The 144,179-nt window shown below is 41.6% G+C and overlaps 3 protein-coding genes across 9 annotated transcripts; 2 read left to right on the top strand and 1 right to left on the bottom strand.

Moving 5' to 3' along the window:
- Nucleotides 1-22,652: 22,652 nt before the first annotated feature.
- GPR19 (G protein-coupled receptor 19) lies at nucleotides 22,653-23,897 on the top strand. The gene has a single exon (XM_010201272.1). The coding sequence runs from the start codon at nucleotides 22,653-22,655 to the stop codon at nucleotides 23,895-23,897; it is 1,245 nt and encodes a 414-aa protein (XP_010199574.1).
- Nucleotides 23,898-38,482: 14,585 nt separating this feature from the next.
- CREBL2 (cAMP responsive element binding protein like 2) lies at nucleotides 38,483-55,146 on the bottom strand. 3 transcript variants are annotated; one of them, XM_062007248.1, is made up of 4 exons: nucleotides 54,898-55,146; nucleotides 44,627-44,824; nucleotides 43,240-43,387; nucleotides 38,483-39,158 (listed from the first exon to the last, which is right to left on the bottom strand). In XM_062007248.1, exons 1-4 carry the CDS (start codon nucleotides 54,910-54,912, stop codon nucleotides 39,154-39,156), a joined length of 366 nt encoding a protein of 121 aa, XP_061863232.1. In that variant the 5' UTR covers nucleotides 54,913-55,146; the 3' UTR covers nucleotides 38,483-39,153. The 3 variants fall into 3 exon arrangements, with proteins under 3 accessions (XP_061863232.1, XP_061863241.1, XP_061863248.1); XM_062007257.1 differs by lacking the exon at nucleotides 38,483-39,158 and adding an exon at nucleotides 41,324-42,502; XM_062007264.1 differs by lacking the exon at nucleotides 38,483-39,158 and adding an exon at nucleotides 42,507-42,588.
- Nucleotides 55,147-74,462: 19,316 nt separating this feature from the next.
- DUSP16 (dual specificity phosphatase 16) lies at nucleotides 74,463-143,793 on the top strand. Of its 5 annotated transcripts, XM_062007223.1 has the most exons (9): nucleotides 74,463-74,551; nucleotides 75,214-75,347; nucleotides 89,906-90,028; nucleotides 110,538-111,138; nucleotides 112,261-112,399; nucleotides 129,155-129,318; nucleotides 135,171-135,330; nucleotides 136,020-136,143; nucleotides 139,596-143,793. In XM_062007223.1, exons 4-9 carry the CDS (start codon nucleotides 110,908-110,910, stop codon nucleotides 140,770-140,772), a joined length of 1,995 nt encoding a protein of 664 aa, XP_061863207.1. In that variant the 5' UTR covers nucleotides 74,463-74,551; nucleotides 75,214-75,347; nucleotides 89,906-90,028; nucleotides 110,538-110,907; the 3' UTR covers nucleotides 140,773-143,793. The 5 variants fall into 5 exon arrangements, with proteins under 5 accessions (XP_061863207.1, XP_061863198.1, XP_061863215.1 ...); XM_062007214.1 differs by lacking the exon at nucleotides 89,906-90,028; XM_062007231.1 differs by lacking the exon at nucleotides 75,214-75,347 and having other exon boundaries at nucleotides 74,495-74,551.
- The last annotated feature ends 386 nt before the right edge of the window (nucleotides 143,794-144,179 follow it).

The raw sequence follows: 144,179 nt of genomic DNA, 5'->3' as shown, positions 1-144,179 counted from the left end.
TGTAAGAACATTGCTGCAGGGCCTCAAAGTCTCTGCGACCTGTACTTGGCCCTCATGCTTAGAAATGTCCAGATACATCTCCAGAAGATGCTGCTTTAAAAAAAAAAAATATATATATATATATATATATATATATTTTTTTTAGGAAAGCTACTTGAGCAGATAAAGGTTTCCTGGTACTTTTTGACAGGCTTCCTGATAACTCTGTTCCCCAGGTCCAGAACTTCAGAGCTCCATGGTGCAGCAGCAGCCAGAAAGGAGTCCACCCCAACGTGGTTCCATAACCGGAGAGGTAGATTGGGAGAGGTATGTCTGCCCACAGCGAGGCTGGGCAAGGTTCCTCTGTCTCTAGCCCTCCCTCACTCTGTTTCCAAAACATACACTCACTTGTTTCAAAAGACAGCTCTGGAAATTTAATAGTAAGTAGTAATGTTCTGCCTATATGTTTTGCCACCACAGTAACAAGATACCAGAATATATCACAGTCCCTGAGATATTTATACTGCCAGCTCAGACTGCAAAGTTTCCCTATCTGTATCTTAAAAAAGAGAGAGCTGAGGCACAGAAGGATTAAAGACTATAATTGGACCACCTACTGTGGCATCTTTAAGAGACTTATATTTCTAGGATGCCTAATTCAAAAGACTGAAGGAGTGTTTAGACCTCCTGTTTCCAGGGCTGCCAGACCTTGGCTCTCTACAAGTCATTAAAAAGAGTAGGCTTGTGCTCAGTTCCCTTCTCTGGGTGACCAGTTTGAGCATTGCATCACAATACAACACCTTATTCACCATATTAAAAAGTTGTCTCCAGCTTGAAAAGCAGAATGAGCAGAACCTCTCCTTGCTCATTTTAGCTCACACCCCAGAGCTCACCTCCAGGCCACCAACACTGTGCATTGATTCTGCAAGGGTAACATGAAGAGCACTAGCAGGGCCAGATGCAAAGTTCTATCCACCTCTAACTCAATCTGGCACTGCCACCACTGTTTGTTTAACTCAACACCTCAGAAACTGGGTTTTGCACGACTGAATCATATCAATCACCTGCCATATACAGCCACCTCCAGCACAGAGCAGAGCAGCTATGCAAGGCAATTTGATTGTACCTGCACCCATTGAATTATTTAATCTAGATCTCAAGAGACAGTCACCATGGGCTCATTTCTAAAAAGCAGCATTGTTCCCTAACATTACTTGTCAGCTGTCTTTACAAGCTGGCAAAGTTGTCATTTTGAGGGTCAATTCAAAGAGCATAAGAACAGACAGTGGACAGACGTCCCCATCTCAGGGCATAATATCTGTATTTCTACTGCATTTTAACCATTTGTGTCAAGTGTGAAACAAGTAACTTGTGCTGTACCCCTGGGACACCAGTGGGTGATTATTTTCAGCTTCATTTTACAGATGGGCAAACCAAGACCAGTTAGATGAGGCCATCTGCCCAAGAAAACACTGTATTAGTAAAGTCAAGAGGAGGTGAATTTGTCTAAAACACCTTGGGGACTTGTCTAGAGTGCTAAAAAGGTTAGGAGCTCAGTATGTTTTAACCAGTCAGAAAACTATCCTGCAGCTTTCAACAGTGCACAGACGTCATTTGTGACATTACTCTGACTCACCGAGGAAAACCCCCTCAAACATCCCTTCTCTCTGCCACACTACCGTTCTTGCACTCTACGCTCCACTCATTTGCTTCATATTTCCTCTAGATTTCACCGGAGTTTTCGCCGTGCAGGAATGCCCCGGAGACAGGCTGATGACCCTGGGAGCATTAGCTGGAGCTCGCTGACACCTACTGACTGAAGCAAGGAGTGCACAGAGGCTGGGAATGGAGTGGGGGAGGCAAGGCCAGGCTGCCTGGCGAGGCTCTGACGTCTCCATCGATGGAGATATGGAAAATCTGACTGGATATAGCCCTTCATAGCCTGCCCATAGTGGCCCTGCTTGAGCAAGGGACTGGATCAGATGACCTACAGAGGCTCCTTCCAAACACAGCTATCTGTGACTTTATGAAAGGGAGGGAAGAAAGACTTCTGACTGCCGAGGAACCAAGTGAAGCCAAATGCTGTCCATGAAGCACTTTCCATCTCTGAACTGATGAGAAACTCTCATGTTCAGCTTCACGAGTTCCAAATTAAAACAATCACGAACTGCTGACATGCTAATGTACAGCCAAGGACTTCTGTAACCACAGAGACCCCAATCCCGCTGTCTTCCTCCTAAAGTCCTCTAGAGGCACCTCAATTATGTTCCTGTTCCATTTCACAACATTGTCCCACTATTGTTATTTATGCTGCAGGAGCCACACTCTACTCTCAGGCACTGCATGCCAAGCACATCATCCACAGGCCACTGATGTGTTTGAGGGCCTGATTCAGCATCCCTGCAAGAGAATTAAAATGCTGTTATATAGCTCCACACATAATGACTGACACATGGATTGTTTCAGTACTGTTTCATGTTACAAAGATCATATCTTTACATTAGCACTCAGGAGTCAGTCTCTCCTTGTTTCCCAACATTCTGGTAACATAACTCTGTGGTATCTTGTAACCAATCTGTCATATCAGAAGCATCAAAGACAAAGCATTTTCAACCTCTTCCAGTAAGATTAGTCATCATTCCCATCTACAGATTCATACCTACCAGACCATGTGCATCTACATGGATTTAAGGCACATCACCTGAAAAAAAGCATAGCATCCAGTGCAAGTGGAAAGATAGGATTTAACCTTAAACAAACAGAATGCTCACTCAGGTCATAAGCACTAAAACCCCGGGGCAACTCTCATGAAAGGCTTCTTTCCTCCAAGAGTCAATTGTGTATTGGTTAGTGCCATAGCCAGGTGTGCTTTTGCTAGCAAGCTGTTGCCCTGCACACAAGAGGACAGCTTTGCCGGCTCTTACTGCATTAGCCCAGGTCTTATAGTATCTGGTGGTTTTCCTATCACCTACTTATATCCTATGGTGGCTTTTGTTTTAAAAGATAGGAAGAGAGTTTTAGCACTCTCCAAGTTGCAGTAAAATCCTGACCCAAGAATTTAGACCATGCTGGATGAGAGTTAAAAAAGTATAAACTGATACCTTCCTTTTAGTCCTTTCTAAGCCAAATTCCGAGTTTAAGGGAGGGCTAAATAAGAGAGCAAAGTCTGCAGTGTTAAATCCACAGTCTTCTATAGCATAAAACCAGTCACCTCATCTAGATCAATTCACGAAAGAGCCCATTATAGATACTTCCTTCCCCTCCTCTTCCCTGTAGTGCTCACATGCCAAATGATACACAGGAGAAAGTACAGGAAAAAAGGTCAGACGGTATTAACAACAACAGGGGAGACATCCGTCTCAATTTTCCCTTCCTGAGAATTTTTAAATTGCCATAACCTCACCGCTACAGAGCACCAGCTAGCACAAATCAGCACAGCATGACCAATTTCAGTGAACCTTTGCTTCACTTGCAAACCAAGATTGGGGTTGCTGGCATTAGCAGCTGTTTTTCTGAAAGATGGTGCTTTGGAAGAAGAGAAATAGTGTAATCATCATCATGAAACACATGCTGAGTTTCACCAGAGTCTGTACTGGAGAAGGAGGTAGGGAGAGCCAGGTGAGACCTGGCTTGTTAAGGCGAGGCAAGTAACTCATTTTGTGGCCCCAGTAGATGGTTGCCAGGAGCAAGCTGGGATATTATAGATTTGTCCACTGCTCTTAAGGCCAGTGTCCACATACAGAGCATGCACAACATCCACGTGGCTAATGTGCCATTTTTATTTCAAAGGTGAAAACTCTTAACTATAAACTTAATAATCTTTATGATCTGCTACAAGTATGGTCCTTCAGCACCAACATACATTCCCAGCCATCTCTCAGCATAAGTAATGTCCCACTTCAGCTTTGTTATTCCTCCTATGAAAGTCATACCTGAGAAAAATTAAACTCAGTAAAAAAACCCAGAAAGCCTGCTTCTGCAAGAACAGTCTTGTCCTCTGTAGCAATTCTTCATGATTCTTGGCTCTCCTTCTTAACTACGAAGCTGTGGAGGGGAAGAGGCAAGAGTTGCCAAATGTTACCCTTAGAAATGCACACCCTCAGATGATGAGGCCCAGTATCTTCCTGTTTATGGCATTTCAGGTGTCTGTTGAAACCGGTATGCATCTTGGTTCACCTGTTGCCCAGCTACAACAATGCCATTTGCATTTTTTTTATCTTGCTTGTAGAGGCTCAAGTAGAGCTGAACTACACTGAAACAGGCAGGCATAGGACAATGTGAATGAGAACGGGATCTGGGCCTTTTTTTTGAAAAGCAAATCCATAAACTCCTCTAAAAATAGAGAATTATGGTGTAAGAAGCCAGACCCAGAAATGCTACTAGAAAAGAAAAAAGGAGAAAAGGTTGTTTGCAGATGTTCGATTTCACTCTATCTGTATTAAACTTTTCCTGAAATTCTTCACCTATTGCACTTTTTCACGTACTCACAAAAGCCAATTTCTTCTCTCAATGGAGTCAGTCCAAAGTTACTTTTCTTATGTCAGGATGTTTAAGTCTAGACTTAAACTTACTACAAAATCTAGCTCTGTTTAAGCCATTGCCACCTCCGCAGCTTGCCAGCTGTCATCCAGCAGAGCACACTTCTATAACTGCCATTGTCTGGACATTCCTGCATTAAAAATCCTCCCTCACTAAAGTCTTATTATAGCACTACAGGCATCTCCAGCCCTCAGTGGCCAGGAGACACAGGTCATCAGAAGTGGCTTGGAGACTTTTAGTACAGGGAATGAGTGTACCTGTTTGAAATAGGGAAGATAAATGAGACAGCAAGGCCTCCTGAAGAACCAACCACCATCTTCTCTGTCCAGCCACTGAGAAGTCCCAAATAAGCAATGTAGATTAAAAATGAGACTCAGGAAGCCTAGTTGTGGTCAGCAGTGTCATTGCCCAGATGCTGTGCAGGCACCAATGGCTTTTCAGGTTCCTTCCTCTACACTGATTTGAGTTCACCATCTACTCAAGGGAAGCAAGTTCCTCCAAAGGGCAATGACAGACAACTCAGTTAAGCTGCTGCTATTCTTTGATTTGCTAGATGAGTCTCCAAACACAGACTAAACTCCAAACTCACCTAATTTAGGTGTCAGAATGCGAGGAGGTGTGAAAAATCCCACTGTGGAAATCCCATTGCCCCGTGGCTCTCTCTCATCTCTCCATCCAGAGCTGGAAAACCATGCGGAGCGGCTGCTGGATGTTTGCAGCTTCCTCTGGGCACGGAGAGCCCGAGGCCGCGGGAGGGCAGCATTGATTTTCTTTCCAAAGTGCCCTGTACGCGATCTGCGATAAATTCATTCTTCAGGGAGTAAGCTTTGTAAAGAGCAATTATACAGAATTGTTGTGGGCTTTTGTCTTGGTCAAAGTACGAAAAGTTATGATGGAGTGTCTCTAAGAAATTTTAACTGCAGCATTGGCAGATTTCTGGTGCACAAAGGCAGTATCTCTTTTCTGGTTTATAAATTATTCAAGTCAAATGCAAAACAGTGGAGCGTTCTTGGCCAGAAGACTGGGAAAAGGAACAGGTCCCTCTGAACATCGCTGTTTCAAAAACATGCTGAATATAGGCAGTAAATAACAATAACTACCTTTTACCACTCTTTTCTGTGTATCTGGGGTACATTTCTCTCTTGTACAGTTCACGTATATAATAATTTTCTCTGCCACAGCCATGAAATTCTCTTGGGGAGATAGGAAAGAGGTGAAAGTTCCTGTAATACGCATCCTTCTCTGTCCTTCCCCAAGGTAAGCTAAGAGCTGCCAGGGCACTACTAGAGCGATTCCTAAGACCAACACAATTCTGTGAACGCTCCTAGCTACTGGCAGCCTTCAGAAAGTGGCTCAAGGAGTGTAATCTGAACCTGTCTCAGGGAGGATTAATGACCTGGGTGCTTAGCTGACACTCCAGAGAGGAATTTACATCCTGACACAAGCACCTTCCAATCAAATCTATCTCAGGTGCTGTGTGAACAGAAGACATCTTGGTTGCCACCACCTCCCAAAGCCTTGCTGCCCCCTAGCTTGGTATAGAGTCACAGTCAGTGTCAGAGTCCTGCATCATCAGGATCCCCATCCTCACTTTGACACTGAGATTTGGAATGCAGCTACTGCTTTGCCCAGGGAAGGCAAAGGGCCTGAGTCCAGCAGCGCACTGTTGGCACTTCAAAGAGGTGATTCCATATAAACTATTCCCAGTGAGACAGGATTCAAGCTAAGAGCAGGAGTGCTTCACAAATAACCTCAGAGTTTATTGCACAGTGGGGGGGGGGGGGGGAAATTACCATATCTGTTCAAGGAAGAAAATCTGGCATCCATGGTAAGAGACAGATGATGGCTATTTTTATAATAGACACACATAACAGCTTCACACTCACTTTTAAGAGCAAATTCGGTGATGAGGGAAAACAACAGCTAATATGTGGCAAAACCTGTTGTCTGTTCTCAGGGCCTGTCTGTCATTTGTTGTATTTTTGTTTTAAATCAGTTGTCCCCCTCCCCCCTCCTCTTTTTTTAACAATGGTAATGGTATGCCAGAGAAGAAGTTGTCTTTCTAATGACACATTATGCTCCAGGCAAAAATATATTTCACAATTGAAGTAACATTCAATCCACCAACCAAATGTTCTGCAGAGGTCAAAAGTGACTTGAGTTTCCAAATTTTGTGCACAGCTTTCTGACATAAAAGTTACTTGCTTTGCTAGTGGAGATTTATAACACGTCGTTTGTACACAATTCATGAAAGACTGATGGATAAACGTGATACGCCTATCAGCAGCATTTATCATGGATGCTGTGAGAACATCAGTCAAAGGTGTTTTATCAGTTGTTGTAAGCAACCCTTTGACCTTTTGGGCTCTGTAAGAATTGTCATCAGTTATTAACCCTGTAATAAGTTATTTATATAAGTAACTTTAAGATAAAGCCTGACCTTGCTTCCTTTGAGTATCTCAGACGGACAATTGCAGCGTAGGAAATTATTTCCCTACTGAAGTCAGTGGGAGCCTTTTTATTGGTTTCAATGAGACTGCCAGCAGGCTGAAAGCAAGAAGTGTCTGTAGCACTTCTGGGGTGTATTTTCCTTGCTAAAGCTATTCAATTGCATCTTTTGGAGAGAACAGATGGACCTGATTTATCAGCCATCGTCATCAGCCAGGCTTGACCAGAGGGGTGTGAACAAGGACAATTAAAGTATACAGAACTCCTAAGTCCTATGCCAGATTTGCTGAACTAACTCCATCACAGCATAGGTATGTAAGCATCTACATGTTTAAAAAGGTAGTATGAGAAAGGAAATACGTAAGATGAGAAGGTCATTGAAGTGTCCTACGGGTTCAAGCTCTGTAGGGAAGTCCCTGAACCTCCTTCACCAAAGAAGAGCCAAGCCACTGACTATAATAAGGCAAGGATTTTACAAAAATATCTGAAATGAGTCAGTGCATTAAATATGAGCATGTAAAAAATGCTTATGGGAGTGTTTATGTGAGGATTTTGTCCAGTTTGATGTTTCTTCCTGTGAAAATTAAAGAAATCCATGTTATTTTTTGAGTATTACTCCAAAAAGTAAAATGTCCTATTTAGTTAGTTAGTTGGCTGGTCTAAGTGAGGAACATGCTTTTGATGTTGACTAGAATGATAAGGACATCTAGCATTTCACTTCCTTTTACTTGTTTTCCCCAGCATAAGACAGAGCTCATTAGCATTTGGCCCAGATTTTGGAAACCTATTTAAGCATTGCACTCCTCAGTGTAGCAAGCCTATGTTTGAAGTAAAACCACCGACTCATTTTTAGAAGACACTTCAGTACTGAAGTCACCAGTTACCTTTTTTGCCTACCCTTAAGGCCTGGTCTCCTGAGTGTCTAGTTCATTGTTGGCTCACTGAGTAAAATTTTATATAAAAGTCTTAGCCAGGTGAAAGAAGCTGAGGGCTATCGGCTATGGTTTAGCAGGATGTAGCAGGATAATTTTGCAGTTACAGTGAGTCTGTGTGTTGTAAGAGACAAGTCTGCAGTAAGATTATTTGTTTAAATACTTGTCCTCCTTGTGCACCCGCCCACGGCATTGAACTGGGCAGACTCCTGTGCTTCTGTGCCAATCTGTAGCACACATTCAGGGTTGGACACAGTTCTGATCTGAGTAAGGAGGGGTTGTGTAACAAGGACATGGAACACAGCAGCTAAATACCACCTCCTTCTCACCTTCCGTGTCACTGTAAAATTAGACCTGCTCTCCAGAGGAGTATTACTTTTTACAGTGTTGATATATAGCCAGTTCACTTTTCTGCAGCCCAGCAGAGTGATGCTACTATACAGCTGGGTTAACATTGTCGGAAACCAAACCTGCCTGTTGATAAGCATGTTAAACTTCTAATGGAAACCTGGAACAATCCAGTCTTCTTATTTGAAGGTAGACAGATCAAAGCAATTCATAGATTTGGGATTTGGCTGGGATTTGCTTTGGTTTAAGGCAAGCTCACATCACCAGTGTTGGTCTACACAAGGCCCCCAAACCCACTAACCCAAAGAAAAAAAAAACACTGCTCTGCATCAGGGAAGTAAAAGTTCTCTTTTTAGTCTGCTAAGTAGAAGGTCTCCCATCCAGTCACGTTCAATCATGAGTATGTATCAGATTAAAATACTAAATTGTGACTCTGTTCTCCTTCGCTCTGAATTATCCACACTTCCTGTGCTTGCCATAGCATCCCATACAGTGTTCCTCCCTGTTTAGACTACCCTGACTGACATTGCCAGAAATCCTTTCTGGCCTGATCCTGCTGACATCACTGCATGATGGGAAACCATCTCTGAGTAAGCATCACAAGATCAATGTCTCCAGGAAAACGAGTTCCTCTTTAAAGCAAGTACAGATATTATTGCTGCTTCTGAATGAATCCTTCAGCACCAGCCCTCTCACCATTTCAAAAGTATGCATTAATTTAAGAATGTAGGAGATGTGGCAGCCTCAGGCACAGAAATCTAACTCATCTCAGCTGCACTCAGTGCATGTGGGTCACATGAAATGTCATCTATTAGAATGTGTAATACAGTATATTAACCTCAAGGGCCAGTGAATGCTGTTTTGCTTACTATTTCCAACATCAAGCAGATGTAAGATGTCCTAGGAGCTTGTTATCCCAGAATTTCACTTTTCAGGGATCTGTGCTCAGACTTTACAGAGGTCTGAGCACAGGTGAGCAAAACTGTGGCTTTAGCTCAAGTGTGGGACACTCCTCACTACTGCCTGGTTCACTGTGGAGATTTAAGCAGGTAAAAACAAGAAACAAAATCAAAAGATTCCAATCCTTCATCAGCTATCCTTTAGGGGCACAATGAACACCACACCTAAAAGTCCAGAGGAATCCTGCCCAAGGTATACCAAGTCACCAGACAACCCCTCAAACAAAACCAGGCTGAAATGCAGTGTTCTTGGAGAACATGGAATCATTTATACACTGGTCCCGTTTCTCAAAGCCCTGAGCCAAGTTCAGCCCTCAGACAACCAGTGGAGACATGTTTAACTGGTAACAGGTTCAGCTTTGCCACATGGCTTCAGGTGAGTGACTCTAAATTTAATCTAGTGCTCCTGAGCAGAATTTGACCCAGAGAGGTTAAATGATATATCCCAAATTGCATGTCTGAGGCATCAAGCAAGTCAAGAATCTAAAACTGTTTCTTGTGCAACCCCAAGCACTCCCCAGGACTTGTGACTCTTCTGTACTGAGCTCTAGAACCTGGTCCCACTAAATAAAATCAAAAGGCTCATGAGAAATCAGTCTGGCCCCATGCACAAATCACAACTGCTTTCCCACTGCCTGATTCTACAAGTACAAACTCTATACACACCATGGGGAGTACCTCAGGCATAGTGGTCCTAATGCACAGAAGGCACAACGTGCCTTATATTCTGATTTGCTCCTATTACCTCATATCTCTTTGCATAATTTATTTTTCTGTGTCCAGCTCCTCATTAAACTTTCTAGCACTGTGTGCACAGAATACCATTTTGTCCCAGATGTCAGCTGGGGAATCGGACATCTCTGTCTGGATTTGTCTCTGGATTCACTGACAAGAATAAAAGCTTTTTTAATACTAGAAATATGACAGGTGTCAAAAATAAAATTGAGATTTACTTCCAGCTTTGGTCAAACAAACACACAATTCAAAGCAGATCAACATTGAACAAAAATTACTTTCCAAAACAATCAACAGCAACTGTGGCTGTGGCAATAATTAATGACTGTGTCATTCAGAAGAAACTTGAGAAAATTCTTAGGTCTTGTCAGAGCAATAAGTCTCCAAAAACTATGAACTGATGTTTCAGGCTCTCTGGATATGCCAAATAAGGTGTACATCCTCACCTCTCTTCCAGTTTATCAGTACCAAAATGATGTACCTGGATTCTATATAGGCTTGATTAATTCAGCAACCACTAGAGTAAACAATGCAAGCTAAGCTTCTGAGAAATAAATATCACCTCATATTTCAAGCCTTGATCCTTATATCTATGTGACAAGTAAGAGAAAGTGAACCCACAAAACAACTGTCAGGTTTTTATGCTTTCTTCCATAATACTGAGCATTTACCACTGCCAAAGGTTGCTTCCCTAAACTGTAGGAATGGTCATGTGAGTCAGCCCAGTGGTTTCCATATGCCTGTGCAACATCCCATCAACACAGTGTCAGGTAAACTTCCTTCACTCTCCTTCACTGTCAGTGAAATCAAGTTTGAAAGAAGGCTAAAAGTAAGATTATCTTTCTCTGACAGTGGCAGTCACAAGGAGTAAAATGGTAAAAAAGAAACTTGCTAGGAAAAGAAAAATTAAGCTCAGATTATTTTCTGAAAGTAACACTTTGGATCTATTTAGCACTTTTTCATATATTCATTCAATCTTCCTTCAAATTGACATGAAATACTGCACCCACAATAACCTTAGGCAAAAAGTCCCATAGAGCTAGATCCACACTTCAGGGAAATTCCCCCTTCTGTGTGTTCTGAACGAGCTTCCTACATATGATCCACCCTTCCAAGTTCTTCTGTTAGAAGCTAAACAGAGAGTTCCTATTCACAACTTCCATGTCATTCACTCTATCAAATCTGCCCACACCTTACCTATCTCTAAACAGGCAAAACAGTCCTAGTCTATTCAAACCATTCTTTGTACAAAAGCTATTCCATATTTCTGACTTGATTCCCAGGATACCCATTCCATTGCATGTAATGTAGCTTAAAAATATAGGAAATGAAACTATACTGCAGTAATTACTCAGGAAAAGAAAAAAAACAACTAAACCCTACTGCTTATTTCAATGTTCTTCCCTGAAAGAGGCTTTCAATAAGCAACTGTACTTTTCCATCCCTGCCCTAAAGATATCTAGCAAAAAAATTTAAAAGTATACTTGGAGTTCCCTGCTGAAAAATGAGGGAAAACAAAACAAACTACCTAGACTTTCAATCAGCCTTTGTCGGTTCGGCTTACTCATGCACCTAAGGAGAAATCCTGAAATAGCAGAAAACCATGCAGCAAACAATTTCCTTAGTTAGTTCACAGAAAGTTTGTCAGGACTAAAATAATACCTTCCTTACTTAAATTTATGGTGTAACAATTTTTGGAGCCATTGTAATTCTGTGGGACAAATGTTTGTGAAAGATTCATTGAGTTTTGGGAAAGTTATTTTCACCCTGCCTTGTTTAATGAAATGTATATGGCAGAGAATGTAAGGAAATGGTGTCAGTGCCACCCATCATAAAATATTTTTTGTAAAAAAAAATATTCCCAATGCTAAATGGGGGAATCAGACAGCCTGATTTGTCTCTTTTTTTTTTTTTTGTTAGTGAGTTTCACTATCTACATTGGAATTTAAAAAAAGAAAAAGAAACGAAAAGAACAAAAAAGAAAGAACACGAATTCCCAGAGGAAGCTAATTAAATATTCTCTCCACCTCCTTCTCCTTATTCATTCCCTCATTTCTTTCATTTGGCGGGGTCCCATGGCGACCATCGGGGAAGAAAAGCATCCTCTTCAGCAGTCGCATCTCACCATGGCAACCAGGACGTCAGCTCCTGCAGCCAAACCGCGCAGCAGGCCTGGGGTCTGCCCTGCCCCCCGGGACTGCCCTCCCTGACCCCGAGGCCTCGAGGAGGGCCGGGCCGGAGGGGGATCCCCGCGGGAGGGGGCGGGGAGGGGGTCCGCCTGGTGCCCGCCCCGTCAGGGCTCCGGGGTGTGGGCGGGCGCCGCGGCGCTGTCCGTGGTGCTGAGGCTGCAGGCGGGGGGTGGGGTCGGGGGGTGAACACCGAGAGGGAGCGGGGGGCGGAGAGCCCGTGGCGGCTGGGTCCTGGGGAGGGACAGCACATGATCCTCATCCCACATGACACAGAAAGAAACTGGTGGCAGCAGGCAGCCCTGCGAAACGTCATCTTTTCTTCCGTCAAAGAAGAGGGGTAGAATATTCCCCCCGCCTCCAACCAGATTTACAAATATTCGGGCAGAGGCAACTACAGATGTGACTAAACTCCGTGGTTTCCAAGATGATTGGCATCTTCCCAGAGATGCCTTCACTTGGGATAGCAAACAGAGAAAGGACGAGACCGGCGCCTCAGGGATTATGCTTTGGATCAGGTATGTGGATGGGTAGATGCTGTGCTGAACAGTGCTGCAGCTAAAGGGGTAGTTCTCTCAAGCAAGGTGATCTTTTTGAGTAATTTATCTTCTGTGTATTTAACTTATGGGCATTTAAAATCCTTGGGTTTCAGCACGCAGGAGCCATTCCTATGGAGCAAGTGCTCTGTGTGGGGCTTGAATTTCAAGATTATTCTGCTGAGAACAGAGAAGTGTGTAAAATTGTCATAGAATAACTCCGTATTTTCTGCACAAATCTACATTCTGTATATCTATATTTGTTATTTATAAAATTACACTACTTGTTTTAATACCATCCTCTGACACAATCAGTTCAACAAATGCAGAAATCTACTTCTGCTGAGATGGAGCAGACCAATCTGCCCATCTGGATTTTTTCTTAGATACATTCAAATGGCTTCTTCCTTCCTTGTGTTATTGCACTAAAACAGCTGCTTTTGCATTTTTCAGTCATTAATTTGAAATCATCCTTTCTGAAAGCATTGTCACCCTTTTTTCTGTGTGGGTGCCTGGATGTAGCTACTTTGGGAAACACTACAGGCACAGTAATCTTTACTTATCTGTAGCTGGCAGAGGCAAGAAGGCTATTCTGTTTTTGCTAATTCAGACACATACTCTCTAAGAATGCAGAGCAATATTTTTCATTTATCCAGCCGGCTTACAGCACGTCAAGTAGTATGTTGGCTCCACAGAGTAATGGAGAAGTAAAACTGCCTTCTGCTTTCAAAAGGCCATTTGTGTGCATAAGGCCGAATCTATGGCCAATTCTTTCTGGTAAAGGTTTTCAAATGTGGTTCTTGGAGATTTGTTGTGAAAGCCAATGTTACTCACTTAAGTGCCTTGATTTGCAGGAAAAAAAAAATACAAAAAATGGATGGCAACCCAGAGGCATCCTTAAAAACTAATCTTTACCTGGGTGTCTAAATATGGATTTTTGGAAGCTTGATTTATGATTTTATTTTAAACATCCTGGTCTCAGATGAGTCAGTAAGAGGAGGACTTTCTATACCTTGACACAATTGGGGAGCTCTCTCCTTCACTTAAAGTAAGAGCTTGTAGACACTCCCCCAGATTTCTCCCGTGAAGCCTCTGTTTGAAAAGCTGAGCAGTGCAGTTTCCCCATCTGGGTCACACCATATGATCTCCTTTACAGCCCCCACCAGGCATCCTTCCTCAGGTGTTTAGAGAGCAATTTCAATCAGGCAATGTGGAACAACTCCCTAACATCCTCAAAAATGGCCTGTTCTCCCTCCCCACTACACAGTCCTCCCAGCACCAAAACGTATCACGTCACCTGTGTGTTTGGGATTTCCCCTTTCCAGCAGCTTCCATAATTCCCTAGACTTTCCCTCTGTCAGGCAGATAACACAGTTCTTGCAATTGGCACTCTGCTTAGGAAGACATCTCCAGCTCAGGGGTTATCAGCAGGCCAGCTTCTTGCCTCAGTGGTTCTTCCTAGCCTTCTTTTGTCCTCTCTGAGCCTAGCTTAGATGAGACTTTCAACAATCAGGCATTTCCAGACAAACTACGGGCTTTGTGTGGCCTTCAGATCTCCTGGCTTCTCCAGCAAAGTTAGTACAGAAAGACTATGAAATGCTTTCACTGATGGCCATATTCTCCAAAGAAGACCCATGGCAGGCTGGTCACAATGCTGGCTCACTTGTTTATATGCTTGTGTTATGTAAACTCTTACATGCTCTGTATGTTCCCTGCGTTGCTGTTTATCGCCTCCGGCAGAGAGATGAGGACCATCATTTTCTTATACTGGGTACCAACAAGTCACAATATGGTTCTATCATGGGGTTCTGTCATGGGGTTCAGATGTTATTTGTATGTGGCATTGTTGTCTTTTCCCCTCACAATTCATCAGTAATCTCCCCAATCTATGGAGAGGGCAGGGAGTGATACTTTTCTCCCACCTTTTCACCTTCTCTTTCTCCTCTCTACCTACAACAGCTTTTGAGGATTTGGAATACTTTGGGACATTCCAGTCATCCTTCTCTAACTGCTGTGTCTCCTGAACACATTTCATGTCTTTCTTAGCATTGTAAAATTGGTTGAGAGATCTTGCCACTCCAAGATCTGCCCCAAGGCTGGGCAGTCATGGGTGGCATGGCATGTGGTAGAAGATGGGCAGGTATCTAGAGAACTTCTCACCTCTAATGTTTTGGAACTTAATTTCTGAACAACTACAGGACCCTGATAGAGTGACAAAGTATTTGAAAGGAAAGTGCTGTGACTATTCCAAAGAGGCACAATTAGCACACCCTGTTGTGCCAATGTCAGTCAAATCTGTACTGCAAAGGGCTACTAAGATGATTAGGGGACTGGAATATCTCTCTTATGAGGAAAGATTGTGGTACCTGGGGCTGTTTATCCTGGAGAAGAGAAGACTAAGGGGGGAACTTACCAAAACTTAAAAATACCTAAAGGACAGGTGCCAGACGATGAAGCGAGTCTTTTTTCTGTAGCATCCAGTGTCAGGACAAGAGGTAATGGGCACAAGCTGAAACCCATGAAGTACCACTTCAACATGAGGAAGATCTTTTTTACTGTGAGGATGAAGGAGCCCTAGCACAGGCTGCCCAGAGAGGTTGTAGAGTCTCCTTCTCTGGAGGTTTTAAAAACCAACCTATGTGACCTGATCTAGGTGAACCTGCTATAGTAGGGAGTTGAACTAGACAATCTCTGGATTGGTCCCTTCCTCCCCCTAACATTCTGGGATTCTGTGATTCTAGACACAAGAGGAAATATTGGATTCTAAAGTCAGCTCGTTTAGTAGGGGAAGAAACTCCTACTAAGAAGGGGAGGGAAGAAGGTGTGGATGAGGCAGCCTTTTCCAAAGCAGGGCTTTCATGAGAAGAGGAGGAGGAAGAAGCAGGAGTCATGAACAAGACTGTAATCACCTAGTCCAGGTCCCTGTCCCTGAACAAGCTGTGAGATCTACGAAAGGTTTCAGCCATCATCCAGGGGATCTCATTGTCACCTGGCTGCTCTGATGCTGAGATAATGGGGCCAGCAGCCTGGAATTGGAGGATGGGGAAGCCAGGCAGCTGGGATCCCTGTCTAGGGAAGGAGGCATTGACAAGGTAGTTGGGAAAAGGACACAAGTCCTTAGTCTCTGGAAGTGACTTCTGTCAGACATGAAGGAAAGGTACCTCATCAAGGAGGATATTACATGTCACCCAGGCAAGTGGAAAACCATGGAAAGAAAAATGAGCCATGCTAGAAGTGATTTATACTGATCCAGATAATGTGCAGGTAGCCATAGACCTAGATAAAGTCCAGTGCACACCACCTATATGCCTAAAGTTTCCACAAAGTGCACCACCATCACATGCCAACTGATTGGCAGTCACGCCCTTGAAAGAAGGTGACGAACAAACAGTCGATGAAATAACTAATCAACACCAGCAATATGAAAGATGTCTCTCTTCCTCCTCAGGGGCCTGAAAGCAGCTTTCAGGAGACTTAAAATCAATAATTCATTTCTATAGGATCTTTTCATATAGAAGCAACAAAAAAACCCTGTAAGGTTCTCCTAGGAGGAAAGCTTGTGTTCACTGCTAGTGAGAGGGTGAACTAAACCATTGGAGTCCTCTCTGAAGCTGCTGGCACATTTTCCCTGCGGGGGAGAGGATATCAGTGGGGAGGGTGAGAATTTCCAAGAGATGGGCAGAAAAATCAGTCAAGCATGAGAGTCATCATGGCTTATCTTTCAACACCCACTACAGCAAAGCAGCCCTGGTAAACACTGCATTCCTCATATCAAGCAGAAGAGCATGCTGTGTTGTGGGCAGCGCCTGGTGTTGCCAAAAAATAATGTAAGCGTTGGAGAGAGCACCTATTTTTTTAACTCTGAATCAAAAAAGGATCAAGTCTTTTGTCCAAGTACAAACCCAATCCTCATTAAGGAAGGCAAACAGACTACAAAGGTCTATTTCAAACATCTCCACACTCTTGGACAACAGTAGGTGGAACACATTTTGGCAGCAGAGTTGGAAATGAGATCAGTCACTATTGTCCTTGCTCACACTTTCTCATGTCCCTACAATCATACTAGGCACATATATGGGTTCTGCCATCATTTTTAGAACAGTGCTCATCTAAAGTTTTGCTTAATAGTCAGAGCAGTTGGAGGTTAGAATATTGCTTTATGTGTCTTTCCTTTGGGGAAGAAGAGTTAAAACTGTAACAGGAGACTCATAACAACTGTGTACCTGTTTGTAAACAGTATGTTGCAACTCCTGGTGCTCATGAGGTAGTAGCCATAACACCATGCTGTATGTGCCCACTATGATTTGTACTTAAGGAAACGGTCTAGTGATTAACAGGGCTAGGACAAAGGCTGGACTTGATGATCTTAAAAGTCTCTTCCAGATGAAATGATTCTGTGTTGAGACAGAGCAGAGGAGACAGAGGGAAGAAATCTAATGGTCACTTGCCATTGTTCTTGTTGGGGACTTCAACTTACCAGATACTGGCAGAGAGAAATCTAATGAAATTCAACAAGGGCAACTGTAGACTCTTGCATCTGGGAAGGAATAACCCCATGTACCAGTACAGGCTGGGGAATGAACTGATAGAGAGTAGTGTAGGGGAAAGAGACCTGAGGATCTTAGTGGACAGCAGGATGAACACAAGCCAGCAATGTGCCCTTGTGGCAAAGAAGGCCAAAGAAGGTAACCTGGGGTGTATTAGAAGGGCTGTGGGGAGTAGGTCAAGAGAGGTTCTCCTCCCCCTCTACTCTGCCCTCATGAGACCACATCTGGAATATTGTGTCCAGTTCTGTGCCCCTCAGTTCAAGAAGGACAGGGAGCTGCTGGAAAGAGTTCAGCACAGGACCACAGAGATGATGAAGGGAGTGGAGCATCTTCCTTATGTTGAAAGGCTGAAGGAGCTGGGGCTCTTTAGCTTGGAGAAGAGGAGACTGAGGGGTGACCTCACTAATGTTTACAAATATGTAAAGGGCGAGTGTCAGGATGATGGAGCCAGGCTATTCTCAGTGATGTCCAACGTTAGGACAAGGGGCAATGGGTATAAGCTGAAACATAAGAGGTTCCAAAGAAATACAAGGAAGAATTTCTTCACTGTGAGGGTGACGGAGCACTGGAACGGGCTGCCCAGATGGGTTGTTGAGTCTCCTTCTCTGAAGACATTCAAAACCCACTTGGATGAATTTCTGTGTGACCTACTCTCGGTGATCCTGCTCTGGCAGAGGGGTTCAACTAGATGATCTTTTGAGGTCCCTTCCAGTCCTTAAGATTCTGTGATTCTGTGATCTACTGGAAATACAACACAGCAGAGAGAGAACAAACCAGGAGGTTTCTGTAATGTGTGAAGGATAACTTCCTCACACAGCTGGTTTAGTCCAGCTCTCCTGCTAAAGCGGGTTCACTTAGATCAGGTCACAGAGGAACTTGTCCAGGTTTTGAAATCCTGCAGAGAAGAAGACTCCACACCCTCCCTTGACAGCTGTTCCAGGGCTCCTTCATTCTCACAGTAAAGAAGTTTCTCCTCATGTTCAAGTGGAACTTCCTGGGTTCCAGTTTGTGTCCATTACCTCTTGTAGAGGTACAGAAGAAGTCTCATTGCATTCCCTTGACACACACAGAATCAGAATCACAGAATCTCAAAATCCCAAGGGCTGGAAGGAACCTCAAAAAATCATCCAATCCATCCACCCTGGCAGAGCAGGACCTCCTAGATTAGGTTACACAGAAACTTATCCAGGTGGGTTTTGAATGTCTTCAGAGAAGGAGACTCAACAACCCATCTGGGCAGCCTGTTCCAGTGCTCCGTCACCCTCACAGTGAAGAAATTCTTCCTTGTATTTCTTTGGAACCTCTTATGTTTCAGCTTATACCCATCGTCCCTTGTCCTAATGCTGGACATCACTGAGAACAGCCTGGCTCCATTCTCCTGACACTCGCCCTTTACATATTTGTAAACATTAGTGAGGTCACCCCTCAGTCTCCTCTTCTCCAAGCTAAAGAGCCCCAGCACCCTCGGCCTTTCAACATAAGGAAGATACTCCACTCCCTTCATCATCTCTGTGGTCCTGTGCTGAACTCCTTCCAGCAGCTCCCTTTCTTTCTTGAACTGAGGGGCACAGAACTGGACACAATATTCCAGATGTGGTCTCACAAGGGCAGAGTAGAGGAGGGGGAGAACCTCTCTTGACCTACTGCCCACAGTCCTTCTAATACACCCCAGGTTACCATTGGCCTTCTTTGCCACAAGGGCACATTGCTGGCTTGTGTTCATCCTGCTGTCCACTAAGATCCTCAGGTCTCTTTCCCCTACACTACTCTATTAGTTAACTCCCCAACCTGTACTGGTACAATCCTTTAGGTATTTATAAGTCTTGATCAGTTCTCCCTTCAATCTTCTCTTCTCCAGGTTAAATAGCCACAGGTGTCACAGTCTTTCCTTGCAAGGGAACTGTTTTGTTCCCCTGGTAATCTTGGTAATCCTCCACTAGACTCTTTCCAGAAATTCTGACACTGTTGAACTGGGGAGCCTAGAACTAGACACAGTGTCCAGATGAGGCCACACCAGGGCAGAGCTGCTGGCCAAACTCTTCTTCTTGCATCCCAAGATGCCATTGGCCTTCTTGGCCATGAGTGCACATTGCTGGCTCATGGTTAGTTTATTATCAATCAGGACTCCCAGGTCTCTCTCTGCAGAGCTGCTCTCCAGCAGGTCGATACACAGCCTGTATTGGCGCGTGGGGTTGTTCCTCCTCAGATGCAGGACTCTGCACTTGTCCTTGTTGAACCTCATGAGGTTCCTCTTTGACCAACTCTCAAGCCGGACGAGGTCTTGCAGAAGTTTTTGTGTCTCAAATATTTCACCTCTTAGAAACAGATTTGTTTTGGAGAGTCAGCAAGCGTATGTTTCCTTTGCTATCAACTGCTAATGGAGTTTTGAGGCCATCAAACTGCAAATTAAGGTCCATAAGACAGGAACCAATGCATGAGGAAGTCCCTGTGTGATGATTATTAATTATTTTGCACCCTCTTTTTCCCCCAAGCAATTGTACAAAATTTAGGGGGTTTAACAGAAATACAGAAAGTCCTTACACCAGTTTGAAAAGGATTCTAATGCTAAAATGTTCAAAAGAGATATTTTTGACACTTCTTCAGCCATGCAGACTCAGAATTACTAGAAAGTATCCTTTCACTCGGATAAGTATTATACAGATTTAAAGGGAAAATCAAACAAATGCATTTTTGTTAAATAAAAATGTAAGTAGGCCTCACATATTTGAATATGTAATTTTTACTTTTTATGTTTCTAATATCTGTTTATTGTCCTGCAAGGTAAAGGAAGATTAAAGATCTCACTGCTATTTTCCTATGAATCAGATATTTGAAAGTTGAACAGTTATCTAACAAACTGTATTTCAGTAGACAATGCAGCAAGTGGGGACATGGCAACTGGAGATACATAATGTAACAAGACACAGAATCTCTCATTGTTTTCATCCTGGACTCATATGAAACGGTGCATATACTGAGCTTTTCACACTCATGTTGCCAGGAGGAACGTAACTTCTAATGCAGAAGCTCAAGTCCTCACTACAAAAAACAGACTTGCCCACAGAAGAAAACAATTTGCTGGGCTACAGATACTAAGGGTCTCAATGCTAAATCAAGGCATGATTCTAATCTCAGTGCCACCTAGGAAAAATAGGGTTGAATAGAGCTTCTTTTATATAGAAGAAAATCAGCTTCTGGTCCATTAGAACTAAAAATTGTCTATGACTAGGAATACAGGAATCTCAGAGCACATTTGTTAATCACATAGCATTTACTTCTTAAAAAGATAAAACAAGTAACTGCTGTTCAACCAGAGCAAGCATATGCTCAAGGTAGGTAAAGTCCCTATTATTGTACTTCTCACCTGGATCTGTGGGCAGTGTGCTGAATGACTTTTCTAAGGAAGAATGAATCACAAACCATACAGTTGCTTGCATTTGTGTTAGGTGCCTCCTCTGTTTTACTCATTGTGAGGAAACCATCACCACTAGAGACACATAACCAAATACTGTATCTCTCAACAAAAGCATATGTTCTCCAGCAAAGAATGTCACACTGAGATGCTTCTCCCAAGCAGGTATTGCTCCCTCTGTTAGCGAAGCTCCAACACAAGACCATGAACACATCTCTTGCCATTCTCCTTCCTCTGTAGGCATCCACTGGTTAGCTCTCCATGTATGGTTCTGAGGGTGTTAGACATGGTTCTATGCTGGAGCTGCTGAACTCCTGCCTTCTCAAAGACAGGTTTGCAAATAACCCAAGGTCTCCAGTAAACACTAGTTAGGATGACCAAGGCAAAATGTAACATTAAAAAAAAAAAAAGTACTTTTTGAGTGTTACAACCTTGTAACTACTTTTCAGTCTACCCACCTGCATAACTAAACTTCTGGTGTCTGAAAGACATTGTCAGCAGATTTGGCTCATCAGGATAAATATCACAGGAACAGTATTTGCAAGTCTGCAAATTGTAACAGTTTAGGAAGGTGGTTTCATCCTTGTACCTAGCTTCCACTACTCTTCAATATTGGTCAATTGATTCATTCTTCTACGAAGTTTAATTTGTGCAGCTGGCTGTTTTTAAATGGCACATACTTCTGCATGGAGAGAAGGGAATTAAGGTAGAAAATTAACCCATAATGTTATTTTCAATCTGCTTAATAGGCTCCACATGTATCATTCTAGTACAGATAATACTAACATGTAATTCAGTGGATTGTACTGTCAATGTATCCTGCCACTCTGCTAGAGATAGCAAACTGAGCTCTTCCTAGTATCAAACTGCTTCAGCTACGAGTCCAACTCAACCTGAGTCGTGTGTTCAGCTCCTAGATTCTACCTGCAAGCAGAAGGTGTTAAATAATGTCAACTGCTCTGGGAGCAGCGCTGGTGACTCACGCACTGACCCACTTTGCCACGATATAAAGTCAGCAGTCAGGCCTGGTGTGAGGCGTGGACAGGAGGTGCAGCAGGGCCCTGTGGCAGCCCAGCTGTGGCTACGCAAGCTGTCTGTGACTCTGCAGCTGTGCAAAGCTGTTCTTAAGCACACTGTACTTTCCATTGGGCTACACTTAACGCATCAGCCACTGAGAAGGTGCTTGTATATGCATAGCCACTAATATTGATAATTTTTCTGTTTTATCACTGTGATAGGCAATGAACACAACCATCTGGCTAAATCCAAGACTGGAAACTCTCTAGCAATATATCTTGTATCCACCCTCCTTAAAACTCCAGGAGGTCATAGCTATCATATACTATGTGTCCTGGGTTTGGCGGGAATAGGGTTAACTTTCCCCCAACACTGCAAGGGGCAGCAGCCAGCCTATTGGATACCATGGTGACATAAAGGCAGCTGCCAGGGCTAGTGGAAACTGCAGCTTCTCTGTGTTGGGCTGCAAGAGGTGAGCGGTGACACCGGCATTGCTTGTTTTCTGTATCCCATAGCTGATTATAACTCCTTATTCTCTGTGTTGTTCTACTAAATTGTCCTTATCTCAATCCATAAGGCTCTAGAATTCTCTTTTGACTCTCCTCCCCATCCTGATGAGGTATGGAGGAGTGAGTAACTATGTGGTTTGGTTATTATCAGACAGGGCTAAACCACCACACCATGGTGTATACCGTATCTACCACAAAGGAACTGCAGCAGTTTGATTTCAGTCTCTAGCGGGGAAGGAGGAATTTCTTTTCCAGATGACAGAAGTGTCTGTTCTAAAATAGGCAGGCCAATAATAAAATCCTGCCTGAAACTTAATGGCCTCTGCTGGAACAAGCCTTTGTCTCCCCATATATTTCTGACTGTTTCTCTGAAATCTGCTACTTTGGTGGTTGTACACACACTAATTCAATGTATCGCTCATTAGTTAAGGAAGGTTTGTCACTCAATACTTAACTAGAATCTTTTCTCTTTTTTCTTGATGTAGCCTGAGAAAAAGTCGTGGCCATGGTTGCCCACAGCATGAAGAACAACAGTGCTCCTTTTGTTCTCCCTACCTTACTGCTGCTGCTGCAGAACACCAGCTACCCTAAAACCTCCATCCCTCCTGTTGGCTATGCAACAATGGAGTCACCCATAGAAGCCAGCTCAAACAGGAACCACACTGTCTTGCGGTATGATCTGAGGCTGGAGGAAATTGCAGCAGCCAGCGTGGTGTTGGCAGCATTGTGGCTGGCTTCCGTCTTCGGAAATTCCCTCGTTTGCTTAGTGATCCACAGGAGCAGGAGGACACAATCCACCACCAACTATTTTGTCATCTCCATGGCTTGTGCAGACCTTCTCCTCAGTGTTGCAGGCATGCCCTTTGTGCTGCTCCAACTCACCTATGGCAGGTGGATGCTGGGGAATGGGATGTGCAAGCTGGTAAGGTACATTCAGTACCTCACCCCTGGTGTCCAGATATACGTGCTCCTCTCCATCTGTGTAGATCGGTTCTATACTATCGTCTACCCCTTGAGCTTCAAAGTGTCAAGGGAGAAAGCCAAAAAAATGATCCTGGCCTCTTGGCTACTGGATGCTGCATTTGCATCACCGGCTCTCTTTTTCTACAGCTCCAACGCTGATGACCACTGCAACTTCTTTCTCCCCAGTTCTTGGGAAGGAGCTACCTACAGCATCATTCACCTCTTGGTAGTGTTTTTAATCCCAGCCATCCTCATTCTCCTCTTCTACTACAAGATCATCAAGTACATTTGGAGAATAGGCAGCGATGGTAGAACTGTCAGGAGGACAATGAATACTGTCCCAAGAACAAAAGTGAAAACCATTAAGATGTTCTTAATGTTAAACTCAATATTTCTCTTGTCCTGGTTCCCTTTCTATGTGACACAGCTGTGGCACCCAAAGGAGACAGACTACAGAAAGAGCTCCTTGGTCTTCCTGGCCATCACTTTTATCTCTTTCAGTTCTTCAGCCTCTAAGCCAACCCTCTACTCTATCTATAATGCAAATTTCAGAAGAGGAATGAAAGAAACTTGTTGCATGTCCGCGATGAAATGCTACAGAAGCAACGTGTACACCATCACCACCAGTTCCAGGATGGCCAAAAAGAATCACATTGGAATCACAGATACCCCAGCTCCAGCCAAAACTGTCACCAAAGACTCCATCTATGATGCTTTCAATAGAGAAGCAAAGGAAAAAAAGCTTGCCTGGCCTATTCAGTCCAATCCTCCCAACACATTTGTCTAGTTGCCTCCATTGCTTTGTAAATACCCCCCGGAACAAGGAGCTTCTTCTCCTTTTTGAAACAATGTATATTTGCAACTTTTTTAAATAGAACTTTTAGGGGAAAAAAAAAGATGGTTTATTTTATTAAATGTGATGATTTTGATGTGTCCAGTCTCTTTCATTTGACTTAGATTCTGATGAGACAAGACCAATGTTTTCTGTGTGGTTCGTGTTACAAGCAAGTTGTTTCTCCCAGAAGCACCACCATATGTTTAGTTTTGCTTTGCCACTTATTTACCTCTTACAAAGAAAAATTAGACCTAGAGTTAAGCAGAGGATTCATGGTCATGGCTGCCTCTATAAGGCACTAGCACCATGCTGTAGACCTGAGGCCTTCCAGATGTCATTTTGCATACAAAACCCAAAGAACATGCCAGTGAGAAACCACAGTCCTCTGGGCGAGTTGCTGTCTTGTGAACTCAAGAAACTTCTCAAGGACCACCACGAGACTACTGCTAGGGACACAGTGTCCCCAGGTTGAAACACCTGTCTGTTCTGCCCTGAAATCACAGGCCTGACTGTCCCTGTGACCATGAGCAAAGCCTGAAGGTTGGCTTTGTAAAGCCACCTTTCCATATCAGTAAAAGCCTAGTGTGCTGGTTTTGACTGGGATAGAATTCATTTTTTCATTAAGCAGCTTGTATGAGACTACGTTTTGGATTTCTGCTAAGAACAGTGGTTCTAATACAGGGATATTTTCATTACTGCTGAGCAGTGCTTACACAGCATCAAGGTCTTTTCTGCTTCTCACACGACCCCACCAGTGAGCAGGTTGGGGCTGTGTTATGATTTAGGGTCCAGCCAGGCACAAGGACCATGCAGCCACTCACTCACTCTCCCCCAGACTGTCCATGCTAGGATGGGGAAAAGAAAAGATACCAAGGGCCTCATGAAAATCCCCAGGGAGAGGAAGGGCTTACTCAGCAATTATGGTCCCAGGCAAAACAGACAAGACTGCTCAACTTGGGGAAGAAAATATAATTCATTTATTCTGCCATCAAGCAAAAGCATAATAAACAGAAAATAACAGAGAGAGACAATGATGAAGAGTACAACCAGACCTTTCAGATCACCTTCCCCTACCCGTCCCCTGTTCCCAGGTTCAGGCATCCAGTCCTGGTACCTTCACCTCAGCAGCATAAGGGACAGGGAATGGGAGTTGCAGTCAATCAATTAAATGTGTTGATTTTTGTGTGTTCAGTAATTTTGTTTCAGTAACATTCTGCTTTTTGGAATTACCAGGCTCAGGCCTCAGTGAACACCATGCTTCTGGAAGAGATGCCTGAGGAAAGGCTGCCTGTGCAGACCCAGCCCTTCAGATGACACCCAGCCACTGGCAGTTTGCTGCTGCCACTGTGAGAAATGAAGAAGATACCATGCTACAGCAGTATTGAAGATAGAAAATATCTGACAGCTTGACAGTGGAAATGGCAACTACTCCATGCTTAGGATTGACTTCAGAAGCCTGTAATGAAAAAGGCCAATGGCATCCTGGGGTATATTAGAAGGGCTGTGGTGAGTAGGTCAAGAGAGGTTCTCCTCCGTCTCTACTCTGCCCTCGTATGACTACATCTGGAATATTGTGTCCAGTTCTGGGCCTTTCAGTTCAAGAAGCACAGGGAGCTGCTGGAGAGAGTTCAGCACAGGGCCACAAAGATGATGGAGTGAAACATCTCCTTATGATGAAAGGCAGAGGGACCTGGGGCTCTTTAGCTTGGAGAAGAGGAGACTGAGGAGTGACCTCACTAATGTTTACAAATATGTAAAGGGTAGGTGTCAAGAGGATGGAGACAGGCTCTTCTTAGTGATGTCTAAATGATAGGACAAGGCGCAACAGGTACAAGCTGGAACAGAAGAGGTTCCAAAGAAACATAAGGAAAAATTTCTTCACTGTGAGAGTGAAGGAGCACTGGAACAGGCTGCCCAGGTGGGTTGTTGACTCTCCTTCTCTGAGTGACCTACTCTAGGTGGCCCTGCTCTGGCAGAGGGTTTGGACTAGATGATCTTTCAAGGTCCCTTCCAGCCCTTGAGATTCTGAGATTCTGTGATTCTGTGAGACTGACAAGTGCTGACCTGGCACCACAGCAAGGAGACACCTTCTCCACTCCTTGCATTGTTTTATGACAGGTGATGGACAAGTTTGATAGCACCAACTGCCAGGTACCTCCTGGTCTGCCAAGGCCACAGAGGTGCCAGAGACTTTGGAGAAAGATCATAGATTATCTAAGCAAGAAATGGAAAATGCTGCAGGATGTGCCTCATCAATAGAAAGAAATCTCTCCACATTCCCTCACAACTCCTCATTGGCAATAGGTTGTTTCAGTGCTATCTATAAAGCAACAATAAAGCTAATGAGGGTGTGTGAAAATATCAGAAGATTGGTGAAGATTATAAATCCACTCAGGGACTTGCATCTGAAGTGTAGAAAAACACATCTATCATCCTAATTGGTTTTTTAGCCTTGTGTGTCGGACAAATATAACATCTATGTTTCAGTAACATAAGTCTGTGATAGAGGTATCCTATCTAGTATAGAATTATAGAATCACTACTGTTGGAAAAGCCTTTAAGATCATTCAGTCCAGCCACTAACCTCACATTGCCAAGCCCATCAGTAAACTAAACCATGTCTCTTAGCACCTCATCTATGTGTATTTTGAATACCTTTAGGGATGATGACTCCACCACTTCCCTGGGCAGCCTGTTCCAATGCTTATTAACCTTCTCAGTGAAAAAGCTCTTCCTAATGTCCAATCTAAAGCTCCCCTGGTGCGACTTGAGCCCATTTCCTTATGTGCTGTCATTCATTACTGAAGAGAAGAGATCGATCCCCACCTCACTATAACTCCCCTTCAGGTTGTTCTAGAGAGTGATCATATCTGCTCTCAGCTACTTCTTCTCTAGGCTAAATGGCTCCAGCTCCCTCAGCTGCTCCTCAACAGACTTGTGCTCTAGACCCTTTACCAGCTTCGTTGCTGGCCTCTGGACATGCTCCAGCACCTCCATGTCCTTCTTGTAGTGAGTGGCCCAGAACTAAACACAGTATTTGAGGTGTGGCCTCAGCAGGGACAGATTCCTTCCCTGCTGTGGGAAAGATCCAAGCACATCAAGGAACTACACCTGCACAAGTCCCTGAAACACAGGCCTGAAACAGTCCCTGAAACAATGGGTTTGATGATCCCCTCACAAGGCCTGATGTCCACTCTGCCTGTGTCCCTGCTTCTGTTCCTCCACCCAGCTGTTTCAGGGATTCCCAGTTGGTGAGGTAACAAATTTACTTTTTGCATTTCATCCAGGGTTTTGTGGTTGTTACTACACCCTGCCCAGGCCAGCTCAAGCATGAGCAGGGAGGAAATTTTAGGACTAAACCAAGCAAGGCTACCCAGATGAAGGCAACTTGAAGAAATAAAGTTTAATGTGGGAAGAGCCAGTGATGACCACTGTACCCTAGAGAACTTAGTATGTGTCTGTATGGGTGTGTATGCATGTCCATGAGTGTGTGTGTAAGTGAGCAAGAAACTGTCATGTAGACGTGGGCTGAAGCTGGCAGAAGTTATCAGGGCAGGTTTGGCACTTAGCAAACAAAACCTCCCAGTTCATAAATATATCTCAACTCCATCTGCAAAGGAGTGGTTTTGTGAGAGAGGGCTTCTGGATCTCTAGTCCCTCCACTCCTTAGTCTTATTCTGTGTATGACACAGTGCCAACCATTAAACTTCTTTTTTTCCTGTAAGTGGACACCCATTAAGTGGAAATTCCATTTAGGTGGCTTGCACTTGGCAATTACTATTACAAATTGTCAAATTATTTCCTCTCCCTTTTTATTTCAGCATGAAGTTGGATTTTTGGTTAAACATATTTTTAAAATTTCCAGTTGAGGGGTGAGGGCTAGTGAGAAGCACCACTATAACCTATTTTTCAGCCAGCCTCTCAGAGGTGATAGCGAGGTGGCTATCATCTGTAATTGGACTTAAGGGTTTCCATATGCCCAGTTAAGAACTTTCTAAGTTTTTTCAGTCCCTTCAACTCAACTAGTTTGATTTCAGAAATAATTGACATTGACTTAGGAATTGGTTTTTCAAGGTGCTGAATGCACATCATTGATTTTAGCTGAAAATTCTGAGTGCTCAGTCTTTCTCAATATCAGATCCTTCCTGTTTAAGAGAACAAAAAGCAGATTCGAAGTTTATTAAAGCCAGACCTGTATGCTCAAAGGAAGGGTTATTAGCCCCCTAAGTGATTCTGTAAGTCAATATGTCTTTATTAGTTGGCTCTTTTCAATCTAGTAAGTGTTGCAAAATAGGCCATTATAAATTATATAAGCTTTATTTGAACTGGCTTCTAGTAAAACATAACACACCTCCTGGAAGATTGTTACATAAATGTCACCTTCTGGTAAGCAGTTGAACTAAACCACAGACTTATTCTACACTACTGCTAACACACACAGTCTTTCAGTTTTCTTACGAAACCAGTCCCTGGATAAAATTCAGAAGTGGCACAGACTGGAGTAATTCTTTTGTGTTCAGCATCTCAACTCTTTTAGACCAGCTCTTGATTTGGTCTTATATTTGCAGAGGAATTAAAAAAAAAATGATATCATCAGATAATTTAATTTGTGCTCATTTCATGCCTGAACAGATAGTAGGGTTTTTAACTGCTTGTACAAGTAAGAGCAAGAGACACTTCTGTTTCCATGGTTTGGGGACGAGAGACTGAGCAAGGACTTTCATGTTTTTGAGGTCATGTAGAATTAGACATCAAAGGCCACATACAGATGAGTGTAATTATCTATCTTTTTTGCAAAGGCACTACAGCACTTCTTTTCAGCCCTGGAGATTTACTGTCTCCATTGCCATACATACTCTGCAGAGTTCCTCTCTATATTGATCCAAATACAGGAAGAATAATGATTAAATGATATCCACATGTCAAGATTTCGGATTATTTAGCAGTTAGCTGTAAATGCAGCAGCAGTGATTTTCTTATTATGATTATCTTATTAACTTATGATTTTCTTATTAACTCACAGTACTGATAGGAGCTGATGTGTTGTCAGGCTTTCCTCAGACTCTGAAGCAGCTCTTCCCACATTATTGACTTCATCTTTTGTACTAATCCAGGGCATCTTTCTCAGAATGAAGTCTTGAGGTTGTACACTTTTTTCCTTCAAAAGAGAGTTGTTGGGGAAGGCTCTAGGATTTCATCCCAGGAGCTTTGCTGCCAGTGCCAGCCTATGGCAGAAAATATCAAGTTGTCAAAAGGAAACCATGCATAATCTTAGGACACCAGCAGAAGGCAGCCACCAGTTCAGCACAGTCCAGAAAACAGTCAGACGGACTGTTATGGTTTTGTGTGGAGCTGTTTCTGGTAATGCGGAAGGAGGAGTAAAGACGGTTCCTGTAAGAAGTTGCTCATAACTCTCCCCAGCTCTGAGCTAGATCCACTTCTGGGGCTCAGCCAATTGGGTGGCTCCACAATCACTTTTTAAGAAGAAGAACCCAAAAGGGGAGGGTTCTTTCTGTTCCTTTTTAATTCTTTTCCTGCTGGTGATGGTGCAAGGAGTGGGAAAAGAGAGAGAAGCAACCAAGCAGACCCCAAAGTCAGAGGAGGGAAGAGGAGGAGGAAGTGTGCTGGAGCAGAGACTTCTCTGCATCCTGTGGAGAGGACTGGTGAAGCTGAGATTTGTTTGCACTTTGTAAAAGACCCTGTGCCATGGCAGTGACTATGCCTAGAGGAGGCCATGTCTCATGGGAGGGACCCCGTATTCACAAAAGCTGTACCTGAGGAGGAACCCACACCAGAGATATTCATTAAGGATTGTGTCCCATGGGAAGAACCCCATATTTGCAGAAGCTGTAGCTCTTGGTCAGAGAAGTTTGTTAAGGGCTGTGGCCCATGGGAGGGACCCCACATCAGAGCAGGGGAAGAATTCAAGGAGTCGTCCTCCTCTGAGATGAGAGAAGCGGCAAAGACCATCTGTGAGAGACTGACCACATCCCCCATTCCCTACCCACATGAATCATTGAGAAGGGATGAGGGAGGGAGATCTGAAGGTGCTGGTTGTATTTTTCTCATCATCCCACCTTGTTTTTTGTTTTTGTTCTGTTCTGTTTCTTGTAGGTAATAGAATAAACTTTCCTACTTTCTTCTCTAAGTTGAGTAGTGGAGTCTGTTTTGCCTAGAACTATAATTGGCAGTGAGCTCTCCCTGCACTTGTCTTGATCCACAATGTCCTTTGTTATCTCTTTTTTCCTCCCATTTTGCTGAGGCCTCCACCATCCTAAGGAGGGTGGGGGTAGATGAGGGGCACCGAGCAAGAGACTGTCATGGTGCTTTATTGCTGGCTGGGCCAAACCACGACCCAGACATACCAAAAGCTACTTCAAAATATTTCAAGGGAGGTTGATGCAGCACAAGGTGGCTCTCCACAAATTGCTCTTGAACTTATAACAGCATCTCTGTAAGAGCTCCAGTCCAAGGTGTGATGACAGACACACTGCCTTTCCACTACCCCTACTGCTTGCTGATCATGTTACAAGAAATTCCTGTCAAAGTAACAAAGCATTTGAAGTGTTGCCTTCAAGGGAAAGAAATCTCTCCTTCACTAAAAAAAAATCTATTCATACTAGTAAACACTTCAAAATACATTTGAGTATTATACTTCAGGTATTTGATGTCGCTGCCAAAGTTTTGTTTGAAAAAGTCACAGGAGGAACATCTGTGACTGAAAACAACCCTTTCAGCAGTCTACCAAAACTCCAGATTTAGGACGGTTGTGAGAGCGTAAAGACCATGCTTATTGCAGCAGCTTTTGCACATATGATACCACCAACCTTGCACAGTCCCAGATTGCACTGTACATATGCACACAAAAACCCAGTGCAACCTCATCATTAACACTCAGAAAGCTTCCTGGGAAAACTAAGAGGACCTTCTCTTTAGTCTTCACAGCTAAACTCCTGCTTTGTAAAGGGAGAAACAATGATCTGTACACAGAAAAACTCCTCATAGAGCCAGCTACCTGTCTGCCACACTGATTTAGAAACCAGAGGCATTCCTCACCCTTTACGGAGCACTCTCTGTAACTTAACCTTTACATCCAGTATTTTCCCCTGTGATTTCTTTGTGGTTGTAAGACCGGTTACATTCTCAATTTATTTCTCAGGATTTTCTTTTAGATTTCCCTTCCTTTTCTAAGGCTTTCAAATCTATGCACTGGTGTTGTGTGGAGTCATTTTTCCCTTGGTAAGAGGGGAGGGGTTGCAGAAACAGCCCCTGTAAGCAATTCTCAAAATTTGCCCCAGTTCTGAATTGGAAATACCTCTGGCCCATGCCAAGCCTATCTGTTGCCTCTGCAGTCACTATTTAAGCAGGGGAGATCTGTAGTTGGAGGAGGAGGTGGAAGCAGTGAGAAAAGATGGAGGTGACAACCCCACACTAACTGAGGGAAGAGTGGAAGAAGAGTGCTGGATCTGAGCCACCCTGCAGCCTGTGGTGAGATGGCAGCTGTCCCCCTACGACCCATGGAGAGCGATGGCAGGACTGGATCCTGCCTACAGGTTCACGAGGACACCAAAGCAGAGGGGTGACTGCACCCAGAGGGGCCAAGGCTGTGTGGGAGGTGGCCATGGCGTAGGCCAGGCCAGGCCGAGGAGGCAGCTGTGAAGGGGATCCACACAGCAGGCAGAGGAGCTATGGCCTCAGGATGAATGTATGTCGGGGTGGTCTGTGAAGGATTGTCTGGTGGTGAAGAACCCTGCACAGGAGCAGGGAGGACCAGGAGGAGTCCATCTGCCATAATTCCTGTCCTTGGAGATTTCCCTGAGGCCCTCAGTACCTTTTCTCTTCCCTATCCCTCCATGAGTGCTTTGGGGGACAGTGAGAGAGCAGCTGCATGATCCTTGTGCCTGACTGGACCCTAAACCATGACAATTTAAAATAACAACCCTCTGGCATAAAAGAAACATAGAGGATAACTTAGATTACAGAAATCTCAGAATTGTGCAGGACTTTGAAACCAGAGTCCAGTCATAAACTTAGCACTGCCATATCACCACTAAACCAAGTTTGTAAGCACCACAGCACCAGGGTTGGTGACTCAACCACTTCCCTGGGCAGCCCATTCCAATGCCCGACAACACTTTCAGTCAAGAATTTTTTTCCTAATGTTGAATCTAAACCTCCCCTGGTGCAACTTGAGGCCATTTCCTCTCATCCCATCACTCATTACTTGGGAAAAGAGATCAATACCCACGTTGTGGTTCGGCCCAGCTAGCACAGCAGCACAACGACAGTCTTTTGCTCGGTGCCCCCCATCCACCCCCACTCTTGTCAGGATGGCAGAGGCCTCAGTGAAATGGGAGTAAAAAAGATGAGCAAGGTTGTTGTGGATTACAACAAGGGCAGGGAGGGCCCGCTGCCAATTACAGTTCCAGGCAAAACAGACTCCAGTACTCAACTTAGAGAGGAAAGTAGGAAAGTTTATTCTACAAGAAACAGAACAGAACAAAAAGCAAAAAGGGAGTAGGATGATGAGAAAATTACAACCAGCACTTTAAGATCTCCCTCCCCCATCCCTCCTTTCTTCCCGGGCCCAGCTCACTGCTCCCGATATCTCTACCTCCTGCCTCCTCAACGCCTCAGGAGGGCAGGGAATGGGGGATGTGGTCAGTCTCTCACAGATGGGCTCTGCCGCTTCTCTCTGCTCAGATGAGAGCGACTCCTGGCATTCTTCCCCTGCTCCAACATGGGGTTCCTCCCTGGGACACAGTCCTTAACAAACTTCTCTGGTGTGGGTTGTTCCCAACAGCTGCGGCTTCAGCCGATACAGGGTCCCTCACACAGGACGCAGTCCTTGGTGAATATCTCTGGCATGGATTCTTCACTATGGTTGCAGTTTCTGCAGTCATAGGGTCCCTTTCTTATCTGGGCATAAGTTTAATGAGCTGCTTTGTCATGGGTTCCTCCCCACAGTTACAGCTGTGGATATTGGGTCCCTTCCTCGGGACACGGCCTGCTCCGGCCATAGTTTCAAAGAGGAAAATCACTGGCCCTGGCTTGGGACCTGTAGTGAAGTAATTTGGTCCCTCCCATGGGACACAATCTCATCCAGCCATAGTCACTGTCCCTGGCACAAGGGCCTTTAATGAAGTGAATCGCTGCCCCTGGTCTGGGGTCAGCTTTAGCAACATGAGTCTCTACTGCTGATGTGGGATCTTTAAAGAAATGAAAATAAATCTCAGCTTCACCAGTAGAATGCAGGGGAATCCCTGCTCCAGCACACCTCCTCCTCTCTTTCATCACTGACCTTGGAATCCACATGGTTGTTTCTCTCACTGTTCCTACTCCTTGCACCACCAGCAGCCAGAAGAAGACAAAGGGACAGAAGAAATTAAAACAGGAAGAAGGAGGAAGAAGTCTCCTCTTCCAGCTTCTTCTTAAAAAGTGATCGTGGAGGTGTCTAATTGGCTCAGCCCCAGAAGTGTGTCTGGCTCAGAGTTGGGGAGAGTTTCAAGCAACTACTTACAGAAGCCATCTTTACAGCCTCTTCCCCCTTACCAGAAAAGGCTGTCATGTCAAACCATGAAAGCCCACTTCGCTGCAACCTCCTTTCAGGTAATTGTAGAGAGTGATAAGTTCTTCCCTTGGCCTCCTTTTTTTCCAGTCTGAACAACTTCAGCTCCCTCAGACACACCTCATCAGACTTCATCTCCAGACCCTTCATCAGCTTTGTTGCCCGTCTGTAGACACGCTTCAGCACCTCCATGTCCTTCTTGTAGTGAGGGACCAAAACTGCACACAGTATTTGAGATGTGGCCTTACCAGTGCTTAGTAGAGGGACATAATCACTTCCTTGGCCCTGCTGGCCACACTACTTCTGATACAGGCCAGGATGCCATTGGCCTCTTGGTCACCTCTGCACACTGCTGGCTCATATTCAGCCAACTGTGGATTTACTCCCTCAGGTCCTTTTCAGCTTTCCAGCCACATATCTCCAGGCCTGTGGCGCTGCATGGGATTGTTGTGGCTCAAGTGCAGAGTCCAGCACTTGGCCTTAATAAATCTCTTACAACTGGCCTCTCTGAATCAATCAGACTGTCAAGTCCCTCTATAGAGTCTGCCCTCATGCAGATCAGCACTCCTATTGAACTTCATATCATTTGCAAACTTACTGAGGATGCACTCGATTCCCACATCTAGATCATTGGTAAAGATATTAAACAGAATCAGGGCATCCTCTTTGCAAATATCTCTTAGGAGGTATCTATAAAACACCTCCACAGTGCCTTTTGCTGCACACTTGCTGCAGGAGAGTTTGTGTAGAGAGGCTCCAAACTTCATTTAATTTATATTCTCATTTAATTTATATACAATCTTTAGTTGGTAAAAATTTGGCCTTTAAAACTGATAGCCCATAATAAAGTTTTCCAAATATTACAGGGGAAGAGGCTAAGAAGTGAGGGGCAATGCTACCGTTTCCAAGCCAAAGACATAACAATCTACTAGTTATCAAGCTTACCTGACTAGAGTTCTAACATCCATGTACTCAGTTTTCATTCATACTACTTTCAGAAACCACTTTCTCAGTTTAGGTGTTTTACAGAATATGACAAAAGTGCTAGTTGAGAAAATAATCTATTCTATATTTGTTGAGAAATTTATCACATGCCATATACACATAAAACTCCCTGAAGGAAAAGAGAGTTTCATCCCCCAACATAATACAGCTGTAAATTTTGAAATCCCATCATCAGTGAGCCGTTGGTTTCAGCTTTACAGAGTAATCTCCAGACTCTTCAACTATTCTGGTTACAGAGAAGTCTCCTCTCATAGATGTACTCTGGTCAAAACTGATGTGAAATGAAGAACTGGAACCAAGGATCTCTCAGACTATTGAGCAAGCAGAAGCTCATTTTGGGACTCGTTTATCACCAGACTGGTTTGCTGGGGAACTAGGGCTCATGTAATTGTGTTTGCAGTCTGTATCAGCAACTTATGAGTCCCTTTGCAAACTCCAACTCAATTTGAAAGGGAAGTCATAAAGCTAATGCAATTTGGACAACCAATAAATCCTGGGCTGACCAGACTAACCTGTCCACTTGCAGGTGAAACTAAGAGAGACCTCCACACCATATTTGTATACTGAGAGCAGTGCACCAGCCAGCCAACACGTGTCCTTTCTCACTAGTCAATTTGCAAACCTCCCAGAAGGTCAGACACAGCTTGGCTTTCTCCTACCCATCACTGAAGTCAAAAGTGGGGCAGCTGCTAAGTGAAGGAAAAGGAAGAGTAAAGAAAAGATGAAAAACTCAAAGGAAATCAGACTGTGGGGACTTTACCAACACATGAACTTGCTCTATAGCAACACAGTCAAAATCCATTCTCATGAGATTTTACTCACACAAACATTTCTGTAATTTCAGTATTACTTCAGTGTATGAAAACAGCACAGGCATTAACAGAATATATTAGCATTATTAAAGCTGTAATTAAAATAAACAAGTGTGCTATATATTCATTCTTCAAACGTTGGAGCAAAATAGAAGGATGCTAGGGATGTTAGTTATAAGCTTCTGTATCACTTAAGGGTACAGCTACAAGTGATTGGAGCAGTTTAAGAAGTTTCCATCTTTCAGACAAAAACCAAAAACTGACTCTGAATAGGCCCAGTCCAATCAAAATCAAAGGAAAATAGGTTTGTGAGTCCAGTCCTTCAGGGGCCTCAGAAATACCAGAAATACTCTCTGATACAGGTAACAACATTTTTATTTTCTTTCAAAGAACTCTACAAGAAAAGTTGAAATGGAAAAGAAAAGCTGGTGTAGAGGTAGGAAGAAAGCTTGAAACCCTGGCTTAATCCAGTTTTCTTTGGAGGGCAGAGGAGGATTTTGCAGGGGTCCAGGTTTCCAAATGTCACTTACCCACAGGACAAATGATTGCTGTCAAGCATAGGTGCCACACTTGGTTCTTTCCTGAAGCCTGATCACTGCAAGGGAAACACTACTGGCTGTTTTCCCTGCTCTTTGCTGTAAGTTGTGACCACAGAAGCTCCCAATGCTCCTTGGAAGGCAGAAAAACTCAAAAGAAACTGCAGTGCATCAATACTGATCCTCCACTTCTCTTACCACCTCTGTGTAGAGCTTCAAATCAAGTGTGATAGAAAAATGGCATATATGGAAGAAGTTAAACTTAGAAGTATGCCTGACAGTCCCTGCACTTCTCCCCATCCTTTCCAATTAAATTGAAATTGCTACTTTATAAAGTTCTCACTGATGTCTGAAATAGTTATATGCTAATGAAGACGGGGGGAAAAAAAAGTTTTTACAGTAGCAGTCATTTTAATTATTTTTAGCTAATGATATTTAAAGTTACAGCTGGTGAAGGTATTTCTGACAGATGAAGGCAAATAACAGGCACATTTATTTTGCTTCTAGGACTTACTTCATGCAAAGAGCATGATTCAGAAAAAAACATGCAGGGTGAATGCAAGCAATCACAAGAGACCATTCATCATTCTGCCTACGTTAGTTTTTATTAATACATTCATAGAGTTGCAACTGTGCTCATTCCACGAGAGAAAAGTTCACAGCAGAGGGGTTAAAGCAGACAACCTTTATCATCGCACTCCAGCTGTTGGTCAGTCTTTTTTATCCACCAGCACGTGTAGCCATTATCAGCTCCATTAACTGTGCCGCTCCTTCCGTGGCACTGGGTGGAAACAACTACATGAAGCAGCTACAGCAAAAAGACACAAGATTACGTGAATCCAGAAAGCTGATGCAGTTCATTTGCTGTTTCTCAAACACCTTCAGCAATCCCCTTTGGTTTCATTGGCATACTACTAATTAAAAGCAAATTACTGTTTTATTTCAGAAAGCAAATAGGAATAAGAATGAGAAATGCAACTTGCTGAAGTGAGAATGGTAACATGCTCTGTTCTCAGCAATTGATGCCTGCAGTAGAAGCTGGCAAGCTACCACCCTTGTGAAGGTTTACACAAATACTTGTCACAACAGTGACAGTGTTGCAATATAGGCAATCGCTCCTTCCCCTTTCTTTATGAGATTCCAGATAGGACTCAAGGTTTAGATGCAAACCCAACACTCTTTTTCTAGTTACTTTGATGAAATCTGTTCTGGCTGATGTTCATGGCCCTTGCTTTTGGCCAAAATTTTCTAACAAATAAATTCCCCCCCACCCCAAGCTCCACAGAGTCTTTCAGGTATGTAAACCCAACCTGAAGTCACCCTTTTGTTTGCAGACACCATCACTGGTGAAAATGCTGGCCAATCTGCAGTTTTACAGAAATACAAGTAATAGAATAACCCAAATCTTAATGTTTCAAAAAAGGGCTTACAAGTTTGTGAGCAGCAGTGCCACTTCAACACACACCCATCTAGAGCTGGGCTATGTCATCATTGCTGTCTGTCTGCTAACACTGTTGTTGCCTTCCTCCCAATCTATAGATAAAAGAGAGTAACACTTGAACAAGCTAAAAATCACTCTGGGCCGAGCTGATACCAGCACTGCTTCTGCTAGGCTGTGCAGAGAAACAAGAAGTAGGGCTTGAGCTACAAAGGGCGATGATAATATTAAGAGCCTGCAATGCAAAAGAGTTATTTACACTGACAATACTGTTTAACATGCAGAAGCCGTACTCAGTGTGAGCTAGTGGGTGTGGTACAGAGAGTTTGCAAAAGCAGAGAGGAACAGCAGAATAACTCCCGTTTTTATATAGTCCTTTGGAAAAGGAACCCTTGACAGCTTTTGAAAACAGCTGCCAGACCACTTACGGAAGAAAGGAGATTCATAGAAGGCTCTTTTTTCTGTAAGGGAAAAGGAATGCATACCAAAAAGTGGGAGATTTCAAAGTACTGCTTAGGGGAGAGAGAAGAAAAAGCCCAGAAATTCAAAACAGAAAACACTGACCTAGCAACACACCAGGATCTATGTTCGATAGGGAGTAGGAAAGAATTGTTCTTACACGAACAGGCATTCAGAGCATGCCACATAAGGAGATGGTGAAGTCGGAGGACACTGTTGGTATGCTCTGCCCCAGGAATATGCAGCATTGCTGTCGCCAGCACTGTATAACTTGATCAAAATGTATTTCGAAAGTTGCTATGAGAAAGAAGGTACGCAAAGAGTCACCTTTCAGAGCAAGCTATTTCTGTTTACATGGAAAACCCTGTCTATGGAAAACACACATCTTTTTTTATTCTGTTGTAGTCTTTTACTCACAAATTTACTTCATCATCAGAACACCTATCAGCTACAGCATATTTCAGAATGTCACCATTACCCACCCTAATATATAGAGATCATACTCAGATCATACCCAAGAATCGCTTGAAGCAGCAGCTAGTGTTTATCAGTATTGATTAACCCAGTGGTGAGTTACAGGTAGACATCTAAAAAACCAGGGCTAATCTTGCACTAGTTATGGAAGCAAAGCTTTCACCAACCAAGTGCTTTTTACGGAAGAAAAGCCAAAAGTCAGGTTTTTTTTTTTCTTTTTTTTAATGAAGTGTTGCTGAAAATCATCACTTGACAGCATTTCTAGTTACAATTTAAAGCAAAAGAAAGAAAATACAAATAACGGTACAAACAATATCAAGCAACAGCCTTTGCAGAAATGGCTTAAAGCAATGGCTATAACTGACCCACAGCTTCTGTATCTTTAGATGATCTCTGAAGGTCCCTCCCAACTCTATTCTATGATTCTATACCATTCTATGATTCTATATACACAAATCTACACATTCCATAAACACAGTGGACTTTTAGTCCACTGATGCACTGTTTAGTATGAGATACTTCAGATTTTACTGTGTATTAGAAGCTTTTGTTTTCTCATACAAATTCATCATACAAGGAATTCAGTAGACATAACTTACAGAGAAATGTTCAGTCACAAGCTGGTGTTTTGTCTTGCTTACCTGCAACAGGGATTTTTACATTGGCTGTCACACATGCTATAACAATTAAGTATAACAAGAAGGACTAAAGTTCTTATTTCAGCTTTTCCTCTGATTTCTCTGCATTTTTAGACTAGTCTCAAACATTTGGTATTTGCACTAACAGTAATTTTCTGGCTAATTATAGAGATTATAACTTCTTGGAAAGTAGCAAATGGAATTACGATGTCAAATCTCCTTTATCTCTTCATGAGATGCCAGGAAGAACCAACTTTGTTACTGATGTAGATTAATCTTCACCCTAAAATGTAAAAAGAAAAGAAAAAAGGAAAAACAAGTTAGTCACAGGCACTCTCACTAAGCTAGTCAGGTTTCAGCTGTCAAGAAAGATAAAAGCTTTTTGAAGTTTATCTAGTACATTAAAATACCCAAAAAGCTTTGATATGAGATTTATTAGCCTTTTGAAAAGCATTAATAGAACACAGATTATTTAACAAACACTTATTATCAGATTATGAAAGCAGACTGTGGGGTTTGTTGCTTTTGTTTGTGGTTGTTCGTTGGTTTGGTTGGGTTTTTTTTTAACGTATAATTACAAAATGTTCTCAGTTAAGTGACAAGTCAATTAAATGCATCCACTTAATTTTTCAGGATTCTACGCACAAAGCATTTAAAAAGATAAGACTTTTTTGCATGTTTATGAAGCTTCCATTACCTGATAAATCCTCATGTTACATTAATCCTTTTGGAGAATGTTAAGTGTACAGTGATCACTCCATCGGCACCGAGTCCAGTCTCATGACACCTTACTGTGAGAGTGTTCTAGCACTGCTGTTCACACCAAATGCTACACAGCACTTTTCGAGGACTCTGGATAGCAGTTTCCAAGAGATACCCACCTTTAACCGGGCAAATCGTTCTAGCTGACCACTAGATTTCCATGTCAAGTGGGAAAGTGAAGCATTTCCAGGTTTACTTCCTTTCTTCAGTGTTTGTGAGGGAGAACCAGCTGCACACACTTGCTGCAGAAGTGGGTGGAAGGCTGTACCCATCTTGTACAAAGAGAAGGTAAGACTAAACCATCCATTTACGGCACTATACGAGACTCCCACTCAAAGGACCTGGTTGTACCACTTCTAGGAGTCACCTCAAAGTGGATGAAGACTGTAAGCATTGGAGTATCTAATGAGCATGCGGAACTACTGAACTTCAACCTCCAGAATAAAGGTCTCCCAAGATCCATCTAAGGCCAGAACATTTATGAGACAGCATGATCTGCTGTGTGATAGAAGTCACAGAACTTTAGCTAATGAATGATTGTTGCTGGGAATTCTACATCTCATAATGACTTACAGCATCTAGGGCAAGCTGGGAAACTGCACTTAGGGTCTCTAAATGTGTCACACGTATTTTGTGTTGCAGGACAAACAAGGAAACTGTTCAAGGTGACGTGGGCTGTAACATGCCTCCTGTCTTATCTGCAGAAAGTACAAAAAACCTGTTGGAACTTGGGCATCCCTATTTGTGCCACAGAGGAGTGCCCAAGTTTGCCAAACACAACCCTGCAATGCCAAGTGCTGGTTAAACCAAGAAGCAGAAGCCACAGTGATAGGGAACAGAGGAAAACTGTTGCTCTTCAGAGTGAGAAATTCCAACTCTCCATTTCCTCCATAAAAGAAAACTTCGAGTAGTTTCTTGTTTGGCATCACAGAAAGTGAAATAAAGAAAGAATGGAGGGAAGAGAGCAAGTGGGGCATTTTTAGTAAGATTAGAACTGCATTTGTCACATTACCTAGTGCTGAGTGGAGCTGTTCTGGCCATGCATATCGTAACTCCTCTGCATGTTTTCTACATCTCCGATTCAGAAACACACTTAAAGAGACTTAAGTACACACAACACATTTCAAATATGTTTAATTACAGTATGTAGTTTACATTTGAAACTACTAAATCTAATTCTAACAAAATATAATATATTGCATTTCTGGCATGATGACATTACAAAATCTAACTTCAAAGTTCACACAGTATAGTTCTGGACATCTATCCTGCCTTTTTTTTTCCCCTCCAGAGAATCCAGAGAAAGGACAGGTAAGCATTCAACAGACAAAAATCTCAAAACATAAGGGTTGTCTTTGTTACTGACTCTCAGGACAAACTACAGTTCAGAGCTTAAAATACAGGGTAGGAAGGAACCCTCATATCCTCCCCATCTCTGCTTCAGTGTTACTTAACTTTTTGGAATAGTTTTCCACGTCTATGCAACGTTTCTAGTAATTGCTAACTAAGTACATGTGTGGACAGTCCAGAGAATAAAACTTAAAACAATGCCTTAAGGATTAATATGTAAGCACTCAGAAGGGAATTCTGAAAACAACTGTGTTGTACACTGAAATGTGGCATGACTAATTCTCAATTGAGATAATGTTAAACAGACCCAATTAGTTCAATAAAAAGACAACAACATTTAGTCTAGCAAAGTCATTTGTTCATATTTATTCTATGAAACAAACAAGAAAATGTATGATTAGAAAGTGTTCCGTGCATTTAATAAAACACAGAGAAAGACATGGTCACAAACAAAACAGACAATAAGTCAGCAAAACGCCCACTGAAAATCCCAAGAGCTCCACTCTCCATGTAGCATTATATAAATGCAAAAAGCATATACAGGAGAAAGAGAGGTCTAAGGGAAGTGGCAGGTTATCTGGGATGAGTAAATGTGACCACAAGACTCTTGCCATCACCTCTCTTACCATAAATGCAAACTAACGCCACTTGTTTTACTTGCTACTAGTTCTTGGCATTATCTTTGGCTGGGAAACCAGGATAGCACAGCAGAAATCATTTTATGTTTCAGTCTGGGAAGATACTAGGACCCAAAACATAGGTACAGAAAGATGGGAGAGCATGATGGGTGGGAGGAGATGGCAGTTGTCCCACTGCTGGAAGCAGGGTGGAGGGACATGCTTTGACTTTCTTACCGGGAGCACGGTGGGTAGGAAATAACATCCTGCACAAGAAATATGGGCAGAAGCAGGCAATGTATCTAGCACCTCTCTGTAAGACTCTCAACAACATAAAAGACATGCTGCATTATAAAAAGATGCTGAGACCAACATCTTTATTTAGATTATAAATTGCAGTACTATAAACCTTCTTACTGAGAGCTTTTGATGCAGTTTCTTCTTCTCGACCTACAATACTCCATTTGGCTTTAGTAAAGCTGTTAACAAGATCCTCCTCTTGCTTCTATTTTACAGAGCCTCTCAGAGTCCCACAGCGGTTACCAAGCACATAACTACCGACCACAAAGCCACTCTAATTCTGGGCTCGAACACAAAAGCAGCCCCCCATCTCTTACTGGGAATGCCCAAAGCTACCATAGCTGTATTTGGGGAATGTGGTGTAGAGAAAGGAAGAACAAGGCTTCGCTTACTGAAACACCTACGACCCCAAAGGCCCCACTCCGCGCAGGCTTAGGAGCACCACAAAGAGTTTCATGTGGGAAGGAGCAAAGGGAAGACAGCAGATGGGGATCCTTCCACCTGCATCTGGGGTTGCATCCACTTCTCTCATAACAGCATTCTTCTGCTAGCTACAGAGTTATCTCTGCTGCAGTGCGGAAGGTTCTGCATTGGCCTCCTGTGAATGATGCACCATGGGGGAAGATTGTTACAGTTACAAACAAGGTTTTCATGCTCTTCTTAAAAACATAAAGCTAGGAATTCCTATTTAAAGCAAACAAAAAAAATAAAGTGTATTTTAACCTGTAGCATGAAGTATTACAAAACTAGTGGATGTGAGACATAGAATTGCCTGTGCTACACCTCAGCTCTGCTCCTTTCCCTGTACATATCAGGAACGTGACTTTGTATTACATAACTTTTTAGGCTTTCAGTCCCCAGAAGAACCTTATTTCATTCCCTGGACAAGTACAGATGAGGCATAAAGAAGACTCCATAGGAAATCACAACTCCAGCATTTCTCACTTCTGAATGCTTGCAGCTAGAATAATGTTTTCTTGATGGAGTTTTTAAAATTCAATTATGTTTTATGTGCCCCATTTACTTTGCATTAGGAAAGCAGAAAATGCTGTAAAAGATTAAGGTCTCAGATCTTCACAGGTTTCCACAGGCCTTGGTGAAACACTAAGATTGAGTCCTCTTTTAAAGTAACTGCCCAGCTTCCTAGCTAGTGTAATTACTGTGTTGTCCATGTAAACATTGCATAGAGTCTTTGTACCACCCACTAAGCTCTTTGTTTCAATCCACTATTTGTGCCCAAAAGCACATCCTTATGTTTCTTCCTACACCACAACCATCCTCCTACACCATAAAAGATGCAACGAAGTAGGAATTAACCATAGGCTGGACACTTACAGGGATTGCTGCTGTTTGCTTCTGTCTTCCCAGCCTTGGCAAGTTTGGTTGAGTTCTGCTGTGCTTTGCCTTGCTCCTCTCCAGTTAGCAGGGCTTTTATTTCAGAGGGGATTTTCCCTTGGTCCATCGCCATGCACCACTGCTTGTACTGAAATATGCAAACACATTAGGCATTAGCAAACTGCCAGGATCACATTAGCAGACAAAACAGAGCTGTAATCTTTACCTTCCGGCATATTCATTTAAGGTTTGAATTTACTGGGCTGAAGCCTCTTACAAAACTGCAGAGCACTAATGAGCCAAGCACGTGTCCCTGGTTGTGTACCTGGCCTCAGTAAATCCTGTTTCAGTCAATAAACTGCTACTCAGTGGCAGTACTAGGCACAATACTGTAATTATTAAACAACATGGAACACTCTGTGCATTTTCTCGCTGCTGGCATGCCAGAATACCGTTCCAGTTCATGGCTTATTAAAAACAAATATTTCACATGACTCTGAGGCTGATTGACTATTAAGAGGTCCTTTCTGCTTGTGCAAGGCACGGTTACAGCACATGTGCCTTATTTCTAGTTTCCTCATCTTAAACTCTTCATCAGCAAACCCCAAAGCACACTGAAAAACCTGTGGTCAGCTGGCTGACTTTCCAGCCAAATCCAGCTCTGTCCCCTGGTGGTGATTAGCCCTACCTACTCAAACTCACAGCAAGGTTCAAGGTAATATCCCCAGACCCAGTGAAACTGCAATAGCAACTCAGCATCACTGAGGAGCTGAGTCTATACTTTCAGGTGAAATATTCTCTTTGGTTTAGGTACATGGTTTAGTGGTGCATGTGGCAGTGCTAGATTTACAGTTGGACTCCATGATCTTAAAGGTCTTTCCAACCAAAATCATTCTGTGGTTCTGTTAGGCAGCTTACTTGGCCAAGACACCCATTTGACGTGCTGAAACACAGGACAGCTGTGCAACCTTCTCCACAGAATATGCTGCAAGAGTCAACCTCACCAATAGAGACAAAAGGCTGTAGGAAGCAAGGGAACACTGCAGATGTACATTCCCCTTTGATATCTTACCTTATTTTAACACATCCTTTTCCACCCTCTACCTCTTTCTACCTCTGTCAGAGGTTTTCCAAAACAAACATTTCAAAGACAACAGACTTGCATGCAATGGCACTTCCTTCGCTTGTTTCCAGTTCAAAACCAGCAGACATCAGGTTCATATTCAACACACAAAGCAGGCAGACAGCTGAATGCATCTGTTACCCACATTTTGATACCTTATGGCTAGCCAAATCCCACTCTCAGTCACACTGATTCTGAGAACAAATGTCCACAAGGACAGGTCCCAAATAATACTGAGAGTTAGGTTAAATGATAGTTTCTTACCATTTCAAGCTCTTCTCTGAGAGCGCAGATGGCTCGCTCTCTGCTCGAAACCAGCTCTTCCAGGTACTGGTATCTCAGCTTCTTCCTGGCCCTGCACTCTCTCGCACTCTGACGACTTCTTTCAAGTTTTGCCTTCAAGTCTATTTTGGCTGGTTTACGACCTCGCTTGCCTGGTTTCTTTACCTTGCCTCCAATCACCTGGAAAGGAAAGATATAACAAAGACCCTGTTCTGCAAAGGTAACATTGTAACCATGTCGGTGTGTCTACCAGGTATCTCAAGTAGAAAGTCTTGCATAGACTTTCACTGATTCTGGAGCAACGCCGGAAATACAGGGGCTGACAGATGAAGTTTTCAGTGATGGCTTCAAAAACAAAAGGGAGGGACATGATTTCATAGACACATTGGTGCTTAAGCAGTCCTATTGTAAATGCTAACAATCTGATTTGGAGGAGCTCCACAGAACAGTTGGCAGGCACCTGTGGAGGACGTTTGGTCCAACCTCTCCTGCTCAAGCAGGGCCATGTCCAGACAGCTTTTTAGTATCTCCAAGGTGGGAGACTCCATGAGCTCTCTGGACAACCTCTGCCAGTGCTCAGTCAGCCTCACAGTAAAAAAAACATTTCCTGTGTTCCAGTTTGTACCCACTGCCTCTGGCCCTGACACCGGGTATCAACAAAGAGAGTTTCTCTCTATCTTCTTTATATCCTCCTCTTCAGGTATTTGTATATACTGATAAGATCTCCCAAGCCTTCTCTTCTCCAGGCTAGATGGTTCCAGCCTTCTCAGCTTTTTTTTCATAGGAGAGATGCTCCAGTCCCTTTATCATCTTAGTGGCATTTTGCTGCACTTCCTCCTGTGGCTCCACTCTCTCTTGTAGTAGGGAGCCCAGAACTGGACACATTACTTCAGATATCTAGGAGGATATCTGAGACACTGAGAAAACAGAGACAACTGTCAATTTGTGGTGAAACTGTTTTAATATTACCAACAACCCCTGCCCTACTACTTGCCAGCTCAAGAAATATTATATTATGGAGTTTAACACTTGAATTTGGAAGGTAAAAAAACCAACCTCTATGACAATATATATTGATCATCTTAAAGGTCTTTTCCTACTTAAATTATTTTGTGAATCTGCAAATATAACCCAAAACTTCATTTTGCTGCACTAAAACAACCTACTCTAAAGATTAAATTTGTCCGAATTATTCACTAGCAATATGAACTTTCTGAGTCCAAATTTCTTCAAAGGAATGTGAGGATTTTTACTAAACAGGGAACTCAGTTACCCCTAGTCCTACCTCTGCTGCCTCTGTTCTAGTTGTGCCTAACCACTCTGGTCATGTTAACCTTTAAAACATTATTACACAGCCCGCAAAATTGTCTCCTCACACCTCCTCATGCAACCAGTCCCAGTGTTCAACTCTCCCAGTGCCTAATTTAGATCTCCCTTGGAGAAGCATAACCCCTCATTTCTTGTTGGATGGAATGCAGATTCTGCAATAATTTTCCACTCTTTTTAGAGGCCTTTTTACAGATCTGAAAGCTTGCTTCCTCAGTGTTTACGCTTCCCCACCCAAATATTTTACTCTTAACATGAACGCATGGCATAAGAAAGTCTTAAATATGGCCACAAACTTAGTACGTTGGTCATTGGGTAGTAGTTATCCTGTAAGCACTACGTCAGCCACACACCCCACCTCTCCTCTGAAGTGAGGAGTTCTCTTTATTTGCATTCTGACCACAGTGTTTGAATGGAGGAGGTGTGGAGAAACACACCTAACACACACTCGTACATGCAAGAATCTCACTGCTGGCTTAGTGGTCCACCATACTGTACACAGATGGGACTTTTTGTAATAGGCAGTGTTCAAAATACCAGAGTTCATAATAAAAAAGGCACTTCTTCCTGTTTGATGCTACAAAATAAGAGTCAGCTTTGACATTCAAAGGAATCACTTGTTCTACAAACTTAGCAGGCTGCAATAAAAACAATAACATAGTGAACTGATGTACTAGAATGAAGAAAAAGAAAAGATTACACAATCGAGCCTATTCTTCTTTGGAAAGCGAGTCAACAATCACATGCCAACATAATCCTACCCTCTCCTAATTTATTCAGGAGTAGCTGCCTACCACAAGCAAATGAAGGAAGAGAGAGTACTTAATGGACATCTAATAATAATGAAACAAACACAATACATTCAGAAAAGCAAACAAAAAGAGTCAAGCTTTGTTTACATTTGAACTGTTGAATACAGTTTGAATAATCCATTCATTCCATCAAGGTGCTCTCCTTAAGATCTTCTAGTTCAGATACTATATTCACCAAAGTAGAATAAAACCAGCCAGCCATGGCCAAGGCAGTTCTTTCCTTTTGGGCATGACAAGCATGGCTCAGTCCTCTTGTCGAACTACACTCATATTTATGTGTGGTGTGATTTAAACTTCTAGTTCAGCAGGAGTTAGAAATCCACATAGTCTTCCCACGAGGGGCTGTCCAGAGTCACATTTGCTATCTATTAATACATACACTCAAAAGACTTCTAGATATTACATTACACACTACAGTCCAAGTACTTCAGCTCTCTTTCAGCGCCTGAGGCTTTTTGGTGCCAATTGAAGGTAGTTTAATGCAAATCTTCTAATTCAAAAGCAAGACAAGGTCTTGTAGAGATACACACTCCAGCTCTCAAAAAAAAAAAAAAAAAAAGAAATTAAAAAAGCCTTTGTCACTCTGAGCTCTGAACCTTTAGAAGACTGAGCTACTGCTCAAGGTCTGGAGTCTAAGCACACTACATTCTACCATACGAACAAAACAGTAACTAGTGTTAAGTCTTACACAGGAGCACATCACCACCGTGTCCTTTCACCAGAACCTCAGGCAGGTGAATAGTTACTACCACAACTACTGTTATTACCATTTCTGACAACCAGCATGTTAATACTAATGGCAAATTGCACCCAATCTTTCTGCAGCCAGTGTCTCAGGCAGGCAGGCAGGCACTGGCAACAAAATTCCCTCACAAGCAGCATAGCTTCACAGCAGTTGAATCCACCCAAACACCACAATCTCACAAAATCGTTTCTTTTTAAGGACATAGTATTTTGTATATGCAGCTGGTGCCTTTTTTAAAGTAGAAGTTACATCAGTACAGAAAACATACAGAGGGCAAGGGAGAGTGAATCCTTAAGACAGTAAGATACACATACAAACTGTGTTTAAAGGCACGTCTTTATGGACAGTCCTAGAGGGGTGAACATAAAGTAGTTAAAAGCACTTTGTAGTTTGCAAGGAAATTGGACATTGGTGTAGATTGCTTTGCACAGTGAAATCCTGGATACACTTTGTCAATTAACTGCTTTCCTTTTCTTCACTCTAGAGAGCTTTTTACGGATAGGTGTACTAATTGCTCTCTCTCCCCCAAGATCTTTTACCACTGCAGCAGCTCTCTTGGGGAAGGAAAAAGGCTTGTACCCTTTTGGGTCACTGCTTGCCAATGCTCTGACCACCAAGACTACGGAAATAATGAAAAACTTCCTTCCCTTTTAATTCTGACTTTAAGCAATAAGATCTTAATAATCTGCCTTAACACAATTCCAAAAGACTGATACTATCTTCATGGCTCCAGAACTGGAGTTCACCATACAATTAGGCCTAACTCCGCAGAGCTAGTTTGGCAAGCTATTTAATCCTGCATCCCTAACAGTTTTTCCTTAACAGTATTTAGAGGTTCCTGCTGTAACCTTTGGCAACCCATCTGGGGAAAAAGGGGCCTGATAAATCCTTTGCCACCATTCCACATTACCATATCTCCTTGGCTTCTAATCATGTTTGCCTACTCAGTTGCTATGCTGATGTGACAGAAAGAAGACAAAGCAGAAGTGCCAGTTGATGTTGAGCATGGCAGTAGACCAAGAAAAAAAAAAAATCAACAAACAAAACTAAGCAAGCAAACATTTCTTATTCCCTTTGTATTGCTCCAGAACTTATAAAGGGATGTGATCTATTATCACTCAGCAGTGGGGATTTGGTGCTTATTTTTTCCAGTGAGTCACATGCAGTCAAGACCCTGCACAACATGAATTATAATATTTAACACAGAAATATTGGTAATTACATGCATTTTTCAGAAATCTAACCAAGCCCCTACTTCAGTTCACTAACATCTTCAGGAAATAGGAAAACACACCATTCTTGCCAGACATCAGTGTTCAAGTACAAAATCATTTGACCTGGAATTGGAAATGGCAGCAATTACTTGCCCTGGATTTTTTTATTAGAGGGATTCATCAGCGGATCTCTAGAGAAGCAGTGTCAGATTGTGTGATTGAGAGGCTCTCCTTAGGAAGGGGATACATATATAATATGGCTACTAGTATTCACATCCCTGAGGAACTGAGTCATTTGGACAGAAGATTGTGATAAATCTGGCCTCATCATGACACCTGCAGGTTCTGAAGCATTTGGCAGGTTAAAACATTATCTGAAGCACTCTTCAGCACCACTGACCAGCAATGCTGATCATATTGACCTGTTCAGCATCTTCCATCAGCTCTCAGTTCATTCACAGACAAACAAGTAGCTCTTAAGTTCTCCATCAACCAGTATTGAGATCCAGCTCAAGAAAACATCTTAAGTACTCTTTGTTGCAACAGTAGCTGAACGTGTAGGTCTGCAGAATTTAATTTAGCGTGAAGCAATGATCATCTACTTCTGTATAAAACTGTAAAAACGATTAGCAATAAATAAAACCTAAGCACTGCATTCATTATCATAAAGGGGGAAAGAAACTATTCAAGCTTGCAAACATTTTTCTCAAAATTAGTAATCAAATGAAGTCAGTCACAAGTCTCCTGCCATTCATAGCTGCAGTATAAAACCCAGACAGAAGGAATGGTAGTTATTTTTCCACTTTATAACATTTTATATGCTTAACACAAATTATTTAGTTAACTTTTTCTGGGAGACATTTAATAATGATCAAGAAAAGGTAAGATAATGTTTAGTGAGCAAACATTTTTTAAATCTTAAGCAGATATGTCAATAGAAATTAATCTTAAAACACTATAATCATGAAAAGTGATTATGGTACTAGGAATGTAACCCTTAGCACAGATGTGTGAAGAAGACTTTATCTTAGACTTGTTAGTTTAAAAAAAAGCACAAGCTAGGAATGAATATCAAACTTTCAACAAAGTGTTAGCCAGACATTCACAAGATGGGTAGGCATTTAGGGCAGGAATCACTACAGAGTGCAGTCACCCAGATGCCACCTTACCACTCAGCAGGTGAGAGTCCTCCCCTTTCCCCCAGGAAAGACTCACAGCCTGATGTGTGGAAGTGCATCCACCAACACACCACATGTGTTTTCCCAGTTTGTACTAACAACACCAGGCACTGCTTCAAACCTATCTCAGTCAGAGCTCAAAACAGGAAACACGGATGGTCAACTAATGCTACCACATACACCCTTCTAGACCACTGCAACAATGAAATAAAACTCTTCTAGGTATTCTATAGGGTTTAAGCTCATCCCTTTTACTCACTCATTAGAAACATGAGGAAGCAGACAAATCATCTGAGTGATGCTGAGCAGAGACTTGTTAAAATATCTGATGATTTGAAATTGGCCATCTCAAACAATAACTGAACTTATTTCGGTTTGATATTTCCAAGGAAGCAGCAATGAAAACTTTACATGCAGACATGGTCCTAGGTGGAAGACTTTTCCAGCGCTTTGCAAACCTGCATACTCTGAAAAAGCCCTGAAGGGTGAAAACACAGTAATCCACGCCCTTAAAAACTGAGTTCATTATGAAAACAGATCTTGTACTTTGCTCTCCACAGTAGCTCTCAGTCCCTGCTGTGGCATTCAAAGCATTCCTCAGAGTCGATTCCAGGATCACCCGGGAGATCACTCCTCTCTCTGTGATCCCAGTCATCCACAACAGTGAGGGTCACAAGCAGAGACAGACTACAGGACATCTCATGAATGAACACCCATCAAGCTCTATTTTATGTACAAGATTTCCCATCTGTCTTGCTCCCATGCTCTCTCCAAGAGATGACCACATTCCCATTAATTATGACTTGGAGCAAAGTTCCCTCAGCATCACGACTGGCTATTCGATGTTCCAAAGCAGTGGAGAAAGCAGTGCAACTCCTTGGGTAGAGCCTTTTTTACCCTGCCCTAACTTCAAGTACTCCCTCAAAATGGAAAGGCTGTATGAACATCAGGGCAAAACATCAATGGATGCTAAATCCATAAATATAAGTGTCTCATATGAACAGAGGCCCAGTTTTTCAAATTCAGTTACTGCTTTAACTGACCTTTACCCTTTCACACTGACCATATCTATTTCAAGGCCTTTTTTTCACTTCCCACATTGCAAGTCTGTAGATGTTTACAAATACTCAGACCTCAAGAGCAACGTCCTTGGTCCGATGGCCCATGGCCCTAGGACCAGCCGAATGGAGAGCAAACACTCTGGGCTGCAGTCTCGGCTTTCAAACAGCGACAGTTTCTTTTACAAGTATAAACTAATTTGTTTCTTTATTTAAAGGATGCAGCAATTTATTTACAAGCAAAAGAAAGCCAAGGACCAAGAACCAACCTGTTCAAAGTTGTGAAGCTAACGTGGAATTAAAACAAGGGCAAAAGACAGAGATCTACTCTTCTAAAAATCTCAAGAGTGGACTGTTAATTTATTGTCATCAGAATTGAGTAACAGAAGGTCTTCCTAAGCCTGCTTTTTTTACCTTCTTTTGTATATCCAACTCATTTAAGTAGCTGCTTTGAACTAGCAAGGCACTTAAAAAAGCTGTTGGATGTATTTCACTAAATTTTCATCACTGTTCAAAAAAAGCAATCAATTACTACATTCCACTGCTAAGATAGTATGATGCTTTGTGTATTTTTTTTCAAAACAACACCACTTTAAATTTAAAAATACCATTTAAAATATAACATTTGTCTACAAAATGCAGTCAATCTATTCATCCATATTTTAGCTCAGTTCAAACTATTTTTTAATAAAAATACATCTCATCTAAACTTTTTGAAAACTAAAGCTATCTTTTCCTTATAGGACAAGAATATCTGTAGTAAAAAAGGGCAACCCCAGCCTTTGCTGTTATTGGTTTGGTTTTTTTCTGCTTGTTTTTAATTTCACTGGAATAACAAAAGTGATCTAACATTAAGAACTTTTTTTATTTCTACCCATAAACTGAGAAGTCAATTACAGAAGTACTGACAGGCTGTAACCTATACAAACTTCTGTAATTAATACAAAATATTGCAATTAGCTCTTTAGAACTGTATTTTAATGGTTACCAATATGGGTTATTTATCAATACAAGTGTGAAAAATACCTGTACTCTACACCTCCACTTCCCAATGTATATGATAAATATATAATGAGTTATACATAGTCCTTTAAACTAAGTAATTTCACAAATAAAAGCTGAAATCACACTGACAGAATTTCTCCTTTTTCCTGTGTCTAAATGCTTCAGAGGTACATAGGCATTATTTTGAGAGAGATTGATTGCTAAGGAACAGCTACATCACTAACCTCTTCCCCTTACAAAACCAACAGCTCAAACCACAGCCAAGAAGCAGCAAGGCCAGTATCAGAACAAGCTAGTTTCAGAGCAGCTCTATAGAAGAGAGAAGAGAAAGTCACATTTTGGGTTTGTTTGGAGGGTTTTGTGAGAATAATTTATGAACAGTCTTTAAAATCGGAAAATGAAAGTTTTCTAGATCTGACATTTAGATATCTTTCACTTTATTTCTTACTGTTTCCTCCCCATTTTGAGAAACATGTTACAATGAACTATTTTTTCTAATACTCTCCTAAACCAAGTAAGGCTAAACTGAAAGGCACTAAGAATTAGGGAAAACATTACAAGCTGCAAGCTCAATTCTAAATTCATTATGTCACACAGATGAAGAAAAACACCCAACTTGGGTGGATGCAGCTATAGAATAATTACTTAACTAAATTACATTAGTAGGGATCTGTTTTTTATAGGGAAATTCCTTTCATAGTCACACTCCTTCAATTCACAGATAAGTCTCTCCTATCATATTGGTCAAATCTCAACAAAGAGTGACCCAGTGGAACTTTCAGAAGATTTCAAGTACTTCCTGGCTCAAGCTATAAGACTGTAGTAGCTATAAAATGAAGTATAAATAGTGCTTGCTCACCCTAACATAGCAACATGCAACAGGAAGAGCTCTCACAAAGTATATGAGATCTCTTGAATGGAGCCATCAAACCCTTAGGACAACGTGCAGCCCCACGAACTTGGTCTGGAAGGAACCACAGCCCTTGAAAATAACTACAGTGAAGACTTTCAGAGCAGCAGACGCTTACTGACTACACCAGCTCTTTTCAGTAAAAGGCATGAGGATTCTATATAACCCAAGATTACTACCTAACAAAAAAAGAACTGTCCAGGTGACAAAGACTTTCAAAGTTTTTGTTAGGTACAGTAACACCCCGTAGTTCTGGGCAGTACGCTTTTCAGTGCCATTGTCCTCACAAGTATCTTAGCATTAAGCATTCAATAAAAACATCACAACAGAAAACTGTACTTGAGACTGAAGATAAGAAGAGCTCTCTGCCTTTTTTCTCTTCTCCTAGCCCCGCCCCCTTCACTCAACATCAATTTTTCCAAGAAAAAAAGAGCAAAGACCTGTCTTACTGACTGGATGAAAAGATTTCATTTACTCAGTGAATGCTACCTAAAATGCTTCAGAAAAAAAAAAAACAAAACAGATTATCAGAACTCCATAAAGTACAACAGTAGATCAAAAATTAGTTTTTAAATGAAAAATCTGGAAGTTAATTCTGACATAGGAGAAAGAAAGAGTTCTTATCACTAAAAGAAATAATGATCCACTAATCCTCATGAACTGTATATGCCTCTGAAATGAAATGTTCTGGATCTTCTAAACCATTGCCCTGATTATATAAATTTTCATGCAGTTGTCACAGTTGTGAGCAGTTGGTTGACATCTGTGATGCAGATTCCGCCCCTCCTCCTTTGAAGCTTTCAGATGAGGCCTCAATAAAGCAAACAGTACACACGTTAAATCGGCAAATCATTGTGAACTTTTCACGTATTTGCAATCAATTCTGTGGATTCCCTGTATTGCCAAATAATTTATCACTTCCAAGTTTCTTAGATTTGTTCCCTGAGAAACCACCTTTTTTTTTTTTTTCTCCTTTGAATGAAGGTGAATCAGCACAGCCAGGGTGATTTTGTTTTAGTAAGCTTCCAGTACAAGGGAAAACAGGTAGCTTGAGAACAGATAAAGTATAACAGGCACATGACTATCATACAACTAGTTTTTAATACTCAAGCCAATATCAGAATTTATTACAAGTCTGCAGATGTCTGCCTCACAGACTATCTCATGCACCATTTCACTTAGCTTGCTCCTGGTGACTTAAGCTATGCTCAGCACAAAACCCAGGATACTACCATAATCATCACTCTTGTGAGCTGAAATACCCAAACTCAACCAGAAGCTTCAGCTACGAAACACTGCACTGAGTGGACATAGTAGTTACTTTCTCAGTCCTCACACAGGCCCTGTAGGTTCTGCTTTTAGAGGCACACTGGTGCAAACATGCAGAGGAGATGTTCCTTGTGCATCTTCTGATGTCCTGCTCTGCTTAAATGGAAAACCTGTACCTTCAGGGATGTCATTGTGCTGTTCTCATACAAACATACAGGGAGAATGGAAGCACCAGAGCCCATTATAAGGCTGCAACCCAAGCTCGTACCTCAATACCTTAACATTTGTCCACACCTGCTACCTATATAGAAATTCAGAGTGCTATTGGAGCATGATCCACCACACCAGTCCATACCACGAGCCACTATCCAGCCTTTGGTCTATTCCTAGCGCTTCAAGGAAAAGTCACGAGCAGTATCCTAGTGCTGCACTCCACTGTGGGCAGCAAGCAAGGATAATGTAATAGGCAACTCCTCCTTCCAAGGGTTTTCAAGAGAAGACTTCAGAGTTAACTTTGACAGCCTTTGGCGAGAGCACTCAGTTCACTCCTAGTTCCCTGTCTGCGAACCGTCATGAGGCTTTGTTGGGGTTAACATTACACACTCGCATACCGCTCGGAGCGTGAGCCCACCGGGTCCAGACGCTGCAGGATTACCTGCCCTCCCAGCACCGCCTCACCAGCTGCCCTCGGCTCCAAACCATCCGCTGCCCCCAGGCAGGCCCCCGCGCCCCTTACCTTGCTGTCATCCATGTGTGCCGCCAGCCCCGGCCCCGCACCGTCACAGCCCCTGCACGGGGAGCGCACCGGAGCGGACACCTGCACTCAGAACCCCCCGGCGCGACCCGCGGCCGCCGCCATCACCCGCCGCCCTGTTTGTTTACAGCCACCGGCCCCTCCCCGCCGCTGGGCGGGTGGGGGCGCGGCGGCGGAGCGGCGCGCGCTGGGAACAGCAGCCTTGGCCGGCTCCGCCGCCATTGGCGGCTGCCGAGGTGGGGGCAGGAAGAACTACAACTCCCAGCGGGCTACTCGGGGGGTGAGGTGAGGCTCTGCGCGGCGATTGGGCCTCGCCCTGCTGGGCGAGAAAACTACACTTCCCAGAGGCGCCTTCCGGCCTCGCCATGGGCGGGCTGCTCCGCCTCTGCCTCGGCGGCGAGGGCCGAGCGGGTGGGCTCGCGCGAGGCTTTTGACGGCGGTGGATGTCTTCATGTGCTTCTTGTCTTCTATGTGGGCAGCTGTCCATTCTAACTCACATGGGCTCTCTTGAGCTCAGAGCGTAAATTTTAACCCCAGTCTTCCTTGTCGCTGCTGTGACCACCGTCAGTACCTTCTCCTCCATGTCCAAGCCAGCCGGCCTGCCTAACTGCCTCCCTGCCGTGCAATAGCCTCTGGTGATTGTGACCGAGCTGTAAGGTTCCAGTTGAGCAGCTGTGTAACGGCTTGAGTACTGAAAAAACCCTTTCCCCACCATTTTTTTTTTAATCTGCTGTTGTTTTCCTCACTTTGCCTTTTGAGTTCTCGAAGACACAACTGAGAGTTCCTGGTCGCTTGGTCTCTCTGTAGCGTACAGGGTCTCAGTTCCCAAACCATCCCAAGTCTGAAGAAGTCTAAGAATACCAAGTTTCCTTTATCACGTTGACACGTACCAGGAAAGGTTAATATCAAAGGCTTTTGAGGCAAAGCCAACGTGTACATGTGTGCCCCCACCCCCCGCCCCTTTCCCTTGAAATTAGGTCCCTGCATGCTCAAAAGATGTGCATATGTCAGCGAACGACTCTGTAAACATGGTCTGTGTTTCAGTTTCAGAGTGAAACCTGAAGCTAGGCATGTTTCATGTTGCTGCATGTTTCTTTTTACTCATGTAACTCTATTCACAAGAGTTTCCCATGACTTAATCTCTCTTACATGCAATTGTTAGGGCTAAAGGCTTTGTCATGGGATTTTCCCCCTGAATCACAGACCTTCTTTTAGGAGGGATATGCTTTCTGGATGGCAGAGACAAAGCACTTTTAGAAGCTTTTATTTTTTCTGTAAGCTTACATGCTTTTCAGTTGTAGAAGACAAAGCAGTTTGCAAACTGCCTCCTATTTGTCCATCCAAAACCAGTATATCAGTTCTTGTAACTCTGCCCTGATATAAAAAAGAAATATTTTTTTAAAAAAAAAAAAGCTGGAATGATCATCAAGTTAAGCAAAGATACATCAGCTAATAAAGTGGAAGGAATAGCTCACTATGAGCTCGCCTAGCTTGTCTGTTGAGATCCCCTCCCCCATCTTTTTCTTGAAATTTTTGAAAAAGGTGGTAAGGTGCCTTGCACCACCTTTGGCACTATCCTGGGGCCATAAAGCTGGCTCTAAAAGCCAGTTGGGGGTTTCCCTGGTGAAGGGAAATATTGAGTGGCAAAGAGCCAACATAGCTCACTTAGGCAACCCTCTATTGCAACATGAGCGGAGGAAGGAGATTAGACAGTGCCCTGATGCTGATTCAGAAAGGCCACAGTCCTTTTAACTAGCAAGTTAAAGCTACAGATGCATCTTTTCCTTCCACTAGATTACCCCACACTGCCTATTCTGCTTTATATCACTTCAGAAGCAGAGCTTTCAGCTTCTGACCAGGATAAGCACAAGTTCTCTGCCTAAACACTTGAGACCTTCTTTCTGTACTTTAGAATAGAACAACTGAAAATATGCATATCAGTCTGCTTTTCTACTATGGCTATGCTGTCCTCCTGGATGAATACAAACATGCAAGTTCAATGGGTGTTTGTCAGAAGGAAGAGTTGTGAAGGGAATTGAATATTATGTACGTGCACATACATAGTGCATGAGCTTATGATGTTTTAAACTGATTTTAACAGCTCTAAGAACAAGTGAACTCATGGGGTTTACGGCCACATGACACTGTAAAGCAGACAGTTCATCAGGTTCAAGAAAAGGATTAGACAGAGGTACTAAAGAGGTACTAAAGGGATGTATTCTCCCCCATCCTTAATCTAACAGTTTGGGATACTGTGGATATATGAGGAACAGAGTGCAGAAAAAGACCAAGTTCCTCCTGCCACTCCCAGAGACAGAATACTGAACTAAATGGTCTGACCCAGAGGGACTTTTCTTTTTTTCATGTTATCTAACTGGTCACTGCTTTGATCGCCAAAGACTCGCAAAGGAATTAAGATTTTTAAGTAGAACTTCCTTGCTTAAAGCAAAGGCAGACGATCTGTGTACTAGACCAACTTGTCCTCACTAACTGCAGATTACTATTTTTCCTAGTAATTAATCATTCATAAGTGATCCTTGAGACATCCTGATGGTTTTATTGCTAAGCCATTGTTATGCACACCAAGGAAACACTACCTTGTATTAAACTCAGTTTCACAAATTGTCTTATGCAGTAACTATTGCCACTTTCCTGCTCAAATGAATTATATTTATTAAAATAAAGGTTGTGCTTCTGAGATGTAGAGAGACTTTGAGGTACATAAATAAACCAGGTTCAGTGATTGGGCAATAGTTTAAAAATGATTATATATGTCAGTGTGACTAAAAAAGAGATATAATAGAGTGGTTTTGTACCATGTGCTTGTATTTGCAGTCGTGTCAACACATCCCAAAGAGGTGTTTATTCTCTCTAGAACTGTCAGTATTTTAATCTCGGCAAATGGAAATCTATTCCTCTAAAAGCTGGCCTGAAATAGGAATAAATCTTGCAAACTGTGGTATCAAGACTCAGTATTTTGCTGAAATTTCTCCACTGTCCAATTTTGAAGTCTTTGCAGATTCAGAGCATTTGAGGTGAGTTCATTCATGAATAAGAAAAAAGGATGCAGTTAAGATACTTTCCTCTTTGTCTTCCAAATGTAACAAAATGCCAGTTGCTTTAATAGAGATGCTGCCTTATTTGCCGTAGGAGAAAGACTGGGCAAGAACAGCCTGTCTTGGGTTGTGGGGTTTTTTTGGTTTTTTTTTTTTTGTGGAACCAATAAAGACATTTAATTTTCCTGTAGCCTTTAATCTGATCACAGAATCACAGAATCTTAAGGACTGGAAGGGACCTCAAAAGACCATCTAGTCCAACCCTTCTGCCAGAGCAGGAAAACCTAGAGTAGGTCCACAGCAACTCATCCAGGAGTGTTTTGAGTGTCGTCAGAGAAGGAGACTCAACAACCCATCTGGGCAGTCTGTTCCAGTGACCTGCCACCCTCGCAGTGAAGAAATTCTTCCTTGTATTTCTTTGGAACCTCTTATATTCCAGCTTATACCCATTGCCCCTTGTCCTAACGTTGGACATCACTGAGAACAGCCTGTCTCCATCCTCCTGACACTTGTCCTTTATGTATTTGTAAACATTAATGACTCAGACTCCTCCAAGCTGAAGAGCCTCAGCTCTCTCAGCCTTTCATCATGAGGAAGATGCTTCACTCCATCATCTTTGTGGCCCTGTGCTGAACTCTTTCCAGCAGCTCCCTGTCCTTCTAGAACTGAGGGGCTCAGAACTGGACACAATATTCCAGATGTGGTCTCACAAAGGCATAGTAGAGGGGGAGGAAACCCTCTCTTGATCTACTGCCCACAGCCCTTCTAATACACCCCAGGATGCCATTGGCCTTCTTGGCCACAAGGGCACATTGCTGGCTCGTGCTCATCGTGCTGTCCACCAGCACCCACAGGTCCCTTTCCCCTACACTACTAACAGCTCATTCCCCAGCCTAAACTGGTACATGGGGTTATTCTTTCCGAGATGCAAGACTCTACACTTGCCCTTGTTGAATTTCATTAGGTTTCTCCCTGCCCAACTCTCCAGCCTTTCCAGGTTGATACACAAGAAACTTTTCTAGAAATGCAAGAAGAAACTCTCTGGCTTTCAGTCTTTAGACTCTGTTGATAATGAGTCAGAGAACAACCTCATCTTGTCATTTATATCCATCAGTTCAATTATTTGTCACTGGGACTGAAAAAAAAAGATTATTTACATAATAGTCTATCTCTTATTGTCACTTATATAACTATGATAAAAGTATACCTGATGGGTTTGTTGTTTGTTGTGGGTTTTTTGCTTTAGAGAAATGAGCTATATATGCTCTGAAAGACCTGTTAAAACATGAACAGTGCACACTATAACAAGTACAGAGATTGATCACCTCATTGATATGATTAAAAGAAAATTCTCTTTTAACTGAAACTCTTTGAAAGCTGATTTTTAAAATCTAATCAGTGTTTGAACAAGGCACAGCACATTGGGAACCTGATCAGTGGCTACTTGCTACACACTGTATAATTAAATAATGTCAATAAAGGGTTTGCTCTCGTATTTGCTGAATGTTCCACCTGTGATGAGATGAGCGCCTTCAGTAGTTAAAAATGCTTGAAGTCGCAACTACAAGGGGAGAGCTTTTTGTTTAGCTATTGCAGATTAACCTCTCATGTAAAACGGGTGCAAAATAAGCTAATTTGATCAGCTCTTGTCCTGTACGTACATACACACAGAGAAAAGTTACAGCTTTATTTACCCAACTTTGTAAGGAAAATCTTGAAATAGTGCTTATGAGGCTTTTATACTTCTGAAGACTGTTTGTAAATTAAAATATTGCCTGGAAATGCTCATGCTGCAGTTGAGCTACTTCATGAAGGAGGTACTTCAAATCATCTAGCTAGTAGAAGAAAGAGAAGTCAGATGCTCCTATACTTCACATGTATGAATGATAGCTCCAAGAAGATAAGAGTGGAAAACTAGGATTGATTCAAAAAGGCATTTGAGTAACATGGATTTCATACAGAATTTAAACTAAATATAAATACTGAGAACTGAAGAGAAAGACAAACAAATCACCGATTAAAAAGATGACGAAGAGTGGGTTAAAGTTCAATGCGGTGCGTAAGTGAGTAAAATTTAATCTTGTTCTGAAACAACAAACAAACAGAGCAGCACAATATACCACGTTCAGGAATGTGAGAGCCATGTTGTATCTGGCACTTGAACAACAGAGAATTATTGCTGCTGATATGGTAATTGCAGAGGTACAGAGAAAAGTGGGTGTATCATGTGAAATTCATGAAATACTTGAGGTGAACTTACAGCAGGATTAGTCTTTTTCTTTTACTTGTGTACATTGATCTCTAAGCACAACTGACTTAGTCAAAAAGCATATTGTTCATTCTCAAGAGGTTTTAAAAATCCACTTCAACTCAGTGTCATGTTTTGTTCTTAAGATATTTTGAAATGTGCTTCTCCCCTCTGGCCTACGCAAACAAATATGCCTGCATATGCATACCTATTAGAGCCAGCCAAAAACTGCTGCCTGTAGCTGACCATTCTGGTAAGAATATTTCTGTCTGCTTTCCACAATGCTTAAAATCATTTTAAACATTTTTTCCAGATCTAGATTCTATGGCATGGGCTGTGCTCACATTCAAAACATTTACTAATCTAAGTCTGATACTGTTGTCTTATTCAAGGGCACAAATAAGGTTTCTGCATAGCTTGAGGACAAAATTAAAGACTCGTATGGCAAGCTGGATCTGTATTGTAACTGGGTCAGAGGACTTCCATGATGACCTTGGCTTCTTTCAGAAATGTCACTATATTTCATATGAAGGATACAGTCATCAAATACAGTGCTTTGCCCTGATTGGCACTACACACTCTCTCAACTCAGGATCATATCAGCAGACTTCTGTTTTGCAGCTTTGTTGAAGCATATTGATTTTCTAGTAGTATTATAAATGCAGATGAGCCTTGTATTTGCATTTAATGGGATTTGTATTTAATGAGACTGCTCATGTGAACACCATTTACTTACAGAATCAAAGGCTACACCATAAAAAGTGTTCAATTAACCCTATGTAAACGAAGAACACACTTCTAGTACCTAAAGGAGGGATACAAGAAAGTTGGAGAGGGGCTTTTCACAAGGCCCTCTTGTGACAGGACAAAGGGAAATGGCTTTAAAAGTGTGTATATTTCTGTTAGACATAAGGAAGTTCTTCACTGTGAGGTTGGTGAGGCACTGGAACAGGTTGCTCAAAGAGGCTGTGGATTCCCCATCCCTGGCAATGTTCAAGGCCAGGCTGAATGGGGCTTTGAGCAACCTGATCTAGTGAGAAGTATCTCTGCCCATGGCAGGAAGGTTGGAACTGGATGCTCTTTAAGGCCTCTTCTGACCCAAACCATTCTCTGATTCTATGATACATTGCCTCTCCTGCCCTTCCTCTTGGCCAACGATCTAGTCCACTTCTCTGAATGAACCTCTGCTTGAATTGGCTGAACTGACTGACTTTTGCCAACCAATATGTCCATAGTAGCACCTATCTGTAGTTACAGATGGACATGATTATGCTCAGTGAATACGGGGCAGATGAAAGGGGCAGAACAATGGCTGGAGCTACCGTGGTTTGATTCACTTCAGTAGGTTTGGTTTAGAGCAAATTATTTATAGGCATGTATTTACAAAAACAGGCTGATCAAATTTTGCATCTCACCTGAGTGAGGCTGCAAAATTTTACCTATCAAGTGGACCAAGTGTGACTCAGTAAAAAAGTGCAGATATTTTTAAACTTTATTTTAGTTCACATGATGTGATGCGCTGTTGCCTTCCTTGGGGAGTACAATTGACACCTAAGCAGTGAATGTAAATACTCCCATGCTTCTCTCTTGGCAACTCACAGCAAATTGAAACGTCTTTTCAGACACTTGGAATAAGTTAGGTAACAATTAAAATGAGAGATCCAGAAGCTCTGTTAAGCTCCTCAGTCAGGCATATTCCCTAATCACATCTAGTATCTGGGTGAGACCCAGGAAAGAGCCAGCTTCTTTCTCTCCTCCTCAGTTTCAAAGTACAGGGAAGCCGAATGCAAGTGTCTGACAGAAGCTGTGTCATATTCAGGTGCTCTTCTTGGTGATGGGGGACCAGGATTTGCCCAGATGTGACACCAGCTTTGTGTACACATGGGCATACCCCCAGAGATACAGAACAATACAGCCGTTTTCGAGGACTTAAGTGCACTTTTGGCCTTTTGCCATTCTGTCTCTGCTCACGTCAGTCTTGACTGGAATAAATGGTATTTCAATTCATAAATCTCAAAACCATCATATGAAAAATTTAACCAGCAAGAAAAATTACTACCAATCCATATCAATATTTACTAATTTTCTTCTTCTCATTCACATGTACATATGTGTCACTTTAAGCTCCAGACTATCTCTGATTTGAAAGCATAAGTGGTTCATGGTGAGTGTTTGAAAATGTATTAACTGGAATAATAAGATCAAAATCAGAAAAGTACAAGATGTGAGGGAGTTCCCCTATGTCTAAAGGGACTCTATTTTAAATAAAAAAACAAACTACAGACTTTTACTTCCTTTTGAATGTTGTAATACTGTTAAACACATTTCAAAAAAACTGATCTGAAAGAAGAAGGAATTAAGGGAAACAACTAGTACAAACTGAAAACAAACTACCTGGTTTTTAAGCAGGTGATCTTTTTTGAACTTCCACCTCGGGATTTTCTTTAAAAATTTGGGACTGGAGACTATATGGCTCCCCTAGAACTGGGAACTGACACTAGAGTTTCAGACAACTATATAAAATAGCTTATTCCATGCTGTCATGTGTTACAAACCATTCATGATCAGACTGTATGGTGTGGTTCTGCACGCAGCAGAAGCTCTCTGTGACACAGTGCTCCTTTCCTGCACATTCTCTGCCAGCTTTGCTGTCAGGCCCAGAAGCAGCTTACATTTAAATCTTTATTACTTTCTGAATAACTCGCTCTCTATAACACTCCACAAGGGACCATTAGTGGCTCCTGCCTACTGAGCCATATCTCCAGAAATGAGCTAAATGATGCTGTGAGGTAATTCAAAGGCAGTGAACCTATAGCAAGAGAAGCTTTCATCCTCACCAGGACCCCTTGAGATCCACAGCTGTTTCCAAATAGGACATCAATGAGTTTTCTCCATGCATTTTCCATGATTTTAAAGTCTGAGTTAAGCTGCAGGAGAAAGCCTGAAGTGTAAGTAGTGTTGATGCTCATGTTAGGTGTTAGTCTGCTTGGTTTTACAGACATCTCCAGAAGCTGATTTAAAGCATTTACATCAGTCTGCTGTTTGAAATCACTGAAACTTAGAGGTAAGTATATAATTATAGATGCTGTGAAGAGGCCCGTTGGTGGTCATTTCATAGGACCAAGCAACATCATGCTACAGAATAGCTTTGCCATCAGTTTGACAGTATTTTACAAAAAGAAATGCAAGTGGGGGATTTGTGTGTGAGCTTGTTACAGACTTTTTTATTTGTTTTTTACTATCTCCAGTTCTTCAAGCAAATGAGCTATTTATTAACCAACTGCTACAATATCAAATATAAACATTAACCAAGGAAGCAATGGATCTATACACAGATCAACAGCTGTTTGTTAAAAGGTCAGCTTGATTGCATATATATATAGTCCTTAGCTGCTTAGTGACTTGTCTTATTGAAAGAAGCTGCAGCCCCAGAGCACCGTAAATTTGCTTCAGCAAAATAATTTCCTTCTCTCTACCTCCATCTTTCTTAACATCCTGTGAGTGTCTAGCTGTGTCAGGGAGAAAAGACCCTGTTGCCCAATCTGTGTTGGAATTGCTATGGAAAATTTTCCCCTGACAGTGTCAGAAATGTTACTGAGAGTCCCTCAGATAGCTGCAGCATTCTTAAATGGAATACAACTCACTCTTTTCCCCCTTTACTGTGTTCAGCAGACAGGTGGCAACCCAACTGGTGGCAAATTCCTAAGTATTTATATCCTTTAACTCTGAAATGATAGGACCAAGTAATAGGAAATGTCATGCACTGAGTACATGAGTAATGTTCCCATTAATCAATCATCCAAAATAAACTGGATTGTTATGTCTGTTTGTACTATACTGTAACTATTTGCAGATGGATGTACTGAAAGAGCAAGCCTGATTATTATTATTATTGCCTCCCCTCCATGTGGAGAATTGGGGGCAGAATCTCATACAAGTTCACTCCTCTTCCATACATGCTTTGGTTAGGCACAAGAGAGATCCGCAAATGCAAAATACAGCAAAGATGCAATTGTCTACTTTCTATTGTCAGCATTTGACTGTCACTTGGACATAATTTTCAACTGAGTATAGAAGCTACAATGCAGCGCAGATACGCTCCTGAGGAACAAGATCCTCAGCTGCCCTAAACTAGCAATCAGACTCAGTATGTTTTAGAAACAACTGCCATTTACAAATTATTTTTGAATTCCTGGTTTTGAGCAAGAATGGTTGACGCACTACTTAAGCTGGTGACTGGTGTCCTACGCATCAATTGAAAGAGTGAAACTGGAATTTGTGAGTCACACTGGAGGTTTCGTCCATGCCAATTCCCAATTCTCTTGCATCAGTTTTGGCAGCAGACTATTACTTTTAATGGATGTGTCACAAGGCATACAGGAATCCTGGAAAAGTGCTACTGTGTATTTACCTGAAGCAACTCACTTCACATCTGGTATAGGAAAAAAATCCATGCAAAGCACATGTCGTTCCAGAGAGGTTGCAGTTGCTGAGAGTAGTGCAGATTCTCCCATGTAGAAATGATCTGCACAGACAAGCACCCTGAGGCAAAGTTGTCTGCAACATATTTATTTGGTGGGCACTGTAGGGCAACACATGCATGATCTGTTCAGCACATCTGAGGTCCAAGTCCCCTGGTGCCAGACAATTTGCAGCATGGTTGCCGTTATGTTTGTACTCCTCTCTGAACACAATGTGAAGTCTATGGCCTTGTTCCCACTAAAATACATTGAAATACCATAGAAAGCACATAGTTTGAAAGACTAGAGTCTCAAATCACTTGAGCATGCTAGTGTAAACCAATGAAAACAAGATAGATGCCTCACTGATCTGGACAGAAACACAAAAAAGAGAAGTGTCTCTGAATTAGTAGTGCTGACAGTCTGTATAAAATGGAAATAATTTTTAAGGAACTATAAAGCTTTTTGGCATGATAATAACTCATAAATTACTTAGATGATTTGGTTGCTTTGTCTTTGTATGGTTTTGGCTTATAAAGTTTATAATCCGGCTGCACAACTGAAAAGAAACATGAGAAGAGTACAATACAATCCTTTTGCACCACTCCACAATTGCTGAGGAACATTGAACTGGACGTAAAAATACCCTATGCAGCTACACTGTAAACTTATGGATAGCTATGGAGAGGGAGGTATGGAATTGAGAATAAGACTCTGGGATTTTTTTAAAGATATATTTGCATGTGCGTTTATTACTAGGGATTTTGTTGTTGATGAAGGACTTCACAGCTTCATTCCTTCAATTACGTATATACAGCCTTGACTTATTTTATTCGATGATCAGGGATATGGAACATCTTTCATACGAGGAAAGGCTGCGGGAACTGGGGCTGTTTAGTCTGGAGAAGAGGAGATTGAGGTGTGATCTTATTAACGTTTGTAAATATCTAAAAGGTGGGTGTCAGGAGGTTGGGGCATCCCTTTTTTCTATAGTAGATAGTAACAGGAGAAAAGGTAATGGGATGAAACTGGAACACAAAAAGTTCCACTTAAATATAAGAAAAAACTATTTCACTGTGAGGGTGAGGGAGCCCTGGCACAGGCTGCCCAAAGGGGTTGTGGAGTCTCCTTCCTTGGAGGTCTTCAAGACCCACCTGGACATGTCCCTATGCGACCTTATCTAGGTGACCCTGCTTCTGCAGGGGGGTTGGACTAGATGATCTCTAAAGGTCCCTTCCAACCCCTACCATTCTATGATTCTATGATTCTATTCCAGGATATTTTTTCACAGCCCTAGCCAATGTGAAAGGGCCTCTAAACATATGTAAACATTATTTGCTACCATAATAAAGTCCAATTGCTAAGCACAACAACAACTTTTATTGGTCCAATAAAATCCAGAAGCAATGTTGCCACAGAGGGACAAAGTAGAGAAAGAATCTGAGTCTGTTTTTTACATCCACTGAGATTAATCTGGACCAGTTAAAGCCTATTATGTACTATCACATGATTATTGTAGCACCTCTCTTCAACATAAATTTAAGCTTATTGGTAAACACGCATATGTATTATTTCAGGAATTTTTACAGTATACATTCATATCTAATAACCTGGCTTTATAATGTTTGGCTGAGCAATAATGAGCTCAACCCTAAAATATCTACATTTTTCAAGTAATGACCTATACCATCCAAACAAATTTCCTCCTGAAATAGTTTTGGTTATAGAAATTTATCCACAGAAATATATACACTGAAATTTCATAATGATGGAACCACCTTAATGTTTGGCAGATAAAGTTTCAGCCACGGATCCTGATGCACTGAGACTTCTCAATGTAAAATAAGGATATAAGATATAGGAATGACTGCCTCCTCTGTACCATATACTATTTTAAGTTGGAAGGGAACACTGGAGGACAGTAAATCTATCTGCCCATACACAGCAGGGACCACTTTAAAATTAAATCCAATTGCAAATCAGCTCAGGTTGCTCAGGGCCTTGTCCGTTCCAGCACTGACCATCTCCTCGGAAAGAGAAGCTAGAGCCTCTCTAGGCACCTGTTCCAGTGTTTGACCACCTTCATTGTAAAGAGTTCTTTTCTAGTATCATCAGACAGCAAGCATCCACATAATGACTGTCAAAAAGAGTAACTTGCTACTTCTGCTGGGTTAGCAAGATGAATTGACTCATGTGACTATAACAATGCCAGATCTGAAGCAAGGAAGGTGTCAAGAGCTCACAGTTAGAAACACAGAGTAGGAAACTGTGAGCTAGAGCACCTCCTTTTGTCATCAGCAACCTGCTAGATGGGCACAATCAAGTCATCTGCCTGCATCTTCTCAAGCTCTGTATGCTCCTGTGAATAGCAACTGCCACTGGCACAGGTTGCTTCACTCTTTCACTACAGATTACTCTGCATCCTTGTTCTGTTGCTATCCCTCTGCAGTAGTTCAAGCCTTTGTTCACTCACATACTTCAAACCAAACAGGGGACAAAGCTCTGCTTTCAGTGACATCCAACTTAGAGCATTTGTACAGATGCATCCTGATCTTCTGTCAGTACTATATGGCAAGAAGGCATTTTAAATGACTCATCAGTTATAATAACCATTTTTCTTAAAGTGTAGCTGACATCATTTAATTGTAAGTCCCAGTACAAAATAACAGATGAATAAACATACAATTTCTGCAACTTAGTAATTAGACAGGCTCTTCTAACAAGGACTTCTTTTTCCTTTTATGCCCTGCAACTCATGTTTCATCTACCATTTTCCCATAAATGTCTCCATTGACTGGCTCACAAAAGGATCTGTCCTCTCATGTTCCTGTATAGGAAGTTCTTCAGAGCTTACAGAGTTGCCAAGAAATGTCTTGGAAAGTCATGTCCTCTACTTGAAATTCCCTCGTTTAAAAAGCCTTCTGCCCCATTTGATTTCTTAATATCCCATTTAGATTTGAAATGGTCATGAAGATGCACATCCTTCAGCTAAGTTTATCTGGAACTCATCATCATTTGATCAGTGGCTTGAAACAATTTTTTAATGACCAGAGAGTCAACAAGCCAAATTTGTCTCTGAGATAAGTGAGTGCAGCTTCAAATAAGTCATGAGAAGTCTGAGGCAGATCTCCACATAGAAAATAAAACATTGGATTTGCAGCCCTGTGATTTACTCTCATTCATCTTCTCCCTTTCTTTTTTCAGGGTGAACCCAGGTTTTAAACATTTGTAATCTGATTTTTCCCTTGGCTATAAACATAGAACAAGTAGCAAGCTGCTTTGAAGCAGATACGTTCTTGCAAGATATTAACCCCCTCCCATAGAGCTAAAAGAGTTGTACCCACACCTAGTAACACAGAAGTCAGTTTGTTCCTGAGTATCAGAGGCTAGTATAGGCAGCAATATAAAAATAAACAAGTAGTCCTTCACCTCACCTCTACCTCGGAATTTTGAACTCATATTGCTACTAAAATAGGCATATTCTAACCTTGCATCCTACAAAAAAAAAAAAAAAGACACACTCTGAAATTTTCAAGTGCTTATTTTCTCTGTAACCTGATATTTTCACCTGTCCTTCTTGACAAACTCTGCTGTACAATGTTGACAATTAGGCTTGTACCAGATTGACAATTTTCTGATCAATGTATTCAACAAAACATGAAACTTATCAGAGTTAACAGTCTTTTTTTTTCTATTAATGTTTTTACTGTGAAGCCAAAATATTGATGTTGTGGGAGTCATCCACTTAAAGGTTTATATGAACGAAAGCTTATAAATGCAGGCCATTGTAGTGCTCATGGCCTTCTTTGCCACAGTAGCAACAAATAGCAATTAACTCATTTTTATTTTCCCTTTTAGAACTCAAGTTTTTAAAATTTCTATTATATGTTTGTCTGTCTCCTCCTTTTTTTTCCATATGAGACTCTTTTTATCCATTAAGTACATTTTAATGATTCCATAGAAGAGAAATCCACCTCTTTAACAATTCATTTGAATAACAACATAGTTTTACTTGTGTATTACTGCAACACCCATATTGCACTTTAGAAATGGAAATAAAATAAACAGCAACCTATCAAATCCACAAAGCTTAGAATATCTGTAGGTGTCAGGAGCTGTTAAAGGTAAGCCAAAAAACCAAAATGAATTAGGATAAACAGTGAAGAATCAAACTATTCTAATACATGTCTTTAAAATAAAAACATTTTTAAATAGGTAAATAAAAATAAACTGGTCTTTAATACCACACTTATTCATTCACCTTCTACATGCAGACTCTTAAAAGAATCTCCTAATTGTAAGCTTACTTTAGCAGGCTATCAAGACAGTAACTTTGGATTTAATGGCTCGTGTTGTCTCAGATTCTATTTGACATATATCACAACTTTAAAGCATTTGGCACTCTTAAGAAAATATTTTATTATAAGAAAAAAAGAAGTGTCAAAAATGTTTTTAAAGTGAGTAATTACTATATTCTCACTTAATTTAAAGTGTTCAAGTAGTTAAAAAGAAGGATATGAATAGTCAAAGACCTCATACATTTTATGTTGCCTTCATAATAAACACAAATACATTTTAGTTCTGATTCATCATCAGCCACAAACAAAACATGAATATACAAAGCTAGTCTCCAGAGAGTATAAATTGGCATAGCAACTTAAGTGTGAGTTAAGCAGTGATGATTTACACCATCTGTGCTTATAGCCCATTACAAGTTGATTTCAATAGAAGTACACCAGCCTACGGACAAGTGACTAGCAGTGAGTAAGAGCTAAAAGAAAGGTGAGGGAGGTGTTTATTGTGACAATTATCTTAATTTCTGGAACACATTTGTGATTTTGTTTTTTAATGTACTGCTTTCTTTTGTCATTGTTATTTCGATATTTTCTCTTCAGATATAGAAAAATGCAAAATGTTACTAGTTAGGTTTCACACTTGCTGTAGATTTGTCTGAACTTGCTGTTTCTTGAGAACAGTATTTCATTATTCTGTTTCTTGATGACAATGTGTTATTATGCTCCTTTTCTGTAAATAATATTTATTATGATCTCCAATTTCAAATACCTTCTCAAAACTTAATCTTGCTGTTTTATACAGAAGTGGCTTAACCATAAAAATAGCCTTTTTGTTCTGTTTCAGTTTATTAGGATTGATCAAATACCCATAAGCTTTATAAAGCCCATCCATTGAATCAGAAATTATTATTACTTCTTCCTTTGTCACTTTTCATTGTCTTTTTTTGTCTGTCTTTTTTTGTCTTTTTGTGTGTGTGTGTGTGTGTATGTGTCTCTAATTGCAAACTAAGTCAACAAACTTTTGTGCAAGGGCTTGATTTTGCTAAATGTGCCTGCTCGGGTAAGTAAAATTACTGTTTCTTTTGAGGGATGAATGAGAGGAAAGGAAGAAGGCTGAGTTAGTGATTAGATTTGGATTTTAAGATGAATTGGTTCAGTTCTCTGATATGCAACTGGCTTGCCATACTACCTTGAATGAGTTCCCTTATCTAACTCATATTCATAAAACATGGCATCATGATACTCCTCTGTCCCACAAATGATTTACAAAAATAAAGGGTACTCGCAAACTATAGAGACTGGGATCATGTAAATTCCTACTGAGTAATGGATATAGGATTTATGAAGTAAGGAGATACAGGGAAGCGGACAGCTGATGCCCTCCTTTCTTTTTCTCTGTGCTTTCTACTACTCTGTTTCCTGTAATTCCCCTTTCTTTTCCACTACTCCAAATCACCCACTGTTGTCCCACAGAGATCAAGAATATTGCTCCATCTTGTCTTACATTCCTCCCAGCTCAAAACATATGTCTGTATTGAACCTAGACCTCTCCACTTGCATATTAAGCCAAGCTTGTTTGACATGCTATGAATCTGGCAGTCCTGGGGAAGTAGAAGCATGAAAATGCCCTGCAGTGACAGACTGACGAGGCTATTCTCATTTTAAGCATTTTTCTCAGAGCAGTAGAGTTTCCCCAGGTCTGATGTACACATGGAAGGGAAGAATGGGGAGATACTGGTTGTTCTTAGCTCACTCTTTTCCCCTGAGCATTGCTACTTCTGCACCCTTGGTTTCTGATGCCTGCATTTCTCACACTAAAATTCCCCCTCTCTAGACTAGGCTCTGTGGTCTCCCACTGATCTCCACTTGCAAAGTTTTCTCTCTTCTGCTTTTCCCCCCACTCTCAGTCCTACGTCTTCTATTTCTACAAGTTACCAAATCCTCGTGTTCTCACTGCTGCTCTCCCACAAACCCGCACTGTGCTAACTGCCATACCGTGCTCTCTATGCCAACAAAGCTAGTAGTATCTAAAAATGCCGTGAATGTTTCAATCTGAGTATCTCGGCAACCCTTCTATTTTTAAATACCCTGAAGAGCTGTTGATAGCAGTTGTCTGGTACAGCAGTCTGCTCTGAAAGCAGATTAGGCCAAACTAACCACTGCCCCTGAACCTGTCCCTGAAAAGGTCATCACCTCACTTCCCATCTGCTGACTTGGGTTTCCCCTAATCCATTTCAGCCAAAACAAACTAGTTCAACTGACATCTACTACTTAAACTGCTTAAGCTACTCTGGTTAACTTTAGCTGAAACGAGTTTGGGAAAGGATTGCTTGAACAGTTCACAGGTAGGCAAGAGAGGTGGTGGTACCCTTTCGCAAAAGACTGCCATGATGGCAACTGGGAGCTTTCTGGGAGTGGTAACCTCTTCAACAACCCCACTTCAGCTCGTGGAGGAAGTGAGCACTCACAAGGGGATTTCAAAACATGGTAAATTCTGTGCTCTAAGTTCAGTTCTCACTCATTTCGCAAGAGGTTCCTGTAGCAAACCACTCCTTTCCACAGCACAGAAAACACGATGACGTTACTCAGGCTGTCATTCATCTTTCCCCTGTTTAATCACTGCTAACTGATTAACCAAGCCAAGTGCCACAAAATGCACTAGCTGGAAAAGGAACAAAAAACTATGCTAGCTTTTTTACAAATAAATAGAGAGAAACCTTTGTAAACAAGGTGCAGGACCTCCAGCTCTTGAAAGCACCTGACTATTCTCCCTCCCCAGCTCCCCAGTAACAGGGGCAGTGAGGAGTGACACAGCTGTTCCTGCCAGAAGCAGGACATGAATTGGTAGGCTACGGGAGAGTGTCAAAGTTCGAATGCTGTTGTGTAGCCTGCTGGATAGCCACCATAATGTCATTATGCCCTTATTTTACCCCATATCAACACTTCAAGTCTTCTTATCTTATGAGTCTAACATGGAGATACAAGAGAGGGACACTATCATTAACTCTTTCGGTACTGTTTTGCCAAAAAAGAGGCAGTGAGTGCTGTGGCCAAAAAAATCCATTGTCAGAAAAGTAGCAAAATACATTTTATAGACTCGGCAGACCTTTGAAAACTTGGGAAGGGAAGGTCAGGGGCCACGGATACCATCAAAGCCAAGCAGTTCTTCTCCCAGGTGGTTCAAGTGTTTACCAAACTAAGGCCTGACTCTCTCCCTGCTTTGTGCCTGCAGTTCAGATTGTTTCCAGGATCCTGCTGTGCAAATGGTAGGGAGAAAATAAAGGCTTTCAAGGAAAAAAAAAGTTAAGCTAGAGTTAGACTCTGACACCAAAGGGGTTACTGCTCCTTCAGGAGTGACCACCTGCCAGCTGAGGCATGTCAGCTGCCAACACGTGCAGGCTTTGCCCATTGTGAGCAGGAGGTAAAGAATGCAGCCACTAATCTCTATGAAGCAAGGTCAGATGTTGCCGTGCTTGAGACCTCCAGACTACTTCCCTTTGTGTCTTCAGGTTAGCAACAAACTTGTACAGTTTCACCCTGCAGGGCTCTCCTAGATCAGATCCTCAGCTGAAACTCATCTGAAAAGAAAGTTATTCTTAGGCATAGCTTTAGCTTGCAGGAGTGGATTGTGATATCACTCTGGTGATAAAAGTCACACTTTTTATTACATTAGGAAAAAATCCTGTCTCTATATTGAAAAAGCTTTAACTTGCTATCTTGGACTTTTCTGTATGTATCCTTTTTTTCAGCTAAAACTAAAAATATTCCAAAAAGATCACAAGTACTTTTAATTCTTACAGTTTTATAGTGAAGATTTTTTTTTTCAGTGTCCCAATTACAAAAAAAAAAAAAGAACAGTTACGTAAGGTGTTACTGAGTTGAGACGACAAAAGGGAAGAGAGACTAGAAATGCCTTTGCTTCGCACCACGCACCCCTCTCTGCTGCTCCCCATTTCTCTTTATGAGGATAACTGTGTTAGAACTATTTGTTCCTGCACTTTTCTGGTCTGAATAAGCTGGGGCACTGGCTGTCACCTCCAGTTTTTCTGGCACGCTCTCTGATCCCCTTCATCAAAATGGGTCAGTTCTAGCTCTGTTAACCAGCAGTTAACTGTGCAGACTTTCAATACTGTGGGCACTTTGGGGGTTTGCGAAAGGTATCTTCAGGGCCACTGGTTAACTGAGACAAATAGGTAAAACTGCTTTTTGGCTACTACAAGACAGATGGGTGCAAAATAGTGAAGGCACGCATGTAAATTGCTTTACCACAATTTCTTTGCCGCTTTTGGTCTTTTGTCACTGCCTTACAGAGGCCAGGCTTCTCTTAGGACTTCTGTCTCTCCTTCACGCTCTGCACTCCCTTGGAAAAGATGTGTTTAGTACGAGTGCGAACAAGGCTTCCTCAAGAGACACAGCTTGCAACTCTTAAACACCAGGCCCTTCATCAAGGCAGTTCTTGGTCAATTTTTCCAGGACAGAGCCCACCAACTTATAATTTGTTCAGAGTTTCCTGCTTCCCGAAACACCAACCACATAAACCATTTTACCCTGGGCAACAGCCATATGACTTTCCCAAGGCACTTTGCTTGAAGACATAGCTACCAAGAGCATAAAGAAGGACCCATGCGGTTGCTCTTCTTTCTCATGCTTCCTTCCAAGAGCTTGTGGCATAGAGATTTGAATGCCAGCAGAGGTGACTGACTGGAGTTTGAATTGTGCTGTGTAAGATGTCCTGAGTACCCAGTGGGCTCCCCTGAAGTGATGATGCCTCTGACAACTACAGAATATTCTGGCATACCTGGAAGGGGCATGCGTAAGACAGACAGGATTCATCAAACCCATGAAGGATGTACTTCGCTAGTTAACATTGGTACTTGCCAGAGCAGATATGAATCAAGACAAAAATAATTATATTTCTGTATATCTGAACTTTCACTTTCCCCAGATTTTAGGTTTATTTGTTTTATTTAATAAGGTTACTTAAAGAGTGAAGGCTCTCACTGAGCCATGTAGCCAACAGAGTGCTCTGGCCACATCACCACCACCACAGAAGGATTTGACGCCTTAACACTTTAATAGTTCAGCATCATAGCAGAAGTGTTACTTATTAAAAGAAGAGGCCAGCATTTATGCAGCTACCTAGACTGCTCGCTCTGATGTTGAAGACCCTTTAGCTAATGGCAGTGAGCACGATATGGGAGGCATGTACTGCCAGGGGAGGCTGCTGAGGGAGAGCTCGCCTCGGCATCGAGCCCTTGACGGTGCGGGACGCACGCAGGTCCTGATTCCTGACTCCAGCGACGGAAGCGGGTGCTGAGGCGTGACAGCTTCTGTGGGGGCAAGGGCCGCAGAGCGAAGACGGGACTGGACGGGATGGGACAGGGCGGGACAGGGCAGGGCAGGGCGGGGCGGGGCGGGGCCTGCCTCTCCGGCCAGGCCAGGGGCGGGAAAAGGCTGCGGCGGCGGCTCGGTTGAATCGCTCCGCGGCCTCGGCTCCTCCCAGAGGCCGGCCCGGCGGCTCCAGCGGGAGGCCGGGGGCAGCGGACGCGTGTCACCTCGGTGACAGCACGGTACACCGTGAGTTCCCCCCTCGCTTCCACTGCCCCCACCTCGGCCACCGCCTCCCACTGCCAGGCCTACGCAGCGGCAGCTGCCTCCATCTCCCCGCGGGGATCCTTTCTCCCTGCTCCTCCTCTTTCTCCTTCTCCCCCCACCTTCACCCCCGGCTGAGTTCATTCACTGGGATTGGTTTCAAATGACGCCATCGCTTTATTTTTACACCAATGACCTCATCCCAGCAGCTTGAAGTTTACTGACCAGCCAAACTCTTTTCTCTCGCTCGCTCCCCTCCTTATGCCTGCCTGCTCTGCCCGTTTGTAATCGTTTGGGTGCTTCTGTGTACTGAAGGCTTTAAAAAAGACCCCAAAACACAAAAACATCCCATAAACCTCTAAACTTTCTTTCTCCTCCTGCCCAGCTTTTCAGTGCTCTCCCCCCCCCTCATCACTGTCCCCTTTTAATTTTCTCAAGCCATCTTGGAAGGGGGGAGGGGGAAGAAGGAGGGAGGGAAAAAAAAGCTCCAAATGTTTCCTTTTTCTTCTCTCCGCTCCCACCTTCATGCTTCCCCCTCTTAAAAAAAAAAAAAAAAAAAAAAAAAAAGACGAATATAGTTTTTTCTGTTATTTTTTTTATTTTTATTTTTTAAATTGCTGGTTGGTTTGGTTTCTTTTCAATTGAAGAAGAAGGAGAAAAAAAAAGGAGCTTTCCCAGCAGCTGGAAGGAGCCAAAGTTGTTTCAGGCGGCAGCGGCGAGGCTGGTGGCAACAACTTTTATCCCTGACGAGGGAAGAGACAGACAGAGAAGGGGTGAAACAGTAAGTGCTGGGAGGAGCGCAGGGACCCTTCGCCTGGGGCCGCCCCGTGGAAGCCAGCCCGGGCGGGGGGCGAGGGCCAGGGCCACGGGGGGGAGGGGGGGGGGCGGGGGCGGGCTGGGCAGGGCTGGGCGGGGAGGAGGAGGAGGGAGGTGAGGGAGAGGCGGGCGGCAGGAGCCCTCCTCCCCTCCCCTACCTCCCTCCCTCCCTCCTCCGGCATGCCCTTCCCCGCCGCCCCTCACCTCGGGAGGAGCGCGCCCGCAGCAGACAGGTCGCTGCCCCGGCCCGGGCAGGCTCCGGCCGCCTCCGCAGGTGGTAAGGAACCGGGGTGAGAGGGAGGGGGGTACGGCACGGCACCGGCTTCAGCTCCGGCGGGCCGCCCCGCGCTCCCCCTACCTGCTGCGCGGCGGCCGGGCACCCTGCTGCCCGGCGCGGCTCCTGCCGCCTCCGCGTCCTTCCGTTCTCACCTCGATAGCCACCTGCCTCGCCTCGCACAGGCCGGGGAGAGAGGAGAGAAAGCCGGGCGCCTTCTGTGCGGTAGCTCGCCGCTGGAAGGGATGAGCAGGACACCGCTGACTTCTCCAGCGCGCCCCGAAGCCGTCTGCAGGGGATGTTTGGGGAGGCTATTGATAAGCTTTGGCGTGCATGTCTGCGTTTCCAAACTTAGTAAACAATGCTGCCTCCGAACAGGCTTTCCACTCTTTAAAATGATCGAGGATACTTTAAAGCCCCGAAGGGCTCCCAATAAATGTTGAAGTTCTGCCTTCAACTTAGAAAACGTTTAAATTGAGGCAGTTGACAAAATGGAGGGCTGCCGTGGAGTCCAGGGGTGAAGCAAATTGCAAATTGTTAACCTGGTGTTGCGCTCGCATAAGCTCATGGCTCTGTGGCTGGTGCTAGGACGTGGCCTGACAGATACCCTCTCCTGACTTTATGGTGGGGTGTTTATTCCCCCTAGAAGCAGTAGGGATGTGGAGTTGAACATACATCAGTGCGTGCCAAACAAGGTGTATGGGATGTGCTTATTGCAAAGCCTGACCAATGGCGGGATTTTTTCAGTGTCCAAAACCCATTTGGTTAGATGTCAGATCGGAATCTGGATTTTTAGGAAAGAAATGCTGGGAGAATTTTATTTCTTTTATTGTCATTTCAGCTGTTTGAAATAGAAAATCGATCCTTTGATTTTTCCTTCAAGTGAAGGGTGTAGTCATAGCAAGCTATATTGTCTGACCTATGACTTAACTTTTTTTTGTTCAAACATTCGATGTATACCCAGCAGAATAAATAGATCTGTGCTAGTTTTGAAACATAAAAGAAGTTTCTCTTGTAAGAATGTGTATTGGGGTTCTTAAAGGAAAAAAATTGCAACCAAAACCCCAACATGATTTTGTAATCCTTGCTTTGAGATTTATGATATTCTAGGCAGCTATTCTATGTGGTTTGGTAGATACAGAGTTTACAAAGTCACAACTGACCAAACAGGAGTTGATTTAGACTCTCGTGTTTTGAGGGAAGGTGAAAAAACTGTAAGTCTTAATTTCTTTTTATTATATTTGTCCTGCTGTCTATTGGAGATTGAAGCATCACAGTTATTTATGTTGGTTGTCTAGGGGTTTCTGTTTGAATGTGGAACAAGTATGCAATGGGGGGGTGGGTACACACATTTTTAGCTCTAATTTTTAATGTCAAAAGAACAGTGATATTCAAAAGTAAATCCTGCATTTACTGAATATGCTTATTAATATTTTTAGGAAGGAATCTGTAAAAAAATGTCTGTGTAATAAATTCTGGTCATTATACTTGTTTAATACAGTAGTGCTTCAGTATATTGTAATACATGGTTTCAAAGTCTCTTTTTAAATGAAAAAATAAGTAAAAGCAGCAGAGAAGGTGCCAGTTCCTGTGCTAATTAGAGGTGGTAGCTGCAAAATGCTGTGCGGTTTAATACACATGCAAAGGTCCAGAAATCCCAACTAAGCAATTAAAAACACAACATGTAGCGTAAAGATACATAACTACATTCCTACTCTAGTAGCTCTGGTTTTGTTAGCTACCTAAGCAGATAAAGTGGAACAAAATCATAACAGAAAAACTTCTGATGAAGAAAGTGAACTGATTTTATCTTTTTTTTTCTGTAAAATGCATGCTCTGTCTTTCAGTGTAGGCAGCTAGCTTGGCAAGGATATTTGCCTTTAGCTAGAATAGCTTCAACTGTCCATAGGAACAGTATCGGCAGAGACTGTGCAGGAACGTGTGAAATGGATTTTGCTAGGAGCTCTGTCTCCCAAGCCAGCCCCAACTCCTCTGGGGTCTGCGCCAGCCCCTAGCCCGTGGGAGGAGTTGTGGTTGTATCTGCCATGTGCCTCTGCACCTTCCTGGGCTAAATGACTCTGCCCTGTGAGTCCTGAGTGTCTGTATTTGCAGCCGGCAGCTGGAGACCGGGTGAGCGCAGTTGTGCGGTTACTGGAGACTGGATGGGTCAGCCACTCTTTAGCCTTTAAGAGAAGAGCTTCATGTAGGCCTTAAGAAGCCCTCAGAGGGAAAATTCAGAGTCTCTTCTAGACTTCTGTAAGAAATGCTGAATAGGCAAATTAAACGTGGATTTCTGTTACTAGAATTGGTCGAGTGAGCTCTGCACCAGTGTGTTATGCAGTAAGAGCTGTGTGAGGGTCTTGCCCAGTCACCTGTCTTTTCAAGGTTCAGTGCCTTAGTCCCCAGTCATATTTGGGAATATTCACTATTTTCAAAATACAGCTTTTCTACGGAATACAGTAATTGCAGTTAAAGCATCTTGTCCCTTGAGAAAAAGGAGGCAGAGTGATAGCTTTCACTTTGTAGTATGTTTGTTGAATTTTCTAGGACTTTTTTATTTTTTTTCCTGTAAGAGCAGTCAGGAAAGCGTCATGAATATTCTTCAAGTGCTGACAATCCTTAATAGCCAGATGACGTAGAGTAGTTACTGTCAAGGGATGAGATGCAGAAGAATTGGCACATCCCTTCCTTTTTATTTTTTGCTTTTGCTTCACCCCTAGGATGAAACATGGGTTTGGCCTGCAAATCCTGTGAATCAGCCTCTACAAATTTGTTGTTATGCTGATCAAATGACTAATGTTTCTTGCAATCTTATAGTACTTTCTGCGTGGTTATGTAATGGTATGTCCTGGATTATTTAAGAAGAATTAACAAGAAGCTATTTTTCTGGGTAATAGGGAAGTAGCCATGTCCCTAACGTTTTAAATGCTGCAGTCACTTTCCGTACAACTCCTTAGGGACAGCCTCCAGATTTAGCATAGTGATGTGAGGCTGGGGAGGGGGAGTGGGTTCTGTAGAATATTGTAAATGTCAGTAACTATATATCATATCTGTATGGGTAATATTTGTCTGATTTATTTGGTGTCCCCCTTCATAAACAAAGGATAATGTGTCATTCTTTAGGGCTGTGGATTGCACATGTGAACTCTGTTTTCTACATGGATCAAAAACCATAGATGATGGGTGGCTTGATGATGTGTATCAGGATATCAACCTGGACTAAAGCCAGTGGTTATCTGAAGTAATTTGTGTGAAGGTGAACACAATGACTTCAGGCTACTTCCTAGTTGTTACTTAGGGGACTCTATCCTCAGGGTTTTCTTTGTCACTAGTATGATAGTATTGTCACCCTGATACCAAAGCTGATTGACATGATACTGGCTCTGGAGCAAGGATAGAGACTGAAATGTCCTGTGCTACTGCAGTGTTGCTGCTGTCTGAAGGTGGCTGTGAGAATGGAGATGTCTGTATTGCCACTTCTCTTTGCTGGACCTGACCTCTAGATTGGCGTTAGGTTGGCAGCTCCAAATAAGAGATCTCCGTTGTAGTTACTCTGTAACTTCCCATAATACCTGAAGGAAGCCAGAAATACACATTAATGATAAACTTTGGCAACTTCTCAAGTTCTCATCTGAGCAGTTCTTGGGTTGCTTATGGATTGGACCTGTTGGCAGCCATCACAATCTCCAGTGGAGATGCTGTTGGCCACCAGTGAATTGCTATTCCTCAGCGATCAAAGACAGTCTGCATCTAGGGTGTGTGTATGGCGGACAAGGGGGAAGATGGGCATGAGTTCAAGGCCTTGTGTTTCCTTTTGCTGCGCTATGTGGTCTGCTGCTGAGCCAAGACTGACCTACTCAGATTTGGCTCTGGGAAGGCTGGCAGCTTTCCATATTGTGTTCCTATGAAGTGCTTTGGCAGCTGAAAAAAACACCAAAATTAATAATTGGGTAGGCTAGGAAAGAGGGGAAAGAGTGTTGCCTCAGTGTTGGGAGGTTTCCTGTGGGACTGGAGGGATGCAGAATGACCTCTTCTACCACAGACTTTCCTGAGCTCCCATGCCGCTGCTTTTCTGTGCTTGCGCTGTCTGAAGCTGTAAGGTTTCTGCTGCATGAATATGTGAAAGAAACTACTGAAACAAGGTCCTTTGAGAGGAAGTCAGCTATCTCTGCTTGCTCTTGGTCACAATATGAGCCATATGTCACCAGTAACTTACACAGCCTCCCTTTAGTGTGTTTTTGGAACTGATTTTGCCCTGCGTAGTACAAGTTTTCATCCTGTTTCTTAGAAACTAGATCAGTTCTTTTCATGAACCTCCTCAGGTAAATTTGCACTCTGGTTTGGTTTCAAGTTTAAGTTAGAAACTCCTGTTAGTTCTTTAGCAAATAAAGATGGACAAGTGGAGGTGTGCAGAGGCTTTCATTACCTGAGAAGAATTATCATTTTTTTTCTTCCATAAGGTCTTTTTACATGCTCTTCAGAGTGACAGTCTGCTAAAACAGCATGAAAGTTTTTCTTCATAAAAACATACCTGTGTTCTGTTACATTACTTTGGCAGAAAAATATGACACAGTTTCTAACATCAGACTGAACCGATGTTACCTGTTTTCATTGTGCCTCACTTGATTTTACTTTACTGCAATAATCTATGCATTGAGTCTGTTTGACTAAATGTTAGATCAGTGGCTTGTACAAATACTGTCTTTTTAGATATCTTTGTCTGCTTCTCTAAATATTTTGTTGTTGTTACTGAAGGTATTGAGGGAGGCAAAAAGATGGGCCTGAGTGTGAAATGTAGCAAAATTGGAATGAGAGCTTTACAGAGAGCATAAAACAAGGAGGACAACAGAGACTAATTGTATGAAATTCCTTTTATGCACACGTTCTTGAGTTTGAATAACTAGTATGTATTCAGCCCACTGGATTAGAAGGCCTTGGCTCTGCATGTGTAGCATAGACGTTGCTCTCAAAATAGGAAAGCAACTCTCCCTCTCCCGACACTTCTGGATAAAATCGATTTGGTACTGCATTTCATTCCTACTGAACTCCTGGTAATGCATGTTTAAAGGCTGAATAGTTCATAATGTTAGGGATATAAACATCACGCTTTCAGTAGCCCGAGTGTTGTTCCTGCCTCTTAATTGTTAGATGTAAGAATCATTCACCCCAAATTTTAAAGACTCAAATCCCATCTCAGGACCTGGTTTTCCACCTGTAAGATGGTGCTTGGAAGGGAGTGACTTTCTCAATAGTGTGTGTTTTGCCAAGTTTATATAGCCCCTTAAGAACAGAAACCATCCATCTTCTAAACACCATCTTCTAAATACACACAAAGAGTCTGAACTGTGCTTCAGAGGACTTCTCTCAGTGGAAGAAGGGACTTTGTGTTTTGTGTGTCTCTTCTAACCTCCATCGGACTTGGAAGTGTCTTTCTAAAATAAGAGAGTTTAGGCAGAGGACTCTTACTGGGAATACTTGGGGAGCAAACACAATAAACTTTATCGTGGTTTCTATTTTTATTCATAAAGCTTTTCCAGGTTTCAATCAATGACAAAAAATATTCCAGCAAGAAAGTACAGCAGAGCACTGGGTTGACATTTGGGGATGTTTATCCTAGAGAAGGAGACGTGATGCCTGAAGGGGAGTTGTAGTGAGGTGGGGGCTGATGTCTTCTCTCCAGTAAGGAATGGGGAAATGGGTTTGAGTTGCCCCTGAGGAGGTTTAGATTGGACATTAAGAAAAACTTTTTCACCAAGAGGGTTACTAAGCATTGGAACGGGCTGCCCAGGGAAGTGGTGGAGTCACCACCCCTAGAGATATTTAAAAGATGTGTAGATGAAGTACTAAGGGATATGGTTTAGTGATGGGCCTGGCAATGTGAGATGACTGGTTGGACTCAACGATCTTGAGCATCTTTTCCAACCATAATGATTCTATGATTCTATGACATGTTATTAGGTACTAACCAGTCTGAAAGTATGTACTAGTCTGAATCTCCGTTAGCAGAAGGCAAATGGTGTCAACACTTCAGTAGGGTTTCCTGTGTCAGTCCCAAGACCCTGAGTGCAAGGTAAGTGTGCTCCAAATTGAAGACAGACTGTGAAAGTCTTTCTTCCCATAGTCAGTTTGGGGTTTTGCATTGATGACAAGTCTCTTCCCATAGCAACAGGACTCAGTACCTTCTTCCCTTTTCTCCCACTCTACTCCTATGTCATTTCAATTTCCTAAAAGCTCTCAGAGGCCTTAATGAAGAGAAGTAGTCAACAATGACTAATTGGTATGTTCATACCCCACATCTCAGGAGGACATGTCAGCTCAAGGCAAATGAGCACTGTCCTTATGAGAACTGGTAAACTTTGTGTTCTCCTAGCTAGTGAGAGAATTTAAACAAACTAATAAAGCAGTTTGTACCTGTACTTTACTCTGCTACCATGTTTGTTTCTCATTATTTCCCTTTTTTGTTTTGAGTTTTCTTACATGTAGCTGTTCACAGAATCACAGAGTGGTAGGGGTTGTAGGGTACCTTTAGAGGTCATCCAGCCCAAGACCACTGCTAAAGCAGGTTCACCCTGATCAGGTCACACAGGAATGCATCTAGGCAGGTTTGGAAACCTCCAGAGAAGGAGACTCCACACCCTCCCTGGGCAGCCTGTGCTAGGGCTCCCTCACCCTCACAGGAAAGAAGTTTCTCTTTGTGTTCAAGCGGAACTTGGGTTTGTGCCCATTAACCCTTGTCCTGTAACTGGGTACTACAGAAAAAGACTCGCCTCATCCTCTCGAGATCTGCCCTTTAGGTATTTTTAAGTCTTGACAGAGTTCCCCCTCAGTCTTCTCCAGGCTAAAACGCTCCAGTTCTCACAGCTTTTCCTTGTAAGAGAGATGTTCCAGTCCTCTGATCATATTGGTAACCCTCTTCTGGACTCTCTCCAGAAGTTCTTTACCACTCTTGGAGAGCCCAGAGATGGACAAAGTACTCCAGGTGTAGCCTTTCCAGGACAGAGTAGAGGAGGAGGATGTCTTCCCTTGACCTGCTAGCCGTGGTCTTCTTGATGCATCCCAGAATGCCATTGACCTTATTGGCCACGAGGGCACATTGCTGGCTTATGGTTAGTTTGTTATCAACCAGGACTCCCAAGTCTCTCTCTGTAGAGCTGCTCTCCAGCAGGTCACCCCCACCCTGTACTGGTGCATGGGATTGTTCCTCCTGAGGAGCAGGGCTCTGCCCTTGTTGAACCTCATGAGGTTCCTCTCTGCCCACCTCTCAAGCCGGTTGAGATCCCGCTGAATGGCAGCACAGCCTTCTGGGGAATCAGCCAGTCCTCCCAGTTTAGTGTTATCAGCGAACTTGCTGAGGGTACATTCTGTCCCCTCGTCCAGGTTGTTGATGAAGATGTTAACACTGGCCCCAGAACTGACCCCTGTGGAACTCCTCTAGAAATCTGAATATGTATGATGATATATTTTTCCCAATGAATGAAGTGAGCAATCTTGTCCAGCTGGTGAAAATCCCTGACTTCTCATAGTAGACATATTGTTGAGCTTTCTGCCAGCTTTTCAGTCCTCCATTCTACTTGGTAGGTAATCTGTATTTGGATACCATCAAGTTGACTAAGCCTGTTTCGTCATTGTGGTTCACTTTGCCTATCTGATGTTCAGGAGGACCTATTTGAAGATGCCTGACAAATGTAAACACATTTGTCCAGCCCAGACATGACTTTATGAATAGCTGTTTGTTATTTATTTACTCTGAAAAATATCACTGAAAGAAAATTAACTCCTTCAAGCATAAAATGGATGAAAAAGGAATAGTCATACAGGTGCAGATCTCCAACATACTAGTTGGGACAGGGAAAGAAACTGTGAAAATACAAGCTAATACTATCATTGTACGTTTTCCCAAGATATTCCTTCCATTAAGAGACCTGCATCTCTCTGCCCCCTCAAATTTACAAGACTCAATATTTTTATCCATCTGAGGCTTGCATGACTTGCCAGTGCTGCTGCAGGTGTGACCCGTTTTGGAATGAGGAAAGATATAGTCTCTTTTTCCCTGCTGCATCCTGTGTGGCTCAACCTATAGAGAGCTGTGTAGGAAGCTCAGGCATGCTGTTCCTCTGACAGCCTTCTGCAAATACAAGCTATTAATGACCATTGCCTTTCATGAGCAAAAACAGTACTAGCAATTCCTTTGTACCCTTTATTTAATGGCAGAACAAGCAAGCACATTAGCTATTTTTGTTCAAACATCCAGATGTAAGCCAGTATGGCAAAGTGGCTATGAAATGTCTTGCATTGCTACAGCTGCTGTTTAACATTAAATCTTTTTTTCTTTTAGTTGCAGGTTTTTGAGGGGGTTCAACCAATGATCATCTAATATTTCTAGTTGATCTGGGGTGAGGATTTTCAAGGTTTTTCATTAAATTAGGCAGGGTGTTCTTTTCAGTTGCTGACTTTGTCTACTGTTTCAGTCAACAATAAGGAGGTAATGCAATAAGGGAGGTGGATGGGTGGGGAGGAGGGGCCTGATTCAGGTTAAAGGTTCATGTCTTGTCCTTTCAGGAAGCTTTGGGACTATCTATTCGTATGTGCTGCCTAGTGGCAGGCATACAAAACCAGCTGAATACAGTGACACTGGTAACGAATGCTAGCTTAGAGAAACACAGTGTTTGCTTGGGGAATTTTTAAAGGCTGCCAAGCCCTTCCATGGTGGTTTTCCTCTTTTTTTCTTTTCTTTTCTTTTTTTTTTTTACTTCCCCTTTTTCTTGAAGAGACTGTCTACTTTGGCAGAAAAATGGATTTCATGGCTTGATGAATAACTGAAAAAAAATAATTTGAGACGCTGTTGATGATTTCAGTCTTTGAATATGTCAAAGCCAAGAATTTATGTTATGGATTAACTTGGGAGGGTTGTTGAGCATTTAATTGGTTTGAGAGTACATGCTCAGCAAATAGTTATACCTCAGTATGGACATGCATGATCTCCAGTTCAAATTTGGTCTAAAAAAAAAGAAAACAAAACTTTAAGCATATGATAGATGTTAGAGGTCCAAAGGAGAAGTGAAAAATGAATTAATATTATGCTTTGCCTGACCCTGAACCTACCTGATACTGGATTAGATATATAGTAGTAGCACATTTTTGTGTATGTTTGCTTAACTAAATAATAAAGTACACTTAAATCTTCTTGTTATATCCACCAACGTAGAGCATTTCTACTGAATCATAGAAACACAGAATGGTTGGAAGGGACCTCTAGAGATCGTCTAGTCCAACCACCCTACGAAAGCAGGTGCAGGTGTTGATACTGCTTTTCAGTGCAGTCAAACATTATTCTTGCTTAGCTATTTATCACTTATTTATCTGTTGGGTTTCTTTTCCTGTTTATGTTGACAAAGTGAGAATCCACAAGTTTAACTTCCTCCTCAAAAGGTCTCTCCCTTTCAAATGTTGATTGTTATACCTCAAAGCACAGCTGGAGAAGTCTATCTATTGGTAGAAAATAGCATTACTGGTTTTGGACAGGTGGAGTGGGATGGATGTCAAGTAGATAAGCTGCTTTGGGACATGAAGGTAAAGGATTTAAACCACCAATAATACATAGCTACGTCTTTCAGTTTCTCAACTGTCAGTAAAATAGACTTCCTTGAATTCTGAATTTTGCAGAATTTGTTCTGATTTGTGTTTAAATGGTTAATTTGAAATGCATTAATATCTTATCATGTGTGTGGACAGAGCTGTGATCTTTGTGCTTTTACTCAAAATGTGGTTGTATTTGCACTATACTGGAAAAATATTGACGCTTGTCACTTTCTGGAGCGGAAGTTTCAAACAGTATGTCCAGTTTCAAAAGTTGCCTGGTATTAGGGTCAACTTCTGTTATTGTGTAAATACTAGAAATTAGACATGTGTGTAAGAAACAGAATTGGAGAAAAAGAAAGTACAGGGAATAATGGAATAGAAGAGATAGTGATCAGATGTTGGAAAAATATACCTATATGGGCTAAATAAAGAGGGGAAAAAACCAAAAAAATAGAATCCACAGATTTTTTGTTTGTTTGTTTTTAGTTTGGGTTTTTTTCTAAAGGAAGAAGGAATTTCTGCATTAGTTGTTCTTGAAAATCACAGAAAATGTAGTTCTAATGTGACAACAGGATGGGATTGTTCTACTGTGGCTATTTTCTGTTTGTATGAGAAAAAAACATTTCACAGGCTAAGTGAAGTCTAATGGTATGTTATAGAAAGTGCAGGGAAAGGTGTACCTAACAATGGGTTCACAATAGCATCTAGGAAAAAAATCTTCTGAAGATGTTGAACACTAATGAGTTGTACATTTTATCTTTCTGAGTCTGTTTTTTCTAGAAATGCGGGATTAGAATATGTGGTGGCTGTTGAGAGAATAATGTGGTGTGAGTTTGTGTATTTGGTCTTTATCATTTAAATATCTGTAAATATTTAAGAATGAGTTGGTTTCAAAATGTTGTACTATAGACCATAATTTCATGTTGGAAATTTGTAAGGGTCAGAGACTTAAGCTTCAAATAGCATGCTTTTGAGGCTGGACATGTTCCTATGCGACCTGATCTAGGTTGACCTGCTTCTGCAGGGAGGTTGGACTAGATGATCTCTAAAGGTCCCTTCCAACCCATATCATTCTATGTTTCGATATGTCTTTCAGTGCAACTGAGTGGGAAGGAGGGGGGGAAATGATTTGCCTAAACATTCCTGTTGTGAGTTGCTATTTTTCTCCATACTGTTGGTAATTTATTGTTGGCTTTTTAAAAATTATGCATATAGTTATTCTAGATGGAAGAGAAGCTTTTATGTATAAAAAAAAGAAAATTGGCAAATTTTGTATTTGCTTGTAGAATGTGTCCAGTTCAAGAGGCTGCTGTCCTCCAACTACATTGTGTGTTCCTGCTGTTTGTCTCCTCACATTTGAGTTATGTTTTATGCTGCCATTGGTATCAGTGCTTTGTGAGTACTAGTCAGTGCCACAAGGGGCTTTTACCTGAATATGCAGTGCAGAACAGTAGTCTAAAGGCTATTGACAAAGTGTCTTTTTCCAGCTGTGCCAGTAGAAAAGGTTACTGAGTCCAGCTGCTTGACATAGTCTCTCTGCCTCTAGCTGCTGCCCTGAGTCTGCTGCGTAGAGTAGTTATTATGGCTGTGCATACTTCACTTGAGGCCAAGTCGGCGAATGAACTCACAAGTAGCTTGTTCTGCTGTTTGAGCTAACTTGTTCGTGTTTTATTTGAAGCATACCAGAAATCCATCACAGTTTGCTCTGTAAGCTCTTAGGTGGTCTTTTGCTCCATTCCAGACCTTAAATTACCTATTTGACACATAGAAAAACCTTAGAAGTCTACTCCGTAGACTGTCCTCTCCTTTCTTCTGCATTCTGCCTAACTTTTTATTACTCTTGTTGTACAAAAGAAATAGATTCAGTAGATGTAAAAGCAAAATGAGAGAACATTAACATGGATCCACTCACTGAAACTAGTGTAGCTCTCTCACATTAGTTCAGCACAGCCTGCCTTTCTATGGCAGGTCGAAATGCTCACAGTTACTGTGATTCTTTTCTTGTCTTCCCAGCCACTGTTGTTGCATACTCAGTCTTGTAATGACTCTCAGGATCCCGCAGTGAGACGGAGCCAGGAATCACAAAAGGCTAAAAATTGTTTGGATGTGGTTTATTTATGTATTTGTTTATTGTACTTGTTTGTACAGTTAGTTTGTGACTGAATTATTTCTTTGAGTCAGCTCACTGAATTAACGTGTGAGCTGGCCACAGGGACGTGGTTGCTCTCTGGAAGCCCTGACTTAGCTTGTTTCATGCTGCCATGGGATGTGCTCCTTCAGACTGCCATGTCAGTTGGATAGCAGTTCTTGGAGCAGCCAAAGGTATGACAGACTCTACCTCCTGTTCTCATGTCTTGCCTTTTGAGAGGGTAGAAATGGGCTTTATAGTTTAGTAGTCAGGTGTGCTCCAGCAAAAGAATTTCTTTTTGTTCCAGAGCCCTGTCTTTTGCGGGTTTGGCCCAGAAGCCAAGTCTTGAGTTGGAGTTATCTATGTCCTGCAGTGTAGGTAAGCCCATTGCAGCCCATGGCAATCTGAAAGGAATTGTTCAAACTTGAAGGAATTCCTTTCCAAGCTTATTTTCTGCAAAGGCAGCAAGAATATATTCATTATATGGATTCACCTACTAGAAACCAAGGCTGGAATCATTGATTCAAGCTAAAAAAACCTGATTGCTGTTTATTTGCAGCCATGCATTCAAGTTGTCTTGGCCTGCTTTGGCTTGGTGTTCCAGAGCTCCCGGAACTTTGTGTTCCGTTGGAAGATTTTGATTGTCTGCCACCTGACAAGGTTAGAACTTGAGTTCTGTCAGGTTGATTTTTCTTTAAAACAGTGGCAGGACATATATGTGTGTATTTGTTTTTCTGTACATACACCCTCATACAAACCATGTATCTAAACGTATGAACATACAGGTAGATATTTATACACACATACCCTGTCCAAAGCAACTTGTATCTTATAAAGCTTTCATTCAAAATGATTTATTGATATTTTATATGACAAGAAAAGCAATTAATTAGCTGGGAAAGCAAAACGTACTTGGAGATAAGCCTTCTTAGGCTATGTCTAGGTATAATGAATTGAGAAGATCTGGATACATGGTCTTTATGAAACAGTGTGGATTTTTATTGGTTATAGATGTCAGAAGTAGGCAGACGAATTTTGTGCATTCAAGAGCTTGTGGTGTATCTGGATATTTTGTGATTTCTGATCATTACTTGGACTTTCAAAGGAAACGTAAAGGGAAACCTCAACTCTTCTTATTGGAAACTTGAGAGCATTTCTTTTATATCATACATATTTAATAGAATGGTTAGCTAAAAATGTGTATTATTTTTTTTCCTTGAGTTTTGGTTTGGGTGGGTTTTTTTTGTTTGTTTGTTTGTTTTCTTTTCTTTTATTCGCTGTGTTAATTTAAATGGTACTAGTGTCTTCAGAGTTGTCACATGCAACTCTTGTGTTCCTCACTTGTTAATTGCTTGTATCTTTGCCTGCTGCTCTGGGGGAGGTGTTGATTAAACCTACAACTTGATTTAGTACTCCCTTTCCTCTTCAGGAGATGTTTCAAATTTCTTTTTAGTCACATTGTCATCCACATTGTAGGAGATGGTGTTGCAGAAGATCATGTATAGTGCTGACAGGAATGCAGAGCATCCTGCTGATGAAAGTGCTGTCCCTACAGCATGTTGGTGCTAGTCTTGTAAACTGGTGGCATTTTGTCAGCTGAAGGCTTTTGAGGTTATTTTTGAGTAACTTCACCCAATATTACTTCTTGTCAACAGAGATATCTATTTGTCTCTTTTTTTTTTTTTTCTTTTTACTACTTTTCTGAGGTTTTTCCCATCTCCTCAGTGGTGAGGAATGGGTGCATATGGTTGTAAATATTATGTTTATCTTAAAGTTTAGATTCTTTGTAAGTTTTTGTTTTAGACTACAAAACGGACTTTCCAGGAAGTCTACATAATGTTCCTTTAAACAATTGAGTTGTCACACTCAAAGACACATGAGCAAGTTTAATGGTGGCTTTGGGTCAGATGGAGAAGGTTGGTTCTGTGGCCTCCCTCATTTCTTCCCTAATGCCCTTTTATGCCTATCCTCAGGTCTGCCAGAGGTTCTGTGTGGCTAGTTAGTGATATGTTTTTCTAGTACTGAAGTTCACGGGTTATTTTTAAATTTTTTTTCTTTCTTTTTTTTCTGTCACCGTGTTTTACAAACACTTTGTACCTGTGCTGGAATAGCTTGCTTTAATGAGCATTATATATTTCTGGTTTCTGCTCAGACCTTATATTCATTAATTCCCTCATAAATCTTGATTCTATGGTGGATTTCTGTTAGTTAACCTTTTTTTTTTTTTTTTCTTCTCTTCTCTTGATACATCAGTCCTGGCAGTACATGGTCTTAGTCCATCTTGATCTTACCTTTTGCCAGCATTCTGTGTGGGAAAGGCTCTTGCAAAGAAACCTGGTTTTGCTTTCTCAGCTATTATCTAGTTGCTAGTATCAAATTTAGTTGCATCCCTTCCATTTTTGTGCAGCAGCTCTTATGATATTTTCGTAGTATTTTGGTACATTTTCCAAACTGATACTCTTTGCTCTTCTAAAACTTTGTTTTGTTTTGTATGTTTTTTTAATCTGCTGTCACTTACTCTGCTTTCTGTTTCTTTACCCAGGCTTGGATTCACATTTTTCTGGGATATGCTCATTTGGCCTGTGTAACCTCACGAAAAATGTTACCATTTGAACATAATGACTCTTTTCTTCCCTGGCTTCCTGTTCCCTTTCCTTGTGAAGTGGTATGTATACCTTCCGCAACTTTCAGACTCAGCTGGGAGCTAAACATACAGCTTTTAATTTCCTCTGTCTTGAATTTAGGATCTTTTGGACTGATGGTGTCTTAATCAACATTTCTGAAATGTGACGGTGTGGTACTAATTTTGTTAGGACTCATTCCATCAGTCTGGTGAACTCAGTGGTATTATCACCACTGTCATTTAGCACTGAGCTGATACAAATAGTAAACTGACTTACTGACACAGTACTAAGATCACTCTAGTGGAGAGCAGGGGAAAAGCTTAGTTTCTTGTTTCCAGGTAAAGAATAAACACGAAATGAAAAAAATAACCCTTTTCGTGTCCTACTGTGGTTCAAAGGCTAAACTGAAATGTAGGTTCTCCTTCATCAATTTAAATTCCTCTTGCATTTGGCATTGTATTCCCTTTACTTTTCCAATCAGAATTGGCTTGACTCTTCCCCCTTTTCCACAATAACTGTATGATTCTTTGTTTAGTTTGTGAGAATTGCATGGGCTCTGGTGTTTTCCCGAATTAAAGACACCAGATTCGTAGTGATTTCTTTCTCCTTCCCGTTGTTCCTCTGCTCCTCTTGACAGCCACATAAAGACTCTTTTAGGGGTTTGTTTGTTTTTGTTTTCCCCTAGGAAAAGACTCTTCCTCGTCAGTCTTCACGGTAACTTACAGTTCCTCATGTACAGAGCACTTTGGTTCACTTCAAATGTAATGCCAGTGCCATTTTACCAACTCAGGGAGTAAAGAAGACTGGACCAGTAGTATAGGGTGCCCTCCACTTCTGCATCATCTGTCTTCCCTTTATGTGGGGAGCACGATTCTCTAAATTCTGTCCTGGTAGGTTTGCAGTTTGAAATACATTCTGTCTGGAACAACACAGCATCTCTGCAAGCATAACATTGTTATGAAACACTGAGCATAGAGAAATTATTATCAAAATACTTGTTTCTTCATGTTTTGTTTTGTTAAGGTCACTGTTGTGAAATGGAACAATTAGGAACTGTTACTCCAGAAGTAGAGAAAAGGCATTGGAGATTGCTTCCCCCCCACCCCCCAGTACTGTCTTGAGACCCAATTGCTCATAAGCAAGTTGTAATGAAAATACACTGAAATCCTCAGCTTTAGTTTGGTTGTATCAAATACTTGGTAGTACTCCAAAGTGGTAAATAACTCAGTTATTTTCTTTATGGAGTACTAGTCTTGTTTGCTTTGGAATCTAAAACCAAAGTTGGAGTTTGTTTTTACTTAATATACACTTTTTTTAGAATATCCTTTCCATGCAGCAATACAGATATTTATTGCAGAACTTGGGAGGCCAGTCTCAGATCATGAACTCTGCTGAGTGTGCTGGTCACAGAGACAGAGAAATGGTGTTCACCTAAGCAATTCTGGTCAGCATAATAATTTTAGTACTAATGCCAAAGTCCTTGTAGACTGTGGCAAAGCAGGGGTTTTGAGGCAGTGTTTGGAAGGAGTGTGAGACAGATGAGGATGTTGTCTTGTATTGCTTAAGAAGAAAATAAAGACTCATCTGGTCAAAGGAACAGGTCTGGAAAACTACATTTGCTGCAGTGTTGTGCATAGATGTGGGCAGCATAGTCAAGGCCAAAGGAAATGCTACTGTGCTACTAGCAAAAAGAGATTGTGTGCCTAAGTGAGTGTTTTTTGTCCATCTATGTTGTTTAGATTATCTTAATACCAAGTTGCAGAATGGCCAGGATGCAACTCCAGCTTCGATGTGGAAGTCTAGGGAGAAATCCATGATTAGATAAAGTAAGGTGGGAGTAGCCTGACTATAGCATTTGGTTTGGGATGCCACAAATGCATTTGAGGCTGTCAACCTCAAACAGTTCAGCTCTATTTACAGTTTTATAATGAGTTAAGTAACTCTCTTCTAGATTAAAAAAGTCAAAACAGAATTGATCATGATAATGTACAGTAACAAAATCACCAGACATTCCAGGAGGCTTAATCTCTTTTTCTTTATGGTTTAGTTGAAACATGTGAGGCATCAAATGTGGCCCACAGTTGCTTTTCTCCTTCATAGTTATTTAACTTTAAGGTTTTCTTAATTATTGTGAGACAATCTGAGGATGCCTTATCTCTGTAAACCTGATGGCAGTGTTACCTCCAGGCTTCCAGCAGTTGGCTACTCTCTTTGTAAAGTTCTGAAAGCTTCTGTGGATGCATCACACCATTCCTGCTTTCGGGCATCAGTAGTCTAGAGATGGATTTTGCAAGTTTGACTGTGCCTGAAACTATTGACAGTTTGAATTGCTGGGAACTTGCTCTTAAGAAAAACTCTATCATGGATAAATCTGAACATATTTAGATGTCTGAAAAGAGCAGAGATTGAGTGGAATACCATGGGAATTGCCTTTAGCCTTGCTGGATGGATAGACAGTCTGTGAAAGGCACCAGGAGGATTTGATTTTGCCTTAAAAATACTAAAAGAAAGTACCCATATTTAGAGTCTTAATTAGTCTAGTCCTCTGTGATCATTTATCACTAAAAAGAAAAGTGAATTTTAAGTAAATAATTTGTTTGATATCAGTTGTTCACCAAAAGAATCCTGGGTATACCTAGGGTTTTCTTAAGTCATGGGAGTTATATATACTAGTAGGTGCAAAATACAGTGGAGTGGGCCATTTTGTTCCACATCTCTCTTTGTTTAGTGATGACAGTGTGTTTTTTCAGATGTTCTTAGAGCTAGTGAGCTTTGTCTGTTCACTCTTTTCAGAAGAAACACCTGAAATGCCTTTAAATAGCTAAAGCAGAACAGTATTGTGCTGTTCTGTGTTTACAGGCTCAGGTGCTGGTAGTAAAGGTATTTCCCATGGGTAGGCAGAAGGAGAAGCTGTTATTCCTCAATATTTCTGTACCACTTAAATTGCTGTCTGGACTATGGCAGTTTCCCTTGGAAGTCCTTTTTGCCTTTGTGAAGGTGCTAAAGTACAAGAAGCAACTGTTTTTTCACTGCTGTTTCCCATGTTCCAGTCTACCTGAAGCAGAGAAACCATTGCTCCAAAGGTGTCATTAAGCTTCCTAAGAATACTTTTATTGATTGTAAGTGCCTGTGCAGTATAGTTTTACAAGATTACCAAAGCATGGAAAGCATTTCCTACTGTTAGACGTAAAGTTTTTCTTTTAATGACAAAGGTTTTTGGATTTGGCATAGTCTGTCTGCTGCAAACTTTGGAAGGACAACAATGATGGCCCGACAAGCCATACACACTGGTAAGAGCGTATTTGGGCGAAGGACTTATAGCCAAGCTGTTACCCTTATGCATGAGATTTTCTTTAATGGGACTGCAAAGCATATGGGATTGTGGTTAAATAATCACTCGTCATTTGAGTGAGTATTGCTCTGAGAAAAATGCTTTTGTAAGGAACATCCTTGTGCTGCTTAAAAACAAGGATGCTGTGCTGAGACTGTGTAAGCAGTCATCATGCTGATGCTTTCTCATACTTGACTCTACAGACTTGTGCTGAAAGGAGTTATTGAGTTTTACCTTCAGCACACCAAAAAACCAATGGCAATCTAGTATAAGGACCAGTGGCACACTTTGAACTGTGATGGGTTTTTGGCTCTTTAGACCCAGGCAGCAGTAATTGTCTGTTTGTACCAGCAGAGCAAGAATTGTTTGTGGACAAGTCCCTCTTTCCCATCCAAGCAGTGCATGCTTTATTTAAAGCCAAAGGTGAATCAGCTCCTTGGGACAACTGTGGGTTTTGAGGATTAATATGTGGTGTCTAGGTTCGGGTTTTTTGAGACAGTAGTGTATTTTTCCTCTCCTTCAGCTATTCCGGCATACTTCTCGCTCAATTCCATATATATATATCACCCCTGCTGCCTGCAGCAACTTCTGTGTGCTCGTGATAAAATTATTTTCCGTTCCAATCCTTATGCTGACTGTGTGTCTGAGCAGAAGTAATAATGCAGGCTTAAGAGGTTACTTACTTTCTCTGGTGTTTGGTGCTCTAGTGGCACACAATTGCTGCAAATGCAGAACAAATCATTCTGGATGTGGCAATGAGACAGTGCATCTTCAGATGCTCACCTTGGTCCATCTGCCTTACACTGTGGAGTGTGGTAAAGTATTTAGCCTCGATACAGAAAGGTCTGTAGCTGCACCATGGGGTGAGCCTGCACAAATAACTCTCCTTTCTATCAAGGCTAGCTTAAACACCCAGTTGTTGATTTGATTCAGAGCTAGCTTATGAGTCCTAGATTAAATCATCTCCACTGCACACCGTCCTTTCACTAAAGTATGCATAGAGTAGCAAGAGAATTTAACTGCCTTTAAAAAAAGAGAAACAAACCAAACTTGCTTTTTGACTGAAATTGAGGCATATGGCCATAGGCATACCAATAGGCATACCTTTGATGCCAGATGGTCTCTGCCAAACCTAAAGCTGGTTCTCAAGTTCTTATGTGATTCATTGGAGTGCTGGAAAGCTGAAGCTTGGCAAAACTGTGCTTTAAGGTGATGGTGAGAACAAGATTAGGAAGAATGTTTTAGTCCCAGATTGTAGCTACAGGTAGACTAGAAACATTTTCTTCTAGATCCAAGTAATAGGGTTGTGGTTTTTTTACTTTGCCTGTTCCAAAGCCGTCTATGCTAAACTGAAATTTATGCTAAACTGAAATTATTTGGATTTGTGCTTCACTTTGCCAAGCTCCCAGATAATGGATTATTTGCTTTTGGAAGCTCGTGCCCTTGTCATCTACTACTTGATCTAGCTTGAGTGTGGTGGTGTGGCTGCAGAGGAAGACGCCTGAGAGAGGGTGGGAGGAGTGCTTCTCCTTCCCCTCTTTCCTGATGACCTCCACTTCTGTGGTTGCGTTCAACTCTCTTCCTGCACGTTTTTGACCTGTGCTATAATCCTATCAGAGAGGGCAATTGCAGTCATGGATAAAAACTTTCCTGGAAGAGATTTCTCACTTAGTTCTGTGCATCTGAAATGCTTTTGGGATTGACTGGTAGAAATTGTTTTCTCTCAAGTGTGTTCTTTTTGCCATGACTCCTTGCACTCTGTTGTTCAGGCCAGGGTCAGTCTTTTCATGCCACTCAGACTTCCCATGGAGAACTTAACTGCATACACCACTATACGTGACAAACTAGATAGCTAACATTTAGAATAAAATTTAAGAAGAAACAAACCAACTCAACCTCAAGTAACAAACGCATCTACTACATCTATCACTGTCATGGCTTTATAAAGGCAAATGTGTCTAATATCACCTACTATTTTTGACACTAATACCTTTAAGGCAATTTGGAACCAAATGAAAAGAAAATTGCTTTTACTTTTAAAAGACCTAGGTTCTTGCCTCCTTGTAGTATTGTGGAATGAAACTTCTAGTTCTATAATTTTGAGTAATGCAGTGCATTTTTAGTTGTTGCTGGAAACAGTCAAAAGTTCTTCAGTAACCTCAAAAACACTTTTATGGAAACTGTCATTTTTACATAGAGTTTTTGTGTGTTGTGCTTTGTATTGTTGTAGTGGTTTTGTTCAGAAAATCTGGACTTTTTTCAGACAGGCTATAAGAAAGATTTGTAGGAAGAGGGTTGTTTTGGGATTTTTTTTCTGTTCGAAGTGATTAGTTTAGGGAAGACAGGCAAGGTTTCAGGAGCACAAACTCCACTTAAAACTTGGAACTAAAGCAGTGAATATAAAGCTATGTCAAATTTGAGTTAATAATAGTAAACATCTTGATAATCCAGATAAAAGTTTATTTATGGGAAAAATGTATCACAAATCTAGTAACTCTGATAACGCCAAGATTTTTTGTTGTTGTTTTGATATTAACTCCAAGAATTTAGGGAGAGGGGAGTCTTATTTCTTCAAGGGAATCTTAAAATCTGTCTTTTATCTCATTTTCAGTGGTGTGGTTTCAGCCAGACAGTTTCCATGAGGAATATGATTCATTGCGTAATTTATGACATACTTCGGGATGTGCTTTGGACTTCTTCTTTTCCTGTTTGGGAAGAGGTACAGGCTGGATGTGGAGATGTTTTGGAAGCCTTGGCTTTCGTTTCTGTGTCACAGTTTGGTTCTGTTTCACATCTGAGTGTGTGAGGAAGGGCTTGTGCATTCTGGAGTTAATGCTCTCTCTCTTCTTATCGCTCTATATGAACTGATCTCCTAAAATATGTCTCTTCTCCCTACAAGACTTGCCTTTCCTGTACCCTTGGACAGTTGCAGATACAGCAGTAATAGCAGGGATCTGTTGAATGCAGTTCTCGTGAACCATGTCTGCGTGTTTTCCTTTGTAGAGTAGCTGGAATTTAAGTTGGTGCTGGAAATGACTCTGAGATAATGTGTTTTTTTCTGAGACAGTGTGTGATACTTTTCTAACCATTTTAAGCATTTGTGCAATAGCATTATTTCATGGATTTATAATGTAGATTTGAACATACTTTCAGGTGAGTTTAAAACAGCATAAACGATCAAAATCCAAATAAAAATACCTATACAGTTGGAAAGCATGGCATCATGAAAAGTAGAGTGTGAGAGTCTGGGCTAGTATTATATCTCTCGTAGTGTAGCCCCAAGAGAAATGCTTTAACAGCATATAAGTACCCACTCTTTTTTCCTCTTTTGCTTCTGCTCCAGCTTAGTGTTTGTGAGGCTGAGTTTCTGCGGTGGCTGCTGCAGTGGGAAACATAGACTGAGTACATCTTAACTGCAGCCAATGTAAAGTGTAAATAGTGATAGGCATAAACAGTGTGAATTAGGATTGCTAAGAACAAGCAGGTGACTATTTTTCAAACAGTGACCTGTTTTGTTTTGGTTTTTTTGTTTACCCTACTGTTGTATTTTTAGATAGCTTTCCTGTACTGTCGCCTGAGATTATTTTGTATGCCCTCAACTTAAGAGAGAAGCCACACAAAAAGCTGATTGAACCTATCTGAGAGGATGAGGGATAAAACAGTGGGGGAGAGGTAGGGTGACACCTAAGAGTAGGTTTTCTGCTGACAGATGAGAAGTGGAAGGGACTAATAACTGCTCTTAAAATCTCTCCTTTGTCTTTTTCAGTTTAATTTTTGTCATTCAGGCAAAACAAGCAGCAGTGGTGGGTCGAACAGATGTTTTGCTCGGGTCTAGTTAAAACTGCTTCCGAGAGCTTACTGCTGAATTCAAGGCTCATTTAAACTTTTGTAGCTAGACAAGCTTACAATATCCATGCTTAAAAGCCCCATGGCAAGTTCTGTGTCAGAAATAATAATAAAGATACCTTCCTTGAACATCAAACGTTATACCAACAGATTAGGTTCTGTATGTGAGTGTGCTTTGTTTGTTTGGGGTGGCTGCATGAGAAGCATTTCTGTATCAAGTCCCAATTTAGTGGGATGCCTTGCATCTGCAGGGGCTGACTGAATAGAGGGACATTGAGGATTTCTTTAGGTCAGATAAGAAGGGGTATATAGCATAGAATGGTTTGGGTCAGAAGGGGCCTTGAAAGATCAGCTAGTCCACCTCTCCTGCCATGAGCTGGGGACATCTTCCACTAGATCAGCTTGCTCAAAGTCCCATCCAAACTGACCTTGAACGCTAGGGCATCCACAACTCTGGACAACCTATTCAAGTATCTCACCACCTACATCATCAAGAAAAAATTCTTCCTTATGTCCAGTCCAATCTACCCTCTTTCAGTCTAAAACCATTACCTCTCATCCTGTCACTAGTAAAATGCTTTCTCCATCTTTCTTATAAGCCTTCTTTTAAGTGCTGAAAGGTGAATTGAAGTAGTTCAAAGCACCTGTTTCCCGCACATTGTAATGGGCAGTTCTTCTCTGGATGTTGTCTAGCGACAGTGAGGCCTAAAATGGTAACCTGAATACGGCCACATGTTCTTAAATTTTTTTTGTCAGTAAAGTATAAAAGAAAAAAGTAGGAAAAAACCTCTGAACTGTGCAGTATTTGACAGGAAGCCAATGTAGCTCCCTTGAAACTGGAGTGGCATGCCTGAGTCAGTGAAGTATGAGCTAAGAATCTGGCAGAAGCCTTTTGCACAAAGGAAGGCTGAGAGAGTCTCTCAGGAAGCCTGTATGCTGCTAAATGTGGCATGTTTGAACATGAGACTGACATCATTGTGAGTTCATAGTAGTGAAAGAACAAAGTATCAGCCACAAATTAGACTGACCTAGTTTTTAAGTCACTTCTGAAAACTTAATAGCACAGTGTGTTGCTTGTGCAAGCTGTTTATTTCTCTCCCAACCTCTGACTACTTAATTTAAACTATAAGTTAACCCTCTAAACTGTCAAAGGAGTTTTTCAGAAGGTGTGTGTATGTGTGTTTGAGGGGTGCTGCAGACTTCCTTCCTTGGCTCTTTTTCCACTCCGACCTCAATCTTCACATAAAGGAAGTGATTAAGGACCACCCATCGTATACCTTTATCCTTCAGGATCAGTTTCCTGGAGGTAAAAACCTCAGGATTGCATACAAAAACCTAACTCATTCCTATGGGCTGCTCACATGCAGACTGGAAGTCTGTCTGAAAATGATCTAGAGCACTTGCCAGCAGTATCAACAGGAATTTATATATAATCAGTATTTAGTGATGTGTGTAGTGATGTGTCAACATGGTTGTTGACAAATAACCAGTGCTTTTTCCATTGCAAATACCTAAGAAATACAGAGATGTTGCAGTTTGCAGATGAAGTGCTTCAAGTATTTTAGTTGGCTCTGCTTGTACTGAAGCTCATCCATTCTGTTGATATATTAATTCAAATGTTACAGAAGATATTGAACTCCCTATATCTTGGGATTATTTTGACAACAGTTGATGCCTTTCTGGTTGCTTTTTAAAGGACTGTGTAAAACAGAGCACCTCTTCAAATTCTGGATAAATATGAAATCTTGTTTATAGATTTGTATAGGAGCTGCACATACATGTAACTGCTCTTTAAACAGGATAATACAGATGTAATTTAAGCAAATACATTTTATTTCTCTTTGCTATTCCAAATCTTGGTAGAAGCCCAACAAGATTGCTACAAACCATTTCTTGTTGGCCCTTGTCTTTTACTAAGGTGCATATCAGATAATAACAACAGAACTTACTCCTTGGTTAGGTATTACACACTTTTACTCTCCAAAATTTAAAAAATCTTGTTCTCTTTTCATTCTTGCAAACTAGATGTAATGGTGGTCATATTTTGTCAGTTGTTCTTAATGGAGAATAATATATTTTGTGGTTATGTCACTCTTTTTCCTCTAATGGTACTGTGTATAGTGATGTAAGAGGCACAGCTGGGGAAGACAAGTCACCCTCTGCTCTCTTTTGTTTGTAAAGAGAAATATGACTTCTCTTTTCAGTCATGTAGTTACTATGCTAGAAGTGTGGCTTTGGCACCACTGCAGGTCTTGTATAACGTGACTGAAATTTGGAGAAACACTTGAGATCCTTTGGGAAAGATGAACTAGGGCATGTTATTTGGAGTGAAGCTCGTTGAGATACCATAACTTCTGGTTTTCTTCCTGAACTGAAGCCTTGTTGGTACTGTCTTGTCAATTAAAATTTGAAAGCAATGAAAACAGGCTGTCAGAATTACATTTGTGGATACAAAGTAGATGTGAAAATATGTTCTGTTCCTCATGTGTGAGCTATCAAGTGTCTTGTGCTATGGTGAAAAGTTTGTGTCTCAATTGTCTGAATCTAGGAGTTTCTTTTCTGGGCCTCGTCTGCAATTCAGCAGTCACTCCATGTCATAGCTCAAACCCCATCCTACTCTGCACAGCCTCAAACAGACTACTACTTCACAAGATTATTGCAACTGTTTAACTTCTGGCAACACCTAACAACCTGAATTATTCCACCACATTGATTGGCAGCCATTGCTGTCCACCATATACCTCTGCTTCCTTTTCTACACCCACCTTGAGATAATCGACTGTACTGTGTGAACTCATTGTTTTCTACCATCTATTCTATTTCCTTCCCATATAAGTGTAATTTAGGGTGAAACCAAAAGTTAACAGCTTTACTAATTAGGACTGATCTTATATGCATGTAATGTCAGTGTTTTGTTGGGCCTAACATTCCTTCTGAAGATGCTTCTGCTCGCTTCTATCACTATTTACTATACACCGCTCACAATATGAATTTTGTTTTGAGCATGCAGATGTTTTTTTTAAATGAGCTTCACAAGAGATTTAATTAACATTTACTAGGTATATTTTAAAAACTTCTAGATGTTCCTCTGTAGAGCTGACAGGACATGCATGCAGCACAGGGCAGCACTGTATTTTCAGACACAAGCAGGAAAAAACAAAGTATTAATGTTGACAGTTCAAGAAAAAAAAAAGAAGAAAGAAATTCCTTCCAAACTTTCTCATGCCCTGATGTGAAGGGGTTGAATGTACATGTTGCCTTCCGGGAGAACTGGTGTCGTTTCCTCAAATGGGTGAAAGACCAGTATATTTTAACCCACGGTGTACTGTACCATGAAAGCTGTTTACACGCCTCAGTTCTTAAAGAAGATTGACTTGCTGTGATCTTTAGTCATTCAATTCAATTTAAGAGAAGACTCATTAAAAACTCTGTTGCAAGAAATTCACCCTGCCTTGCCCAGAAGCTATTCTGATTTATTTGCCTAATAAAAATACCATCATTATCCTCTGCCTTTAATCCATCCTGGTTCTTGTGTGAAGGCTTCAGATCCACCTTATGTTTTCATCATACAAAGACCACAAAGCAAATCAGAGTTTCTTTTTTCTTTAAAGAAAAAAAAAAATCCTTATTTGCAGGCCCATATTTGAATGTCTCCCCCTTAAAGTCTCTCACTAGACAAAAGGCCTTAAATGCTAATCATTCTCTGTAGACTCTGAGATCTAGCCCTTTAAAGAAGCAGCATGGAGTATTCCAGCTGATATGCTTGATGTTTATTTAGCACTGCTCTTCAGAGCACTCTTTTTAATCTGTTTTTCAGCAAAAAGATGACCATGTAAAATAGAAAAGTCACCATTTGTGTTGGTCTGCAGAACACAAATCGATTGATTTGGGATATGTGGAATGTGTAGTAGTTGGAAGCCCTGGTGTCATGAAAAGGATTGCTGTAAAGCAGCGTTGTTCTAGAGAGAGCAAGAATATGCTGGAACTTCAACAGTTTGAAGATTTATAAAATAGTTCAGCCCTTTAAGGTTTTCCCTTTTTGTACTATGTGACATTGAATCAAAAGGTAGAATACAGTTGCTGTTAGAGACTGGCGGACACTGACTTTGCCATTTATGGTGAATCCTACCTATGCAGTGTACACAACCCAAATAGCACTCATGGTGCATTTTGTAAGATTAGATGGCTGTCCTCTGGTTTTAATTCAGTTTGTGAATTCTGACATTACATCTCCTGTGGCTTTGGGTTGAATCTCTTCAGATTCATATTAGATAGATCAATAACTTTATCACTTACTGTAAATTTTATAAATTTGATGCAAGATACTTTATACAAGATTAGATTTTTAAGAAAGAACGGGATTAAATTTTTAGGAAAGGAGAGGTAGGTACTGAGGTTCTGAAGGGATGCTATCACACTTGACTGTTCAGTCTCTCCCTGACTTCTGGCTTGCTTGATGTACCACAGCTCTGCAGCTGTGGGAGGGGTGCTCTGTGTGACTGGACTGGTTGGGTTCATTTTGCAGCAGTTTAGGGAAGGCCCTGAGCAAAACAGAAGAAAAAAAGGCTGCCATTTCTAATTCTGGAAAATAGAAAAAGGTATTTAAATAAGGCCTGGAGGACTTCTTACTTGCCAGAAGTAAGCAAAAAGGCAAGTTTATATCCTTTTGTAATTCACTCTAATTGAAAGAATGTATATTTCTTTTCCTAAAGTCAGCAGAAAAGTCATGGCCTCTCAATGATGAAAGACTTTTTAAGGACTTTCTCCTAAGCAGAAATAGCTGAAGTTTCCACTTTAAACTTGGGTGGCTCATTCATGTTTCATTTAATGGTAATATGGTATCCTTTCTCTCCCTCCCTTTTCTTACCACCGAGGCTAAAAAGGAGGAGGGGCAATATAAAATGTTTCTGAAAATTACAGGAAACGTCTGTTCCTTTAACAACATTGCCAGGGGATTTCCAAATGTTCTTAATGCTTATGGCTGAACTTGCAGCAGCTCAGTCTTCAATCATGAGTGGATCCTGTTCTAAAAATGTGACACTTCTTTCCAGTAAACTATATTGAAATTAAGTATATGCTCTATTTCTTCTCTGCTCTTTGACAAAGTTAATAGCACCCAATAATGAAATGAGGGCTCTTAAGGTCTGCTTTAAACTCTGCTTGTATTCATTAAAGTGGAAAAAAGGGTATGTAGTTTCCTGTAGTGGTACCTAGTTTATTTGTAAGGACTTTGGAGAGGCATAGATGACAGGTACTAGTGAATGTGAAGACTACCTGTTGTTTTTTAGAGAGACTTCAGAAACTGCACTGGAAGCACTAAGGAACAAAAAGGGAAATGCTTTTTGTCCCAGTACTTTGTTTCCTTGGACTCTCATAAGATGTTCTGTGATCATAGGGTCTTTTCTGTAGGCAAAGCCTAATTAGCATTAAGCACTAGTTTAGCTTTAATTTCTGGAGATCGGAAATTAAATTAGAGAAGGGGATGTCCATTGCCTTCTGCCAGACTTCTGCTGCTAGACTAGGGGAAAGGTCAAGGGAGATCTGCAGAGCTTCTTCCTGGGGCTCAGAAGGGTATCTGCCAGCTGGAGCAGACAGAGAGAAGCAGACCTGGCACAATCTTCAACAGATCTTTCCATCCAACTCACTGCTCATGTGCATACACCTATGTGCTAATTAATGATGGGCAAGTGAGAGGATTTCCAGCCTGGGACCTCTGAGGGACAAATATATGGGTCCCAATCAAGGTGTCTGTCCCAGTAAGCAAAGCACATTCTGCATATCAAACTCTTTAATTATGTGCCCGAAGGGCTCTAGCCCCATGATCTACTGTTGGTATTTGCAAAGTACTTTGCTGAAAAACAGAGTGGTGGTTCTTGTAGCATCTTTCTGAGATGACGTAGGATTTGAATCTGTTCACCAACTGTCGTAATCTGCTCAACCCTCTGCTGCGGCAGCTCTTCATGGTTGTCACATCATTTACTACATGGCTTGGAGCCACTCCTGGATTTCATAATGAGCCAGTACTTGGCAATCATATATTATCATGGTTTATGTTACAGTGATTAAGCGGACCTGTCATCTCTTGATAGTGATGATTTGAATCTTGTTTTTAGCTGCCCAGGAAACGGTTTGGAATTGACAATTAAGTGTTTATTTTTACTTCCTCATGTAAAGGTTATGATTTAATTTGTTCATGTAGGAACAGCAGGTGCTTTGTATAGAGTGCAGGTATGACTGTACATAATGGTTGGGGTGATACCAGTGTTACCAATGTCAGCTTTTTTTATCATATGGGGAAGTGAGATTAATTACCCGAGGTGTTCTGTTTTGTTACTCTTTATCCATGCAAAATATAACTGTAACCTGTCTTACAGAAATCTCCTATATTAATAGACACTGAACAAGAGTTTGTGCGTTTGCTTGAATTCGTGCAAATGTATCACCTGCGAATGCTCGTTACAGGTTAGTTTTCAAGGAGGGAGATGTGTCAAATTGTTCAGAACGCTGCTAGTGGTTGTTTTTTTTAAAGTATCTCTAACCTTTTTTCTTTTTACTCACTATGGAGAGATTTGCTGTGGTTTTGTTACTTTTCTTGTAGAAAATCAGTGTAACATAACCTTTTATTTCAGAACCTTTCCATGTAAATGAACATGAACATTTATAAATCTCTTCTTGACTAGTGTGAGACTTTTCATGCGTTTGGAGAAGTTTTACAGAAAATGCACTCAAAGTGTGAAATCTGTTTTCTGGGGAGTTTTTATCTTGTAATAAGGATTTTTTTTAAATTTTATCTTTAAGATTTTCTTGTGTTCAGATATTTTTCTTTGCTGGACCACCCTCTAGCTTGTTCAGCCCGTTTAGATTTTTATTTAAGTTTGGATGAGTAATTGGTTTTGATAAGAAACAACAATAATTTAATACAAAAGTGCTCCAAAATTTTCAGCCACTTTGACTTAGAAGTCATACAGGGAGAATCATCTTTCAGAAATCCATTAACACTTTTCCTGATTGCCCAGTGTCCCAGGCAACAAAAAAATCCATTGTATTAATTCAGAGCAGATAAGATACAATTTCATTCAGGGTGTCACAGAATTTTATTCTGTGAACCTGCAGTGAAAAAGTATTTTGAAATGGAAAGAACTCATTGCTTGTGTGGGTGGAGGAGGGAGTCCCCAGATAAAGTCTCTGAGCTGTTGAATAGAGTGATGTAACACATCAGCAGTATATTCTCACCCTTCCCATGAGCTCATGTTCCATCTGTTCCATCTGTTAAGTTTCTCTGATACAACACTTAATAAATGTTTATTGTTCCACAGTGAATGTTGAAGAGGTTGTCTTCTCGGTAAATGGAAGCGATGATAATACGGCTTATTGTTTAGAGTCAGTGGATGGTATTTGCAAGGATGTTGTACATATTTCAGGACTATGTAGAGTAGGTCAGCAAAATGTGGTGTTTTGGTGGTGTGGTTTTTGGTTTTGTTTTGATAGTAAAACACATTTCAAATACCACTGTTTGTATAAAAAGCAATATCTAACTGTTACCTAAATGGAAGGTTCATTCATCTTGCATAGTCCAGCTATCTTAGATTACTTCTGATGAAAATGTGACTGAGCAGTAGGTGTAGAAATAGAGTAAGCTTAAAAATCTAAACTGAAGATCTTTTATGCAGCTTATTGGTAGGAAGTTTAGTTCCTTTCTGACTCTATCTCTCTATGTCTCAGTTTTCAAATTGGTGAGAACAATGAAATGGCATGACTTTTCTTTCAGGACTGATGATCAAAACTGAGTAATTAGTCATTAAGATGAAGGACAATAGAGAACTGAACAGAAATTTCTGCTTAATTTATTTTTTTCCGATGGATTATACTTTCTCATGAATGTACAGCATTCCAAATCTAAAATGTACGTGGCTGCTGTTCCTATGAGGAGAAATTTAACACTATCCACTTTGACTTCATATGTAGACCAAAAGCACTGATGTGCTGAAAGTAGGAGAGCAGCCATTCTGATCATACATGTAAGCAAAGGAAAGCCAGGTGAAATTCTTAAAGCTGCTTCTCTTTTATGAACATGATACGTAAGTAGTATTTTAAATATATAAAAAATCTATATTTCTGTTTAAGTGACTTTCTTGGTGCTCTCCACCCTTGCATCCAAGTGGAGTGGACTCAGGAGGGTAGGGGAAAGTCTGTGTTCTTCTACCCTGCAACCAGTGTGAGGAAATTATGTGCTTATGAGATAATGACACTTGCTTGAGTCATCTGAAAAGCCAAAACACACCCTCATTCCCCTCAGTTGAGGAACACGAGCCTTTGTTAACTGAGCTTTTATTTAAAATTGCAAGCATTTGTAATCTCATTCTTGTGTGGTAATTTTTTTTCCCAGACTTTATTACACAGTTGTCAGTCTCTGGAATTTATTGACTTGCTTGCTGAATTGGGAAGAATTATAGCCATTCCTTGCTTTCATTTAGAAATCTTATTTTGCATGTGTTCATAGACACTTTGCGTTTCTCACTACAGTAGCAACCTGAGCAAGGATTGTCCCTCTCTCTCCTTAGTAGTCACTTACAAGCATCTGTTACAAGCATCTGTCCAGAACAACTTTCATTTCCATCTCTCTGTGGCAGGTGAGTGAGTGCTGTGGCTGTCATAGGTACTGAGGGGGAAAAAACATCTTCAAGGAGTGGGACTTCATCCTACGGTCCCTAAATCAGCAGCTTCTCTCTGAGGCAGGAGTTTAAATAGGCTTCTTTGTTGAGTATCATGTGTGACTGTGGTGATAGGGACTGGTGCGGATGGTATTGGCACTGGCTGTTGGAACACTGGCAGCTCCCAGCTCAATAAACCTGAAGCCAAATACTCTCCTTTAGAAGCAGCTGCTGTGCCAGCAGTGGCATGCATCCTGCAGTTTAGAATCTCCTACCTCTGTGTTTCGATGCAGCTTTTTGGATTCTTTTTTATGCCGATGTCCATCCTGAGAAATATTAAAGGAATTTTGACTGTGGGGGAGGGTAGTGTTTTTTCTCATACATATATGTGTTTACCCCTTTAAAAATCAAGTAAAGAGTATCTCAGAATGACTAGACAAAAGCTGCCCTTCAGGACCTTCCAACTTTCAGGTGCTGTAAAGATATTTTGTTAGTGTTTTTCCATGCAGCAGTGAGGTATGTGGGAGCATTGCTGTAAGCAGCTGACAAAGCATGCGTTAATGATGTCAGGAACAAAATTGCTGAGCGTTTATGGCACCAAGGTTCAACTTCAAGGTTATCTTCTTACAAGAGGTAGAAGTCTTTCAGAGATCATAGCAAGGCTTTTAGAAGCTCTTTACCAGTTCCTTAACCAAGGTAGAATTAGAGTGTTGTTCTAAGAGTTTTTAAAAGATATTTTTACTACATCTGCCTCTTTAAAAATAGTTGCTATCCCATAAGGCAAAGCCTGAGAAAACTCAAACAAGCGCCCTACTGTGAAGTAGAGGAATTACTTGGGAATGAAAGTGGTAGAAGAAGAAATTAGGAGTGCTTACAAAATGAGTTATTTTGACTGAAGAATCAAACACACAAGTTAAATGTTAGATTTATAGTTATGTGGTCGCCTGATTTTTGCTGCATTTGAGCCATTTGGGATGGGGTGGAATGGGGACAGGAATCCCTGAGGTGAAGTTCTGTTCTCTAGCTCTGTGGTAGCATTATACATACATACTAGAGATCCACTGTTGTTTATATGGAAGATAGGAGGAGTTTTGGTTCCTTAAACAACATGGAGAAACTGTGAAGATACTGGGCAAGTGTGGAACAGATTTTTTTAGTTTTACAGAATGCTAAAGTTTTAATTTTCTAATATAAAAGAAGAGAACAAACAGTGCCATGTCCATTTACAAGGAGGAAGAAGCCATGCAGTATTACCAGTGTGTATGAGTGACTTCACTGGAGTAGTTTCATAGCTCAGTTAGGGATCACTTTTCCATAACCCTGATTTCAATGTGGAACGTCCTGTGACTAAGACGGTTTCCTAGCTTGAAGATCAGAAACATAATAGCCTATTTAGGGCAAAGCGTTACATTGCATCATTTTAGGAGACACTGTGGCGTCAATATCATTGTGATCTAAGTCACAAGTAGCACAGCAGAAAGAACAGTTAAGAAACTGAACTTAACTTTTTACAAACTACGATTAAAAATTAAACTGATATTTCAGTAGCTGAATCATAAGAGCAGTCACCAGGAAGGGCAGGAGAGCTCATGTTTACCTAAAGCAGGAGGCTGTCAGTTTCTCTTGTTGAGATAGGTCCTATAGAAAGGTCCCAAAGTCTGATAGTAACAGAAACAGAATGAAAACAAATGCAAAAACCTGTCATTGATCAAGTTGCTGTTCCTCTACTGCCCAATGAAGCTGTCCCCGACAAAGCAAAATTTTGGTCACAGTAACTTAATTCCTGTTAAATTTATTACTTTAAAGCCATGTGCAGGATGCTTTCAGAAATTGAATGCACAGATATAGGTAAGAGTGTTATTTCAAAGTATTCTTGACTGGTAGTCCATTTGCCTTATGTTCTTTACAAACTCTTTACCCAGTCACCATACATGACTGGTTTGAGTTCGTTTTCAAGGTATTGTGAAACAAACTTCTATTATATGAGAGCAAAGGCAGAGACACTGAGCAGTAAGCATTTAGAAGATAAGAAATGTATCCAATCTCAAAGCTTCAAATTAAAGATGACATTTTAGCAGTCTCTGTTTTAGAGCACTGTAGCTTCTCAGCCGCTTTATTTTCCTGTTATTACTTGGACTTCAAGTCAGCAATTTAGCCATCAAAACAAACTGTCTAGTTCACGAACAAACTGTCTAGCTCACAAAAGAGCTAGAGCCAATTCCCACTAGAGACAGTGGAAAAGTTTTCATTGAGTTCAGTGGGTTTGGTATCTGGCAGCCTTTGATATGAATAAAAGAGAATCAAAATCCATGACAGGATATGTTGAGAGAAATTAAAAAAACAAAACCAGATACCTATTTCTCAGAAAGAAAAAAAGACCCAACTATCAGGTTTCACTTTTCCCACTCCTTTGCATGTTGGCATCGTCTTCTTATACCTTCCAGAGGCCAGTAGACAATGACTGTTTTTTGAGGGGGAGCACACCTGCCAATCAGATTGCAAGGATAAGGTTTGGGGTTGTTTTTAATAGGTTTCGTTAAGGCTTAGTATAGTCATTTTTCCAGTAATTTTTGTAGTTTACACTGATACACGTTTTGCTGCGTATGTGCTTCCATTTATCTGGACAAGCTTAAAAGCACTAGGGTCAGGGCAAATAGAAAATCACATTTTATCAACCTAATAGCTGTTTATGTGAAACCTAATGTTCAGGGATTGCTACATGAAGCTCTCACAAAGTCATCTTCTTTCAATTTTTGGTTTTGGGTTGTTAAAGTGAAGTTTGAACATTTTTCAGAATTTATTTGATTTACTATTTTCTATGTGTAGATTTGTGTAATATATCTAATGAGTAAAACATTTGCTGATCTGAGGTTTCCCATTGCTAAACATAGCTGATCTGTTGCTCTACCAGGACTCTTAATAACTATCAATATATTAGTTTGAATTCACAACTTCTCTTGCAATTAAGACAAATGAAAAACATTTAAAACTGAAGTAGCAAGTCAACGCTGTAAGGAAAAAGTAGGTTTTCCAGCTGAATCTGTTAAACTGAGGATGTGGGGAAAAAAAAGGTAATTTTTAAATGGATAAAATAATTCTTCCCATATGTACCTGTATGTGCATTAAGAATCCAGGAAAACATAGCCTCATAACTTGCTTCTGTTTACAAATGTTTTGTTGCCTCAAGAGTGTTAGTCAATTGGATTTTTATTTTCTTCATCTGGCCACTGCAGTTTTGTGACAGTTGTGTTACTTTGCTTTGTTCCAGCCAGCAGAAAGCAGAAGTAGAAAGGCTGCTTGGGTCACAGGCTGGGTGGCATGGGCCAGAACTGATCTAAGAGTTGCTTGAAGGTGCACTTTACCTTGTGCAAGAGATGTTTGTGTAGTTTTGCTGACCTAAATTCACTTCCCCAAGCAGGAAAAGGGAATGCAATGGTGTGAGACACACAAACTGGGCAAGCGTTGTTTCTTGTCTAACCTGTGAGCTCTGCCACCTTGGTTGAAGAAGCTACCTCCCTCAGCAGTCTGCTTGTGCTGGACCTGATTACTGAGGCAGCTGAATGTGTGGTTTGTCTTTCCTTCAGGGCTGTTGTTTTCCACCTTAGGGAGACAGCTGTCTCTGTAAATATCCATGGTTGCACTGAGAGTCCAGCTTTGAACTGTAGGAGCAAGTTGACACATGTTTGCTGTTGCATCTATAGCGTGGCATTATGTGCACTAAAATGCAGCTAAATCCCTTATAGGCAAAGCTCTGTGGCGGCTTATTTCTGAGGAGTGTTCCCACAGGGACTTTTCCATCAAACTGTATTTTGGGAGACTCTGGAAAGCCTGAGGACAACTGTGAAGCAGTAATACAATTAGGGGATGAAACATACCAGGTGATTTTACTGTTCTGCTGCTGTTTCAGCTGATCTGCTTCAGATGCTGTCAGGATCTAATTGCACAAAAGTATAGTTTGCTTCAGATATTACTTACCATGTGTGAAAAGTGTAATGCACCTCACGTAACTGTCCTGCCTGCCCCAGAAGTGTCAGAAACAGTTCTGACTGCCTTACTTTTCAGTAATGTGTTCATTCTGTTTTGTATCTCATGTTAATTCAAACATAATGCTTGTGTCCTGATGTAGCATCTGTTTTTTCTAGTTTCTCTTCAACTATGTTTTTAAAGGAGAGAGTTGGATACAAATTTTGTCCTTTCTTGTGTACAGTTTCAGTTCCTCAACTTGCAGTGCAGTTTGTGAAATGTTTTCCAAATGCACTAAACTTTAGAAATGTACCTTAACTAACTTTACAACTTCTTACTAAGCAGTGAAATGAGATTTAAAAACGCTGAAGCACATTTAATTAGTTTTGCTATTGAAAGGGATACCATGATTTAGGGTAGTATCTCTTAATTATGTTCTAACAAAGTCTTCTGAAGAGGCAGAGCTAGTGGCAACAGAATTCTGCAATTAAGACAGGGTATGTTGCCTGAAATACAAGATAATTGTCCAGGCAAGATTGTTGGAAGAGATTCAGAGTCTGTAGTTGCAAATACTCTTCCAAGGTGTTTGGCATATACAGCGGAGAGGGGAACTTCTCAGGAGTGTTATTTGGTGTTGTGTGGTACAGACCAGTCACTGTTCAGTTAGCCTTGGATTTGAATGTTTTGTTCTGCAGACTTTCATGGCCTCATCTGGTTTGTGTTGATTAATTTTTTTTTTTTATCTTCCTTTCCTTACAGGCGTTTAGTCCAGTGTAAAGCTGATGGGTGGGAGCAAAGGTAAAGAATGATGTAATGCAGCGGCAGCCAGAAAGCATCTTTTGTTTGAATTGTGAAATGGCTACTCCATAGTCATCTTCTGATGAATCAGATGTGAGGGGCTGCTTTGTGGAATGAACCCTTTGTAACAGCACATCAACTGGAAGCAGGAGGAGACATTCAGCTGAAGAGCTCTTTCTGAAAATGGATTTAACTTTTCTTTTGCCAGTCACTACCAGCATGACCTCATACACTTCTAGTACAATGGTGTGGCTAAGCCTTTGAGTACACAGCCATTACATCATCGCAGCAAATTAGAGAGGGAGGTGGTGAAAGAGGCCTTATTGTTGTCATGGCCGATGAGATGATCAGGACTCAACTCATTGTCACCGAGAAGTTGGTGGCTTTGCTGGAGAGTGGTACAGAGAAATTGCTTCTGATTGATAGCCGCCCCTTTGTGGAATACAATACGTCCCACATCTTGGATGCCATCAACATCAACTGCTCCAAGCTTATGAAGCGAAGGCTGCAGCAGGACAAAGTTTTGATTACAGAGCTCATTCAGCATTCAGCAAAACACAAGGTAGGGGTCATTTTCCTCTTATTCCTTGTATTTATTTAAAGGAGTGCCTGAAAGCAACTTGTAATGTCTTTTTTTTAGGTATTTAATCTTAAAGAAAACAAAACTAGGGGACTGAGTTTTGCTGAGCTCTTACCTGATGTAAGAGGCTATTGGTTATTACTGAGTTTATCTTCAGGTTTCTTTTTAGCCCACGCTCCCCTAAGTGAGTGTGAGTAATTGGGAGGGATTTAGAAATTACTCTGAAAGAATGCTCCCAGGGTTCTTGTATGCCTTGCAAAGCATAGTACCTAAAATGTATGTAATTAAGGCAGGAAACATTCACCTTCTAAACTTCAAAGGATACTTTGGGGTCCATGGTGGTAGGAATTGCTTAACAAGCAGTAATACAATATGCAAAGAACCTGTAACTGTCAATCCTGGCTCCTACTTGCTGTTTAAAATGGCTCTTGTGTCAGTAGTTTGATCAGATTTGGTTATTTGTTTGGGTTTTCTTTGTTTGTTTAGGGTTGTTTTTTAAATAGTTTTATCCATGAAAAGAAAATAACTAAGCTGTTTAAACTTTGTGGCGTTTGGGTTGCTTGGGGTTTTTTTTAATCAATTGTTGCTTGTTTCAAATGCTTTGGGTATAAAAATAATCTATTACATTCTTGCTTTGGCATGTTAAAAACTGAAGCTTATTATTTTCTAAACCATATTTTATACATTAAGTTGTATAGATGGCTAAAATATGTGTAGATCCAGGCAGTTTAATGTCTCTTTACCATTTATATACCAAAAACAGAGAAGCAGGATCTGAGGTAGAGGCTACTTTTAAAAAGACTAGTTTTTAAGCAAACCAACCAACGTAAATGAAGGTAAAGCATTTTACATCTGGCATAAAGTTACCTAATGGTAGACATTTGCTGTGTGTGCAAATAATCAATTTAGAAATTCTTCAAGGAATTAAATCTTATTGGACATATTAAGTATGAAATAAAAACTGTTTTGCATACAGCAACCTGAAAAATCTATATATGGGAACTGCTGTGTAGCAAATATGTGGGAACCCTGATGCAGGTGATAATGTGGTGCTTTTAATCATCTTACTCCTTCGTATCTTATTCTGAATTACTTGTGTTTCAGATTGAAATTGATAGCAAGCAGGAAGTGGTGGTGTATGACCAAAGCTCCAAAGATGTGACCTCTCTCTCATCTGACTGCTTTCTTACTGTGCTCCTGGGCAAACTGGAGAAGAACTTTAGCTCTGTGTATCTGCTTTCAGGTATGATGTACCAATAAAAAAACCAAAACACCTGAATAAGAAGAAAGAAAATGATGTAGTTACAGCAGATATGTACACAGTTTTGCAACAGTGCTGATGTAAACTTGAGTTATAACATAGGTTTTTCTGTAGTTCTTTAGGCATATGGTGACACTCATAATAGATATCATGCTTAGAAAGTGCGTCTTATGGTGGATATATTACACCATTAGTTCTGTGTAAATGGAAGTTGATGAATGCAGAGTTTTTTAGATGGATATGCCTGCTATTTTAGGGTCAGAAATAGTAAAAGAGAAATGCTTTCCAGGTGTCTTAAGCATTGTATGTACTAGGAGGAAAACTTCTCCTTTGCTGAATTGGCAATTACTACAGTAGGAAAAAGAGAAATGATCTCGCAGAATTATGGAGATTGTTCTGTGTGGAGATTATTTTATTTAAACTTCGAGTCCTTAAGTGGTATTACCCTTACTTAGGTGTTCTCCCTCACACTCACCTCCATAGTCCCCTGCACTTTGTTTTTTTCTTTTCTTTCTTTCCCTAATCAAAGCATCCATAGAAATTCAAGTCCTTATAATACAGGATTTGTTGGTATTAATGTGTGCTTGTGTTGTTACTTCTGTCATGGAACAGTAGACCCAGCATTCACAGGAAGGAACAAGGAGGGGCATGAAGTAGATGCAAAGCTGGAAGGACAAATACAAGTAAGAAGTCCATTGCAGTGACTTGATCAGTGGTCTAATGAAGTGTGTACATAGTCTATGAGCAATGTTAAAACTACAATCAGACTGAAAAATGATGAGGGAAGGAAGGTGAAAGAGTTCTTCCTCTTAGCAAGAAGGTTTCACTGAGGTTTTTAGTGACTTCAGATGAAACTGATAGGGAGGTGGTGTGTCAGATATTTTTTTATTTCTCCCCAACTCTACTCATTTCTCCTGAGTTGTTTTTAATAACCAGAAAAGTATTATGGCCCCATGCATCAATGCAGACTATTCACAACTTAATTTCCATGATGGAAAGAGATGTAGCTTTCTAATAACTGATAATTAGACTTCATGGCAGGGAGGAGTTGGGGAGATCCTTAATAAGGCCAAGCAGGGGAGAGTATCATGAAACTTTGCTTCCTTCTGCTGACCCTCTGTAGCTGAGTTGCATGAGACGTGCCTTTGATCTCCTTTTGCCTCTGCTAGACACCATGAAGCAAGTGGTCTTTGTGTCCATCCTCAGACTTGCCTGTGGCTCCTGTGGGCATGGACAGTACCAGGAAGGGAATGTTCCTCAGGTTCCCTCCATGCATAATCTGGGCAAACACAAGTTGTATATATCCTAGTGACACCATGAGAAATTGTTTTGGTTTTGTTTTATTTCTAGCATGTGCCAGTTGGCTGTTCAAGCTGAAAGTACACCATAAACCACATGAAAGATACTAATGCACATGAGCTAGCAGAGGGGAACTTACTTAGCCATATGCAGCTGGTGAGAATTAGTTTGGGTGCTAGAGGGAGAGAAAGGAAATCTAATGTGATAAAACCCTCTTTAAAGAAAGAATTCTTTTTATTTTAGATTATCCAATGCATTTCTCTTAGCAAAGATTAGATTTGAGAATTTCAATTGATTTTTTTAATTAAATAGATAGCAATGGGGATATTTATGAGTGCAGAAACAACTTACAGCTCTAAAACTAGTAGTAAAGGAGTATAAGAACAAAAGGGAAATGTAAGGAAAGTGTTTACAACAGATCTATAACAACTTATTCCAGGAAATATACCCAACTAAGGTGAATGGGTAGTAAAGTAATGAATGTCAACTCTATTTCTTCAGCTTTCTAGCATTTCCTTCTCATATAATGACATCATACTCCTGTTGTTTCCTTACATACTGAAAAGCTAACTAGTTACCAAACACACATACACACAGAAGCCCTTTGGGGATGTGGAGTGAAGAAGGTGCTAGATTTGGTCTGATCAAAAGTTCCTTGGAGATTATAGATACTTGGCTCCAGGAAACTAGATAAAATGTGTTGTCTCAGCAAGCTGATGACGAAGTGTCATAAATGTTTATGGCCCATAATGAGAACAGGGATCAATGCACCGTGGAAAAAGAAAAACCTTTGGACTTGGGTTTTTTCCCTGTGACATTCAATCTGGTTTATTTAAAATAATGACCGTAAATAAATGTTTTGGGGTAGGAAAATATTTTTTATTGTGATAGAATAAGGAGCAATTAACAAATATCTGAAATTCCTGCATCTATTCTTCCCCCTCCCCAAAAAAAAAAAAAAGTCCCAATTACCAAGGACTCAGTGAGGTGGGATTTTTTATTTAGGTTGTGCATAAAGATATGCTCTACCCTGGAGGTTGTTTTTCATTGAAGTAAGTAATGTAAAGACCTCAAAGGAACCCTTACCAAGTAGTTCAAGCTCTTGATCTAACATCATAAAAATATTTATAACCTGGTAGGGCATGTTTTCAGGAATTTAAATATTTGGTTTGATTCTTAATTTTTACTGGTGTGCAAAACACTGAAGTGTGGGTACTGGAGGTTTAACCCCACTCCCGTCCTTGTGTCTGCTCTGCTGAGTTAAAGATTTAAACACAGGAGTGTGGCTTGATTCTTTGTCTCCCCGTATTTTGAGATCAGAATTTACTTTCATGGAGTTCTTTTCTTAGTTACAGTATTTTTATGCTGATTGTGCTTGTTCTGCAGAAACAGTTGAGAGAGACTACTGAGTCTGGATTGAATTGGTGTTAATCAAGTGATAAACATCAAGAGTCTTGCCTAAATTCTGTTGCTCTATGCCAATGGAAATTGCCTCCTGCTTTCTAAAACAATTGTTCTTCCCTGCTTCTCTTAATTTGACTTACTCCTACTGGTGCAAGCACAGGTGTATTCATGATGGTTACTTTTGAGATGTTACCTATGAAGAAGATGGAGCACAGCTTTTTATTTTGCTTTTTTTTAGAAAATATTTTTAGTACTGAAGACTCGTTCTAAACAGAAGGATTTCTAAAAAAACCAAAAATGCTTACCTTTCCATTTTTCCAACCTGACATTAAAAGTTGTAATAGCCTAACACAGAAACACTGTACTGGCTCTGAACCAAAAGCAAGAATTCTTAGTACTGAGGTGGATGTGGAGAAATGGTAAATGGTGCTGAAGTTCAGAATACTGTAACACAGGATCATACCAACAGTTTTACCGAACTCCAGAAGAATTTATTTCTTTTAGTGTTGCAAGACCAGAGTGTATTTTGCCAGCAACCTATGAAGGACATGTTTTTGTCAGTCACTGAATTGCCACTTAGACTTGAGGTACTGCAGTACTCACTGCCGCTGAGAACAACCAAAATGGGAAACTTACACAATGTACCAGATTATAAAGCATAAGGGTGGAAGGGATGTTGAGTATACTGGGAAGCCTTCTAGAATTGCCTGTACAGTTTTAACTCCCCAGTGCCTGAATATTGAGGTGCAGGTGACTGTATTCCACTGAGGCCATGCCTTTCATTAATCAGCGTTGTGTGTACTTAAACCTTGTCTGTAGAAAACTTGCTTCGTGGTTGGAGATCAAGCTGCTGTTCTTCAATTAGGTGACAGCGGTATTGAAAAGATGTCCATAAACTTCTCCATGGTACTCACTAGACAGATTATCTGTTTAATTCAGAGAACTACTAGTAAAGAGTTACAGATTTTCAAGGGGTCCTGCACAAAGCCCACGTCTGAGTGGCAGAACCTCTGAGCACCAAGATAGGGAGCTGTATGTCTCCCAAAACCATGGTTGTACTGTGGATACAGCTACCATGTAAAAAAGTGGCATTGACAGGTAATCAAGGCCTGAGTGGTGAACTGCTTACCAGTCTCTGCTATCCTTCTGCCTTTGAAAAATGTCAGTGGTAATGTGGCTTTTGCTTTCACAAGTGCTCTCTGATAAGTTTCTGCAGAGCACAAAGCTACTGTGATAAGCAGAAAGGCATAAATGATTAATTTCCTATTCTGTGACAAATGCAGTGGAGAGTGAGTGAAGTCATAAGCTGAGTAAGTATGTAAAGAAACAGCAAGCAGAATGACTTCAGTGAGACTGGGCAAAAGTCCTGGAAGCAAAATAGTGAGTGATTAGCCAGGGACTGTTACAAAGGTATGTTTTTGCTAAAACTTCCCAAATTATTGTTTTCCCTGATCTGTCCTTCATCTAAAAAGTGTATGTACAAAAGGGAAGACTAGCATGGAGGATGCAAGGAGAAGCAAAGAAGTCAGGAACTCTTCTATGGTCTTGTTTATGCTGGCCTTTTCTTTAAAATATTTGAAATCGGAAGCCCATTTAAAGGAATTTTAGTATTAAAATGCCAGTATCTCTAGGACATATTTACCACTGAGTTGTCTCTATTTCCCTTAAGTAAAACTGGATGGAAAAAAAGTCCAGTTATCTCTCTTTGTTTGCTTTGTTGTCACAAAAAACATACCTCAAGGCAAAGGAGCAGGAAATCTTAAGAATATTCTCTTCTAGATAAAGGTGGTAATTTCTGTTTCCTGAGGTGATCAGGGCTGCAAGACTGAGCTTTCTTCCCTGCTTCTGCAGTCTCACGTGACATCTAGTAGGGTAGCCAGTATGGACTGAAAGATGGCATGAGGCAGCTGTGGTTCATGCTGTCAGATAAACTCCTGTCTAACATCCTGACATCTTTTAACATTTGGATTTGGGGCTTAATAAGTTTTCATAGAATCATAGAATGGTAGGGGTTGGAAGGGACCTCTAAATATCATCTAGTCCAACCTCACTGCTAAAGCAGATCGACTTAGATGAAGTGATGAGGAATACGTCCAGGTGGGGTCTGAAAAACCTCCAGAGGAGAAGACTCCACACCCTCTCTTGGCAGCCTGTGCCAGGGCTCCCTCACCCTCACAGTAAAGAAGTTCTTCCTCATGTTCAAGTGGAACTTCTTGTGTTTCAGCTTTTGTCCCTTACTGTACAGTCCTGTCACTGGACACTACTGAAAAAAGTGTTCCCCATCCTCTTGACATACACCTTTTAAATACTTGTAAGTATTAATGAGGTTCCCCCTCAGTCTCCTCCAGGCTGAACAGTCCCAAGTCCTGCAGCCTTTCCTCATAAGAAAGATGCTCCAGTCCCCTGATCATCTTGGTGGCACTGTGCTGGACTCTCTGCAGAAGTTCCCTGTCCCTCTTGAGCTGGGGAGCCCAGAACTGGACACAGGACTCCAGATGAGGCCTCACCAGGGCAGAGCAGAGCGGGAGGAGAACCTCACTTGACCTGCTGGCCACACTCTTCTTGATGCACCCCAGGATGTCATTGGCCTTCATGGCCACAAGGGCACATTGCTGGCTCATGTTTAGTTTATTATCAACCAGGACTCCAGCTCCCTCTCCACAGAGCTGCTCTTCAGCAAGTCAATCCCCAGCCTGTACTGGTGCAGGGGATTGTTCCTTCCCAGATGCAGGACTCTGCACTTGTGCTTGTTGAACCTCCTGAGGCTCCTCTCTGCCCAACTCTCAAGACGGTCGAGATCCCACTGAATGGCAGCACAGCCTTCTGGGGAATCAGACAGTCCTCCCAGTTTGGTGTCATCAGCAAACTTGCTGAGGGTACACTCTGTCCCCTCATCCAGGTCGTTGATGAAGACATTGAATAAGACTGGCCCTAGAATCAACACCTCCAACTCGATTCTGTGCCATTGATAACCACCCTCTGGGGTCTGTCATTCAGCCAGCTCTCGATCCACCTCACTGTCCACTCATCCAAGCCACACTGCTTGATCTTTCTGATGAGGATGTTAAGGGAGATGGTGTCAAAAGCCTTGCTGAAGTCAAGGTCAATGACATCCACTGCTCTCCCCTCATCTAGTCAGCCAGTTACTCTCTCATAGAAGGCTCTCAGGTTGGGCAAGCAGGATTTCTCCTTGGAGAATCCATATTGACTCCCCCAATAACGATATTTTCCTTTGTATGTTTAGTGATGACATCCTGGATGAGCTATTCCATCACCTTTCCAGGGATGGAGGTGAGGCTGACTGCCCTGTAGTTTCCCAGGTTGTCCTTCTTGCCCTTTTAAAAGATGGGAGTGACATTGGCCTTTCTCCAGTTGTCAGGCACCTCACCTGTCCTCCATGATTGTTCAAAAGTGATGGAGAGAGGCTTAGCAATAACATCTCCCTCAACCACTTTTGGTTGTGGCCAACTGAAAATCTTACCATTCCCTGTAAGTAAATCTTTGCAGCATGCCTCGAGAAGAACACATCTTCAAGTGACAGTCATCAGTTAAAATAATCAAGTTATGTGCAAGCTGTGAAAAAATTATGGTGAGAAAGATCTGTCAAATATTCTGCCAGTGTTTAGAGAAGGAAGGATAGTTGCATAATGACTCCAGCTTCCCCGATGCTTGGACTGGTTGATGCCATTAGAAGCAAGTCTCTATTGAAAGAGGTGAAAATCTTGCCGAGGGAGTGCAGAGTTCCCCACGTGGTCCCATAATGCATGGAGTACAGGCAGTGTTGGTGGGGAGGAGACAAGAAAAGGAGAGGAGCTCAGCTCGGAATTGCCCTCTTCAAAAGCCTCCCTCTCCATCAATTTTTAATGAGAGCATAAAAAAACTAGTACCCTTGGCTACAGCCAGTCCTCTGTGGATATCCTCCCACTCTTTGTACTGAAAATGCAGGTTTGAGTGTTTGTTTAGTGCCGTGATTGTTTTAAGCACTTGAAGAATGGGAGTAGGGTTTATTACTTTCATATGTGCATCCACTTTCTGTCTTTTGAGAGTGAGCAAAGTTTGACTAGTGTGGAGCTCTCGTAACATTTCTCAAACCCAAGAATAACTTGTTAAGTTTGCTTTTGTTTTGGATACCTCTGGATGCTTGTGAAACTTAATTGACTGAAATTGCAATGAAGATTTTTTTTTTTCCCTTTAAAGGCAAAAAGGCAAGAAGTGTGAGTGTGCAATATGCTGGTTTTTGCTTGTTGTTCATCTGACTTTTCTATATGCCACTTGGGTGGGAGGGGGGGCTTGACCTCCCTCCCCCTCTCTCAAACCTTATTTGCTTGACCTGCCTATTAACCTCCTCTTACCAAAGGCAGAAACCCTCCAGGGCAGAGAACTTCCCCTGCTACTGTGCTTGTAAAACACCTGGCATAACAGGGCCACTTTCTGAACGCCACCATAACACAAGCAGCCCCAGCTTTCTCAAACCCTGAGAGCCTAAATGTGGCTCTACATGGCTGGGGAGGAGAGGAGAGGGGACAGGGAGGGGTGGTGGCAGTGCTCTGCTCCTGGTGGAGCTCTCCAGCCTCCGCCCGTGTAATGGAAAATGGCAAGCAGCCCCACCGAGCCGGAATGCCTCGATTGTAATGGCCTGTGGAGGTCTGCAGCTTGTTTAAACTGAGTGGAAACATTGTAGATTCGTAAAACTTGTGTCAGAAACTTTACATCTTTCCTTCCTTACGGCAAGGGAAAAGATCTAGTCTGCAGCTTTTAGGTAAACATTTCAATGTTCGATGGGAGTGTTGAGTCACAACATTAAGAGCCTCTGATCTGATTTGAGGAAAAGTAAATGTCCAAGTTAGAGGATTGTATATTTTGTCTTTGCTATGGTGCTGTTTAAGTTTGGTTTATTTTTATTTTTAACATAGCTTTCAGTAATACTACCATAAGTGCCTGGCACTAATCAGTATTTACACTATCAAATTCTAAATTGTTATTAGGAGAAGAGAGGAAAAAAAAAAGAAAGCAAGCTAAACATGAGCGTACTCCACTGCATATCTTTGAATACAGAAATTTGGTAAGGCTTACTTAAAATTACTCGATCTAAATATTAGGTTGTAGAGGTAGTTGCTGCTTTCTGTTCTTCTTTTCCTTTAAAAAGGAAGACGAATGTAATCTTTATCAATATATGGCCATATACAATTCTGAATAAATAGTGCCCTTGATGAAGAAACAAATTCTGGATTTAATGAAGGTGGTGGAATCTTCTGCCAAATCCATGGCTTCAAAGTCTCCTTGCAGTGCTTTTCTAGTAATGGTTTTTGACCCACCACTTGGGTCTTAGACCTTTTCCATTCCCTGCTTTAAAACAATTGTGTTTGACGCTGAGTTAATACTGACGAACTGTCAGACAATTAGATCTCATGGGAAAAGAAGTTGCTTCTAGTCTGCTTTCAAAAATTCATTGAAGAAAGCTAATTTCTCCCTTTGGCCTTTTCTGAACGGTCAGAATCCAGAGCAGGGCAGGGGGGGAAAGGAGAAGCATCTGATTTGAGTATCACTTAACAGAAATGCCAAAGTTTGCTCTCTTACCAGTGTGCATTGTCCTTGGCCTTTTCCAGCAGACTCGTGACCTTGCTGTCTCTTACATCTCCACCGGAAGCACAAGATGGAATCTCTCTGTGCATCCCTTGTGAGGCACACAGAGCTGCAGGGCCAGCTGGATCTGCAGGGATGTTGTGTGAAATACTTCAAAGGTTTTTCTTAGTCTCAAGTTTTAGGGAAGCCAAGCAAGTAGGAGTTGATATGTCTGTGTCTCTGCTGTCACTCACAAAAGATGTTTGAGCTTGTTGATCAGGTTCAATAAGGTTTGACAAAAGGAGTAATTAAATGAAAAAGTTAATGGAAGTTCTTGTAAGCCTTTTGGAAATGAGCACTGGTACAGTGATGAGCCTCGAATTAGTGCCTCCCCTTGTCCTTCCTACTGAAAAGTAGTTTTGGATTGAGCTGAGCTGGTTCTGGATTTTCTGGTGTGACCAAGCAGCAGTGCCACACAGTCCCATCAGTGCAAGAGGAGTCTTTGGGAGTTGTGGTGGTTTAGCCCTGACTGGGTGCCAGATGCCCACCAAGTTGTAGTATCACTCTTCCACCTAAACTGAACAGGGAAGAGAAGAACATAACGAAAGGTTTGTCAGTTGAGATCAGGATGGAGATCACTTGGCAATTGATGTCATGGGCAAAATCGACTCAACTTGGGAAGAAATGGTTTAATTTATTAATGAACAATTAGAACAGAACAACAGGGAGATGAGAAATAAAAAACCCGAATCTTGAAGCCTCTCCTCCTTCTAGGGATTCTCCCTCTTCCTCCCGAGTAGCACAGGAGGATGAGGGTTACAGTCAGTTCATTACAGATGGACTTTGCTGCTTCTTCCAATTAGGGGGAGGCTTCCTCACACATCCCACTGCTGCAGTGTGGAGTCCCTCCCACAGGAGATAGTTGTCAATGAATTGCTCCAATGTGGATCCTTCCCAGGGGCTACAGATCTTCACAAACACCTCCAGCGTAGGTCATCCATGGGGAGAACAGTCCTTCAGAAATAGGCTGCTCCAGCATGGGTTCACCCATGGGGTCACAAATCCTTACAGCAAACCTGCTCTGGCACAGAGCAAACCTGCTCCTCTGTCCACAGGTTGCCAGGAACTTCCCATGGGGTCACAGCCTCTTTCAGGCATCCACCCACTCTGACGTTGGATCCTGCCCGGGCTGCGAGTGGATCTCTGCTCCACTGAGGCCTCCATGGCTGCAGGGGCAGGGCCACACCACGGGCTGCAGGGGAATCTCTGCTCCAGTGCCTGGGCACCTCCTCTCTTTGTCCACTGATCTTGGTGTCTTCAGAAATGTTCTTCTTACATTCTCACCCCCTTCTTCTGGTGCAGTTTAGCACCTTATGCAGCAACTTCTTCCTCTTTTGCAGTATGTTAATCTCGGAGGTGTTACCTTCATCGCTATTTGGCTCAGCCTTGGTCAGCAGTGGGTCCATCTTAGAGCTGACTGGCACTGGCCCTGTCACATGCAGGGAAAGCTTCTCGCAGCTCTTTTTTAAAGAAGCCACCCCTGCATCTCCCCATTACCAAAAGGTAGCCATACAACCCACTGTAGAAGCTCAGGCTGCAGTAGCTCCCAAAGATCTGCTGTGAGATGGGAACTGGTGGCAAGTGGGATCCTTAGGTTTTATAGCCCCTCAAATTAGTTGTTTGAAAAACGTGTTTGTTTAGTGTGAAAGTGGAAAGTTGCTCTTCTAGTTTTTAGAATCGGTCTCCATGAGTTGAAGAGGGTGGCAGAGACCTTAACCTCTGTTACCAGCCTCTTTTGCTGAATCTCCCCTCTGGCTTGGCTTTGCTCTAGGCTCTGTGCATGAAAATCAATTGCTGGGGTCCTCCTTCAAGCTTCAGCTGATAGGCTCATAGGAAACACGTGAAGTGATGTGAATGCCTGTTTTCTTATCTTTCTGTCTTTCGAAGTTATGTTTCATGACTGCCTTTACAAAGAAGTGGTAAGAAACCAGAACAAATGCAGTGTAACCTTGTTGGTTAAATTTTTTACTGTTAGAAATTATTTATACGTGACGCTCTTTATAGGAGTTACCTTCATACTTGAACAGCTATATAAAAAGAGCAAGTTACACCTGATGGGAAGATCCCTTGTTTTGATGTTTCCCTTTCACTCCAGAGTTGTGAGCATGTTAGGTGCTGCACTTCATTTTCACACTCAACCGTAATCCATTTTATCTCTGAAAAATAGTCAGGACTCTGTTCCTCTCTGTGCTTTGTCGGTATGCACTTGCCTGTTTAACAGGAGCAGATATCTCTGGATAATTAAGGATAAAACTTCTGGTGCAGATCTCTGCAAAAACGTGAGGATGGAATGGAATTACAGAATTGCTGTTTCAACAGCAATTTTAAAAGCAACTTTAAAGAGCTATTAGGATTGCCTCTTGATTGATTTCTCTATATGTTAGAAACACATTCAAGTTGAGACATAGGAAGAACATAGGAGGGAACATCTGTACTGTTTTCATCAAGCATGTTGAAGGAAAGACGTACCAATATACATGGGTGGGGATGATGTTGCTGAGGCAGGCCTGTTTGGCTAATTTAACAATGGTAATTACAACCAGCCAACAGCCTGGTTACTGTAGTATGCCATGTAAACATCAGTGAGCTGCTCAAGGAGAACTTTGGCAACTGGTTGGAGGAGGAAATAACATTCTCCTCTCCTTCCAGCACCCTGCAGAAAAGAAAAGCTTTGAAGCTTTAGTAAATTGGTGTTTCTGCTTAACTTTTTTTTGCTCTTTCCCGTGCCAAATCAATCTCACAAGTACTTGGTCTTCTATAAGCAGAGCAAAAATGCTTTTAGTTTTTAAATCAGAATTAGTATGTCTTCTGTCAAACTGTCTTGTCTAATTTTGGTTTCCCCTTGGCGTGATTTGAACTATTTGAAGGAAATATAAAGACAGGGAGAAGAAAGAAAAACCAGCATAACATGGAATGAACATAGGAAACTTCCACCATTCCCCCCCCCACCAGTTTTATGTCCTGTTTTGGTGTCATTTAACTGAAATGGTTTTATTGAGTAAAACTGGTAAAATGTTACTGCAGTTTACAAGTCTGTATTAAGTATTCAAATTGAGACCTTAGAGCTTACCTGGCCTTTTACTTGCAAACCTCCATGATGGTTTACAGAGCTGCTGTTCTCGCAGCTGCAACACAGAAGCACAGTAGAGCACACATGCTTCTGGTCTGCTTCCCTAGAACATAACAGAGATGAGCTGATGTAAATGCTCGTGCTTCTCAGTAGTTATTTCTCTGTGTTATGTTAGGCTTTGTCCCTGACAGTTAAACTAAGTAGTCATATGGCTCTGGATGGATTCCATTCCCTCAGTGAAAGGTAGCTCTTCCCAAATCAGTAGCATTTCTCTGCCCATCATTAGTTGCCAGCTGATCCCATCTTCTCTCCCTCTCTTCTTGCTGTTGGCAAAGTTAGTTGGGAGTTTTATTTACATGAGAATTTTTGCAGCAAATCTGTAAGAAAGAATAACTTTTACTGGGGAACTTGTTCATCCCTTCTGAGTTTGGCCCTGTTTTGTTTCCTGAGTTGGCTGAGAAGGGAGGAGAACCTTCTGATTCCTTCAGCAATCATACCTTTATGATCACAGTCATAGTTGGGAAATGGTACTATCTTGATCAAAGAAAAGCCTGTAGCCACCACTTTGCAGAACCATAACAAGAGGGTAGTAGACAAGTTTAATGGATCTTGACAAATTTCTGCTAATGGATGTGGAGGCAAGGAACACGGGCTTCACTGTACAGACCTAGGAGGTGATACTGGGCTGTCTGTACATGCACAAGGGCTCAGGCTGCAAAACCACTGACAGCTTTTGGCACCTTCACGTGGTTTTGTAGAAACTCTTGTGTGAGTCGCAGCCACAAGAAGTGAACAGAAAAAGTCAGTACTGGGATGCACTACGGTGCTGCTGTTCATTAAATGTGCTGCATGCACGTCAGGGATTGCCTAACGCTCGGCATTTCACCAGTCTGGTCATTTTAACAAGCCACCTCAGCAAGACCTGAATTACCTTGGGTCAGAACTTTGCAATCTTCTGATGGATCATCTAAAATTAGAGCAGAATTTGATTGATTTTTTTTTGTCTTAGAAACATAGGAGAGGACCAGCTGAACATCACAATTTGCCACTGCTACTTTGATATTCTTTGCTTTCATATTGGAAAATATATTGGATGATAAAATCTGCAAACACTACTGTCTCATGTTGCTTTAATTTGCTCCCATAATGATGAAAGTTGTCACCCTCAAGGATTTTTTTTCCCTTCAAACTTACTCAAGTAAGACAGACTTAAGAGCACCGTTAGCTGCTTGCTGCCAGCCAAAGGATATGATAGGTTATAAGTGTGCAGTCATGACAGAGGCAACTACTTGTTTAAAACTGAAGGAGGAGATACATTGTGCTGCTTATCCTGCTTGACCACCCAGGTTTTCAGTTGTGATGGAACTATTGCATGAGTGGTGGTGGAAAAGTCTTCCATTCAGTTTATCAATATAAGAAAAAGTAGAGTGGAAAAACTTCAAAAGCCTCCAGGGGGATGGGGATATTCTCTTTAAACACAAGCAAAATTTAGTAGAAATATGTATTGAACCTAGAAGTTCTTCCATTTCCTCCGTCCTCTGTCCGTGACATTCAAATAGACAAGAAGTGGTTTCATTCTGTTGAATGTCAAGAGAGCTGTTCTACCTCACTATCAGGAGTAGAGAAAACTTGTACAGAAAACCTGTTTATAGCTATTCAGGAGAGAATATTTTGGAGTTATTAGTCAATCATCTGTTTTCAGGACCTGGTTACCTTTATCAAAGCCTTCAGTGAAATTTTATTAACCCAGTAGCTCTGTTAATGACCTGTAGATTTTTTTTGTCCCCCCCTCCCAGTTTCAACATGCTCTTGTGATTGATTTATTATTTGCAGAGGTTGGAATAGTGGTGGGATAAAGGGTGTTATTTAGAAACCAGCTCCAGAAGAAAAGTGTGGTTTTTCTCTCATTAAAGCAAACTGCACAGAGAATGCAGCTTTGGGAACTCCTGGGGGCCATAATCTGTGTTAGAAAACAGAGACATGTGAAAGAAATACTTTTCACATCTTTAGGTGCTGTTATTTTTTAAAATATATCTCTATATTTAAAAGAATAGGTACACTTTGTGAATTAATACAAGCAAATAGTGATGAGTGCAATTCCTTAGAAAGAAATTAGTCTCATAATGACACAACAGCTCAGTGATTGTACGCATGGATGCTGTTGTTCCAGACCCCCTAGTTTGTTGCACTAGAAGAAACCAGTAGCTTAGCAGGATGCACATACAAGTGTGTTTTGTTGGTTTGGGTTTTGTTTGTTTGTGTGGGTTTTCTAAAGCAGTTTTCAACATAGAGAAATTTGGTTTTCCTGTTGTGAGAATCATACAACAAATCAGATTTGCTGAAGCGCCTCTAACTTTTTTAAATGGGTCTAGAAGATGGCAGTGAAGACAGATTAATAGTTGAAATGAGTCACTGATTTAATGCTTTATCAAGTCAGTTAATTACTGATACTAAAAGCAGGTTGAAATATATTCAACATGGTTTTAGTATCAGTAATTAACTAAGGACTTACTTGGGAGTATGTGTAAAGATAAGTAATATAATGTCATACTTACCCAGTTTGAGGGGTTTGTGGTTGTAATTTATGTTGAAAAGATACTGAAGGAACATGTTACCAGGAAAGCATGAGGAGAAAGAAGAAATGTGACTTTGAAACAATGAATGTCCCAGAGGAAATGTTGAAGCCTCTAATCTTGAGTTACTTCTGATTTGCCTTGACAGAGCCCTAGAATAAAATCATAATAGAAGCTTATCTCTTACACTTACAATGATAAAGCGTGGGTTCCATCTCCCAAAATCCCAGAGTTTTTTGCTTATTAGCTTCTTGGTTTATTTCTTGTTGCAGTGTTCATACAGAAGTGAGGCCAATCCATAGGTAGCTGGGAAAATTCTTTTGTTGTTGTTGAACTTTGCCCGTGTAGCCTTTTGCAAAAAAAGCACAGATGTGAAATCTTTTATTTGCTTGTACTGCTTCCTCATAAGGAAGAAAAGTCACTTTGTTTATTTCCAGCTGTGTCAGAAAGAGGACTCAGAAAGCAGCCAACAAACTTCCCAAACGAATAAAGAATAAGCGGATGAAACCAAAGACTGTTATTTGATTTCCCCTTTTTCCCCCAACCTCCCAATGAACTGTTGGGCACCGTATCTTACATTAAATTCAATCTGAGAGGCCTATAATGCCTATATATTCAAGGATTGCTTTGTATAGCAGAGGGGAAAAACATTATTGCCATAAAGGAAGAAAATTCAGCAAGTACGTGAGAAAATTCTTTTGTAGACTCCTTCCATCATTGGATTGATACATTGAACAAGCAGCATCTGTGCTTCTGAAAAGGGAGGTGGTAAAACAAGGAGAAGGAAATAGAGCTAACGAGAATAGCAAATGTCAGATCCAAACCTTTGCAATGTCCCCAGCCTAAGCCCCTCAGCACAGAAATGCAGCTCTGTGACAGGCAGTGCCTTAGCGTAGCATCACCCTCTCCCATCACCATATAGTTCAACCTCACCAATTATATTCTTATGAGATGAGATTGTCTCAAATCACTTACCTAACAAAACAGACAAGTGATTTTTATTTCTTTTTTTGTAAGACAGGAGACTGAACAGGAATTAACTGTGCATGAAACTTGTGTTCTGAAACCTCCTTGCTGGCTTTTTTGTTTATTGGATAAAATGAGCTGTTACACACATGGCTGTGACCTAGGGGCTTTTTCTATGTTTGCTAAAGATACAGATTTTAAAATCTGTAGGCCTAATTTAGGTGAGGGTAGTGCAAGCTGTGACAAAACAGCACATTATCTTGATAATAATATTATCTTAATGATTTTAATCCACATCCTGAAATTTTAATTCACATCCTCAAACTGTAATAGTAGTGAACATAGCATTTGGCTTATTAGGCCATTAACACTTGACTTTCTTGATGATAAAAAGGTACCTGATTCTGAACAGGTTATAATTGTTACTCCTTCAAATAAAATTCCACTTATCTCTGTGCTTTAATGTGGGGAAATAACCTGGGGACTTTCACTATGGTTTTCAACTTTCATCCTTCCAGACTGGCTGTTAATTGATGAAAACAGTCAAGAAAAGCCCATGACTACTGATTTAAGCAACTACCCTCAGTTCTTCCGCAGCCTAGTTCACGAAAATGAAGTTTGAGCATGAGCTTTATGCTCATGAGCTAGGCTTGGGGTTCAGCTAGGCTTGGAAAAAGCTTTTGTTAAGAAGTGTTTAGTCGAAGTCAAACCTCACTTCTAGAGATTTCTTTAGTTTTGTTTTCTGATGGGTTTGGCCTATTGGACCAGAGCTGGTAGCACAGATTTGTAACTCAGCCCATGTGATGGGAGGGAAGAAGGAACTAGCCAAGTAAAGAGAAATGGAGATTATGTTGTATGTATTTCTGTTTAGAGCAGTCTCAGCCTTGCTTTTTATTCGCTTGGCATTCCATAGCAGCTGTGCCACGCTGATGGTGAAACAGCCTAGGAATGTTTTTGATGACTACCGTGATTGCAGGTGAATTCAAATGTGTTGTTAGTCATTTTGCTTCAGTTTTCATGAGTGGTTTAATGCAGCAGCAGGAAACAGTAGTATCAGTGAAAGTGCTTTGCAGCCATAATGTGGATAGGGCCTAGTAACTGCTGCAGATGAGGAACCAGCTGGCAGTAAAGTAAGCAGAGACTTGTGGTGATTTTCTTGAGGATTCCGTGGTGGAGTGAAGTCTTCCCCTGATGGCCCCTTTGCCTTGCCTCCCCTGTTTGAGATGGAGAATCCTTGGCTTGGTGTGATTTTGAAAGATGAGACCTCTTCCCCAGTGTGTTGAATGAAATATATTAATTATGGAGCAGCATAGAAAATAATAATGCAGGATTTAAAAAAAAAACATTAATAACCACATATTGATGCTTTTACCAAATAGAGTAAACTTGACTTTTCCTAATGAAGTCTAATTACAGACCTAATACAGGAGAAGGTGGTGTTTAGAAAACATCTTGCTAAGGCAGAGAGCCTTTGGTGTGGTTGTCTGGTTGTTTTAAGTTTCATTTCCACATATCATTAAGAATGGGAAGAAGCATCAAAAACTTCTGAGGAACAGAGAGAGAAATAAACGTTCCAGACAGAGTGGGAATACACAGGCAGGTCTTGCCTGTTGATGAGTGGTGCTGTACAGTCACATGATACCTATGGAAGAGGCACACCTACAGTTTCCTCTGTTAAGGCTTTCCTACTGCCCCTTAATTGCCTCACCATCTCCTGCAACAAATGCTGCTTTCTGAGAACTGGTATGCACACTAAGGCCTGCAGTGTTGCCTGTAAATTAAATAGATGCTGTTCTCTCGCAGGTGGATTTGCTGAGTTCTCCAGCTCTTTCCCTGGTCTCTGTGAAGGAAAATCCACACTCATCCCTACCTGCATTTCTCAACCCTGCCTACCTGTCTCCAACACTGGTCCAACCAGAATCCTGCCTCATCTCTATCTTGGGTGTCAGCGGGATGTCCTCAACAAGGTGAGCCTTCTGGGTGTCACGTCCTTTACTTAAATGAGTCTGTGACCTCTCTGTGTTTTCATCCATGCCTCTATTGTGCTGCATCATGACAGTTATAAAACATCTAAAGTAGATATATCAAACAGCTGCCTGTGTATAAGCCAAGGAAAGCTATGTGAGAACTAATGATACACAGACCATAAAATTAATCCACGTGGCATGTAATATAAAACTTGGTCTCCTTTCTCCTTCATCTTGTAGAAGATGATCTGGTACTTTCCTCAGTAACCTATCAACCAACAGGAAACTATCAAATCCACCATTGCAGCAGGTCAGGTACTTTCCTGTGTATAGCTCTGATGGGTTTGTTTTGGTGAGTCTTGGATGTTAACACACATGTTAACATCTACAATAGGACAAAGGAAGATTGCCTGGAAAAAAAATAGCACTTAAATACCAAGAGTTATATAATGAGGGAGTACTACAAACAAAGCTTTGTACACCCAATAAAATGCTCAGGCCTGGACAATCAATGAGATCACTTAAAATGAGCTTTTGTGGTAGCATGGCATTAAGAAACTTACTGTTTCTAAATACACATGCATTTAATAATTTCTGTTCATAAAGAACAGCCCAGGATATTTTGGTCTACTTTAAATAGTCAGCAAGTATAGCACTTGTAGCATGCTGGACCGGTGGAGCTTGTGACAGCTTGCTGCAGGTCTGTATTCCTATGCCTATGCACAAATGTTAGCTTCCATGATGCAATCGGCTAATTTCTTACAACCTGCATCTCGGATCCCTTTGCAAGGGAATTTTTATTACTTCTGCTGCATGTGACCTTTTTCCTGGCAGTCCTGCTTGTTAGCTAAATCTCCAATGGCATTCATAAGCTGGTGTTAAATACATGCATAGAGGAGAGAGGGATGCTTCATGCTACCTTATTGCCTTAGTTACATGTAAGGCTTATATGTGTGTTTTATCTATGTATAAAGCTTAAGACAAGAACTATCCTATAGTCTTGTAATTGGATCAAATTTATATACTTGGATCATTGCCATAATTTTCACTGTTTTCTACTTTCACTCCATTCCAGTCTGGCCATTAATAGACTATTTGGATTTTTCATAATTGTTTGAAGGGGATCTTTGGTACAGAAGCAATCACGTAGAAGGTAATTGTGCTTTAACAGAGCACACAGAACTATCTTTTGTATAGAGGGTAGTCAGCAGACATCTTATTTACTTTTGTCCTTCAAAATCCTCTGTGTCTTTACTACCAGGTAGCAAGTCAGCGATTCAGACTTGATTCACTCACAACAGATGTCAAAGCAGCTTATTACTTTTCCTACCATAAAAGTAATTTGTGGTCTGCAGACAAAAGGCAGCAGGAACTAAGTAACTGATAGAAATAATAATAATCATTGTCATCTTTTCATTCAATGACAAGAGTATTAGCAAGATGCTTTTATGTTGTTTGTTTCAATGTGTGAATGGCAAATGATACCTTAGGTCATGTGGGGGCGGGGGGGGTTGCTCCTTGTTTCCCTTGTTTTTCCTCTCAGGCCAGTGATGTGCTACTTCATTTGGGATGTGACTGGAACTCCAGTCCTTTGGCTCTTAAGTGGTGAATAATCCCAGGGAGATGAAAAAGACTGTTCCCTTTCTCTACACTAAATTGATGCCTATGAATAGGTGTTGAGCACAGGTGCACAGTGTGTGTGCCTCACCAGAAAAGAAATCCAAGTGGTAGCAATGGTCAGAGTCTTACTGCCCTGTGTTAGTCTTGACAGTTAATCCTTTGCAAAGTCTTCCCTAGATGACTACGATACCTCTGAGGTTCCTTACCCATTTTAGGACAAATACACATCTTAACAGTTTCAGAACTGCTTGTTGCATATACAGTTTTCTTCTTACTTTGAAGATACAGTAGACAATGCTTTATTCTGAGCATGTCACTGAAACAGAGCTTAGTATCTTGATAGCTTATCTTAGCTCAGATTCCATGGATGAGACACATTGATTTCTCTAAAATGTAAATGTCTCAAAACTATATGTGAAAAGAACTCTTTAATCTGCACTGCTGATCAACGTGATGATATAAAGATATGACTTTTCAACATATTTTATCAAGATGAGCTTATCTTTTCGGTATCTTTACAAGCTTATCTCAGAGTGCACGAGTAGGGAAGTGCTTGTCTTGAGTAGGGAAGTGCTTGTCTCATTGCAGGACAATCTGTATTCATGACCTTTGAAGAATACTAACACTGTTTGCCATTAATAACTCTGCTGATACTGCTTTGTGCAAACATGAAGGCTTGGTTTGTGCCCTTCAGCAAAATTAATGATTACTTCAAAAAAGTCAGGAGATTCTTTTTATCTTTACAGATTTCTTTCTATATGATTAATTCTGAAAACGTTGGGTTTTTTTTTTAAGGGTTGAAATACAAAAGAATCTCATAGAAGTTCATACCTGGCATTTCCATGTGGTCTTCAGTGATCTGATGACCAATGCTGCTGCTTTACCTAAATGCACATATTTACAAAATGCAGACCATTTTCATGATTAACAACTTTCTTTTACTCTGGCTAAGAGAAAAGTTAATTTCACTTTTGGGTCTCAGTGTGATATGTTGGTGGCACCTCCAAGAGGATGTGTATGTTGACAGGACATCTTTGTTGATCTTTGTGAAAGACAAACTAAATTATAACCTGTACAGGACAGGAGTGATAGTTTTCTTTCTGAAAGTTAGCGTAACAGAAGAAAAATCTGTGTTGGGGTTATGGGCCTGAACGTGCCTTCTACTTGTCTCATGTTTTGTACCGGCATTTGTAAACTGTAAAACCTTCTGCTTTACTACTTACATAACTATTCTCTTTCTTCCAGACCTGGATTTTATTTCCTGGAACAAAACAGCATTTTAGGGTGCCATTAATTTTCAGATTAAACAAGTCATAAAATGTAAATAAACTGACAAAAGAGCATTTACCTTCTTTTCACAATGTTGTTAGTATTAGGATCTTCCTCCCATCGTAATTCACTTCTTCCTCTTGGGTGCCTTACAATGAAGGCACTGTTATATTGGAGCGTGTTGCTCAGGGAATGATTGATACTTTAGAACAGAAGGAAGCATGACTTCTCTTTTTAGCCTTAGTCTCAAAGACAAGCACTAACACATTTTTGGGTGTTTTTTTGGCTCAGAGATTTCAGACTTGGTGTCTGCAGCATTTTTGTTCGTGTTTGAATAATCGATTCCACATCAAAAGCTTCACATAACTGTGGAATCGTGACGAGTGGACCGTGCGGCTCACCAGTGCTTATACTTTAAAAGAAATAATAAGCTTTTCCATTCTTCTTCTAAATTCATCAACCTCCCGTTGGCTATATTATGAACAAACATGCATCATGGCAGATGCTTTCAGCGCCTCCCTCCTTTGCACACAATAACGTTCATGGCCCTGCATGTACTTCTGTGCCTGCTATTCCAATTGCCACTTGCTAACCTTCAAGCAGCACCAACAGTAGACAAGCTAGTTTAGGAGCAGTTTTTCAACTTAGGAGTCTAAAGCAGATATTTATTTCAGTTGATGCTGAATTGCTTGGGATCCTAGAAGGGGAAAGCCACGTAGCTTGTGATAGCAAGGCAAAGATGCCTGGGGGGGATCGAGGGTCTCACACATCCTGCAGATTGAGTGCTAGGTACCCCCCCTTCCCAGTAACTGTCCTCACTGGATAGTTCCAGATACTTTCCCTACTTCCTTACATCGTTCTTGCTTTTTAAACTTGTAGCTCTATCAGTGTGAGAGAGCTAAATATAGTAAAGGAAGGTCAACGGAGTCAGCTATGAAAGGTATGCAGGGCTGAAGGGAGCTTCCTGGTTGAGCTGGGGAGATGTGAAGGAAGGGAGAGGGGGAAGTCAGTGACGTACTGGAATTTGTTGTCATTGATGAGAAGCTGAACTTTACTGTGAGTGTGGCTAAGGAAACTTAGCAGGGTGAGAAGCTGTGAGGCTGAGTACTTATTTTGCTACATCCAGCCTTTTTTTGGTTTTTTGACCATTGCTGCAAGTTGTATTTCTAGTGATTTGCTTTGCAAGCAATTGGACATCCCCTATTCCCCTTAGATGGGTATGTTTATGATATAATGTATATTCATTAGTTTCTAACGCCCACACCTTTGGGCACCTCTGCACATGCTCATGTGAGGGTCTTCGGATCAAACTTTAGAGGAGCTGCTCATTTTGCTCGAGACAACAAACTCAGCTCGCTAACAGAGACTCACGTAAATTCCCTGCTTAAAATGCAGCCCGCGGCAGTTGTACATGCTTCACTCTGTGAATGACTGAGGCAGAAGAGAAGGGAATCTGCCACCCTTTGCTCTCCCTGAACATTTAATTTGTGCCTGCACACAGGTGTGAGCGTGACTAATCATCCCTTCTGCATGCATACTATAACATGCAAGTGGGGTATTTGTTTGCTAAATATCAGACAGTGTTTAAACTGCACTGATTTGAACAAGATAGAGTTCTGGCTCTTCAGCTAGGTAGCCATATCCCTGGTTCTCCCTGCCAAAACTGCTTTATGCTTGCAGAATAAAGTTACCTATGGGGAGGAAGCGACCGTTTGGCTTCATGACTATTTTCATACTGGCAGAAATAACTTCACTTGAAATCTGCAGTGTAAGGATTCATTCTTGCCATTGCTCCTGTTGACTGACATAACTTTATACAGTTGCTATAAAAGCAAAAGAATTAAAATCAGATTTTGGGGGGGGGCTTTTTTTTTCTTTTACAGTTTAATTTCAGGCATTAGTTTCCATAGAAATCTGGCCAAAAGCTCCCCAGTGTTTATATTCAGTGTAACTACTGTCCAAGCATAGTATTGCTTGTCACTGCCAAGTCACAGCTGAACCAGACAAGCTGTTTGATCGGTATTACTCCAACCTGCTTAATAGCTTTTCTGTGTCAACTTGCTTACTTGCAGGAGACTGGATGGTTTTGGTAGAGCCATTTATAGTTCTCTAGTACTCATTTCATGTGCTTTGTCACTAACGTACCTACTGCATCAGATACTCTTTATATTGTTGCACAGAGCAGTATGTCAAGGTGCAGAAAAGAGGTACCTTTATTTTTTTCTTCAGTCATCAACATTTATTTTAAAAGTCCAGTTGATTTTTTGAATCTCTTACACTTGTTGCTGTGATAATCTCTGAAATGCAAGAGGAATGAAGACTGAAAACTGCAATAGGAGCAACTAAATCGTAAACCACAAAGTGGAACTCCTATAAAACTGCAGTTAGTGCAGTGTGAAAATGGTTTAAGGCCTTCATCTCTTAGTCAATTTTCTCTCTCAGAGTTTTTAGCACATTTACTTTAGAAGCAAGGAAGTCCTGGACATTTTTAAGAGGTGACTGCAGGAGGCATCCATTGCATTTCATATTTCTCAGTAATATCTGTGATGGGACAACCTCAGTCTTAGAGATATGATCAAAAACTTGCATATTTTGGACAGCAAACTATGTATGGGAAGCATTTGGTTATGTTGTGTGTTTGCGTGGTGAGAATTTAAACCAAAGTAGCAAAAAACTTGTTCTCTGGGAAGTCAGTGCTTCATAGTAGCAGAAGGTATTCTACCATTATTTCTGTTCCTCGATAACTTTGTTCTTACGGGCTTTGCAGTCCACATGTTGTTTTGACACCCTGGATGTCTCATTAAAAGATGTTTGAAAACTTAAAAGCTGAGATGTATTTTTCTTAAAAGTATACCTTTACATACAACTAGCAACTCCAACACAACTTTCAGTTTGTTTTTCAGTCTTGTAACGTGCCAGAGGTACCATTTGACTCCTCTTGGCTTAATCTTCCTCTTTCCTAGGAGCTGATGCAGCAGAACGATATTGGCTACGTACTGAACGCCAGCAATACTTGTCCAAAGCCTGATTTTATTCCAGAAGCCCATTTCCTGAGAGTGCCTGTGAATGACAGCTTTTGTGAAAAAATTTTGCCTTGGTTGGATAAATCAGTCGATTTTATAGGTGAGAAGAAAATGTAAATTCTCTCTCTAAAACAGTTTCTGTGTTCCTTTGTGTGTCTGCCTTACTGCTTCGGGCTGGAGAAGACCTGAATGCTTTCTGGGTGCTGCGAGAGTAGGCTAAGGATCTACAAACACAATCACCATCACTTCATAAGCACAGAAGCAAAATAAAATCGGAAGATTCTGCTTATGAGAGCACGTTCCAGCACTTTTGAAACAGAGGCACTTCTCAAAAGCACAACTCTGCTTTCTGGCAATCTGGTAGATGCCTGATATGTCTGCAGAGAGAATGAGAAATTGGCTGTACGGATCCCATCTTAAGCTTTGAGAAGTGAGCTGGACAAATCTGAACTGGCCAAATTGCTCTATCAAAAATGCTTGCTTTTAACTTGTGTATAAAATTAGCAACAATACTAAGACAGACACCTAAATGGAGTTATGTGCACATTAAAACACAGTGTGCTGTAACTGCCCCACGTTTCCTGTGTAGTCATGCACGTGATTCTACATTCAGTGCTATACAGTGCTAGACAAAATAAATGGGTTTTGTTTCAAGCTTCCACGAGGTTTGCAATTAGCAGGTAACTTGGAAGTTTTGAGCAATTTTAAACAACATTGCTTTCTTTGTAAACTTTTCACCATGGTACAACACAGCTGAGTTTGACACTTGCCAATTTCTTTGCTGTGTAGAAAAAGCAAAAGCATCCAATGGCCGTGTGTTAGTGCACTGTTTAGCTGGAATATCCCGCTCTGCCACAATCGCCATTGCCTATATCATGAAGAGAATGGATTTGTCCTTAGACGAAGCTTACAGGTAAGGAGAAAATTTCCCTTCATGCTAAATCTTGGGCCTGTTGGCTTTTTTTTAATATGACCAAAGTTAGAAGCAGGCGTGTTACTTTGTCCGGTAGTCGACTGGCCTCTGCAGACTCTTGTTTTTAAATGTAGGCTTCCTCCATAAACAAATCAATGGTGTTGTGTGTGAGTAACACAGTCAATATTAATTTCCCATCTGCAAAAACGATGATGTTTGCTGTCTTTGCTCCAAGTAGGCAAATACATGGAACTTAAACTGCTTATTAAACTTGTATGTCTGTGCACACATATAGAAACGCAGCTATAGCGTGGGTAGGACAATGCCTTGTAAGTCAGAGAGAGAACAGAATGGATGGGGTTAAAGAAAGAGACCTGAGGATATTTATAACCACACGTGACAAAGGCTAGGATGGACCCTTGACTGCAGATTGGTATTTGGTAATGCTCTCAGATAAATGCCTGCAGGTGAAATGTGTAAGAATTAAGAGAAGTCAACCAAAAACTCTGGGAGAAAGTATTTTGAGGTATCAGCTCTTTGTGGTATTAGGGAATTTTTTGTGAAGAGCTCTTTCTCTCCCTGCCTTTTTAACCTTTCCAATCCCTTTTTTTTTCTTATACTTTGTTTGTGAACACTTCACTGCATTCCAGGTGGCTTGGTTTCTGTGTTTCATTTAACAAACTGCTTCCTTGAGTTGTACAGAAAATGATGGGTTTGTTTGATGAGCTTCACGCAGGCTACTTGTCGCAGCTGATGTGTCGCTGTAACATACATTGGGCAGAAACAGTCTGAACAATTGCACTGGAGCTGGCAGAGAGCAGTACCTTCCAAATCACTGGTATCTTTGCTACTACTGTCTCCAAAACAGGGATGAGCACGAAAAGATGAACATTTGATATTCCCTTGTGGACCATGATTTCCATGAGGCATTTTCTTTTAAGCTGATGAACATAATTACATGCGCACTGAAAAAAAGTGCGTCAGAGGTGCCTGAACTACAACCAGCTCCCATGGCCTTTACAGATTGTCCAGTTTCCTCCTAGACCCTGCTGCCAGTTTGGTCTTGTGCAGTAATTTCAACATGTATAGTTGAAACAGTATTGGTTAAGAGCTGTAGCTGAAACCTCACAGTTATATAAGTATAGATAATATGCATGAATTAGCGGATGTGGATGGATACTGCACAAGGTATAAGCTTGGGTCACTGAAAAACCTGTCTGGTCTCAGACCATAGTGGTGTGGAGGTTAGAGTTGCAGAGTACTAAATGCTTCTAAAATGCGCACATTTCAAGGAACTTCTGTAAAGTGCTGCTTCTGAATCCCTCCAGGAAATGTGTGCATTAAATTCTAGTTTGTTTCTTAAGCAGAAGTGTGAATTGAGTGTAAAGGATTAATCATCTTAGGCCTTTTTCTCTTTGCCATTCTAGACACTGAACCACTACTGTGAAATTTAGTTTGATATTTCCTTTGATATGGCTTAGTGAGAACTGTCTGCAGCACATTTTGCTCATTGGTTTGGGATCTCTTGTTGGCAAAGCTTGAAAGAAAAATACTTTTCTGAGTTAATGAATGTCATTAGAGAAAATGTTTGTCTGACACTGCTATAAAATCAAAAGGTGACACTGTTACTTGAAATAAAAGAACTGAGGAAATAAATGTTTTTAATCTTTTGTATAATGGACTATTAAAGGAGAACAAAAATTAAATATGTTATGCAGGTTTTCTAATTGAAAAAAAAAAAGCATGTATGTTTCAAAATTTTTCATTTCAATATTATGGAGGGAAACGAGGAAAAAGTGGAAGGAACAGAGTTTTGGAGAGGATACCAGAAATTGCAGTGTTGACCAGAAGCATCTTGCTTTAAGTAACTAACCCAACAAACAAGTACAGCTACCTTGGATGGGGGAAAAAGATTAATAAAGACTGTTTGAATTCTTGTGAGTTTCTTACACTGGAATAAAACCTCTCAGATTAAATGCTAAGGGATCAAGCTAAAGAACCTCTCCTGAGGAGATGTACTAGTTTTCTCTGTTTGACAGTGTTACACTTCATGGTTGAACTTTCTGCTATTGTTTTGTGCAACCAGCTACTCCAGGTTTGGTACCTTCACAGAACCCATCCCACTAATGGTTTGGTTTGACATTTTTCATGCACTTGCCTACATTTGTGCTCATGTGTACACACACACACATAAGCCCACCTTTGAACATTTCTCATGCTGTTTTAGTGACTGCACACTCACCTTCTGTCCATATCCCCAGAGAGATTTTTGGTTTAAATAATATTTCATTTTCCCAGTGGTATGTTACACGGGAGGTTTTTACTAGATTTAGGTCTTCAAGATTTCTCTCCTTGTTAACTCCCCTGTCAGCAGGTTCATCACAGTTCCAGCAATGTTTACTTAAAAATAAAATCAGAGGAGGAAGGATTCGGGCAGCTTTCAGTTTTACAGCCTGTAAAAAGCAGAGAGTGTAGGTGTATGTATTTAGGTGTTTTGTATTTAGGTGTATTGCAGATCAGGCAGGTAGGAAGTATGCTGTTGTATTTAACTTTGAAGTGTATGGCATGACTTCTAGTACTTAAGTCTTTCATTGAGAGTTCAGGTTCAGGAAAACATTTTAAGTATGCATTGCACCTTCTCATATCCAACCGAGTGTGTAAGGGCCTGCTTAGATTGGCACACATGCCTCGCTCAGGCTGCTGCCTACAAGACTTGAAAGCAGGTTAACTCTTTGGTGGTTTGGTACAACTGTTGCCCTTTATTGTGGAACATTTCTCTCTTTTTTTTTTTGTGCTGCATTTGCACCTTACTGGTTTTCTCTTTGATTATCCTATCAGTGGTCAACACCAGCTTACGGTAGAAATCGCTGGCATTGGCAGTGTAGGTCAGCATCAGAGCTCTTTGTGCTGCCTGAAAAAGGCAAGACAGGGTGGGGAGTACTCACTGCAGTAACAGCAGCATGGGAGAGGGGAAAGGAATGTGGATTTTGATGCCTTTGGATGGCAGGGAAGGTTGTCCGCCATCTGCAGTGCAGGACAGACCAAGGTTGGCTGGAGCTCTGATGCTGTTTGTACAGAACTTGAGGAGATCTTAACTCTGGTTAGAAGCCAAGGTAGCAGAGATCCCACTGGTGGAGTAAAATAAGGGTTCACTCAAACTTTGTTGTGGATATCATAAAGATGATAAAAGGGGGAAAGAAAACTTTTTTTTTCCACACCTTTAAGTAAGCAACAGAGAGAACTGAGAGTATCCAGGATTAGCTTGTTTAAATGGTGATCTTTTGTTTTGTTTCTAATCCCTGTTTCCTGTGCTTGACTGAACCTCAGTCCAGGCACCCTGACAAGCCAATGTTAGGCTGTTAACATTTACAAGAGTTGCTCTAGGTAGGGTTATCATGGGTCCCAGCAGCCAGTCCTTAAATTAACTCGTTTTGTTTGTCCCCTCGTTCCAGATTTGTGAAAGAAAAAAGGCCAACCATTTCTCCCAACTTCAACTTTCTGGGCCAGCTGTTGGACTTCGAGAAAAAAATCAAGAACCAGAGGGGTCAGCCTGGACACATTAGTAAGCTGAAACTTCTGCATTTGGAAAAAAGCAGCGAGCACGTGCTGGTGCCAGAAGGTGGGCAGAGCAGCCTGTCCACTAACCAGCTCTGCATTACCACTACCTCCGAGATGGTGGAGCAGAAGCCGGCAGACTGCGGCAGCACAGCACGCGGGCACTTGTCCCCTCTGGAAGACAGCCCTCTGGTACAGGGCATCAACGGGCTGCACGTCTCTCTCGACAAGGTGGAGGACAGCAACCGGCTGAAACGCTCCTTTTCTTTGGATATCAAGTCCGTGTCCTACTCGGCGAGCAGCAGCTGCATGACTGCGTCGGTTCAGAGCTTCGCCTCCTCCGAAGACACTCTGGAATACTACAAACATGCGGCCGCTTTAGAGGGCAGCGGCAAGTTGTGTCAGTTCTCTCCTGTCCAGGAGGTCTCGGAGCAGACCCCGGAAAGCAGCCCTGACAAAGAGGAAGCCAACCCTCCCAAGAAACCCCAGAATGCCTGGCAGCTGGAGAGCCAGAGCAAACGCCAGCACCTGGGGAGAGCCAGTGGCGGTGCCGCCACTCAGCGCTCACTCCTGTACCCATTACACCGCAGCGGGAGCATGGAAGACAACTACCGAACGAACTTCTTGTTTGGGCTCTCCACCAGCCAGCAGCATTTGGCCAAGTCTGCCGCTGGGCTGGGCCTCAAAGGCTGGCACTCGGACATCCTGGCTCCTCAGACGTCAGCTACGTCCCTCACCAACAGCTGGTATTTTGCAACCGAGTCCTCACATTTCTACTCGGCCTCGGCCATTTACGGGAGCAGCGCTGCCTACTCTGCCTACAGCTGCAGCCAGCTGCCCACGGGCTGCGACCCGGCCTGCGCTGTGCGCAGAAGGGCCAAGCAGGCCGACCGGGGGGACTCCAGGCGCAGCTGGCATGAGGAGAGCTCCTTTGAAAAGCAGTTCAAGCGCAGAAGCTGCCAGATGGAGTTTGGGGAGAGCATCATGTCGGACAACAGGTCCAGAGAGGAACTGGGGAAAGTAGGCAGTCAGTCAAGCTTTTCAGGCAGCATGGAAATCATTGAAGTGTCGTGAGGGGTGGTGAGCTTGCGAGACTGTGTTGGAGTTGCTTCCCCCTCCAGGCCGCTTGCGCAGCCTTTGAGAGGTCCCTGTAAATCTGAAAAGAACAAACTTTGTGCAAAAAAAAAAGGTTGGGGGGCATAGAGGGAGGGTGGGGAAGAAATGTGAGGCTTCAGTGTGAACACGGCAACTAGAGTAGTACAGCAAAGAAATGACGAGTGAGCATCTGCCTGAGGAGACCAAGCGTGCCACCAGGGTTTTTTCCTCCCCATTCCAGGAGAAGGGCAGAATGGTTCAATGATCTTTCCTTGACAGAGGAAGCAGTTGCATGCAATGGATTGTACGTCTTTTCCATGGTTTTTGAAAAAGAAGCTCTCTCGGTATCAAACCCTTTCTCTGGTTCTACTGAAACATGCCTCTACCCATCAAAGCGAATCTTGTTCCCCCCCCCCCTCATGCCCCACGTCCTCACCAGCGCACCTTAGCCCTGACACTGAGCCAACCTCTGGAGGGAGACCCTTTTCCCCTTAACAAAGGAGACCGGGAGCGATTCCAAAGGACATAGGGACTGGTTACAGCAAGGCTGGTCTGAACACACGTAGTTCAGACAAATGTAAATACTGGTGTAACTATTGTTATAATGGATAGGCTTTAGGCAATTTGCTAGAGAGCTGCTTCAGAGAAAAGAAACCCAGTACCTCAAAAACATAAAAAATAAACTAGGGCTTTATGGCGGCCAGCTGCTGGTTGTCAGTTCATAAGCAATGTGAACAAGTAACGACCAGCTATGTTGGATGACTGTATTTTTTTTAAAGCTGTCTACGCACAAGTGTTCCAGTTAGTCCAGCAGCAATTCTTTAAAGACAAATGAACCATACTTAACGACCATTTCCCCCAGCCTTTTGTAACATAAAATAAGCAATATTTGTCTTTTTGATATTGAGCTGGCTTTTGGGAGAGGGGTAGCTGCTTTGGCTTCTCAGCTGTAACACAGTGGCGAATGCTTAGGGTTACGTGCAGGAGCAGTGACTGACACAGGATCACAACATCCTCTCTTGCCCCTTGACAATTCAATAGATGGCTCTTCAAGGCTTGGTTTTGTTTTGTTTTTTTTAAAGCTAAAAATGAGTTGGGATGGGCTTTTGTCCTTAACTGAGCAGTACTGTTAAGGAACTGCTCTTCAGCTATGGTTCCAGTTACGTGTGGGGGTGGGTGAAATAAAAGTAGTTATTTTTTTCCATCCCAAACATCCTCACCCAAACTGTGGGGACTTGGAAGACAGAAGCTTCTCATTACTTTTGCAGACTTCCTCTGAGAGAGAGAGGTCTGTCTATCTGTCTCTCTAAGGAAAACAGGCGATCTCCAGGGTCCCCATCTCATAGCATGGTGTGAAAGAAAGGGGCTGTGAGAAGAGACAGCTTTAATGGGGAGCCTGCTTACCTCCCACACTCATGTCTCCAAGGGAATGTGATCCTGACATTGTCCCATGTCCCAGCATAGACGATGGTGTTCCCAGCGTGCAGGTGGCGTGGCTGCAAACCCTTCTTAGCCATCCCACTGCTGGCCTACTCTGTCCTTGCCTTCCTCACCCCAGGGGACACGCCAGCTCACTGAGGCGCCGCCTCCCTGCTGCCAGCAGGGCTGTTTTATGGGAGGTTAGGACAATCCTTCTCGGGCTGTTTTTGGCAGTGGCCCAGCTGCTTCCCCCTGACTCACCTTGTCTGCCGCTGCTCATGTTGCTGCAAGAGGTTTATGGTCAGCAAGAGGCGGTACCAGAGGCAACATCGTTCCTGCTCTGACAGGAGCCGCACATGTTTTATCTTGGCTTTCCCCAGCGCCCTTCAGAATGTGTGTATTGGGGCAGGGGAAATGACATTGTTTTGTCCCATTTCAGTGCAGGCAGCTGAAAGTTTTAAATCGTGTAACAAATACCCCTGGACCACAGCTTTAAAAAAAAAAATTCAGTTGCAAGCTGAAGCCCTAATTTAAGTCAGCAGCTTGGGTTATATTTGGGTTTTTTTTTTTACTGTAAGTTTAGCTAGTTTGTGACTCAAATCTCAGGTTTTACTATATTGAAAAGTGGAGAAGATTTTGTCATTGTTTTGTTTTGTGGCTAGGATGTGACTTTAATTTCCTACAGCGGACTGCTGAAAATAGCACTGAAAGCTACAGCATTGATTAACTTGACTTTGAAAAATGTAGATGGCACCGAGGGGCAGCACCAGGCATTAACTGAACCCAGAGGCTGTGTTCTTGCTGTGTGGATGAGAGAGATGCTGGAAGAAGGGGCAGCCTGGGCAAGCGACAGGTTGACACTACCCTGAATAGCGTGTCAGGCCTTGGCTATTCATGAAACATACTGCCACTTGCTTCTGTTTACATATCAAGTGGGAGCAATTACTTTACAAATGTTTTTGGCACACATACACCCTCTGTGTGGGTGTATACCTATGTAAAAGGGTTGGCTGTGCTCCTTTCAGACAGATTTCAGTAAAAGCCCGTGTCCTCCAGTTAGATCAGTTAACAAGAGTTAACAAATCAATCCCTAGAAGCAGAAACAGATTCTTCCTCTCTCCTGTGTTCCTTCACACCTGTGTGTTCTCCCCTTCTCTCTGTACATACAAACACGTACGGTTGGACTTTGTTTAGTTAATCACCTTCTGAGGAACTGAGCTTCTGGCTCCCCCTGATTTCCAGTACACTACAGTCACTCAAATCAAAGCTGTAGGCTCAGTATTTTTAGAGGACAGGTTCCTGTAGGAAGAAGCCTTAACCCCACGTCCCAGACAGGGTCAGTCTCTCTGTCTCCTGTCAGAACTGGTGTCCTGTACCTGAACAATGCTGGAAATGGTTTATAGAAGTTTGGAAAGCAAAGTGGAGGATGCGAGAGGGGAAATGTGTACATGTTCAGTATGAATATCATGTTCTTTGGTGTATGGCAAGCTGGTTAAATGGTTCAGAGAGATGTGAGTTTCTCATCTTGTTGTCTTATGAGCATTACCTGTATGTTATGATGAAATAAAATCAGAAATGGTACCTGTTTATATAGAATGGCTGAGGAAAGAGCCTGTGTGCCTCTGGCCACGGAGCACGTGTCACCTGCCTGTGGTCCAACCTGCTCCCCAGAACTAGCAGAGGGCTCTTTCTTATCAGACATCTGCTCCTCTGCAGATACGTGCCTGTTAATGAATTACACAGACTGGGGAGCTTTGGACCACTTGTCACGAGCAGTGGTGATTTTACAGTACCAGTTTGGGCCTCTTACCTGTTCCCGTTTACCTCACCTCTCCTGCTCTCAGGAACAGCAAGTGGCATTTCTCTGCATTAACCTCTTCCCGCGTCTAATCCTGCTGTGAGTAAACTGTTCCCAAGGCAGCCATGGTAGTCTTTCTGAAACAAGTATTTCAAATTGATTAAGTTAC

This window comes from Colius striatus, chromosome 1 (genome assembly GCF_028858725.1).
Source record: "Colius striatus isolate bColStr4 chromosome 1, bColStr4.1.hap1, whole genome shotgun sequence".
NCBI lineage: Eukaryota > Metazoa > Chordata > Aves > Coliiformes > Coliidae > Colius > Colius striatus.
This window is presented reverse-complemented; position numbering and strand designations above follow the sequence as displayed.

Coding starts and splice junctions, on each gene's coding strand:
- GPR19 (XM_010201272.1), top strand. CDS start 22,653: ATGGTTGCCCACAGCATGAAGAACAACAGTGCTCCTTTTGTTCTCCCT.
- CREBL2 (XM_062007248.1), bottom strand. Junction 43,388..44,626: donor TCAGAGAAGAGCTTGAAATG/GTAAGAAACTAT, acceptor TGCATATTTCAG/TACAAGCAGTGGTGCATGGC.
- DUSP16 (XM_062007214.1), top strand. CDS start 110,908: ATGGCCGATGAGATGATCAGGACTCAACTCATTGTCACCGAGAAGTTG. Junction 112,400..129,154: donor CTCTGTGTATCTGCTTTCAG/GTATGATGTACC, acceptor GTTCTCTCGCAG/GTGGATTTGCTGAGTTCTCC. Junction 135,331..136,019: donor TAAATCAGTCGATTTTATAG/GTGAGAAGAAAA, acceptor TTTGCTGTGTAG/AAAAAGCAAAAGCATCCAAT.